The sequence below is a fragment of the Schistocerca cancellata genome, chromosome 3 (genome assembly GCF_023864275.1).
Source record: "Schistocerca cancellata isolate TAMUIC-IGC-003103 chromosome 3, iqSchCanc2.1, whole genome shotgun sequence".
Taxonomy (NCBI): Eukaryota; Metazoa; Arthropoda; class Insecta; order Orthoptera; family Acrididae; genus Schistocerca; species Schistocerca cancellata.
The window spans coordinates 700,507,588-700,651,766 of NC_064628.1; the positions used below are offsets into that span (position 1 = coordinate 700,507,588).

The 144,179-nt window shown below is 38.2% G+C and overlaps 4 protein-coding genes across 6 annotated transcripts; 1 reads left to right on the plus strand and 3 right to left on the minus strand.

Moving 5' to 3' along the window:
• Positions 1-11,338: 11,338 nt before the first annotated feature.
• LOC126176963 (protein FAM102A-like) lies at positions 11,339-13,687 on the minus strand. Its single transcript, XM_049924171.1, has one exon. The coding sequence runs from the start codon at positions 12,993-12,995 to the stop codon at positions 11,844-11,846; it is 1,152 nt and encodes a 383-aa protein (XP_049780128.1). The 5' UTR covers positions 12,996-13,687; the 3' UTR covers positions 11,339-11,843.
• A 669-nt stretch (positions 13,688-14,356) lies between these two features.
• Positions 14,357-16,060, plus strand: LOC126176517 (piggyBac transposable element-derived protein 4-like). The gene has a single exon (XM_049923674.1). The coding sequence runs from the start codon at positions 14,357-14,359 to the stop codon at positions 16,058-16,060; it is 1,704 nt and encodes a 567-aa protein (XP_049779631.1).
• An 11,837-nt stretch (positions 16,061-27,897) lies between these two features.
• On the minus strand, positions 27,898-28,488 carry LOC126176518 (uncharacterized). The gene has a single exon (XM_049923675.1). It carries the CDS (start codon positions 28,486-28,488, stop codon positions 27,898-27,900), a length of 591 nt encoding a protein of 196 aa, XP_049779632.1.
• A 14,128-nt stretch (positions 28,489-42,616) lies between these two features.
• On the minus strand, positions 42,617-109,107 carry LOC126175691 (RNA-binding protein cabeza). Of its 3 annotated transcripts, none has more exons than XM_049922627.1 (11): positions 108,956-109,107; positions 95,783-95,995; positions 86,004-86,303; positions 76,307-76,391; positions 64,290-64,315; positions 61,465-61,583; positions 61,251-61,380; positions 60,948-61,136; positions 52,626-52,754; positions 50,133-50,334; positions 42,617-42,894 (listed from the first exon to the last, which is right to left on the minus strand). In XM_049922627.1, the coding sequence occupies exons 1-11, from the start codon at positions 108,966-108,968 to the stop codon at positions 42,861-42,863; spliced, it is 1,440 nt and encodes a 479-aa protein (XP_049778584.1). In that variant the 5' UTR covers positions 108,969-109,107; the 3' UTR covers positions 42,617-42,860. The 3 variants fall into 3 exon arrangements, with proteins under 3 accessions (XP_049778584.1, XP_049778582.1, XP_049778585.1); XM_049922625.1 differs by having other exon boundaries at positions 64,290-64,318; XM_049922628.1 differs by lacking the exon at positions 64,290-64,315.
• Between the last annotated feature and the right edge of the window lie 35,072 nt (positions 109,108-144,179).

The window sequence follows — 144,179 nt, forward strand, 5'->3', positions numbered from 1 at the left end:
CTGAAAGCATTAAGTACGGTGCCTCCTTGTCACGTAAAATGGTGGTGGAAAGCACCTTTGTCATAAACTACGTTAACTTTCAGTTTATGATATGGGTGTTTTCCACCACCATTTTTATACAACAACTGGGACCTACACTTAATGCTTCCAGCATTCAACCAAGCTGATGATGCTCTAACAATTATATAATTGCAATCAAGGCTGTTCACTCCTATGAATCAGCACTCCATCCCACTAAAATAATTTTTCCCTTACTTGCAATGAAATTTAAATGAAAAATGATTTACTTGTCACGCAAAAAACTGTATACGAGAGGAAAAAACTAATAACAGATGTGAAATCAGTCAAAAAAATAATAATTCAGGAACACTAAAAAATTGTGTTGCATAGTGTTGTCAGTAGAAAATATGGGACTTACATTTTGTAAAGTGTTTTTGTTCATATGTCCAGTGATCAACATAAGTCCTGTGATCAGAACACTTAGGTCTCTAAACACATTTTATTTGCTATTTTACATGTTTTTACATTGCAGATACTTTCTGTGACATACTACATCATAGTTATCATACTGAAGATTTATCTATACTTATTGTATTAACAGTAGGAAACAGCATATTACTGAATATACTTTTAACCATAGTTATACACATAATTTTGCTAGCATGCATATTAAGAAATAGGACACACTTTATTATTTAAAATTTTTAACAATTACTGTTGTTATTTTAGTTGCTTATTTGGGTTATCTTATTTCTAAATTTGATTTTTCCCATAATTTATTTTCTTTGCTTACATTATCTTTTGTTACATTTGCTGGTTCTATATTGATCTCTACCTTTTATTTCAACTAAATTCGTCAGATATATACCCTTAAAGTTAGGTTATTATTCATCAAAGTTTTTTTATTGTGGTTCCAAAGGTTATATAGCTTATTTGATTGTTTGATTAATTATATCCAAGGATGATTCTTTTAACCAAATGGTGCCATAAATTTGATTTTTTCCCTATTAAATTTAGTGCCTTGTAAGTTGTTTGATCAACAAATCTTCAGCATTCATTTATAGCACCACATTTTAAAAGCTATTTTCTTCTTCCTTGAACAGCTTGTTGCCCTTGTTTCACTTCCATATGAAGGTATACTCAATACCTTTTGAAAAAGTCTTCTTAACACTTAAATTGATTTTACATATTAACAAATTCATCCTTTTTAAGGAACCATTTTCTTGCTATAGCCACTCTGCATTTCATATTCTTTCTACTTCAGCTGCTGTAAAGTTATTTTTCTGTACAAATAGTAAAACTCGTACAATAATTTTAGTGTCTCATTTCCTTGTCTCATTCCCTCAGTATCCCCTGATTTTAACTTGATTAGATTCCACAGCCCTTGTTTTACTTTTGTTGATGTTCATCTTGTGACTTCTTTTCAAGACACTGTCCACTCCATTCAACTGCTCTTCCAAATTCTCTGCTGTCTGACAGAGTTACAGTGTCAATGATAAACTTCAAAGTCTTTATTTCTTCTCCCCAGACCTTAATTCTCTTTCCAAATTTGTCCTTGGTTTCCTTTGGTGCTTGCTAAGTATACAGGCCTATTAACACTATGGATAGGCTACAACCCTGTCTCACTCCTTTCTCAATTACTGCTTCACTTTTACGTCTTCAACTCTTAACTGCAGGATGCTTTCTAAATATATTGTGAATGACCTTTCACTCCTATATTTTATCCCTGCTACCCTCAAAATTTCAAATACTGTACTCCACACAACACTATCAAAATATTTTTCTAAATGTACAAATGCTATAAATGCAGGGTCACCTTTCTTCAACCTTCTTCTAAGATTAGACACTGAGTCAGTATTGCTTTCCATTTCTTATATTTCTCTGTAACACAAACTGACCTTCCCAAAGGCTGGTTTCTGCCAGTTTTTCCATTCTTCTGCAAATAATTTGCATCCATGACTAATTAAATTGATGTTTCAGTAGTTTCCACACCTGTTATCATCTCCCTTCTTTGGAATTGGAATTATTACACTCTTCTTCCAATCCAGGGATATTATTCCTGTCTTGTATATCTTGCCTGCTCCATTTGCTGCAGGATATTATTCCTGTCTGCTTCAATTTTCATATTTTCTTCTCCTGTCAATTAAATTCAGTATATCCTGTATTATCCAAGTATTTATACTAGGCCTTGTCTTTCTACCTATGTGATCCTCTCTTGCCTTCACTGTTTCATCTCTCAAAGATACCCGTTTGTCTTCTATTTTATTTCTTTCAAGTCCAAAATTGGCTAATGCTCCTTCTGAAAATCTGAACTACCTGAGCTGCTTTTTTCAATTTATCCAGGCCCCATCTCATTTTCTTCAGCTTTAATATGCAGTTCACAATAAATAATTTATGGCCGAGTCCACATCTGCTCCTAAAAATGTCTTACAGCTTTATATTTGCTTTCTAAATCTCTGTCTTCCCAATATAACCTATCTGAAACCTTCCAGTGTTCTCGTGTCCCCTCCTAATATACAACATTCTTTCATAGTATTTGAACCAAGTATTAGTGATGTTTAAATTATGTTTGTACAAAATTCTACCAGATGCCTTCCTCTTTCATTCCTTTCCTCCAATCTATGTACTCCTACTATTTTCCATCTTTTCCTAATATCAAGTTTCAATAACCTATCACAGTTATACTTTCCATTTCCCTTAACTACCAATAATTTAATTTACGTCATCATGCATTAGTTCAATCTCTTCATAATTAGCATAACCACTTAGCATATAAACTTTTAGTACTGTGGTGGATGTTCACTTCATGTATTTTTGCTATGATAATGCTTTCACTATGCTGTTTGTGGTAATTTACTCATATTCCTATTTTCTTTTCATTAGTAGGCCTACTCCTGGACTGTCCCTATTTGATTGTGTGTTGATAACACTATACTGACCTCACCATAAGTCCTGTTCTTGCTACCACCACATTTCACTAATTACCGCTATTCTCTAACTTAACTATCAGATTAATGGATCTAATATTCCACACACTGACCCATGAAACATATTTTGTGTTTCCTGATGAAGACATCCTCCTGAGTAGTCTCCACCTAGAGATCCAAACGGAGAACTATTTTACCTCTAGAACATTTCAACCAAGAGGATGGAGTCAACATTAAGCCATGCAGTAGAGCTGCACGACATCAGGGGGAAAAAACAATGGCTTTAGTTTCCCTTTGTTTTCAGCCATTCACAGTACCAGCATAGCCAGACATTTGGTAATGTTACAAGACCAGATCAGTCATCCACTGCACCTACTAAAAGGCTGTTGCCTCTATTCAGGATCCATGGGTTGATGTGGTTTCTTGAGAGATACCTCTTCATTTTGGTTACACTTAGGTACAGTTATCTGTGTCACTGAGGCATACACGTCACCCCACCTCAAAAGCTCCATGGTTAATACAGTCAGTTCCTATCTTAGAGACAAAATTTCACAAAGTTTATCTTATGCAAATTCTTTGACCACTCTGTAATGTTCACATGTATTATACAAAAAAATTATGTTCTTAACAACACTTTCACTAAAGGAGTTAACATTTCTCAAGTAAATATTCAGAAAGGCTTTTTTTTCCATGTTCTAGAGGATTCAATTATTCAAGTTAAACGGTTTTTGGCTTACAAACAAAAAACCAGTAAGTAATCCTGTAAAACATACAAAATATAGTGATTTTCATCTATTAATATGTTGTTCTACTAAGAAGTGGTGGAAGAGTCAGGTAACATTTTTTATTTGCTTATTTTTCTCCTGTTCCTTTCAAACAATACCAATTAATATGAAGAAAATTGCTTCCAATAATCTGAGTTTACAAATACCTTCTAAGCTAAGGAAGTTAAAATCTGGAATTTCGTGCTACACCTCATTTGTCACATTCTCAAGGTATGAACGAGTTATTGCTCTAACCAAAACTTCCTTAGTTTCATGTGCTAAATGTGATGCATTCATCTTATTAAAATAAGCTTTCACTCTGTGCAGCACGCAACCAAGTATGAAAGTTCTTTTTTTCCCCCCATCAACCTCCATAAATCATCAATTATCACACCAAATGGTCTAAATCATTCCACTTGCTCTGACTGAAATGGAACATGTTATAGTTTCATCAAACCTTTTAACCCTCTGCTTCTTTTGACCATTAAATTAACTTTACCTTCACAATTTGCATATCTTCCCAAAAAAACTTTGGTTTCTAATACCTTGTACCAACAGTAGTAATCAGCTTGTATAGATCATACGCCAAGGGTTAAGTTCCTAGTTTTCGAATAAATATTATTTGACCAATTTATTTATACACGGATAATACAAAACCATGTACTCACATTTTATCACAAGAGGAAGACCCTGTGGTCTCAAATAACTAAAATAAAATAATAAATCAATCTTAATATGGTTTAATATATCTAAAAACAAAGATGATGAGACTTACCAAACAAAAGCACTGGCAGGTCGATAGACATACAAACAAACACAAACATACACACAAAATTCAAGCTTTCGTAACAAACGGTTGCTTCGTCAGGAAAGAGGGAAGGAGAGGGAAAGACGAAAGGATGTGGGTTTTAAGGGAGAGGGTAAGGAGTCATTCCAATCCCGGGAGCGGAAAGACTTACCTTAGGGGGGAAAAAGGACAGGTATGCACTCACACACACACACACACACACACACATATCCATCCACATATACGCAGACACCCACATCCTTTCGTCTTTCCCTCTCCTTCCCTCTTTCCTGACGAAGCAACCGTTTGTTGCGAAAGCTTGAATTTTGTGTGTATGTTTGTGTGTCTATCGACCTGCCAGCACTTTTGTTTGGTAAGTCTCATCATCTTTGTTTTTAGATATATATTTCCCACATGGAATGTTTCCTTCTATTATATTAATATGGTTTAAGGTAGAAAAGGACTATCTACTTACCTTTTTTTAGAATATTAACAGCCAGTACCAGTGAAACTTGTTTGCTTCACATACTTTGCTTTCTTGATGTCACATAGGATTATATTTAAGGGCAACTTAATTCAGATAAACACTCATTTTAACCTGTAAGCAAACCATCAGGCCCACCTGCACCATCAAATCATGAAGCTCATTACGTGATTTTTGCATTGACATTCCAATACATTCACTTGTTAATGAGATTTGAAGCTGAGCAGCCGGCACGGTAGCTCAGCGTGTTCGGTCAGAGGGTTAGCTGCCCTCTGTAATAAAAAAACTGAGTTCACCGATCAACAACGAACCAAAACGGGTGTCTTACGACGTCCGCCCCGAGCAGATACAACGAACGAAAGAGAACAAAATGAAATTTAACAAAAAAAAAAAAAAAAAGAGAAGAAGGCGACCAAATTAACTTGTTTAAAGGGACCAGAAGCATAATTCAGTTAATACAATTCAGTGGAACATTCTTGATATTGCAAGCACTTATAATACTGTCCAAAATAAGATGTGTAACACTCAATAACACTCACTTTCAGTGAGTTTCCACATGAGTTGAAGGCTGTTAAACAAAAACCACACATTTCCAACAACACTCCTATTCCCAATAATTGTTATGGAAGGGTAATTGATTAAAATAAATGTAAAAAATGTTTGTCTTCTAAGTCTACTTGAATTATGGTAGTTGTAACTTGCTAACATGCTTTGAAAAGTATGAAAATATGTTCACCTATAGAGGACTTAGTCTTAGTATCTAATCCAGCACTAGCCATCCTAAATTAGGTGTCTCATGTAATTCCAGGCAAATGCCATGCTCAAGGGGCTAGATAGTATTAGAAATGAAACAATTACCATTAACACCTTTCCAGCATTCCACAGATCTGTTAATACAAGACTCTGAATAAGCTTCTCTTCCCTCCAGCACCTGAACATGTCTCCTCCTCCTCATGAGCAGCCTTGACAGAAAGGCTATAAATGTTAGATATGAAAACACATTTTTGCAGATTACATGTATGTCTTATTTGATACAGTTTCCGTTGTTTCAAAAACTCATAAGCAAATGCTCACGTCCTGTAGTGTGGTTCAGCAATGAAGTGCCAAGCTACAAATCTAAAGGTATGGGGTTTGATACTAGTCAGTCATATGATTTTGTCACATATCAATGTATGCTAATGTGAAAGCTATCAAGTTACACCATAGTTTGGAGTCCATGTTAAGTTCATTCACAGATCTGTGGAGAGCAAGGGCTTACCACTCTAACAGCACCATACCTAATAAAGCTCTGTGGTGTTCACACCAACATTCAAGGTGCTAACAGCTTTACCTTATCATACCATTTACTATATATATCATTAAATAATGAAATTTCTTCTAATTTTTTGACAAAATACTTAAGAGCTTTTCTAGCCAAAGACTGTTACATTTTAGGAATGGTTCATTGTTATACCACAGAGACTTAAACAAGTAAACTGTAATTCTGATGAAATTTCATTGCATACTGTGCTGTTCATAATACAGCCTTTGGCAGCAGGTGAAAGACTGTTGCCAAATTTTGTGCCACAATGGAACAACAATGACATAAGTGGGCATACAGCTCACCAAAGCATTTTTATACAATGTCTTAATGATCTAGTTTATAAGCAGAGAACAGAGCATATAAACGGCAAAAGAGAAATGTATTAACTGATCATAGGCTTGTTAGCATTTCTTCCCCTCCAATGATTTCCTCTCTTTTGCAAAGAGGAGCACGTGCTTCTGAAAGTTATCAATTTCACATATTTAAAACGATTTTCATCTTTTTGAAATACCATTGTAATAAGGTAAATAAAGACATAAAAAGCAGAGAAGCTGTGTTGTAAGTGAAAAGGTAGCAGCTTTGTTTTTAATTCACATGATTTCATTGAAATAATACTTATGAATAGCATTAAGTAGTATCCTAATGGGTTATTGTTCTCCACCTTGGTTGGGTCTACAGAAGATGATAGCACTTGTGATTGGTACTCTCTATACATATTATTAATATTATACTCGGCAGATGATAAACAGCAATTCCTACAGCTGTAGTGATCATCTACATGTACATTTACACTCCACAAGCCATCATATCATGTATGGAATAGTGTACTTAGTGCAACAGCAATTTTCCTTCTTTTTTTGCATGGGAAGAAAGGTTTTCAATTCCATTGGGTATAACTCCAGATTCTTCTAATTTCACAGTCTTGCAAGATTTGTGTTGCAAAAGTACTACATTTCTTTATACTGGAATTTGGGTTCTCATAATTTTGAAAGTAAGGTTCTCAATCTGCAGAAACCTATTTGTTGTTTCTTCCACTGGAGGGTGGTGAGCATTTCTGTGATGCTCTATTGTAAATTTTACTATGCCTATGATTGATATTATAAACCAAGAAAAGAGGACCACATCTCATAAAAAGGAACAAGCTATTGATATAATTAACAATATTATAGTAAATGCAGAGTAGTGTGGTTACATTCTTAATAACAGTAATGCAAGTATGAAGCTGTTACATGGCACTCAGACCAGACAACATCTGTAATTGGACCAACACCTTCTATTTTTAAGTATCACGTATATTTGTTAATGATGTATGGCAGTGGCCAATTGCCATTGCAAGGTAGGTCTACACAATAACTTTATAGAGAATAACTCACTAATTAACTAGTAATCATGATCAAAGGCCATATTGATAACGATCTTAAAAATTGAACACACTGTATGCAACTGAACACTCACTGGCTATTGGTAAGGGCATTACATCAGATGCACAGAACCAGAATAAACTGGTCCTCCTTTGAAACTTCCTGCCAGACTAAAACTGTGTGCCAGACTGAGACTTGAACTCAGCACTTTGCCTTTCACAGGCAAGTGCTCTCCCATCTGAGCTACCCAAGCACGACACCTTGCAGAACTAGCACTTCTGGAGGACAGGATATGATGGAGACATGGCTTAGCCATACCCTGAGGAATGTTTCCAAAATGAAATATTCACTCTGCAATGGAGTGTGTACTGATATCAAACTTCCTAGCAGAGTAAAACTGTGTGCCAGACAGAGACTCGAACTCAAGACCTCTGCCTTTCTGCTAGGTTTGCAAGAGAGATTCTGTGAAATTTGGAAGGTAGGAGACGAGATACTGGCAGAATGAAAGCTGTGAGGACGGGTCATGAGTCATGCTTGGGTAGCTCAGATGGTAGGGCACTTGCCTGCAAAAGGCAAAGGTCCCGAGTTTGAGTCTCGGACTGGCACACAGTTTTAACCTGTCAGGAAGTTTCATATCAGCGCACACTCTGCTGCACAGTGAAATTTTCATTCTAGTCTTCCTTTGATTGTGGATCCTTGTATAATAACACTAAGGGAGACAGTTTTAGACAAACTGAATCTAACTACCCTAAGTATACAACACGCAGAGAATCTAAGGTGGAGAGACATGCCTAGATAGATCAGTCAGAAATAACATTGTGCAGAAAAGCCCAGCTGAAAAGTCTGTGAGAAGGAATTACACAAAGGGGCTCTCTGAAGTAATTAAACTGGCATTCACACTTGGTGGCTTGAGGATATATCACAAACCATCAACATGTATTTCAACAAGAAGTTGTTCATCCACCTTCTATACTTTTCTCAAATCTACTACATTAACTTAGATCCCCTCTCTGCTCCATTAATAGTCTCTAGCCAACAGAATCTTCCATTGCTTACTTTCTCGTTCCTTTCCATACCAAAGAAAATATTTTTATCATATTTTCACTGTTAGTAAGAAAGAACTGTGATATACAGCAACACAAGTTACTGAAGACGATAATACAAGGGTATAAAATACTCTGGTAAACGTGTGCTTATAAAACAGCAAAATGCAGCTCCAATTGGGGCTGAGGAATATGTTCATGCATTTGTTTCACATGCTGTAACCACCAGTGTTTGGAAAAAATTAAGTATCGTTAATACATGTAATTAGTGTTAAGTCTTTGGAAGACTGAACCCTTTTGTTTTTACTCTTTGGAAAATTTTTGTTTACCCCTTAGGGGGTATTTAATCCCAGGTTAGTAACTATTGCTCTAGGCTGTAATATCACTGCTGGGTACAATTATAAGGTGTACAGAATTTACAAGGTAACTACTATTGAATCATATGAAAGAAAACGTAAATTAGTTACTAACTACAGCATGCACACCCTTCATTCAACATGCCAATGTCACTACAGATATTCAGATTTAGGTTATGACATGTTTGATATGCCTGCCATAATTGGCGATGATGTGGTGCAGACAAATAGTGAAATTCTGCATGACCCACTGAAGAGTTGGAACATTGATGCTGTCGATGACCTTCTGAATGGTTGTTTTGAGCTCAGCAATGGGTTTGGGGTTATTGCTGTACACCTTCCCCACAAAAAGGAGCCACATGTGTTCATATCTGGAGAGTACAGCAGGCAAACGAGGCCCTTGCCAGTGACCTCTGGGTACCCTAGAGACAGAATGCCGTTCCCAAAGTGCTCCTCCAGGACAAAAACACTCTCCTGCTTTGATGGAGTCAAGTCCAATCTTGCATAAACCACATCTTGTCACTTTGGATAATGGGGATGAAATAATCCAACAAAACTTTCACGTACTATTCGGTAGTCACCGTGCCATCAAGGAATATTGCACCGATTATTCCGTGACAGGAAATCACACACCACACAGCCACGTGTTGAGGGTGAAGAGCCTTCTGGATCATGAGATGCGGATTCTCAGTCCTCCAATTTTTTATTACTGACAAACTCATCCGAATGAAAGTGGGCTTCATTGCTAACCGAACCATACATGCACGTACTAATTCCCATCATGCTCCACGGCCAACCATGCAGTTTGAACATCCTAACGCAAACCATCCATAAGTTATGATTTTATTTCATGTACTTCAATAAGTGTCACCCTGTAGATAATAGAAAGCGATATGTCTCATTAGTATTCACCTGTACCAAAGAGAACTTAAGGCTAATGGATTACAACATGAACTACATGGAACTGGAGAGGGAAAAAAATTATGCTGAATTTTGTATAAAACTTTACATATACTAGGGTACTTATCAAAGCTGGCAACAGCTACTGTTGGGTACCAAAGGAGAAGTAGTAGAGGATGTTGTCAGAGATAACTGAAGGAAGCACAAAGACAAAACACCTCTCAGATCTAACACTATCTGAGAAGCCACACGAAAAATGTAAGTGGAAGAAAATGCATTTTTCATTGTTTCCTCACATTCTCTACCATGTATTTTGATTTTATGTGACTTCTCCAAGTTATGTTTTCAGTTTTCCTATATTTACTTTAACTTCTACCAAAAGCTTGAGTTTCAACTACATGTAGTACTTGTTTCTTCTTTAACTATCATTTAGTTTCTGAACCTCACAAGTACAAGTGTTAAACAATATATAGTGAAAAAAAAAACAGCTTAAAGGCAATAGCCATTGGAAAATAATTCCTAAAAATGAAATTGTCTGGCGATCTAATATGAAACATAACTGTGTACATGAGAGTGACTGACAACTCACCAAACAGGAGTGCTGACCATCAACACAGCAGCATAGGCCATAGAGAAGATTTTCACTCTTTTCATAAATAAGATATTATCACCTTCAAACAGCAGTGCAACCTTCTGTAAGCTTCACAATGACTCACAGCTGAAAAGCGCACTGTCAGTAAATCACAGGCATCAGACACTCTCAAATTCACAAAACAGACATTCAGAAGTTTTGTGGAAATCTTGAAGATTTCCATACATTAGCAGGTCTTAAATTCTGGAACTGTAATTAAAGTAATCAATGCAACTGATTACCTGCCCGTGATTTCTTAGGTATGACATGAGTCATTGCACAGTTAGGAAAAACTGAGATGGGGTAGGGTACGGAGCCAAAAATGACAAGTCACTCATGTGGAAAAATATCCTTCAACTGTCTCTGCTTACCTAGTCATTGTTATAACAACCAAATAGGCTACTGAATATACAAATAATGAGGGCACAGGTTGGTTCTTACTCCAGACCATATGATTTTCACAGTTCTACTTAGGTAGCAGTATCACACAAGTATTTAAATCACCGTTGTTTTGTGATCAAATAAGCTTTGTATATGTGCAACCTATGGCATGTTCACACTTACTGATTTGAGAAATTCACTGACCCAGAAACTCAATTTTTCTCACTTTAAACAAAACAAATATGATGATCCTCAAGATAAAAACAATCTTTTACGATTAAAATACCTGGAACAACAATGCATTCATTTCACTTCATTATTAGCTGAAAGAAAACTATAGCTGCAATCTATAAAAAGGTATCTACAAAATATGCCAAAACAAAGTCAAACCAAACACCTAGTGTATGAAATAGGAACATTTTAATATTTTTCACCTAAATGAATATTCTGTAACAAAAGTTACTTAATAAAAACAGACCATAAATAATTGATAATACTGCACAGAATTTTGACAATAAATATTTGTTAAAACAGAGTCTGACATTTTAACAGTAAAGTCTAAATGTCTTCATTCCGCTTCAAAACATATCTCCCAGAACATTCTTCATGCTGGGAAAGTACAGGACAGGAATATTTTCTGTTACTGAGACTTACTTAGAACCACAAAATGTAATTTGGTACATTTTCTGGAAGGAAGTACTAACTGTACAAAACACATTCAACAAAATAACAGCAAAGGCAGAAAACAGCGAAATCACTTTTCATTAAGGAACTATATGACAATATCTACAAGCTGAAATATGGTTCACATTTCCAAAAATACACTTCACATTTGTGAAAATGTGTTGCACACATTATAAGGCACTTAATGAAACACTGTTCAAATACATTTATCAGTTTTTAAGATTAATTTTGATTAGACTTCACTACAACTTCTTTCAAACTTCCTGAAAGTACCTGACTTCTGGTTTTAGGAGTTCCCAGGGTAGTTGAACCATCTTTAGCTATAAAAAGTTGCAACCCCAAATTTTCATCATTTTCATTTGGCTGATCATGTATGGTTGACCTAATAAGTTCATCAATCAAACTATCAGCATCAATTCCACTACCTGAATTACTGTCACGAATAATTCCATGTTCCGCCTTCTTCCGCCTATCTAAAGATGATGTCTCGTCAAGTCCTGAAGTTTCATTGAAACAAAAACCAGTGCTGGAATTTCTTGCATGTCTATATATCTTGGGGCTGCTGTGCCATCGATGATGGCTGTAGCCATTGACAGTATGCAAGTTAGTATTATTGTTCACACTGCTTGATGTTGAACCACTTTCAAGACGAGCTGTAGAGTATTCACCATTTTCAGTGCTCGATACAATCTCTATCTGCCTGTCTCCTTCTTTAACTACAGGCTCGACATTTGGAGTAATTTCACATGAAGTTAATCCCAGTCTTTTTCTGGATAAGCTGCCACTAGCTGGTGTTACACCTGTTACTGACTTAGCTGTGGGGCCACTTGAAAGAGTAGCTCCTCTTTCACAGCTGTCAGCTTCATTGTTGTCTTGTTTTGTAACAGGACTGGGTTTTGCTGATGCAGATGGTACCTTGAACAGAATATCACCTGAAAGCAAATTCATTTTTATGGAAACACCAAGCACTGAATTATCCTGTCTCTGGTGTGTACCATATCCTTCCAGTAGATACCGCCTTGCAATTTCACCACAGCCTGCAAATTCTGCAAGATTTACATTACAAAAACCAAGCTTTTGAAATGAGCGACCACCTTTCACTTCTCTGCGAACAGATATTCGAAGGATACACGGGTTAAGTACGCCAGTAGACGCGTTAGCTGTCATTTTACAGTCAAACTGAAATTTTGCAGCCCACTGCACAGTATGTTCACGTACTTCCTCCCGGCTAGAAGTTTCGGTGAAGCCTCCCCCATTTAGTAGTCTCACTTTAGCAAACAGTACTGCGTTGATGAAAGGTACTGCAGTCAGTTCTTCTACACAGATTTCTACCTGAAACTTGTAATATTTTTTCCTTTGCAGCATAAATGCCATTTCATTGATGTCACCTGGAGTACTATCAGTGCACTGTGATCAGTCAAACTCGAAAAACAGTGGACAACAGCGTACAAACACAAGCGTAATACGACGTAACAGGTATAAGAAGCTAACAAAACCGATGACAGGAAACTCTAAACAGCTGATCATATACCTCAAATAACGCAATGACACACGACTAACACATCCGACAGCAGCTCCGCAGAGACTGCCGATCACGCGTATCACGCTTAACGTAATAATTAACACCTTGGCAGCGACGTCACTCAATCTCGAGCTACGTACACACCAGTTTTAACACATTTTATCAGAGGCGCTTCTGTAACTGGTGTTTGACATACACCTGTGGCTTCGTAACTTTTTTATGTCTGAGATAACTTCCATTTTAAAGGCCGAAGATATACTCACTGCAGGTACACGTCACAGAATGTGCTAATTTACGTGAAACACAAAATGTGTGTTCAAGAGAATGTATTGTATGTCAATTATTAAATGAAATGCTGCACACTAAATTACGAAGTCTCTAATTTTATGAGACATACATTTTTATCTGCGGCCAAAGATACAACTGTTCACGAAAGGTCTCGAGGAGTTTGCTTGCAATTGCAACAATACATGACAAAAATGCGAAGTACAATGAAAATGTTTATACTTAATATTTTTGCATTCTCTCAGAAGGAGACGTCAGCAACGGCGGCTGGTTTGCGAACAAGTTCATTAAACCGACAGTTCTGTAATCCCATGTCAAATAACTTGTGCTCCTTCCACACACACACACACACATACAACATAATCAGGTTACAGATTGTATTAACTCTTTGGAGCACGGTGGTATACATAGTATACCACCTTTTGAAAATTTTCTTGGCTCTTTGCACAGTGGTTTAACTGCACGACCACCACTCTAATATGCTCACCTAGTTCTCTACTTATCAGACAGATGGCACTCACTGCCTATAAGGAATCAGTTCCCGCCAAGAATTGCATAGATTACAACTGTGAAAGCTGCGTGCTGAGTTGTGCATGGTTTTTGCGTGTGAATAGTGGTTTATAACGAATTTCTTGTTGCGCCTGTGTTTTTTCCATATCTTGGACGTCACAGCTACGGTATGAACCCATGTATACATTCATATGCACAATCTTCCGTTATTTATATACAATTTATTTTGGTGGTATATTATTTGTACCACCGTGCATGTAGCAGTATTCTATTGCATTTCGTTTCCTAGTATAAAATTCGAAATCCTCCGCTACAAAGTTTAGTTTTTAATTGTGTTGTGACTTATTTTAGCTCTTTCTCCATTTTGTTTTGCTTACGTATTCTTTACTTGGATTCAGGCTGTTGTTTGAAAATGAAAATGTCAAGAAGAGGCTTACGAGATGAAGAAATCGAACGATTATTGTGTGAAATTCCATCAGACGAGGATTCCACTGTTGACACCACAGATGACGAATCTGATTATGAAGCAAGCATTGTTGCGGAGGCTATTGTGTCGTCTGAAGGCGAAGTTTCAGAGAGCGAGGAAGAAAGTGAGTCCACTCCGCCAAAACGCGCTGCTGACACAGCGCCAACTTGGGGACAACAATTCAATGCTACCTCAGGAATGCAGTTCGACAGTGAATCAGGACCAAGTGCTTTTATTAGGGACATTGATGATCCAGAACCTATCGATATATTCGAAAAAATATTTCCAAAAGAGCTAGTTGAGCTAATCGTTTTCCAAACAAATTTATATGCGACGCAATCTGGCAAGTCTTTCACTCCAACAACTGACAATGAAATACGAACTTTCCTGGGAATCAACATTTTGATGGGTATAAAGCGTATGCCAGCATACAGAGACTACTGGTCTAGTGCCCCAGAACTTCATGATCGTTATATTGCATCTCTGATGGCAGTAAATCGGTTTGGATGGTTACTGAGGAACATTCATCTGAATGATAACACATTGCATCCAGAAAAAGGACACCCAGGTTATGACAAACTGTACAAGCTGCGACCAGTGATCAAGATACTATCTGAATCTTTTTCCAAGTGTTACCAACCCAGCAAACACCTAGCAATTGATGAGTCAATGATCAAATTCAAAGGCCGCAACAGTATGAAACAATACATGAGAGATAAACCCATAAAGCGTGGTTACAAAGTGTGGATGCTGTGTGACAAGACCTCTTACAACTTGAAATTTGATATTTACACCGGAAAAGTAGGTGACACAGTGCAAACAGGCCTTGGGGAGCATGTAGTGCTGAGTTTGTCCTCTGAACTCGTAAATAAAGGCCATTATCTTTATTTCGACAACTATTTCAATAGCTATAACTTGTTGGCTGGTTTACAGCAGAGAAACATATATGCCTGTGGGACAGTTCAACCAACAAGGAAACATTTACCCAAATTAAAAACAGACAAAGAATTAAGCAGAGGTGAATTTGACTGGAGGGTCAGCAACTGTGGCATCCTCTACTTGAAGTGGAAAGATAAGAGAGCTGTTCATCTCCTTTCAAATTTTCACAGTCCTGAAGTTACTACAGTGACTCGCCGTGAAAGAGATGGTTCACGCATAGAGCTACCTTGTCCTCAAGCAGTGATGGATTACAATGCACACATGAACAATGTCGACAAGTTCGACCAACTGAAAAAATCATATGAAATAAGCCGGAGAAGTAAAAAGTGGTGGCACCGAATATTCTTTCACCTGCTTGATGTCAGTATCGTCAACAGCTATATAATTTGGAAGGAACTAGGCGATAGAGAAAAAATGACTGCCAAAGTCTTCAGGATGAGTATCCTGCAAAGCTTAGTAACCCAGAAAACACCATTGAGGCCATCTAGACTTCATGAGAGTCAAGTCCACGTAAAGAAAAACAAGCCATATGTTTCCTCACGCCAGCGTCTCGACAATTCATCCCACCAGCCAGAGCGTACTACCGCCAGACGTTGTGCGAAATGCAGTACAAAAAAGAAGCAAGTGCGCACTTTCTGGATGTGCGCTGAATGCAAAGTGCCTTTGTGCCTTAGCAAAACAAAAAGGTGCTTTCAAGATTTTCACAAAAAGGAATAAGAAACATATTTTATTTGTAAGGTTTGTAATTTGATTTTGTATTGTAAATGACCAATTGCCAGAAATAAAATTATTTTACATTAATTATACTAATTATTACTGCTTAGAGTAGAATTTAAAGGTGAGTTACAAGCACAAACCAAGATATCTCAAAAACTTTAGGTACGGCCCTAAGTGGCATGGTGGTATATTATATATACCACCATCTAAAACCAAAATCAATACAATAAAAAATTTTAATTCATGTTTTCCTTTATTAGCAACCCCACCAGACATAGAAAATGCATGTTTTATTAAAAAATTAATTAAACATAAAATCTGTGCATCAAAGAGTTAAGCCGCTGAAGCTTGTAGTTCCACCACAAAAAAGAAGGGTTCTCAAAATCTCGTACGCAACGGAAAACATCCGTGCAGATTTTTCGTTATCGTAACAATTGCTGTTCCAATTGTCGGGTAGCATATTCTAAAATTACGTGAGATAAATACCACATGTCGCAGAGTCCAACAATAAGGTGCACACGGTTTGATTATAAGGTTGTATAACACGGAGTCATGATTCAATAAAGGAACTTGCTCGCTTAACACTTGGGCGCATCCATTCCATCATGCCTGTAACCTAGCATAAATATCCATTTGCGAAGTTATTATTTATTTATTAACCCATGAAATCATGCGTCATTTACATTACAGTAGTCAACTTGAGAGTTATTATTTAATCACCTTCACAATTGTGGTTAATAGTTGTGGACAGAATTAATGTTACAAGTGACATAAGTTAGCTTCCATAAATTCATCAAATGAATAAAAACAGCGCTGCAGCATTACACGTGTAACATTCTTTCTGAGTTTTTATTATTTTTGACTTAGCAAGGTAATTAGTTATCGAGTATGCCGCATATGTGCCTCATACTGTCACGGTGTTTACTCAGTCTCATATTTGTCAGATGAGTGCTTCAATCATCATTGGTGTTTGGTTTAAAGAGATGGAGAATCCTATTTATAAATAAGAATAAATTTGTAGGTGCATGCGGTGGTACATGAATCATGGTCTTGACAATTTGTTTTTTCATAACAAAATTTGCTTGTGTATTGGTCCCCAGAAAAGTATGCCATATGAGATGACTGAGTAAACTAGTGCAAAGTACGTACTTTTAATGAGAGTCAAGTCACACCTTTGACTGAGAACTCTACAGACACAGCAGAGGCCATTGAGTTTACACAGTAGTTTACCTCTGAGGGTATTCCACTGTAGTGTGTAGGCTACCCAGAGCCCCAGGAATTTAGTCTCATTGACCTGTTCAATAACTTCCTTGTCAATGACTAACAATTTACTCAATATTAAGGATAAATTTCTGTGAAATCCAACTGCTCAATGTGGAGGAGATGAGCCTTCCACTGGAACACAGATACAATCCCATTATAAAGAAGTGATACCTCTCTACAATACCATAAAGTAAAGTGTAGACTGTCACCAATGTGACATGATTCACAGGTGTTCATTACCAGATGACAGTGTAGCACTGTCATCCAGACACTAATACAGTATAATGCAGTATTTTAATACCAAGCTGTCGCTGTTTCTTCTTCATTAATGAAGTTACGAGTTTTAATCTAGTTTCTTGGCAGGCAGCAAGAGATATATAAATTTGCTAATTGTATTCATCATAAATAATCCATCACAATTTGAGAATAGTTACATTGACAGAAACAAAACAAGAAGAAAAAAATTACCTTTATTACTGAAGCTTTCAGCAGACCAGAAAGATATCCAATATGCAGCTACAAAATCTTTAATTATTTACGAAACAATATAACAAATTTAATTTCAACTTGTTTGTTCTGGACAGCTTCTATCTTACAAACAATTTGTTTTTATAAAAGCAGTCTTTCATGAAAACCATTGGTGTTGGATCCACTATTACACTCAAGCCTGTAAATATCTTGTAAACTGATTGATTCCATACAATTTCAGTAGAAAGTTGAATAAATGATCTATGAAACATGGCACTGACTAACCCACACTTGCCTCCTCAGAATTTCACCCAGAATACATATTGGGGAGACCACACAAGTATCTGTCATACAAATCATTCTTGAATAGGCCTTCTGCTCTCCTTTGTAGAATACACACTGTATAATTCAGCCTTGGTTAATACAATTGGTGATACTAAGCCCATATAAGACAGGTATATTCGTGGAAAAGGCTGAAACAGGTATCATCTGAAAAAATGAAAAATCGAGGATGCAGGTATCCTGATACCTATTCATTCAGAAATCACTGGCAGGACTGAATTCACACATGTTGGTCTGGAAAGCTGTAATTTAAGCACCATATAAAATTTGTAAAGATAAAGATCCACATGCTCTATAATAATATTCTGACACAACAATCATCTAAGTTCCATTTCCACAGCTAACTGGTACTGTCATTTTTCTCTCTCTCTCTCTCTCTCTCTCTCTCTCTCTCTCTCTCTCTTTACTTTTCTAAAAGCTGTCTTCACTTTAGAAATGTTTCCTGGTGTTTGGACTTACTTTGGATAATTTTATAGTGATCTCTTTGCTGCTTATATTGTGTTGTCATGAATGCCAACAACACTGTGTGGACTACTTTTGTTTTGGTTATGCACAACACAAAAGCAGCATCTTCTTACTAGTTATGAATACAAACAACTGCTCCAGAACACAAATTTAAAACATGCACAAATTTCCAGGTTTCGTTATTTAAAACTCTTTCATTGATAGAAAGATAGGAAACTTAGAAAATTAAAGGATGAGACATTCTATATACTTTAATAACAAACTTCAAACACTATATGTGTGAAAGACCTATATCTCCAATAAGTAGCCTATCTTACCTTTTCCATGGAACAGGTACTGATGCATAGAAATCAATACATGAAAGTTTCTCTCAATTAAATTTTTCTGATTATTCCTTCATATAAAGTAAGATAAATCTCGAGTGGTGTTTGCTATTATACAGCCAAATAAAGAAAAATCAAAAGAATATCAAGTGTTTGAAATATGCATTGTGTAAGATTTACAGTGAAGGCATTCCAGTTGCATACATCGCAAAATGACACAATAGGAAACCACCTCTATTAGTTATGACATTGTTTCTTCGGCCTGGAGATGGCTAATTTGCACAGAAAAAAATGGTTTGTTTTCGAGGTTGTTCAGTAAATTGCCAAGAATTTAAGGCAGTTGTGAAGCTTTATTTACTCTGCTGACCATTAAAACTGCAACACAATGAAACTGACATATAATACACATCAAGTCAGAATGATTTGTACTACATCCTTTGATATGTAAATGATTAGATTTCAGCACAATTCCACCATTTAATATATATGATGTTAGCCTGATTTGTACTACAGGCTTGGATACGTAAAGCGCACGCGTGCGGTGGTGTGTGTGTGTGTGTGTGTGTGTGTGTGTGTGTGTGTGTGTGTGTGTGTTTGAGTGTTTTATCATTCCACAGTCCTGCTGTCTGCCTCCTATGAGAATAGCATCCAAGAGGACAGTCATGTTGTTTGCTCAGCCATACAAGATTGTACAGCCATGTACCTTGAAAAAGAAAATTTGCTATTTGCAATAAGACAAATATCCACACCAATAGTGTGATGATGTATGAAAAACTGTGGACTCCCAGCATGACAGTGAGTGTTGTAATTCCATTTGACATGACAGCAGAGAGGCTCGCCAACAACAAAACTGGGCACTGGAGTGACATTATGTCATCTTTTTCAGTGAGTCCCAGTTTTGCATACAGCATCATGGGGGATATATCCAAGAAAAATGAACATTGTCAGACTGAATTTGTCACCATCATATGGACCCAGCACATGGTGTGATGTGTACTGGGATGCCACTGAGTACACAACACCATCACCTTTGATTCACATAGCTGGACCACAAGCAATACATATAAGGCCAATGGTTGTGGCCCATCTTCGAGGTCTCTGTAGTCTTATTTTTCAACAAGATAGTGCGAGACTGCATATTGCCCATGCTATCTGTTGTGGCTGTCATGTTTTGTGGTTCCTGGCTGGATGAGGAGAGGCTGGTATGATAGGTGGGTGACTGGTTTCCTCTCACTACAACACAAAATGCACCCATGGTTATAATACATTTCATCACAGAAACCAGTTGAGTACTTAACTTCAAGGATGTTCAATCTGAAGTTCGGTGGTTAACAGCAATCAACTAACGTACTAATTCTTGAATCTTGTCTATGACAATATCACAACTATATACAATCACTAATGTTCCCTCACATATAACTAAGGTGTGAGGTGACAACTATCACTAGGTGCAATGCGAACTGAGTCCCAATGTTACGTACTGAGATTGAGAGACTGACCGAGACAGCTAGACCGGCAGCAGCAGTCTAAATGCACGCTGCCCAGGGGGTGTTAACAGCGCATAGCCTGGGAGTGTGTCTTGGTCTTGTCTTGTCATAGGTCAGCACATCTTCCGGATCTCTCGTCCATTGAAAATATCTGGCCATGCACTGCCAAGAGACTGGCACATGGTCACTCACCAGCCACTTTGATTGATGAATTGTGACATTGAGCTGAAGCATTGTGTAACGATGTCCCCAAATCCAATATGTGTCATCCAAGTTGGGTTAGAGCCATTGTTTCTACCAGAGCTGGCATCTCTATGTACCAAATTTCACATTTTATATACCCAAAAATCATCTACAAATTTCTTCATGTATTTTTCCTACTATATTGTACACACACTGTGTGTAAAATTTTGTTATTTGCTATCCTTCCTGCTGTTGCAATTTTATTGGCCAGCAGTACATAAAGAAATTCAGTTCCATAATTGATAGTTTAAGCTGGTACCTGAGTATAATGAAATTTCTTTGGCATTTTGCAACCGCTGAATGTAGAAACTGCAAAAACCAGAAAACTGAAAACAGCAAATGTCTTCTGATGCAGCTACTACAGTCTGTAATTTGTGCTGGATTGTCATGTGTGTAATTGCTTGGAAAAATAGGCTGTTGATAATTTCTTCTTCCTTTCCAACACTCTTATCCTCATAAACAATATGGAACATAAATGCATAACATAACAATAACAGAATGGATACAATAAACAAAAATGAGGAAATCAACCACTCATTTACAGTTGGTCAATGTGTGTTGTAAGAACTCAGACTTAACTAACTTTTGAGCTCTTTTTCCAGTGCAAGTACACACACACACACACACACACAAGAATCCATTTGCAATGGCACTAACTGCTTATGAGCGAGGCAATGAAAGGGGGGGGGGGAGGAAAGATGCATGCTAACTGGGAAGAGGTCAAATGTAAAGGACAAGAGAAGAGTCAGTAGGTAATGTGAGCCATTGAGGAGAAGGAGATTTGTGGCTCTCAACAGAAGCAGGAAGCAGCAAAATGAGAACTCAAAAAGTGGCATTCACAAAACAGAGAGAGAGAGAGAGAGAGAGAGTAGAGTGGGGTTTGAGGAGGAAGTGAAGTTTGGGGTTTGGATAGGGAAGGAGTAGCGTGAAAACTGACAGGAGAGCAAAAATGAGAACACGGGTAAGAGACTAACAGAAGTTTACACCAGGGGCATTGTGAGATTGAAAGATATCTGGAGAAACATTCCCTTCTGCATAGTTCAGAGGAGCTGGTACAGGGTAGAGGACGTGGGAGTCAACAGAAATGGCATGGGTGCAGAAGTAGCTACTAATGTCATCAGTGTTGCTGTGTGCATCATGTTCATAACATGGCTGCTTTTATTGTGGTCCTACCTTTTATGGTGTAGGAAATAACTGACTGGGTTAGGAAATGGTAGAAGGGTGCACAGAAGTCTTCCAACTGGGTTGGCCACAGCGTAATTATCTTTGTGGAGCAGAATAGGAATAGGGTTGGCATAGGCTTCAACTAGGACACGGCATAGCTTGTCTCTGTATGTCCATCTTCTCAGGCTTTTAATTTCCAAACTTATCTTATTTGGCGACCAGTTTCGGTAATTTACTACCCCATCTTCAGGCCCCTGACTGATGAATAGGAAGACTCCACCTCGGTTATTGTCAAAACAGGGACCAGCACTCGAATATTGGTAACTGTAGATTTCTGCTTGGTATAGCGATCACTTCCACCATCATGATGGCTGAAGTAGATTTCTGCTTGCTATAGTGATCACTTCAACCATTATGATGGTTGAAATGATTGCTATAACGAACAGAAATCTACAAATGCCAGTATTCGAATGCTGGACCCTGTTTTGACAAGAACCGAGGTGGAATCTTCCTGTACATTGGTATGGGGTCTGAAGATGGCTTAGTAAATTGCCGAAACTGATAGCCAAATAAAATAAATTTGGAAATTTGATGGCTGAAAGGTGTTTCCTTTGACATCCTTGCGTAACTCTGCTGTATGACTGAATACTACTCCACCTTGGGTGATTAAGGAAGGGTTTTAGACAGGGCCCCTTTCATGTCATGTCACAATTAGAAGTCATGGCATGGCTGGGAATGTGGTGGAGATTTTCAAGGCCTAAACGATATCAGGTATGAATACTGGTCAGTGACTTGTTCACAATGGCTACCAATTTGTCAGTGATACAAGGAGAGATAGCAAGGGAAATCTGCACTAACTGGGCATATATTATTTGCTTGTGAGAACTCTGGCATGACTATCAAAATTTTTTGTTAATATTTTAGTTGCAGTGTGGTCCATTCCTTGACTGATATCAAATTGTTGTTACTGTCAGGATTTAACATTCCTTTCCTTTTATTTTGTTCACTATTATGTAGTTTCAGCTGTGTAGCTATTCTAAAGTGTAAAACATCCTGTTCAATGCACATACTTGGGTTACAACACACGTACTTTATGTCATGCAGTTTTAAAAGCAATGTGTGGTTGGCATGACACAAGCTGTTATGAAACCAGTAGTTACACAACATACTTATTTACATGTGTAAGGGAGTATTGAACTGTGGTAGAAATTGATGGGCCAAAGACTAATTTTTTCGACAAAGGTAGGAATATCTGTGCTCATTAAATTATCTTAGCAACAAATTTCAAAAAATTGTGCTCAGAAGAAAGTTACCTGAAATTTAACCTGCGTGAATTAATTTAGCATCTTCTCCCTTTCAGATACCTAGCAAACGGAAGTACATTCATTGATCTGCATTACACTTTTTGACTTGAAGTAGCAACAATCAAGACAACATTTTAGAAGTGTTTGTTCATGAATCTGGATCAAGGCTGTATTTGGGATCTATAGACCAACTGGCTGAAGCTATTTTGTGGGTCTTAGCAGTGGAAATTTTATGATAAATCGTAAAATATTGCATTTCAGGTATATACCATTTTAGAACATTTTTCAAATTAAAAGCCTAAAACACAAATTTAATATTTAATTGCATTAAATTTTGCTCTATAATTTATGATTAATGAACTGACATGATTTAAAAATGAAGATAATTGAAATCATTGAAATCTTTAATATGATTTATTAACGTCACTGCAGCAAAAAGAAAAGAATATCGGGCCAGGAATTTGAGATTCATGTCAACACAAAACTCAGTCTTCATTATACAGTAATAGGCATACTGACAATTATGCTACCATTAGTACCTCATTAACAAATAAAGTTACCTGAAAATTGTTTACACCAACATCAAGGTCTCAAGAACCCATGTCTGGCAACAGGAACTAAAAAGTGTTATGGACCTGTTTGGGTAAAATGAGGCACAGAGGAAATCAGTTTTCCGCTAAACAAACTCAAACTGCTAAAATTGTTATTTTGTACAGAATATTATGTTTCTACAGAATATTCTGTTTGCTTGCTATGTTTATTCAGAGTAAATACTCAAGCCTTTGTTGATCATCTCCATTTGACTTTCTCAGGAGCAAACTCAGAATGTTTCACATGAGAATGTCTATGTTAGAAATTTTGTTCTCATCTTTGTTGTTTTGCCAACTGAAATGCTGTACATTTGGCTAGATGCCACTGGGAATTTGACACAAGGTAGCTGGGAATCTGAGGGGTGAATGTTGTCTTAACTCACATCAGACAGTCACTGAAAAAGTCAGCTAGATAAGCCCTCACAAAATAATTAAGTCTATGTCTTTTACAATTATATGAAAGCCCTCACACCATAGTATGAAACAAATACTTCCTATTTTTACTTTTTGTAGTGTAGGCCTTTTTTCTGATGTGTACCCTCACATTACAACATGGATGGTTGACATACAAATGCAACCATTATCAGTATCACCCTCAATGAGAACTGTTTGTACACCCAACCAATAACAACTGACTAGCCCAAACTGTTTTGATGCAGTTGATGGAAAGAATGTGCAGTTCATGAAATTAGTAAACAGTGCACCAGCGTTCTTTAACTGTAATAAATGCTTCTCTATCCTTGTAATGGCTGCGGTGCAAACTATAAATTTGTCACTGAAACTGCAGGAACATTTGGTTAATGTGCTGACTCAGTATTTTAATAATCAGTGTTCTGTAAGGAAAATCTGTCAAATAACATGGACATTCCTAGAGCCAATCATATTTTAGACATAAACAAAATACCAGTGCCTTATGTATTGTTGTTGATGAAGTATTTTCACAATTTCATAGAATAATTTGTCCATACATTGGTCTATGATTTAGTACAGGGTTGGGGGAACTAATTGTCATTGTTCAGCCAGATGTTTCATAGGTACATATTTGGGATAACTCCAAGTAACTGGAGGATTTTGCAAAGGCCTTTGCATGTAGGCAGATTTTGCTATAATCTTTACAAACCATCCATTAGCAGCTGCTTGTTCACGACGTATCTGCTAGAAGAAACAGTGCAGCTGCTCTTTCCATTTAAATTTCTGACTTAAATTAACTCCCAAGACTATACACTACATCACTGTTGGCAATGTGTTCTTATACATGAGTTCATATCCTATAAAGCCGAAATTTTCCCCATATCTTCTCAGTGCAGGATGAGTCAAATCTGAATTGGTAAGTCATGTGATGTGTCTGAGATAATCTTGAGGTTCTTCAATGGCTCGTTAAATGGTTAACTTTCTCAGTTTTGTCATCTATAATTACAGAAGGAAAAAAATAACGATTGTTCTTAATTGTGTTTGGCAACAGATCGTGATTTTATATGCTCGTCATGTATGACTCTCACTGTGTAAAAGAAAAATCATTTCCGTACACGATTCGTGCACTCCTTGAAGACATTTGACAACTAGTACTGGCAAACATCTGTGTACAAAACCTAGATTGTATACAATTTCTAGATACACTGTATGAATATCCTTCAGTTCATGAGGATATACTACAATTAATATGGAGGCCTAGGTTATGTTCACAATACAGAAATGTATTTGAAGATTGGTTTGTAGATGAAGGTACTTCATGGCAGTTGGATTACACACACTGAATTCTATATACATCTTGTGTTAATTAATTAGAAATAAAGATAAAAAACTTACACAGTGTGTTTTAATTCTACAGTGGTGCAAAAAACATTTGCTGTCAACTGAACATCATAGTCCTTTCCTACTTATTTTCTGTCACACAGCAGGGCTCTCCCTAATTTTTATAATAAATTTCTCCATATATAAGTCAATGATAACAGAAAAATACTTCACAGAAACACAAAAACTCACAAATAACAATATGCAACATGATTTGTTATGTTTGTGTAATTTTCACTCTCCTTGAAGTATTTTTTTGTGCGGATTTAAGATCTGTTGTTAGTTTTTTTCTATCATGTACAGTTTTCTCACAAGTAAAGTAAACTCAGTTTTCATTTAAACCTTAGTTCCAGAGAGAGAAATTTTATTGCAAGTAAAGGAAATTTTATTTTAGTATGATGGAATACTTGTCCACCCTTGTCACACCATCTGGCTGTTAGGTTGGAAACTTTAGTTCACTGTTGACATGCTACAGTTCTGTGAGTTTACATTTGTCCAGTTAAATATAGTTTTGCAATTTCTTAGAAATGATTTCCTGAAGTGTCTGAATAACCCAAATATATTTTGTGATGTTTGTGGTAGCTACATAATTATTAACCAAATACAGAAATTAATAATTCTGTGAAATATCTGCTACACATTCTTTAGTGAAAGACTTGGTGGTCAAGACAAAAGCTGGGCTCTGCATGAAGTATGCCGTACATGTGTTGAGAGACCAAGACCATGGAAAAATGAGAAGAGGAAATCAATGCTACTAGCAATGCTGATGGTTTGGAGGGAGCTGCAAAATCACGTATATGATTGCTGTTTTTGTACAGTTAACATTGCATGTATGATATCCTTGGTCACCCCCGTCGATTCCTTCCCTCAATAGCTCCTTCTGCTATTGTTCCAATGATGTTGTTGTGTCGTAGGATGTGCCCTACAAGTTTGTCTCTTCTTGTTTGGATATGCCTCCACAGAGATCTGGTTTTCTGTACTCTTCTGAGCACCTGTTCATTTGTTACTTTGTCTCTCCAGCTGATCTTCATCATCCTTCTATAGCAACACATCTCCAGGGCCTCTAGCCGTCTTCTCTCTTCTCTTCCAATCGTCCAAGTTTCACGTCCATATAGGGCCACACTCCAAATGAAACGTTTCACGATATGTTTACTTATTTCCAGACTGATGTTGTTGCTGATGAGTAAGTTCCTTCTCTGATTAAATGCAATTTTGGCCTTTTGCATTCTGGTCACAATTTCTTTCTGGCTTCTACCATCTCTTGTGATTTTGCTTCCCAGGTAAGTAAATTCCTCTATCACTTCCAGCTCCTCTCTTCCAATTCTCATTCTCAAAGGTTCATATTCTGCTCCTGTACTACATGCCATCACTTTAGTCTTTTTCTTGTTTATTCTCATTACATACTGGTTGCATAGAATTTTTCCCATTGTTCTGAGGACTTCCTCTAGATCTTCTTTTATCTCCGTGACTATAGCAATATCATCTGCATAATGTAGCATATCTATCTTCTGCCCATTAATTTTGATCCCCACCTCAGTAGTTTTTCGAACTTGGTCTATAGCTTCCTGGATGTAACCATTGAATATAAGAGGAGAGAGAGCACGTCCTTGCCTTACCCCTTTTCTAATATTTGCTTCTTGTTCATGGTGACAGTTCCTAATCACCGCCACATCATTCTTATAGAAGCTGAGTATCACACGTATGTCTTTGTACTTTATTCCACTTTTTCTCAGCAACGTGAACATCTCTTGCCAGATAATGTTATCAAATGCCTTTTCCATGTGTACAACGGCAATATAAGTTGATTTATTTTTCTGTAATTGCTTTTCGATAACGAGTCTCAGTGCCAGAATCGCCTCTCTTGTTCCCAATCCCCTTCTGAAGCCAAACTGATCTTCACTCAGCATATCCTCCACCTTCTCTTCAATTCTCTTCAGAACTATTTTTATGAGAACTTTTGATGCATGTGATATTAGGCTTAGAGTTCGGTACTGTTCGCATTTTGTAGCTGCTGCCTTCTTTGGTATAGGAACAATGATACATTTCTGGAAGTCTGTCGGTATCTCTCCTGTGTTATAGATGGACCTAACAAGTTTAAGCAGCATCATTTTCATGCTGTTGCCAGCATTCTTTATTAGTTCTGCAGAGATGTCATCAATACCCATTGCTTTGTTGTCCCGTAGTTCTTTTAGAGCTCTGTCAAATTCTTCTTGCACAGTGTCATCTCCCTCGTCATCTTCGTCTACTTGCTCTTCTCTTCCTATTACTTCCTCCGAAAGAGGTGCTCCAGCATACAACTTCTCTATGTATTCTTTCCATCTTTTCTTCATGTCTTCGCCAAACAGCATTTTCCCCTCTTTATTTTCTATTGCGCCTGAGAATGTTGTTTTACGTTTGTTAAAAAATTTGATTTGCTGTTCTGTAGACTAAATCGGTTCTTCCATTTTGAATATTTTCTTCCACTTCTCTACACATTTCTTCAAGAAAATTTTCTTTTGCTTTCCTAGCTTCTCTGTTAAATAAATTCCTTAGTCTTCTGCATTCAGCTTTTCCTTGTTCATCAGTTGAATTTTTGTATAATCTCCTGTTTTCTATACACTCAATAATATCTGCTGTAATCCATTTCCTCTTGTTTTTGGGTTCAGTTCTTCCAACTATCTTTTGTGCTACTTTGTATATACCAGATTTAATTTGATCCCAGTCTTCATTTACTCCACCACGTTGAAAAATCGTGGCTATGTTATCTGTTTCATGAGCATAGCGCTTTGCCAGTACCTCAGTTTTCAATTTTTCTAGTTCCCATTTAAGTTTTACTGGCTTCTTCTTCACACGTTTGAATCTCAGTGAACTTTTCATCAGGACCAGGTTATGATCACTGCATAAGTCTGCAGATGGATAGCTCCTGCAATCTTTTATCTGGTTCCTAAAATGTGCTTTCACTAGAATGTAATCAATCTGTTGTCTCCATAAGTCAATCTCCTCTTTCATTTCCTCTTCCAAGACCATATTTGCCAACAATTCCTTCCTCTGGTTCTTCACCCACAATTGCGTTCCACTTATTTCTTCGTATATTTCGTCAATGACTGCATCTTCTTCTTTGGATGTTGACATGTATATTTGTATGATAACAGTGTCCTTTGGTTTAGTTTGAAGTTTGACTAGTATTATTCGAGAGCTATATTGTACATATCCCTTGACACATGAGCCATAGTTTTTCCTCAAAATTATTGCAACTCCTCCCATTCCTGGTCTATCTTGGTCAGTTCTGGTGTGAATGACTCTGTATTCTCCAGACCAGAAATCACCTGGCGGGGGCCATCTCATCTCCGATATGCCTAGGATATCGATTTCCAGTCATTCCATTTCAAGTTTTACATTTTCTAGCTTGCTACACTAAAGCAGTGTTCTCACATTCCAAGTGTTAAAATTGGGATTGTTTTCCTTGACATTGTCTGTATCCTTTGCAGTCCCCACCTGGAGATCCAATTGGGGGACTATTTTATCTACGGAAAATTTTACAGAAGATACTGACATGGTTTTTACTGCTGATGCTTGGGATAACCATAGTTCTATATGTTACAAAAGAAATACTTTATTTTTAATGTAATTACAAAAATTCCTGAATGAGATTTTCACTCTACAGTGGAGTGTGCGCTGATATGAAAGTGGTGGAATTAAAGCTGTGAGGACGGGGCGTGAGTCGTGCTTGGGTAGCTCAGTTGGTAGAGCACTTGTCCGCGAAAGGCAGAGGTCCTGAGTTTGAGTCTCGGCCCGGCATACAGTTTTAATCTGCCAGGAAGTTTCACAAAAATTTCTGTTAGAAAAAAAGATTTCAGCTACAACTTCTGACATGATTTGTATGAAAATCTGATGTGATACAGAAGAACCAAACTCAGATTTCAAGTCAGAATAAAAAATATTGGGTACCAATAAAAGAATGTCCCAGTTATAAATGTTACTAGTATCAACTGTAAGCATTGCAGTGTTGGCTCATCCTCACAATGAAAAAGTAACTCAAACAGTTTTAGATAAATGCATGCACAAGTACTGCTTTGTTGTTTCCCCACTTGCAGTGCCACATATGTAAAATAGCAACTCCTGAGCAAAAAGAGTTGTGTGTTCTGCAGTCTGCTAAGAGGGAATCTGTAATTTCAGTTTAACATGCATTTTGTTTAAAGTTTGTGCCAATGGTATAGGCAATTTGAAATGATGTGTGCAAAGGGAAAAGAACAGAACAACCAAAAGTCTCCAAGAAGGATGTTGACCATGTCAGTGCATTTTACCTTCATAGCTCTAAAAAGTCTGTTCGGAAAACAAGTCCTGAATTTTGGCTGCTAAAGACGTCAATGTGGAAGGTTTTAAGAAAATGTTTACGCATGCATCAACACAGTTTTCAGTTGTTACATGCTGTAAAGCCAGATGATTATGATGTATGTTATAACTTTGCAAGCGAATTGTTGCAATGGGAAAATGACTTTCTTGATCATGTGGTATTCTATGATGAGGCAATTTTTTTATGTAATTGGGAAGGTAAATACTCTTAATGTTTGTCATCTGGTGGTCATATCATCCCCATGAACCTGTACAATATCAAAGAGACTCCCCAAAATTAAATGTTTTCTGCACTGTGTCCCGATGTCAAGTGTATGGAGCATATTTTTCACTGAAGCTACTGTAACAGGAGTGGCTTATCTGGATGTGTTGCAAGAATTGCTCCTTCCCCAATTAGAAGGTGAACCTGAAAAAGATGGTAGCAAGATGGTGCCCCTATGCATTGGCAACTCTTTGTACGAGAGTGGTTGAATATCAAAGTGACTGTCTATTGGATTGGTCATAATGGTCAATGCGACAGAGCTCTTTTCTGTTGGTCTCCTATGTTCATCTGACCTCATGCTACGTGGTTTTTACCCTTTGGGGTTTTATAAAAGATTGTGTCTATGTTCCGCCATTACTTAATGATTTGTCAGAGCTGAGACACAGAATTAAAGAGGCTATTGCTTCCATTGCCCTGGACTTGTTAACCAAAGCATGGGAAGAATTTTAAAATCCAGTATAGTGTGGAAAAAAAATCATATAGCTACAATCACATTGAGAGCTGGCCACACACTACTAGTAGAGCAGCATGCCGTCCTGTCCAGCTGCAAACAACTTTGGCCACACTGATTTGCTGGGTTGTTAGATCACTGACAGCAGTAACATAGTTGCAGATAAAACTTTGACAGTTTAACAAGAACTTCAAAGAACAAACTGCACAAGCTCACAGATGTTCAACAGAAACAGCAACCCATTATAAAATGTTGGCAGTTTAAAAAGAAATTCACACATATTTCCTTGGTTAGGCTGTAATATAAGAAGTACACTCATTGTGATGGCTGCCAGGAATAGCAAAATAAAAAGAAGTCATAAGACTGTATTAGCCCTGCATACAATGCAGTGAAAACTGCCAACGTTGTCACCTCGCACACAAATGAACACAATATGCTAAAATTCCTTAGTTTAGCTAACAAAGAAAGGCTAGGTTGGCTGTGAGAAAGTTTCTCAGTGCCAGTCTACTATCTACAGTTTTTATTATTTCCTCTAGTCCCTATCAGCCACTGCATCAAGTGTCTTCTAAGAGAGCACAAATCATATATGGAAATGTGTGTGCGTTTTCTTTACTTATATAGTACAAGTTGTAGATGAGGAATAATATTCAAGCACCACCTGTTGCTACGAACAAGTCAAGAAACAGTTATATTTTTTTCCTCCTGTACTTACTGATTACCAAACTAAAAAGATTTTTTCCTCCTGTACTTACTGATTACCAAACTAAAAAGAAACATTTAATGAGACACTGAAGAAACCACATGACACAATTCTTCCAATTTGAATCAGCCTGCAATGAGAAGGTATGGAGAAAAACATTGTATAATATGTGTTGGGAATATAGGGAGACTGCATAGATTATCTTCAATCAGAAAGATTCCCAACAACTAGAAATAAAATGATATTAATTAAATATGAAGAAATACTCAATTGACACTTATTCTTGTGAAATGTCCAGCACTATTAGATGTTTGAAATTATTACAAGTCCTCTAAAATATTAAAGTTCTGCTACTGTGCCCCTGTGTGTGCCTATGTAGGAGTCCAGAGCTGGCCTACAATGCCTCTGGAGCCTAAGACTTGGAGACAACAGATGAACACTGCACTTGTGGACTTGGCAGTAACTGGAGACCATGCTACTTGGCGCAGCAAAGAGAACTGTCCGCTGTAGCTCAGTGCTCCGGTATTTAACGAGGCATCGACCAATTGCTATCCATACATGTGATGTCCATTGGTTGGCAGCTGCGGCCCCTGGCGGACCTTAGTCTAGTCCGTACTGCCACCCCATACAGCTGCTGCGCTAAGGGTGTTACGAGCTGTGGTGCGGTACTCTCTGGAGTTGCGAGTACCATCACCACAACAAGAACACCAACAGAGTGTATAGGCTCATGTCAACTGAAGTCAGAACTGTAAACAGAAAGAGTATATGTGTAGTTCACTTCAGTGCACACACACTGCACCAACAGTTACTTCCATAGCAAATTTCACAAATGAATAGGTCAACATGCACTCTTCTATGTGCTTACATATGGAAGACTGGCAGTTGCAAGACAACCATATCAAGGTACCAAACAGAAGTTATTGCAAACTATTGTGGGGAATTGAAGAATAAGCATCAGGTCTCATGGTACTACATTAAAAGCAACACAAAGCTCTACTATGCAAATAAAACATTTCCATCAATTTCACATGCAGATTGCACAAAGGTTGTTCCCATGAGACTACCAAGAGAGACTGGGCTTCATTATGAGTCATCAGACAAACCAGTAACTTTGAAAGAACAGTCCTTTTCATAGACAAAGCCTATTTGAAGAGGAAGGTTATCGAATTTTAATGAGTAGGCAGTAGAAAATTCCCACAGCACCCAAGTATAAAGGTACCAACAAAAGTATGACTCCAAAACCTGGTGTCGCACTATCAATTGTTATCTCACCTGTGTAATCACCAAAACTAAAGGGTGAGTGATATTTGCATTTCCAGCATACTTAATGACTGAAATTAATAGACTATCATATAAAATTGTAGTCAACATGTAGTGTCATTTCCATTCACTTCTGCATCACACTGGATACCTACTGAACATTCAAAATACAGTTGATCATGGGGCCCTGTAACAGACTGCCAGGCAATTTGCTGTTTTATTTTTAAGGAAGCCATCTAAAATTTCCAGTTTATGGAGGAGAGATTTCTGACATCGACCTTCAACAGATACTACAACATCCCTGTGGAACCACACAAAGGAACACAGACTTTATGGGTAATGTTCTAACATGTTGTACCACTACCCTGATGTAAATACACATTGCCTGACAAAAAAGGTGAAGCACTCACAAGACTCAGTTGTACATGTGCACACCATTGACAGGGGTGTAAACGATAGGTAGTGTGTGCATCAGAGTACACTCGTGTTTTTACTAGGCCTGGTAGGGTAAATAAGCGACATTTGGTTGTGACAGTGGCCCAATGTTGGACTGCATGGGAATGTGACTGCAAGCATACTTGTTGTCAAGGTTCCAAGCACAAGAGAGAATCAAATAATGTGTACCAAGCATATCATGGCCCCTTCACATCTGCACCTGTCATCCGAGAAAAAGTAATGGACTGCCTGCAATACTGACATGCCGCACCATTGGTCAGAGACTGGCAGCAGCAGAACTGTTTACTGCCCTATGTGGAGGCTGCCATTAACACAACACAAACAACTGTTTTTGGAGTGGTGCTGTAGCCAAAAACCACAGACTGCTGATGAATGGCATCACATGGTGTTCAGCAATGAATCTCAGTTCTGCACTACCCCAGATAATCATTATTGGCTAGTAATATGGTGATCTGGGGAGAGCTCCCAGTCTATCAATATTTTGGACACACAGCAGTGTTGCTCATGGCATCGCTGTATGGGCACCATCATTTATGATTTCAGATCACAGTTGGCAGTGATAGAGGGAACTCTGACAGTGCAACAGTGTCCCACAGATTGTTTCTGCATCAGGTAGTGTTGTTTTTCAACAGGACAACACTTATCCACACACTGGACGTGTGTCTATGAAATGTCTGAGTTATTAATTTCTCCTGGTTAGAGTCCACAGTCATGCAAAATTTTTTAAAGATTATCATGTTCAATTCTGACTGCAGAGATTATTCATCACGTGTCATAAATAATCTTTACAGTCAATGGCGAATACAATCTCTAAAAAATGCCAGAGTGATGATGAGGTATTCCCAAGGCAACATCCCCAGATCTCTCCCAATAGAACATTAACCATAGAATTTAGGATGTCAACTCCGTCCCAGTGGCAGTATATCAATGACCAGTTACAACAGTTGTGGGAGAGCACACCACAGCAGGGGATACAATGCCTTTAAGACACCATTCCTAAACCAATCAGTGAATGCACCCAGACCAGAGGGGGTGCAACATAAACTGATAAGTGGGCTCATATGGCTAAGTTATTTGCAAATTTGACTCAACTCTGTAATTAAATGACATCTCATACCCTCCAACACTGCAAAGTTTCATTTCATATCCTCTTCCCCTTCTGGATGCTTCACTTTGTCAGGTTGTGTATATCCAAAAATTAGTAATTTTCAAAATAATTTATTCATCAAGGTGAGTTTTGGCACAAATGAAGATGATGGGGCAGAAATATAGCAGGTAATTCTGAAATACTTACCTTATGTATCAGAATGTGTTGGTACACAGAATAGCTGAAGAAGACACTTTTCAATACATTTTGTAATTTAACCCACTTACTGCTCTGGATGTCACTGCTGCTACTGTCCAGGGGTGTTTTGGTTCCTTTTTTGAGCACCTGTCATTTTTCTGTTAGGTGCTCTAGATGTTTAAACTTATGCTCCATTTCTTGTGCCCTTGTGCTCTCTGTGTGTTAATACAAACGGCCACTCGGGTACATGTGTGCTCCGTATGCCTTAACATGCAAGCCATTTAGCAGCCAGGTAACCATGTTTCCATCCTGAGTGCTCAGGAGCTTTCCACCGTTCAGTCTGTGAGCTGTTGCTACTGTAATCTTATTCGTGTTGCCATTTTCAACTTTGTTTTTTACTGAGAAAATGGTTGTGCAGCAGAAGAAATCGTGGAGATGGTGACAGGCAATTAATAATACCTTGTACTTGGTATCACAGGATGAAAGAAGCTGAAGAGTGTCAGACACCTCCATGTAAAGACCACTACAACAGCGTTGTTGGAGAGATTAGTTAGCAAGCTTTTTATCAATACATGTAGGTATAAAGCATTTTAAATGTTGTAAAAATACAAAAGGCTTTGATGGATACTGAAATAATTAAAACATTTAGTTGCTTAGTGATTACATACTGTAACATCACAAACACAGGTTTTGATTAAAGTTGAGTATCCCACATAGAATATCATAAATATTAATGTGTGCAATGCCACAGTATTCTTTTTTGACCAGATACTAAATGCTGTTACCAAAAGTATATCATTCCATTGAAAAAAATTGGATCCATCTGTATTTCAATAGATAAAAGTTTTGAGTATTAGTTATATAGCAATCTACACATCTCTTTGCATGCTTTCATCTGTGAAAAAGCTCGTTTCAGTATCTTGAACTGTTTACAGAATGTGAATGTGGTTATGACCACACAATTCATGTTGCGCATGGACAGAACAATGGACGCAGCCCTACTATAGATATAAAACCAGTATCTGGAGAATAGTAATATATATCACTCTGCTCTCAACTTTAAATACAATTTCAATGTTACCTACATTTCATACGCAGCAATCAGTGTCCTAAAGCAAACATACACAATGTCTATGCAATGTTTTTTTACCTCTGCAAAAATTTTAAGTCTTGTGCAATGCTTTGTTTAATTGGATGCAGCACAGCAACTAAGACAAAAACAAAGAAGTCCTTTATCGGGTGTAGATAACAGTGTAAGATGTGAAACAAAATTTATCACCAAAGTTTTCTTAAAATCTGATGTTGAGTACTTAGTTAGCGGTATCCATTCAACCACTTATGAAAATCTGCGAATGGAATCAATGAACATGGAGCAAAAAAGTATTACTGTGGTTACCAATGACCCTCAATATATCTGAGTGGTATCACTGATAAATTCATTCTTTACTTGAGTTATTATAGTTATGAGTATGTGTAGGACAGCAGATTTATGGTAGAGTAATTCTGAAGGAACACCAAGTTACCAAGATTAATCTGAAGTGACACGTAGCTTTTGACATAAGCTTCGAACATCGTAAGTAAAACTCCCAGAATGATGTAATTCTTAATATGTCACAATATCGACATACCTGTGTGTTTGGCTATATAGTGGGTCACTTCTAGAGGAGTTTTAAAGAGAAGAATTTAAGTTGTTAGGGTAAGTGTATTTATAATGTGTCACGGGTGGTGAAAACCAGTAGCACACAAAATTGTCACGCCCAATGCTCCACGAATATGCAGCACAGTTAAGTCGGATCCTGCAGCAAAACAGTACAAAGGTAGTGGCTGAAGTGTGGTCTCTTGGCACAGGTATAGGGTGATGACAAAGCTGCATTCAACACGAAATGCAGCGGGTATGTCTGTGGCAGTCAAACTTAATCTGCAACGCAACAAATTATAAATTTCCACCACATTAGCCCAAAGTCACAATAGAGTCAATGACATGACAAGAACGATGATGATGACGACGACCAAAAAGACCACATGGCAATGCGACTCTCATATCTACAGTTTCTCAGGCTAAGTTCACAGTCTTAAGTTACTATGCACTTCGTTACGATTTGCAGAGGATAGACAAAAATACGGGAACACCACATACACAACATATTACCATCCTTAATACGGTGTAAGAAACTCACTGGCATTCAAAACAGTTTCCAGTTGTCCCTGGATGGATAAATACAGGTCCTATACAGTTTTCAAGGGAATGTCATACCATTCTTCTTGCAAAATAGTGGCACAATGGTGGAGGTGGATAGTCAGCATGCATCCTTCTCTCCAAAGTAGATCACCAAGTTTCAATAATATCAAGTTCTGGCTGCTGTCTTGACCATGGGAGATCCAACAATTCATATTCTTGTTGACAAAACTGGTCTTGAATGATGCAAGCTCTGTGAAGAGAGGCTCTGTCGCCTTGAAACATGGCATCACCATTGGTGCAAAAACATTATACTATAGGATGGATCTGATCAGTCAAAATAGTTACATAATCCTCGGTAGTAATGCGACCTTGCAGAGTGACCATGGGGCCCATGGAATATCACGATATTATGGCTGCCTGAATTATCTCCGACTCCTCTCCCCTCCTCCATTTCACCCTTGGGACATAAATTTGGCTAGTAATTGGAAACAGTGTGGAACATGAATGATCAAATGACTCCCATTACCATGCGGCTCAGGTCTTATGGCTTCAGCATCATGTTATCTTGTAATGGGCATTTGCATCATTGATGAGTGGTTTTGGAATTCCTGCCTGCCCTACAGTTGCCTGTTAACACAGTTCTCTTTTTGTTCTTTTTGTGTTGACAGGGTTCGTAACTGCAACATTCAGTTCTGCAGTGATTTGTACAGCTGTTGTTCTCTTTATGTCTCATCACAATCCTTTTCCATGATTGTGTCATGATCACTCTACAGTCATGATCACACTACACACTTTTGTCAATGTTGTTACTTAGACTTTCCCTGTATGTAGTATAAATCTTCAATGTGGTGCCTCTTTAAACACCTAGCACTTCAGTTCCCTTGGTTATGGAAGCACCCACTATATGAGTACCCAATCTTCCCATGTTTGAATTCACTATCTTTGACATAATGCACTAAGCTACACAGATCACTTTTCTGACCACAGCTAACACTTGCTGTATACTGAGAATATTCCATAGGTGCCACTTGCGGTGAAATACAATGGCACAATCTTTGGGCTTGGCTAGCATTTGCATTTAAGTTCCAGCACGCATTTCATGTGGTGTTACCAAATGTTTGTCCAACCTCTGTGTTATTTTACAATATTTTCTGCATAATATATTGCATTAAGCTGTCTTAGATTGGTTATTTTACCTTAGAACACAATTTCTCTTACAAAATAGTCTTAATATGCCAAAATTCAAATTTATTGATTTGTTTTAATAACTAATTTTATGTTTGGTTAGCATTTTTTCGTAGTGAAAACCACCATTTTTATCTTATGTCAGCTGAAAATACCACTAAAATAAGACATCTAATGATGCTACTGCATCTTACTCCTCCTTTCACACCCCCTCCCCAAAGTTTTGCTAATTCCCACATTACAAATACTTTGATAACCAATTATCCACAGCTCCTACATTCAAAGGCTGCTCATACTATATGATCATGCCCAAAGGACCTACAGCACACTGCTCTTACAGCCAATCAGCCTTCCAAACCTTGGAACTACTACTTTTCATTCAAATGGCTCCTCAAATGGCACTGGATTCACCCTGTACCACTCCTTCCACTATGAACTCCCATACTGGGAATTTAACCTGGGCCTTGTGCATGACAGGCAACAGTGCTGACTGCTTATCTACTGAGGTGGACCACAGTACCACCAATGACCCAAATAAACATGAATGTATTTCATTCCATTTCTTTGGATCAGCACATCAGTGTTGCTCTTTCAGTTCAACTTCCATTTTATGTGTGTTTAAGAATTACGTTCATATTAGTGGCAAACATTTCAGCATGTCACAAGAAATAAATATTTAGTATTAACACTAAGAAGCACTAAAAATGGGACTTGCTGTCAGTTGACTTTTGTGCTGTATATGTTTGTCACAAAACTTGGGTCATTGTGTGTTTAAAACTTGTGACACGAACAATGTTAAAGCCCTTTTTGCCTAGTCCTTCCATCCCTAAGGCATCCAAGTAGCAAGCTATGTTTCAACAAGTAGTGGAGTTTACTTGCAAACATGTGCACCATCTTATGTTTTAGATGAAGTCTGATTAATCTCTTCCGTACAATTCTTGGAACTAATCTACAACTCAAGAAGATTATCTATGCCACATCAGACAACTGCTTCTGTTGTTAGAACAGTTTCTCACATCTGGTGTGGTTACATCTCACCAGAATGCTCACACACTGCAATAAGATTATGCAGCATTAGAATATGCAAAAGAATGATACCTTCAATATCTGACAGTAGTATGTTCTTGAAACTGTTGAAATGCCTGTCCTTAACATGCTTAAGTTTGACAGATAAATTTATCTTGCAGACAATTCATTTCCCCAACCACTCAAAAATTAGCAGCCCTACAGGAACTAAATAGTACAAGATAATTTTTTTTATTGAGTTTAAAAGTAACTGAGTCATTTGTAGCTTGTTCCTTGCTTTCGTCCTTATCCCCAAGTATAAGAACAGTATTTCCTGTTCCTCAGAACAGATATTAAAGTGGAGATGGGGGCCATCAAAAAACTTGCAAGTTCATTGTGAACAAGCCTATCCAAATCATTAAGAGAACTGATAGCTCTCATCACTCCAGTAATTCAAACATTTGCTTTAGAAAGATAATGCATGAAGTGTTTGAGCTATGGAGACGTGATACTTTATTTTCCTTGTATCAAATGAAAATTCAATCAAGAAAAATTACAAGACAATGTTTCTGGACAGTATTTTACCACCAAGATGCAAAATGTATAGTACTGCACTTAAAACTATACACCATAGCATGTCACGAAGGATAAAATGTACAGATTGCTTAGACCTCAGGACAAGACCCCCCCGCAGTTGAGGGCAAGGGCAGGCTCCCTAGCCTTTTTACACCACAGGCAGATCTCTCATCCTGGGTTCAGAGTCACTTGCCCTTACTTTCTCCTCTACATTCCATCAAACAAGGGCCTCAATTGTTGTTGTTGTTGTTGTTGTTGTTGTTGTTGATGATGATGATGATGATGATGATTATTATTATTATTTCAACAATGGCAAGATAGAAATGCTACTTGCGTATGAATTTTCTTGGACTAATTGATATGGATCAGGAATGAGATACACTAGAATGCCACTTGGACTTGAAAAAATTGGTGTAAATGGCAGGAAATTAAGTTTTACATGTTAAGTATAGTTTCATAGTTTTGCACAGTATATACAGGTAACAACTTACTCATCAGGAATTGTTTATTTTTTAATAAAGTTATCTGAATTTTATGCTATGTTTAGCAGATGATGTGAGATTTACTGACACATTAGCATAACAAATTGCATTAAAAATAACGCAAGCCAAGCAGTTTTACTATTTATACTTTAAGCCTATGAAAACTGCAGGCCAAGTGTACACAGCATTAAAAATCTCTCCAAACCACATCATTTTTAGTGTAACTTTCCTGCAAAAGTGACATCAGAGGACGAGTCTCTGTTGTGCTTATCTGCAACTCGGCATCTCCGCTATATGGCATGTAGTAACTTTCCTTTTCATAGTATGTTTGTATTTTATTTGGTAAATATAGGTGCGTGAAATACTGTAAAGTGCATTAAATATAGCACTACACTACAGACCAATCTGGCACGCAGCCTTTATTTCACTCACTGGCTTCGTCAGCTTGCAGCCCAACTGTCACCTTCAAATCAGCATTGACAACAGTTACGATAGAAATCGGCCAAATTACAGGGAAGGGTACCATATGACAATCATTTTAACACACATTTACAAAACATTAATAAGCAATTTTTATTTAATATACTGACCTTTAGTTTGGATGGTCTATAAATGCGATGTGAACAAATTGGTAGAGTAGATACTACTTCTTAGCAAAAAATCCAAAATTGTTGGTTGTTTCAATTTTCTCTGATGACTTCTTTCAATGTGGTTTTCGAGTTCATAAATAAAATGGAAAACTTCGTCATCAACATCTGCAGCTGAAATATATTTTTTAATTGGCAGTAGTCCATGTAAAGTCAGGCAGACTAGGAAAAACCCTCACCTTGATAGTCTCTGATGTTACTGAATTTAGTAATGCTAAAATGAAGGACTAAGTAAGACATGTATTTTTTTTGTTTCCTCCAAAAAAATTTATGCTCTGAGATACAGCCCTCAAAAGATGACACTGCGCATATCATTATGAAGATGCGAATTTTGAAAAAAAATTTAAAATGCTGTACCTCTTTAACAGTTCTAGATATTTTGTTGGGGTTTTTTATTAGAAAGATAATTGCTTTATGATTACAAAGAAATCCTCCATTCGGACTTATCTGTCAAAGTTCTTTTCTTGTAGCTTTCTGAACTTTATCTAATTTATGGAACTTTTTTTTCCAAAAATGGCAATCCATAAAATTTTGATTTTTTTCTGTTGATTAGTACCATACAGTTCTACATTCCCTTAAAAGGAGCGCTTCCCACTTTAAGGTTGAACAGGTATTATAAACTATTGAAATTTTTGCCATACATAAAACCTGTTGTATTACCACATTATCACATAACAGGCTCATAAAAATCAAAACCTTGCCTTATTCAACGTAATTTTAGTTTTGAAAGAGGAATAAGAGACTCATTTTTCAAGCATTTTAAATGCTTCCAAAATGTATGTGAAAGGTCCAAAGACTTAAAGGTTTCAATTTATACTTCTGTGGACTCTGTTTTGTACTGAAATTAGCCAGTCAATGAACTAAAAATGTTTTCCACTGCTTCAGTATCTTCCTTTGATATTGAGTGATGCCTTCTTGTAGAACCAATAGGAACTGGAGCTCTTACAATCTTCAAAACATTGTGACCAGAAAGTGAGCACTGATAGCATTGTTGCTGTCCTTCAGATGGAAACCTATATCCAGCAGCTGGTCCATGTGGTAGCATGAAGTTCACTACAATTTCATTTAACTCATAACTGGTGTGTCTAATCTCTGCAATCCACCAGTCACAGTCGTACACACACGCCACAAACATCCCCTTCTCAGGTTGCGAAACTGAATATCATCCTGCTGTTTCTCAGGTGTTGGCCACACGAACTAAATTTCTTCTTCCTTGCTCTTCAAGTGCATGCAATATGAGTCTGCCCATCACTCAGAGTCCAAAATTGTGTCTTCTGAATTCCTTTCACAGGAGTATTTGTTTGGACCATTCTTTTTTCTGCTCACAGAATTCTTCGATTTCCTCTTTGGACAAAAGAATAAGGGCTGTGGATGTGTACAATTTCACGACTTTTGTAAAATCCTCAGCATTCTGAATCACAGCTGTATTTGGTCTGGAAAGATTACGTTTTGTAGCATGGTGCTTATGCAGGCCTCTTACACCATCACAAGGCCCCTTGCTGTTACCAGTAGCACTTAATACCTAGTCAGTTGGCACACAATTCAAATTGCTGGTAACGATTTTTGAAATGACTAGGAGCACCATCAGAAATAATAATGATCTCTGCCCCTGTTTGCAGTTGAATTTTGAGCATTGTTAGCAAAGCACGTGCCGAGTCATATCCTGTGTCATCACTTATAACTGCAACACATGTGGTCTTGTTTTGAAAATATGTCACTCCTGCAAAAATTTAACCTGGTCACTACTCCAATGATCCCCTTGTACTTCTTGTGGGAGAATTACAGACCAGTTCTCAGCAAAATCACAGTGAAACACTAAATGTAGTTCTTCAGCCTGTACACACTGTTTCACTTCTGCAATGTGGTGTTACGATTTCTTCAGATGCTGGTGTGTAAATGTTTTCACTGACCATCTACCAAGTTTATCAATGAAACTGTCAAAGGCCAACACAGTGTCAGAGTCATTTTGGGTCAATCAAACCAGTATTTTTCCCATGAACATTGTTTCATACAATGTTAATTGCAGAAAAATTACTGTTATGTTAACGTAAGTGTGGGTACAAATTAACATTGTGAACATAAGAAATTTGACAAGAGCAATAAAAAAATGTCGAACTGCAGGAAAACATTAGTTCCGGGAACGTAAAAGTGGGGGGTTGAGTTATACTGTAATCCTGCAAAACCTTTATGATTATTGTTATGCTGTATCAGTCAAGTCTCACGAGTAAGGATATACATAAGTGCATAATTTTATTTATAGGAAGATAGGGGAGGGAGGAGAGTAATGAGACAGAAATAAAGACATATCACACATTTATTTCATCCACAGACATCCTTTCTCAGGGGATACAGAAACAGGTTCCCTACATCAATACAAATGTCAAAAAATTAAGAGTCGACAACTTAATTTTCTCTGAAAGACAGTAAAAGAGTTGAATAGCAACTCAGTGATATTTAATAAAAAATGAACATTGTTACACAGACACACACAATTGAAGTAACTTATATGAACTGTATTATCTGTAGTTTCATGCAGCACCTCAGTATGGCTTTGGGCGGTCACGTCCTCTGTCCCTGAAAGCATAATTTGACCTTTTCATAAGACAATTTTCACATTTCCCCCCTCTGGGTTCATTCTCTCTCTCTCTCTCTCTCTCTCTCTCTCATTACCGTCAACTAAATTCAACATTAAAAAGTCTGAAAAGCATTAAATAGAGGACTGCCTGACTGACTATAATCACTCTTCTTCGCTTACACACACACACACACACACACACACACACACACACACACACACACACACACACACACACACACACAGGAAGACAGTCACTCTGCAACACATTAAAACATCCACCCAAAAAGCACTAGGGTGGAGGACACAGAGGGACAAAGGACATGTGCTAAAACCTACATAGAAGTATAAAACCCACACTTGCATATGAAATGTAACACTAAAGCTGCTGCTGAGGCATCATCACCCAACACCGAAGGTAGGAAACTGGTCAAGTTAAAAGTCCACCGAAGAGCAGCTAAAGGTGGGCAGTCTAGCAAGAGGTAGACGACTGTCATTTGGGAGCCACAGCAACACAGAGGAGGGTCCTCACGATGGAGTAGGTAACCATGCGATAGCCATGTATGGCCTATGCGGAGCCGGCAGAGGACAACTGATTCCATAGGTCAGCTTCGGAGATGCTGATCTCCAGAAGCGGTTTCTGCATCGCCTGTCTGGCGAACCTGTAGGCAAGTTCGTGATTCTGACATGTCCTGGGGTCCACACAAACACCACTGAAAGACGGGACCGTTCCAGGGCATACATGGACTCCTGGATGTTAGCTACCAGAGGATGGCGAGGGTAGCACTGGTCGATAGCTTGTAGACTGCTCAACGAATTAGTACACAGGAGAAATGACGCACCAGCGCATGAGTGGATGTGCTCAAGAGCAAGAGATATGGCCACCAGCTCTGCAGTGAAAACACTGCAGCCATCTGGCGAGGAGTGCTGTTCAATATGTCCTCCACGAAAAAACTCAAAGCCTATGTGACCATCAGCCATCGGTGTAAACCATGTCAAGAATCGAGAGGAAGTGACAGCGGAGAATGGCGGGGTTAACAAAGTCCTTAGGGCCATGCGAAAGGTCCAGACGAAGCTGCGGCCGAATGCGTGGTGTACATGAACGGACCGCAAGTACAGGTGGTAAAGGGAAGGACTCCAGTTCGGACAGAAGGGATTGCATGGGAATGGCAATCGTTAGCCCCAGACCTGGGCCGCTGATGCGGGAGATGGACTGCCACAGACAGGAAAAGGAGACAGTAATTCGGATGCTCAGGAGAACTACAAATGTGTGCAGCATCACTGGTGAGCAGTTGTGCACGTCTGATCTGCAGTGGAGTTACCCCAGCCTCCACCAGTAGGCCGGTCACCAGACTCGTCCTTAACTCCTGTCGCTAGTCGAACCCTGCAGTGGAGCACAGAGCCGAGTAAATACAACGCTGAGGGTGCTGCCGAACCATAAACCACACTCCCACAGTCAATTTGTGATTGGACAAGGGCTCTGCAGAGCTGCAGCAGCGTAGAGCGATCTGCACCCCAACTGGTGTTGCTCAGGTAACAGAGCATTGAGGTGCTGCCTGCCAGCACTACCGCTTAAGCTGACTAAGATGAGGAAGCCACATAAATCGAGCGTCGAAAACCAGACCTAAGAATCGATACGTCTCCACTACAGTGAGTGGATGATCTTTAAGGTAAAGTTCTGGGTCCGAATGAATGGTACGACACCGACAGAAGTGCATGACACACGACTTTGCGGCTGAAAACTGGAAGCCGTGGGCTAGAGCCCATGACTGTGCCTTGTAGATGGCTCCCTGTAGGTGCCGCTCAGCAACACCCGTACTGGAGCAGCAGTACAAAACACAGAAGTCGTCTGCATACAGAGAAGGTGAGACCGAGGGCATTACAGCTGCTGCTAGACTTAATGGCCACTGAAAACAGACACACACATAATACAGAGCCCCGTGGGACTCCATTCTCCTGGATATGGATGGAACTATGGGAGGCACATGAGAAGTATGGAGCTACAAGAAGTTTTGGATAAAAATCGGGAGCGGGCCCCCGGAGACCCCACTCATACAATGTGGCAAGGATATGATGTCACCAGGTCATGTCGTATGCTTTACGTAAGTAAAAAAAAGACGGCAACCAGATGTTGGCATCTGGAGAAGGCTGTTCGGATGGCAGACTCTTATCAGTGGTAGAGTGACCCTAGCAGAAGCCGCCCAGACATGGAGCCAGTAAGCCACGTGACTCCAGGACACAACCCAACCACCGACACACCATTCGCTCCACAAGCTTACAAAGAACATTGGTGAGGCTGATGGGCCGATAGCTGTCCACATCAAGCGGGTTTTTACTGGGTTTGAGCACCGGAATGGTGGTGCTCTCCCACCATTGCGATGGAAGGACACTATTGCACCAGATCCTGTTAAAAATGAGGGGATGTCGCTTTTAGTCAGATGATAGATGTTTAATCACGTGGCTGTGGATCTGATTAGTCCCAGGAGCTGTGTCGGGACAATGTGCAAGGGCGCTGAGGAGCTCCCACTCTGTAAATGAGAGGCTCGAGAAAATTGCTCGGCAATCACGTTTACGTAGGTAGGTAACATGCCATTTATGGTAACATCGGGAACACCTGTTGGGGTCTGGTACCTGAGAAGACGTTTGATCTTTACCCAGACTTGGGAAGGTGACATATGGCACCCAATGGTCAAGACATATCACTTCCAACATTCCTGCTTCCTTGTTTGGTAAGAGTTTGCAAATGCGGGCACGGAGCCGTTCAAGGGCGAGCCATTCAAAGGCTATGAGATGCTTCAGGGAAGTGTGACGCTTATGCCGCTGTAGAGCTCGCTGATGCTCCTTAATTGCTTCAGCAACTTCCGGCGACCACCAAAGGACTGTTTTACAGCTGGGGGCACCCTGAAGAGCGAGGGATCGCGTTTCCTGCTGAAGAAACAATTTTTCTGAGCACCTGCTCAACCATGACATTGATGTTACCGTGTTGGGAGATTCAAAGGCGACAGCAGAGGTTAAAGTTTCCCAGTCCGTATTGTTTAAAGGCCACCTGGGCACACATCCGTGGGCCTGATGCCAGGGCAGTGACAGGAAGATGGTGAAATGGTCACTACCACACAGGTTATCATGTGCTCTTCAGTAGATAGACGGGAGAAGTCCTGGGCTGCAAATTGATAAATCAATGGCCGCAGAACTACCATGAGCCATACTGAAATGTGTGGTGGCTCCAGTGTTTAAGAGGCAGAGGTCGAACTAAGACAGTAAAGTTTCGACATCTCTGTCTCAGCCAGTAAGCATGTTACCAACCCACAAGGGGTTATGGGTGTTAAAATCTCCAAGAAGTAAGAAAGGTTTAGGGAGCTGATCAATCAATGCAGCCAATACGTTCAGGGGTACTGCACTATCTGGAGGGAAATTTAAGTTGCAGACAGTTATTTCCAGCATCGTCCGTATCCTGACAGCCACAGCTTCGAGAAGAGTTTGATGGGGTACAGTTTCACTACAGACAGAGTTTAGGACATAAACACGAACTCCGCCTGACACATGATTATAGTCACTATGCTTCCTGTAATATCCCTTATAGGGCATGGGTCCGCATTGCTGGGAACCAGGTTTCCTGGAGGGCAATGCAGATAGCACGTGTAAAGCTTAACAGTTGCCGTAGCTCAGCAAGAAAAAACCATCACAATTCCATTGGAGGATGACGTCATCGTGAGACTGGGAAGGCATGGAACATTCAATGAGGTAGTTTATGACTCAGTCACCTGCTGCCACCGAATTATTGCCTGTAACCATTGTGTCTGAGGGTCTGGCGAGATCTAGGTCCACAGTGGATGCCAGAATCTGCACCCTATCCTCAGACGCACAGCTTGTAAGAAGTGATGGTGTGGATGACACCTCAAGTTTCCTTTGTCTTAGGGGTGGTCTTTTTGGATTTCTCTTGCTGCTCCTTGGGTTTCCCTTGCTGGGAGGGCTTCACTGGCTCAGTCTCCAGGACTGAGGATGAGCATGAAGCCCTCCGACCAGCTGCTTTTGAGCTCTTCAGCCACTGGTGGGTGTCATCTTTCCCATAAGCAGAAACCTGGGAAGGGATTGACCCAAGGGACACCTTCTGAGCGATAGAAGCCAAAGTAGACTTACGCTTCTCAGGCTTAGAAGTGGGGACGGTTGTCCCCGATGGTTGGGAGGTGTTGCTCCTGAAGTAGGTGGTGCAGGAGCAACAGGAAGGGAAATGCCCTCCACCATCAAGGGGGCAGGTGTAGTCTTCCGGCTCTGAAAGGTGATTGGGGTTGGCAGAGCTTATGGTACCAGAACTGTTGTTGCGGCGGCGTAAGATGATGTCATACGTACAGGATGCAGGAGTTCAAATTTTCTCTTAGCCCCAGTGTAGGTCAGTCAGTTCAGGGTCTTTTACTCCAGGATTTTCCTTTCTTTCAGGAGAATCCTACACTCTGGCAAGCAAGGCGAATGGTGCTCTCCGTGGTTGACACATATGAGAGGCGGGGCACAAAGAATATTGGGATGTAATGGATGTCCACAATCTCGTCAAGTGATGCTGGAAGTACAGCAGGAATACATATGGCCGAACTTCCAGCACTTAAAGCACCGCATCGGGGGAGGGATATAGGGCTTTACATCACAGCAGTAGACATTCACCTTGACCTTCTTGGGCAATGTATCACCCTCAAAGGCCAAGGTGAAGGCACCAGTGGCAACCTGACTATCCCTCGGGCCCTGGTGGACACGCCGGACAAAATGTACACCTTGCCGATCTAAATTTGTGCGCAGCTCATCATCAGACTGCAAAAGAAGGTCCCTGTGAAATATGATACCCTGCACCATATTTAAGCTCTTGTGGGGTGTGATGGTTATAGAAACATTGCCCCGGTTTCACAAGCGAGTAATATCCGTGACTGGGCAGAGGATGCTGTTTTGATCAAGACAGACCCAGATCTCATTTTGGACAAACCCTCCATTTCCCCAAACTTGTCCCCTAAATGTTCAACAATAAACTGAGGCTTCATCATCATGAAAGATTCCCCATCAGCTCTCTAACATACAAGCTATTGGGGGAGAATAAGATCCGCTGCCATCCTTAGCCTGATGTTCCTACCATGGTGTGGCCACGGAGGGTAACGATTTGGGGTTGTACTTCTGTGCGTTGAATTGACCCCATGAACACTTAAGATACTGCTGATGTTTCACTACAAGCAAGAGATGATGGACTACGCTTAATCGCATGTCATCCACCCTGATGCCACCCACTCCAACAAGGGGCCCTCCCCACAGGCACCACCCAGCCGCAGCAAAGGCCACCTGGCAGGACGGCCATTGCTGGGCGGCCCGACGCTCCAGGGGGATGGCATCTACCCCTTGGCATATGTGGAAGTTAATGGCGCAGGCATCAGAAGAGTGATCCCTGTGTGGTCATGGGGCTACAACTAACAGGGTACGACAGACTGGCTGGCTATCAGGTGCAAAGATGTCCCTGGCCATCATCGATGCACATAGCGACACTGCATAGTGCATGGTGGAAAACACACCCAGGAAGGTGTCCTTGCACAAGAAATGGAGAATGAGAGGGACTGAAATGCGACGACGAGAAAGTGGGCTAAAGATCTCAATACACGATGACACAATGCACCATGTAAGGCACCCTTCCCCAAAATTTTAAAAAATGGAGGTCAAACCCTACAGGAGACCATCACACAAAAGCCGAAATGTGTGGGACTCCTTTTAGTTGCTTCTTATGACAATATCTCTCTCACCTCTAGCAATGATTTGTTAATGTGAAAACTGCTAAGTTGCATAATGGTTTGGGGTCCCTATTTAGCTATTAGTCTTCGTGTAGTTGGCTGGGTAAGTTAGTTCAAATGTCAACAGAAGGCAACTGTATACCACTTCTAACAAAAAATGTGACTAGTACATTAATAAGGTGTCCAAACCAACATTCAGGTTAAGAATAGCTTTACTAACTGTGCTTTAAGAAACAATACTCAGCTCCATAGAATTTAGACTTTTTTGAATTCCCAATAGTAATTAAAAAGTAATGGACACTAACAGCATATTAAACAAAAATGGGAATAAATACAAGCACAGACATGGGAAAAACCTAAAGGAGATACTTGGACAGAGAAATTGTATGTATATACAGCAGAGATAAAAGGATAGCACAGCACGAAGACAGGTGGAGAACCCTGTAATGGAAGGAAAGATTAACAGGAATATTCCACATGGACCAGAGATATCATAGGTGCAGGTTTGTACAAGGAAATCAACTGATTACAAAGGAACACAGAGTGAAGTGGAGAAAAAACTGTCGACCAATCTCCAGATTTAGAATACAGAAGAGATTTCTGACGGTGATGTATTAATAAATTTTGTAACTATAGGGTCAACAATTACTTGTGACAAATACTGATTTTTTGATGTTCAGTTCTTACTCTTGCATTTCTCAGCAATAATAAACTTAAGAGCAGGACAAGCACAGCAAAATGAACAATCAATTAAATTGGAGGTTCTATTGAAGCAGTTGCAAAAATGTGACGATCTTAAGATCAGAGAAGTAACTTTATCCCTATCCTACTCACTGTATCTACCCAAAAGATCTAGGTAAATCGTGTAAATGAATGATAGTTGAAACTAGGAACTTGTTAACTAACACAGCTTACATGTTCATGTCATGAAAGAACTAAAGACAGCAAAAAAAAAAGGCCCCGATTAGCAGAATCAATGTTATGGAAAAATCAAGGACATGGGTTACAAAATAAGCAATACCATACATTCACATTCTTCACTGTGCCTGTTATAGAAAAGCAAAAGCTACATAACTGGGGGAGGGGGGGTTTAAAGGGAGGTAGGGACAAGCTGGACATAATCTAGAGGAATGCCACAAAGAAAATTCTGGGATCTGTTCATTTCTTATCACTTGCTTCATAAGAAGCAAATTACAGAAATAAAGTGTCCATAATTCACAAGAAAAGCTAGGCAACAAAAAGCCAAAGAACTAGTTCAGAGATACTAAAGGTTAATCAGAGTATCCTTTATATGGCAGTAAAACACTTTGACCCAGGTTTCATTTATTAAAAAGGAAGGGATATAATAAAACATTTCACATACCTCTAACTGACAAGACACTATTCAACTGGATACACAGAAAAACGTCACTTCACTGACACACACACACACACAAAAAAAAAAAACTGAATTACATAATATTAGCATTTTGACGAATACTCACCCACCACCTCTCATTGGTCCACCTCTTCCACGTCCTCCACGATCCATACCTCCGCCTCTACCACCACTGTAACTTCCACGGCTACCGCCACCACCACGGTAGTCGCCACCACCCCTGCTTCCTCTGAAACCACCACCACCGCCACCACGGTAGTCGCCACCACCTCTTCCACCACCTCCACCTCTAGGACCACCTCGGCCTCCTGAAAAGCGCACCAAATTCAGAGAAATGTGAATTTTCACCTGGACTCCAATAATTTGTGAGTTCAGCATTAGCAGATTTATCAAATTAATGGTAACTTAAATAAGGGACAAAATAATCTGACTGATTTAAACCAATCACTTACAATAATAATAAAAGCTGTCAGCAAATTTACCAATTACTACACTTTGCAGCTGTACTGCGATTTAGTAACTGCAAAGCCTGCGATAAAATTACCTTATGAGTAAGGGATGGAATAGTTAATGTTCTGCAATAAATTTGACCGATCGGTATTCTGCTTTAAAATAAAAAAAAGAAGGGGGGGGAGGGCAATATTACTTAATAGATGCTATTTCACAATGAATTTTATCAAAATGAACTACATATAAAAATGTGTCCAATTTTCAGTTATTGGTGTAGGACATTGTCTGCCAAAATGTCATTTGGAAAACGATGTGCATAAGGACCTGTTATACAAAATAAAAAGTGTACGAACATAATGATGCAGTCAATGATCTGGTACCATGCCAAATGGGGGCGGCTGAATGGTCTATTTAAGATACATGCTGCATAATGCAATGTAGTACTCAGCTGTGGGACCTAGCATTTTATAACAAAGCGAAGTGTACATTTGTTTGTTAGCTAAAGCTCAAAAGATGGTTTAATGTGGACCCTTTCAAGATGGCAAATTTGGTCTCAAGTCCTGAACCGTGCTTGCAGTGAATACCATTAGAGGGCGAGCTTGAACTATGTCATTAACAATAACCCCCTAACCTCAATAGAAAATTGTGCAGTAGCCATCCCCGACTGCATTCTGTTGTGCATTGCTCGTTGCTTTCATTTCTTATTTTGAAGTAATTGAAGCGACCAATCCTGGTCCATCATGAACTTCAATTATGACACTCACTGTACCAAAAGAGATTGACGATCTCGAACGAAGTGTCAGTTCTCCTGTAGGCTGCTGCCCTGTGAAAGGGAGGCAGGGCTGTTTTGTTGCACAGCTCCTGTCACCTCTGGCAATTAAAATTCTAGTTTGTTTATGCTTGCGGCCATCCACAACTATATCCCATAGTGCCTGGCCTATGGTAATAGTGCCCTGGCTATGCTACAGCAATTGGGAAACAAAATAACTTTATCAACTGCACTGAAGTTCTTTCCCTAACACTAAACCAGAGTTGCTGTATGTCAGTCCTATCTGTAGTGTTCTCAAGCATGGTTGCACAACTATGGATTCCCAAGAAATGTCTAAATTAACCGTGTGCAGTATTCTTAACCACTGGGCAGGAAAGACAAATACCATCCAAAATCACCTTAAATATGACACATTCAGAACCATTTTTGGAAGCTTAAATACAGCCAAACAAAGTTCATTTCGAAAGAAAACATTTTGCAAAAACAAACATTACAGCCAAAAAGTTTCAGTTTATAATCAGCACTTTTTTTTAACAATCAGTTTGAAAGCAATAAGGTTTTGTCTAAACATGTAGCGTAACAACATTTTAAATTAGTGCATCTAAAAAAATAATATGAAAATAATAGAAGGAAACATTCCACGTGGGAAAAATTATATCTAAAAACAAAGATGATTTGACTTACCAAACGAAAGCGCTGGCACGTCGATACACACACACACACAAACAAACAAACACAAACATACACACAAAATTCTAGCTTTCGCAACCAACGGTTGCCTCGTCAGGAAAGAGGGAAGGAGAGGGAAAGACTAAAGGATTTGGGTTTTAAGGGAGAGGGTAAGGAGTCATTCCAATCCCGGGAGCGGAAAGAAGGGGGGAACACACACACACACACACACACACACACACACACACACACACACACATTTTCCCCCTAAGGTAAGTCTTTCCGCTCCCGGGATTGGAATGACTCCTTACCCTCTCCCTTAAAACCCAAATCCTTTCGTCTTTCCCTCTCCTTCCCTCTTTCCTGACGAGGCAACCGTTGGTTGCGAAAGCTAGAATTTCGTGTGTATGTTTGTGTTTGTTTGTGTGTGTATCGACGTGCCAGCGCTTTCGTTTGGTAAGTCAAATCATCTTTGTTTTTAGATATAAAAAAATAATAAAATAGAAAAGAAAATTTCAATAAAAGTACATAAATTTCTCTAAAAGTTAGACATGAATTTTGCCGAAAATAGTTGCTACATTTTCTGGTCCCTACTATGAATAACCTTGTGTTATGAGTGGTCTCACTTTTTTTAAAATTTTGCATGCAGAAACTAATCAATGAATATAAACATGTGAAATCACAATGCCGAATAAAATTTCCAATATTTACCTGGCGGCTCACCCCCACCAACCCCTTCTGGTCTTGGCTGATGGCAACGATTGCATCCTGTGCGCCATGAGAAGTTGGTGTTCCCACAATCAGGGTTGGGGCATTTCCAGTCACCATCACGGCCGAAGCCTTGAACATAAAAACAAATTTCAAAACTAAAGCTTGACAAAGATGTCTTTACACCTGCACTCATTCCATTCAATTGATTTCTCAGGCTGTGTTTGAAAAATGTTCTGAATTAACAAGCAAAATTCCAGATAATTCTCTTTTAGGTATCAGTCTATTCAGAGAAAAATTTTAAATATTTATTTATAGAATGTGTTGTTCTCCAATTTCATTCCATTAAAAATGTGTGTTTAAGGCATTTTAAAGGTTTATATTCTTCTGCACATAAGCCACTGAACTTTATGAGTACCATTTTATTTTCGTTAGCGCAGAAAAGCCGCCTTTCTCACTTTCCATTGTTTTACTATAATAAGTATAAAATGCTGATATGAAGTGAACTGTGAACCTTTAACACTAAGGGGAACTGAGTATTTAGCAACCTGAAATCTTCAAGCAACTATATAATGACAGTCATTGAAGAAAAAAAAAATTATTTAAGAAAGTAAGTTTCATTGACTTCAAATCTGGAGTGCAACACTTCATACTGCCTGAATACAATAGCGTAAAATACTAATACTCAAAGAGGGTGACCTGAACTTTTAATCTTAAATTTGTTATCTCCTCATTTCCTGACAATTCTTAATCTGTGCAGAAATAAAAACATGGCTAATTATTCTATAATAAGGGAAGAAATATTTAGGTCCCCCAGCGATTTGTTGAAGAGAGATTTCACTGTAATATAGGGTATTTCTCCTGAAATATCGGAGGTCAACAGTTTTTGCATTCTGCAACACTAAAGCCACAAACCATTTTTTCTGTTAAGGATATGATTTCAAGTTCAACAACAGCCCCATCCAGCAAAAACAGTTTCAATGGAACAGTTTTATTCTATTATAAATCCAGCTGTGGCGAACCAAAGATTATTAATCACTTAACTAATTTTAGTCAATGATCATCTTCAGTCTTAAAAACAATAAACATACAGACAGAGTCTGATTTACTGTATTGCTATATTTCCAAATTAAATAAAATACACAATCCAAAATTTGCAGTTTTCTACTGAAGTAAAGCAAATATTTTATAGTGGACTGGTTCTGCCTGCACAATCTCCCCCCCCCCCCCCCCACTTACTGTAATATACAACAAAATAGAAAAATAAATGTCACTGGACATAGTCAGCACTAATATCATCTTATCATCCAACTGTATGAGCCACAGATGCAAGAGTAAGTATAAATGGAGGCTTTATTCACTGGTGGACTTCAGACCGGGTGTTTTTATTATCAACAGCAGTGCATAACTATACCATTAATTACTTAATGTAGTAGGTATTTTAATACTCTCCTTCCTCATTACAATTCATTCATTCATCTGTAGCTCATATGAAAAAATGTTAGGTGTAACAAATACACTGATTATGTCCAATGACAATTCTTTTACATTTTGTTGCATGTAATTAATTGTGAGCCGGCATATGTGCTCCCACTGGTGGGTGGATTCTCCAGACAGTTTCAATCTTTGAAAATATTTGTTCTGTTTTATTGGTGAGCTGCGTACATGTTGTTTAATGACGACTGCACTGTGAACAGTACTGCATACTTTTGTGACAGTATTACATTATTAATAAATTCTCTTTTATCATCACTCTTAACTGTAACAGGTGAGTAAAGGCTGTGGGACAATAGTGCTGATTATGTCCAGTGATGTTTTGTTGGTTTCTTTGCATGTGTTCGAGATTGTGGGAACTATTAACTTTTCCCTTACTGAACTTACACACTTCAGAATGGAGATGTGAATCACCACATTGCAGTTCCAGTTTATCAGTCATCTTTGGACGTCTTTCAACACATTCTAATTCTGTTGACATCTTCAGAAAATTTTTGATATTTGCATTCAAATTTAAAAACTTTCTAGACAGACAGCTGACATAAAACAATGTTAAAAACTGTGGAAACTCATCTCTTCAGCCCTGAGCAAGACAACCATTTTCAGAATGACTTAAGCCTGGAGCTCCATTTGTGCTGAAGCTTAGTTTATGTAAAAGTACTTTCTCCTATAGGAGGTGCTGCTTCACAGCAATAAATGTATCTCCTCCTCTTGCATGGCCTTTCAAAGAAATTACTTTCAAAAGTTCTTCATATTATTAATAGTCTTCCTTACAAAATCTGGCAACTGAACAGTGCCTGTTGCATCACTGGACTCATAACTGAATTGAAAAACCAGTTGTGCAGCAATTGACTGAACTAATGAAAGAAACATGAACAGGTACAACAAACACAGTTTTAGATGTTCCAAGACATGTTGGTACCACTTCTACATGCTAGATGACAAATAGAAGAAACTTTTGACTGAGCACACATTTTCAGTGCTACAAAAAATATTTTGTCATTTTTTGCAACAATTTTTTTACACTGGGTACTCACACAAACTACCAAATAATCACTCACAACCTACCAAAAGATCATGATCGAAGTGTTGCTGGCACCTGACTTGAAATAAATGGGTAGATGTGATGAAACCACTGAATATGGAGTGACACTTTTGAAGTTCTACCATACAGGTACTCAAACTCTTTATTTCTTGCTTACTGTAGGCAGTAGTTTTACGCATTTAGCTATATGAGCATGCCTTCTGGCCTGATACAAACTTTCAATGTGATGTGTCATAATAATTAATTTGCAGTTTCAGCACATCTAAACAGTTCGTAGTTATTTCATTGATTCACTCCCATTGACCCATTAATTTCATTTACTGCATAGAAGATAATCAGGTTACTGGGGAGGGGCTCAATGGCCAATTTCCATATTTCTTGAGACAGCTCTTTAATTAGGTTATGCTCCGGTTGATTTGCTGTTTGTATGTGACATAGGGTTCACTTCCAGCGGCAGGTCCAAAAAGCTGACTACTATACCCAGGGTAGCAACTTCTGTTATCAGCCCACCTCAATGTGATGGCTCTGACGTGGACTTTGGTTAGGTGATGATGGCTGTTCTAGTCTTCAGTTCCAAGACCGGTTTGATGCAACTCTCCACATTAGTTTATTCTCTGCAAGTCTTTGTAAAAAATTTTCACTGCCCCCCCCCCCCCCCCCCCAAATATCCCACCATAACCAAATCAACTACTCCTTGATGACTCAGATTATCCTGTCAACGTATCACTTATTGTGCCATAAAGTTTCTCTCTCCATATGATTTAGTGCCCCCCAAATATCCCACCATAACCAAATCAACTACTCCATGATGACTCAGATTATCCTGTCAACCTATCACTAATTGTGCCATAAAGTTTTTCTCTCCATCTGATTCAGTGCTTATTTAAATATACAATCTACCTACAGTATACTTTTGTAACAACAATGCAAAAGCTTCCATCTGTTTCATTATATACTGTTAAGCATCTACATATGTTACACTCCAGACAAACTGCCTCAGAAAGGACTTCCCAGCACAGATTTATATTTAATGTCAACAAATTCAACTTTTTCAAATGTGGTTAATATTGCTACTTTCAGCCAACGTTTTATATCCTCTGTACTTTAGCCACTATCAGTTGCTTTGCTGGCCAAACACCAAAGTTTCTACATTTGCACCATTTCCAAAGAATTCTCTCAGAATCACATTAGGCTACACTTCACTTCATTAGCCTTCTTTTGTTCATCTTATAACCCCTTTCAGGACCCAAACCACCTTAATGGTATGGATAAACAAGAATGCCGATGTGAGTGAAATGGCCCAACTCTATAAAAAGAACCTGTGATTCAAAGGCACCAATAAATGCCATTTCAACTACAGCATTTAGTATAAGGAATCCTTAAGGTAATGTTGGGAAAGGGTAAGAGCCCCAGTTAGGCAAAATTTTCAACTGCCAAATATTTTTAAAACATTCAAATCAAATCTGAATTTTTCTGAAACTGTCTCTAAAGGAATTCACATATTAAAATACTGTATTTACCAAATTGTGAGATAAGATTTTCTCCAAATCCGTCACTTGAAAAATACAGAGTCCTCTTACATTTGCAGATTAAACAATTGTTCCTCTAGCTAATATTTTTACATTGCGTTTCTGAGGAGTGGGATGGCTACAGTGTTAATCAGAAGTGTTACAATTTCTATTGGTTCAGCTGTTAAGTAGCCAGGAGGACAAGGTACTGCCATGGTCAGTTTGTGTGCGCTGTAAGCAACGTAAATGAAAGCAATTGATAATGAGTTCAATTTACAACCATGACTTAAGAAATTTGGAGCTAGGAGTTCATAGTTTGCAATTAGTTCACACAGACAATATGACACTAATTTTAAGTTAGCAATGATGCGAGAAGCAGAGGCCACAAACAACTATGCCGCAGGAAGAAATTTTGGTGTAATAGAAGTGAATGTTCTTACACACACACACACACACACACACACACACACACACACACACACACACAAAATTAAAGAATGCCAGTTCTACACACCTAACATTCAGGGGAACCAGACAGGGAAAATTTCTCACTACACACAACTGAAACACAATGACAGTTTCTCGATTACTCAAGAAATTATCCGAATGAAGGTGCTGAAGTTAAAGAGGAATTTTCCAACTTCATGTACTCTGGAAATCTTACACATAACACTGTTAGCTAAGAGACTTCCTGTGGCATTTGACAAAAAACTACTTGCATATCGATGTAATATAATGAACCCAAGAAAATGGCACAATTTGCTACACCACACGGGCAACACTGATCATATGCCTCCAATTTGATATGCAATCAAATGTTAACTGTTGACAAGACAGGTGTTAAAAGTGTTCCTGTAAGAAACTCTGGCAATGAGAAGGCCAGAGAAGAGTAATGCTGCCTGCTGTAGAACATGAAAGGAAGCTCCTCAAACGAAATTCTTCGCAAGTAAGACCATACCAAAATAAAAACTGCCTGCATGGGTTTTCTTTGGACATCAAGAAAAAGGGTGGATGACAAACAATGGTTGATGGCTGTTTGGAACATAATGCCAGGCTCTTTCCATAAGGGGACTTTTACATGAATAACTGCCAAAAAATTTATTTTTAAATTTTTGTCTTAAATTCTCTGTAGTTTTGTGAGCAAAAAATTTTACTTCCCGGAAAATGAGCCACAGACAATTCCAAAATTAGAGGAATTCAAAAGTGGCTGCACGCACCACGACATCCTCATGGCACACAGCCAGCTCTGTTAAAAAAAAGTTTTGCTCTCATTTGTTTCGTTTTTATGGCTTTGTAGTCCCTTAAGTTTGCTAACCTGCGAAAGCTTTACAGTCGCTTATCTATTGTTTATACAGAGAATTTAGTCATTGTTTGCTGTTGTTTTGGTGCAAATATTGTGTTTACAGTGAAGTAATTGTGTGTGCGAGTTTCTTATTCCACTTGAAAGCAACGGGAAGAATTAAGAAGTTCGGTATTAAACTATGTAAATTTTATGATTGAAATCTGTTCATCAAACGGATGAACTCCACTAATACTGAAATATTTGAACAACAGGCTTGACATCATTAATGCTGATAACACAGACGCCAACTATTGATTCAAGTTGTGTTATTGTTGAACTCTGCTCTATCTGAACTAATAAAGCTTTGCAGTATAACGAATGTGGCAATAGTGGCGTTGACATAGTTGAGGAGATACGTCCTAGAAGAGGTTGTGCATCAAAATTAAGAATTTTTTACAATCTCTGTGAATTAATTGAATGTGGTTATACTTGTTGCGTAACTAAACAGAGAGAGTTTGACAAATATTAAACTTGCTTACGCTATGAGGTGATAGGCAAAAGGTACAGAACTGCTTGAATTTTCTGTGTTGTTATGGACTTACCTCCCTCCACAAGGTTTGACAGGTACAATAAAATTATTATGCTGATTTAGAAGAAGTAGCAAATGATAGTACAAAAAAACGCTGTTCAGGAAAGTGTAGACATGAATGACAGGAATACACGTTTGTCTGCAGGCCTGGATGCATCATGGCAATGAAGAGGTCATAGTTCCCTAAACGGTATAGTGACAGCTACCTCCTTGGACAATGGTGAAGTCACTGATGTATGTATTACCAAGTACTGTCATGGCTGCACTAGTGGAGCTGAAAATCATAAATTAATCGAACCTTTTAGTGTTTGTAGTGGAGGAAGAATCTGAAGGTTGTGTGAAGATATTTCACAGGTCAGTGGAGATATCTGGTGTGATTTATACATCTTACCTAAGAGATGGAGACTCAATAGGGTATCAAATCTTTGCAACTCCAAACCTTACACTGACAGGGGGAAAAAAAAAAGTACGTGTTGGACACATCCAGAAAAGGTTACGTACAAGACTGAACTTTACGAGGAATTTAAAGGGAAAGAAATTAACTGGTGGTAAGTGCATTAGTGGACGTGTTCGGCTTGCAGACGAAGAAAGACAGGTTGAAGTATTATTATGGACAAACCATAAGACAGAAATGACCTTGAGGGAATGAAAAAGGCTGTATGGGCTACCTTCTTTCATAAATCCTCCACAGATGACCCTATGTCGCACTCCGCAATGATTCACTGTTTGGCTACCAGAGGGCTGTTACTCAAGGTGAGACCTACAACCATGAACATTCTTTGCCATTTACTATAATTGAAGTTGTAAAACTTACACAAAAAAACTGTTCTAGTAGGACTAAATACTTTGACAATTTGTATGCTAGATGCTGTTCTATGTTTCAATGGCAGTTCGATGTCTGGGCTTAATGTTATGAGACTGATGGGAGTGCCTACGGGACCAAATACGCATAGAGCTCTAATAGTCACTGACCGAAGGACACTCTGAAGCAGAAAAATCAACATTGGAAGCCACCAAAGAAGCAAGAATAAGAAGCAGTAGTGTGAAAAAGAAGGAAAATCAACACAGGAAACAAAATGAATATGGACTCGGGATGCATTCGTGCCATGCAAGTTTAATAGAAGAAGCAAGTTTTAACTTTAATTTCCTGAAAGTTACGTTATTTCATGTTCTGGTGCACTTTGGCTAAAAACTATTAAAGATAGAGAGCTGAAATTTTGTACAGTATCTTAAAATGTGTTTAACTAAAAGTAGACTACACTTTTAACTTTGAAAATAAAATGCTTTTTGAAGAAAAGCCCTGAATTCATTTCCAAAATTTTTGAAAATAATATTTAAATTTTTTTTATACCACAATTTGTGACAGCACCATTTTTTCAATAGTCTGCTTTAAAGATAATAGTGTAAAGAACTTACAGGATAAAAATACACCACCTTCTTTGTTTGTATTTTGAGTAATGTGTACCTATCATGTACATAATCAGCATGGTTTATTTCACTTGCAACAAAAAAATACAATTTCAAGAAAGTGTGGTTGATTCATAAAAATGTTCTTAGAATATGGTAAGCATAATACGGGCTTACAAATCTTATTCCTTATTCTCAAGTTGCACTGGTTAGAAAACCGACAGATTTTTTCTTTTTTTTTTTCTTCTTCAAGGTTTCCCCTGGTATTCATAGACTAGTCCCCTTAACAGAAAGAAAATGTTGAGGCTGGATTCTTTCAGGGACAGCTCACGCAGAAAGTGAAGTATACGATATCAAACAATACATCCCTGGAAATAATTCCTTCTGGGATGACCTAAACTTCAAGTAGTGGATGTTGTGAATATAATTCTTGCGATACATCTATGACAGTGAATTCTTCAAGAAGAATTCCAGAGGTAACTTAACGAAACCGTAAGTATCTGCACTGGGCCACTGAAGGCTTATTGCCTGGGGCAAAATCTCAACTGAATCTCTAATGACAGGATTGAAAAACTGCTGCATATCCAATGCTACAGATGGCTCAGAAGATGTCATCATTACATCATCTTCACAATTGGGAGGTGCTCCAGGAAGAAGGATAAGGCTTAAGAATGAAGATACATATAACAATTAAAAATAGTAGTGCTGCTGACTGCTCACTTAGATAAGAAGCAAAATAGGAACTGAAGAAAAAATAATTGAAGTAAACCATTTCTTTTTTTTTATTTCTGCTTTTGTCACCAAAATTCATATTTTTAGAGCAAGTATGGCTATTTCTTTAAGCAGGTACTTTGTATCAATAAAATAGTTTGTAATTTGGATTATTCATAATATGTTAAAAAAATCTCAAATAGCCTCTTAAGAAAGGGGGAAGCTGTCTTTTAGTTAGGTAATACAGTAATTGCAAAGCAAGAATATCTAGATCTGACAATACCAGTACCTCCTCCACCTCCACCTCGTGGTGGTCCATCACGAGAACCACCACCACCACCATCACCACCACGTGGTCCACGGTCCATGCCACCTCCACGACTTGAACCACCACCGCCACCGCGCCCACGCCCACCAGCATAGTTGTTTTTGTGCTGTGCCATCTGCACCTTAATGGTGGTTCCTTTCATATCCTTTCCTGTGATTAAGAAAAATATTTACGTCATGGTGCAAAATGTAAAATATATGTATTTCCAATATAAATTTAAACTGTCAGAGATTATGAAAACCAGTTGCAATGAAGAACACGCACCGTCAAACCAGCTTATGGCTGATCTAGCAGCATTTGAATCATCATAGGTTACAGTTGCTTCTCCTTTCGACTTTCCAGTGAGTTTGTCCTTGTACATCCATATTTTTGGCTTCCCAGTTTTCCTGTCAATCTGTAATAATCAGAACATTACCACATGGAATGCTAAATGGAATGCTATATGGCATATACAAATTAACATCTTGAAGATAATTACCTTTATGACTCCAATTGAACCAAAATGCTCCTCTATATCAATCTCTGTCAATGCAGGGCTCATTCCAGACACAAATATTGTGTCCTCTTGTACAATCATGTCACCACGGTCACCGTAGCCTGTAATTCAAAATTTATTAGGACTTTTCTCTCATTAAGATACTATAAAATTTTGTAACATCACTATTCTACAGGTGATTAACTACACATGAACACTTATAAACAGGGATAGCTGAAGTTTCTGTGAGCCTAGAGATGGGACGAACCTGGGATGTTTCAGTGGTTCCTACAAGCATCACCTGCAATAGTCGTTATCCAGACTTTCAAAATGCAAGCCGATGACACCATTGATACAGTCGTGCCATACCACTGGCAAGATAATGATGCATATATTGTTCTTCCATAGATACTTGTAGTCAATGAAACCGATTTCTTAATGTAAATACAGCTATATTACAGTACTCTTTACCAGTCCCATGAACCATGTGGCAATTACAGTCGAATGGCATATTACACACTTTTTGTAAACTATACACCAAACTCCTTGAGAATGTACCACGCATGTGATACTCCTCATTTAATCACATTTCACCATACACAAGACGATGAATAAAAGACCTGGTAGTCTACAGACACGAAGTTCAGCTGCTTCTGCTTCCACTGTATCATAACCAATACCAAAGTAGTTTACTTCCAATGCCAGTACTTAGGCTTCTTCCAAGGTTTTATTTTACCACCACTGGTATTCAATGCAACCAACCGACAGTCGATAACCAAAATCTATGACATCACATCTCTTGTTAATTTTCTTTCACACACAGTTTACTCATAAATGCCGATAATACTATAAACTAAATTTTTCAGAAGTTCAATAACAATACCTCAGTGTGGGAGTGCACTTCAACCAATATCTGTAAAGAACCACACCATAAGAAATTAAATTCTCAAACCATGATAGGACATCCTATAATGTTGCGAAAATCTGTCACCACTATCACCACCTTGTGCAAACCACTTATTACACACAATTTTGTCAGCATTAATTTTGCTGGTTTTGTCATGTTTGACACCCAACACAGAAAAGCTAGAAACATCTGCATTGTGCCACTGACCTACATCAGTACAGACTTCAGCACTGAAGAAGACAAGAAAACATGCTATCAAAGCGTTTCAGAATCATCGTCCCATCCCTAACATAGGGTAGCAAATATCAATTTATACACATGTTGCATCAATAAAAATTTCAGAAGCTTAACTATTTCAGTTAATTACTGTCTTACTGTAAACACATCTTACACAGATAAATTATTAGAGAAACTCATTTCAGCACTGCACTCTGAACAATGTAATAAACATTACCACATATGAAAGACTGTCCACCCAAACCCCTTAGTGAAAGTTTAATTTATACACCATACACCACATTCACTGTTTCTTTATCTCTTTCTTTTTAGAATAAAAGAACATCCAAATCATACCAAGATTTATTTCACGCCCAATCAATAATGACCAAAACACATCGCAGAACACACTTATGCGATGTTTGTAGGCACTTTCAAAAGAAGAATATAATAATTAATTATATGACCTTCAGGCATTCTGTATGCTTCCCTCAACACTGTGTGCCCAGTTTGACAGTTTAAGATACTACCTGCAGCACCAATAGAATCCAATACAGTAAAAATCCTGCCAGATTTGCATATGACACATCGTTTCATTACTGAAATGAGTTTCCTCTGTTGATTGGCTAAAAATCTACTATCATGCAAATACTATGCTATAAACAAATCCACCAAAAGGCCAGACAACCTAGCACTTTGAAATGTCTTTTAAACACTGACCATGTCACCAAAGATGTAAAATAACCCTTGACAATGCAGTAAAGAGAACAATTCACTTTCTTCAGTTCTTCGCAGGCAGCTTTTCTTGTATAACAAAGTTTACCATGGCAACAAAACAAATAGTCCATTCCATCTGAACCACATAGCCGCTGGTAACACAAGTTTTAAATGCCACATGTCATTTGACATACCAATGAGCATTTTAAGACCAACCTCTGCGCTATACAACAAATAGCACATCTACTCATAATACATTATCAGGGCAAAAACCTTTAACTATTTGTCATATGTGCAATACAACCACGCCTAGGAACTTAAACGTAAAGAGTATTTGGAAGAAGGGCTACCAGTCTCTAGAGCTTCATCCATAGGCAATATAAAATACCAGATGTATGAGCATGTGCAAGTTTAAAGCCTTTGAACCATAATTTTAAGACCCACATACACTTTACATGTTGTAAAATTTTAAGATAACCATATACATAGCATTATAATGTGAAATGCATCACCATTTTACTACAGTATTTTGAACGGAACCAGTGCCTGATGGCTGATTAGAGGCAATGTACGAAGTATCATGGTACCACAATGCAACATCCCTCACAGTGAAAGAAATACTGTGTATGGGTATGGTTAGCTGCTGTGAGAATGGGCTAATGGTGGTTTGACAAACACACAAATTAAGTAAGTAAATATGAAATGGCTGCAAAAACCAATATCAGTGCAACTGTAGCACTATCAATATTACTTAAGCAGCCTTTCCATATAAGTTATACCTTACTGGTGCTTGGTTCTACTTTTTTAAGAAAGAAAATACGTGTCTGACAATGCAGGACGGAGATGACAATGATTCGCTCTTTATGCCAAAACACACTTATAACGATTTTAAATATCAAGTAACCAAACACCAGCAACCAATTAATACGTACTCAATAACAAAATAAAACAAATGAATAGCACCAGGTTGATGTCCTGGTGCTTTTACCTTTGATAAAACCACCCCTGCCGCCACTGCTATAACAGAAGCATAAAGACTGTATCAGTACGAGTTGCGATCACTTGCTTCAAGCGTAGAGGAGGGCCAACATCCAATTGCTTGCACTCCAAGGTAATACCTGTTTTACTATGTCCAGCTTGTATATTCATAATATAAATGTCTGTTAGGTACTGAGCCATCACAAAACAATTAACTTACTCATCACATAAAACTATGTAAAAGGATCATTTCCAGATATGCATACTATTTTAATAACAAGCATCAGTACAGTTTTGTTTTTAATACCTGTGTAATATTATAATCAGTATTACCAGGAACCAAAAACAATGAAAGCCATTTTAATAAAGCTAACTGCTTGTTTGTGTGGCTCAGCTCCTGTAAGTCAGTGAGTCTGTCAGTCAGTTATGTACATCATATCTGGCAAACACCCAACAAAAAATTTACAGTTGTCACCATTATATGAATTACAATTCCTTTCAAAAAATACCAGAGATATTACAACCATCACATTTTTACCTTCCAATTTAGTACATAATGTAAGTTATTGAAACATTCAACCTCATTTTAGAACTTTACTTTCTTTATATGTAAACTGAGCTCAACAATCATAGTTATTCCATTATTTAGAATTTTATTTGCTTTCAGTTGAAAGAAATTATACTCATAAATACACATCCTGAAATTACCCTGCATGTGCATCAACACCAAATACACTATGGTATGGATTCTCAAACTCTGGTCTTTCGTCTTTAGATAGAAAGATTACGTAGACAACCTGTAGACTCAGGAAACACCATTTAGTATTAATAACTACAACAACAAGAAAAGGCAATTTTAAATACCACTTACAATTTAAGACAGATTTAGTTGGGTTGCAGTATAATAAGCATTATATTTAACACTTAAAAGTACTATCGGAATTGCAAATAATCGGTCTTACTTCAAAACCGATCAATCTAATGCTCAAATGAATTACCTTATGTAAACTTAAAAGTTATAAAAAGCACACAGAACAGATGTGTGTAAGTCGCAATGAAGAAATTTCCATGGTGCATATCTGACAATTTTCAGACAAACTGGGACAAAATTCCTTATGTAGCACAACTCTCCACGACCATTCTTACTACACAACACAAAGGAATGAAAGAACAGAAGCAATATACACTGAACTCAGCAGAACGCAGTTTAGTATTTGTCTTCAGAACATATACACCTATTTTATTTCTCAGGGGTTTAAATAGAATAAATGCTAACAGCAGCGTACATTCCAAAAACTTACAGCTGAGAATCACACCAAACAACTGTCACAAACATTCTGCACACAGCTAAATGAAGTTAGCTAACACAACAGACATGTGGATTACTCAGTCATATAACTAAATATAGCTGTGTGTAATTAGAATCACACCTATCAAGCCCAGGTCAACAATACATTCATTATATATTTTCTTCTTAAAAGAGTGGAGAACAAAAAACAGCTTGAGTAATTGGATGGTATGATCCACAGTAACAAAAGGAAATTTACAACATGAAGCCAATATAATCAATATGCTGATTCTATGCCATAAAAGTTTAAATGTGTGAAATTTACAGTTAATGCCTATGTGTGCATAAATGCATGCATGCACACACACACGTCCACATGTATCGTGTGGCACCACCTATTATGCCCCAAATACTTAATCACACAATTTATCTTCACCCCTCTGTTATCTGTGGAAGTCGGCTGACTGCATCCACGCCATTCCATAACATTTATGCACTTTGCCAACTTCAGCTACGTAACATTGTTGTGCACCATAACATTAGGTTGCCATTGTCAATATAGTGTTGATCCATGTGCAGTGTCATGCACAGTGAGTGCAGCAAATGTAATATGAACCGATCGTGAGCTGCTGCTCCCAGCTTGTTCTGCTAAGGGGCCAAGTGAAAATGTGGGATCAGTAGTAGGTGAAAAAGATAACTACAGAGTCAACACATCTACAGAGTGATACCAATTCATGTACTAAATTTTTCAATAATCAAAGTGTCCTTTATGGATAAGGCTCAGAACTGTCAGTTACCTAACAAAATAAAGCATGCACATATGGTGTGAGCAGAGAAACAAATACACTAGTTACAAATGATTGCATCTCATGCAATGCAACTGTTTTGTGTAAGTATTTTCAGATTTACAAAAAATAAAGTTACTTATTAACTTAATGCTGATGAGAACTTCACTTAAATTGAAGGTGGTCAGGCTCTTTGGCAGATAAACTGACAAAATTTGTCATTTCACTTTTACAGTTTTCCATGTCAAGGACGTTATTTAAAATTTCAATCTACACACAAACTGTTTTGGTTTATCAGACAGTTTCTCTGTGTTACATCTTCATCCCATTTTACAAGGTTGCCCCAGTGAACTGAAACTCTGAAAAAGATTTTACTCCTCGAGTAACTCCAGCATTTTCTGAACAATTGACATACATCACAGATGTAAAAACAACCACTATGGATCACACAAATACTTTTTAAACAGGTTGATCACACAACAGACTCCTCTCACCCAATAAAGGAGACTACGGCAGAAAGCTACATACTTCCATCACATTTTAAATTTTTAAGCAAACATATGTGCATGAAACCTGGATTACTTTAGTTATTAACAGCACAGGTGTATGCACAAAGCTGCATACTAACACCCCCCCCCCCCAAACACACACACACACACACACACACACACACACACACTGTACAGATAGCTGAGTACACTCAGCAGGTCAATCAAGACCACAGATGAGAGGGAGCCACATTTTATGACCACAAAGTGACAAAATATGAAGAGTGAGTGAGGTATCAGAGCAGATACAGTAACACAATGGCAAGCGCTATGACAGTTTGTCATGTTATGTTAGGATAGTACGAGAATATGTGTGTGTGTGTGTGTGTGTGTGTGTGTGTGTGTGTGTGTGTGTGGAGATGGGGGGGGGGGGGGTGTAAAATATTATTCACTCACTCTTGCCTTACAGCACTGCCAAGCCAATATAGGGCAGAAAAATTTGAAATGCATCAAAACACGCTGACTAGGCTGATACCATATTTACTCGAATCTAAGCCGCACTTTTTTTCCGGTTTTTGTAATCCAAAAAACCGCCTGCGGCTTAGAATCGAGTGCAAAGCAAGCGGAAGTTCTGAAAAATGTTGATAGGTGCCGCCACAACTAACTTCTGCCGTCGAATATATGTAGCGCTACACAGGCATCCTTTGTAGGCACAAAGATAAATACTGGCGAAAAAAAAAAAAAGGAAGACTAGCATTTTTCTCTGCCCGAGTTTCGACCACTGCATTTTCATACATTATCCAACGAAGTAAATACAAATTCCGTATTGTTCATCTTCGAATTTCAATGTACTACGAAAATCCGACTGGTAATACTGGGATTTTTGTCAATATGGCCAACTCTACGTTCTGAATTTTTTCCTACCTGTGAGAAGAGATGGTTGCTAATAAGAACCTGATGAAATGTGAATCACATGCAGTATTCTCTTCACCACAAGAATAATACAAATATAAACATTTTGCCATGTATTCTTTCGTGTTTGCTTCTATCTCATTTAAATCCTGTCTGCCAAATAAACTACGAAACGAGTGAGACAACAGCAAACGCGGAAGAATATACCTATCATGCCATGTTTATATTCGTATTACTCTTATGCCTAATAGTGATACAGTAAGAAATGAAGCATGGCAACTGACTAGATTTTTAAATCTAAGATGACTAATTTCTGTGCAGAATTTTATGTACTAAAGAAGTGGCCGCAAAGATTTTCAAACGGAGAAAAATTTTCGCCAAACTTTCGTTCAGAACATGTTATATCATACGCAGTCTATTATTTGGTTCTTGTTGATCATTATCAAAGAAAGCAGCAGTGTAAGTAACAACAAATAGCAGTCTCTTGCCATTGTTTCGCTAATGTGACGATTCCTCTCTTTTTTTAATTGTAGGCGGCGGTAGCGCACACAAAAGCAAGCCATGCCGCAAGCAGCGACAGGCCGTAAACACGCACTATCAGAATGCGACAAACAATGCATGACACAGTATAGTAATGCATTTTCAGTTTACAGTAACTGACGTAAACACCTATAACATTGAAAACGACACTTATCAGATCAAAGCAAAATAAGCAATCGATTCAAACCAGACAAAGCACGTGAAAAAGGAAGGGTATCCGTATAAATACGGACGGAGCGCCTGACGCATAGCAATGGCTACCTGGTAAAGCTTAACTGCTAAGCTTTCGACTCGAACCAAACTACTGTAGCTGTCTCGTCATTCATTCGACCTAAATTGTGTCTCATATTACAATGGACCAACTTTGTTTCGATTTGGAGGTGCGGCCTAAAACTTTTCTCTTCCCTTGAATTTCGAGTCTCAAATTTCAGGTGCGGCTTAGATTTGGGAATTTTTTTTCCCTTATTTCGAGTCTCATATTTCAGGTGTGGCTTAGATTCGAGTGCGGCTTAGATTCGAGTAAATACGATAATTTTTCACACACATCTACTTCACAAATGTGGAATTCCAACAGTGTGTTCAGCAATATTAACTTAGTGCACAACAATTTTTATCTGCAAGACAGATGAAAATGTTTGACACATAATATAATCCATATGATGTTCCGAAGAACATTACACACAATCTATGTGACTAAACATGTCTATCCTAGTTCAGCTTCCGCTTCAGCTTTACACCTTGTTCCAAGATTGTGGTATGAACAGAAATGAGTGAAGGAACTTAACAAGCTACTTTGTACTCTATACTCTCAGTGCAGCTTCCCCATAAAGTGCTTTTAGCAATTACGTGTTTGCAAAGCCCCAACATCTTTTACAACATTGCACCAGAAACCTGAGCAAAGCATGTCAGTACACATAGGTAGTAATTCATGCAATTTCCCACAGAAAGGGATTTCCTCAGTGATTGATAACTTTCAAGAGTGTTCTCCCCATTCTTTGATGCTTGTATGCCTGATTTTTTTTTCTTCACAAGATGTGAGAAATTTAATAAGACCCATTGACTTCAGTAATATTCCATACAACAGAAACAGACACCTGTAAAAACTGAAGTTTTATTCAACTGAAAGCCACTTACAAACATTATTTTACTCTGATTTTTGTTGTTGTTTATCTGAATTCTTGCATAGCATTACTAGATGCTATCTGACAATACTTAATATAGCTTGCTTTGTGTCCATGTTGCATGGCAAACTAGCAAAGTGTTTTATTATCCACGCTCTATTCAACAACACATTTAAATGAAGATAGATTTTGCTACCACACTGGATCACCTATATTTAGAACCATTTCAATCTCCACTACACCACCTGTTCTCTACATCTTGCATGTGGCACCACCCTTCCCATGACTGCATTAACACTAAATTGGGACTAATTTATACTAAAAACAGGCAGGCCAAGGGCAAGATATTTCAATTACAGGTGAGCACTATTATGGTCATTCATTTATGACCAAACAACTGTATGGAAGCAAGCCACTGAAGTCAAACAAACAACTCCAACTTTCATGATACATAGAAATGTCAATGTATAGGATTGGCCTTGCAGCAGTTTCCTGCTAAACAACATATCACTGCAAGCAAAATTTACGCAAATGTTTGAAAGGAGTTATACACCATCAGGTCATCCCACTAAAAAATATTTCATATCTTGCCAGTTTGGTATATTTCATTCCAGTATATTACTTACACACAGGAAAATTTATTTGCCTCTCTCAGGGATAGCATCCACGTTAAAAAGTTGACAAGTATTATTTAATAATTTAAGTAAATAGTATCTACAGAAAAATCCTTATACCTATTTTAAATACTGGCACTGTAGGTGTTTCATTCAACCAAACAAGAACATACTTCTGTGAACATTCCTTGTTTTAGTCAGTTGTTATCAAACACTGGCAAACGTCTGAGTAGTATACAGTTCAGGAAAGGGTTAATGCAGTCAATGACACTGTGTTCCTCTGTCCTCATACATGTGTTGAATGTGCCGAAACTGCCAACAGGTGAGAAGATCAAAGGGCACGGAATTGAACTGGACAATTGTCAAACAATTAGCCAATGACATTATCAGGAAATGGGTTATAGTACACCTTACATGAAAAATCAAGCTAGAGAAATTATACGCAACAGGTACACCACATTTGCTGAATGCTGACCAGCATAACTTATATTCCAATATTAATGCTTGGACCGTCTAAAATATACCATCAATTTTGTGTGCCATCTGTTACTTTTAATGAGTGACAATGGTCCATGTTGTCATACAAAACAATATACAATATGAGAACAAGTGCAGTCCTGAATCAAAAATATTACAGTGACAGGAAAGGTTATGACCAGAATTTACTGGAATGCAGAAGGGATTATTCACATAGATAATTTTGCAAAGCTTAACTCACAAGGTACAGCAGCATATCTGGGCCCTTTTGGATGAAAGGTATACGACAAGAGGCACGTGTGCAGCCAGGAAAAAACCTCATGGTGTAAAATAATACATCTACAAACAAAACTGTGGGTGAAGAAAGGGATTTTAAATGCTAATTGTTGGAAAGTTACGTTATTCATTGGAAGTGTTTCCTGTTGACTGCCACCTATACTCAAATCTAAAGAAATTTACGACTTAGAACTGCAGAGTCCAATGAATATGTTGTGGCCTTTGTTAGGGTAATTTTGCAGACCTTTCAGAATTATTCCTATACCCATTTGGAAAACAGACCAACTGATTTACAAAATTAAACACATTTCCCTGCCAAGCTTAAGAATTCTCTCTCTACTTTCAACACAGTGTCTGCTTAATCCTCATTTTTGCAGTCTAAAATTTTGCACTTATTCCATCGTTTAGAACCTGTAGCAGAATGCGTGTCATTTAAACCAATATAAAAGCCCCTAACAAAACATCATGGATATGGCAGCAGTAAAAAATTTAACATTCTTTTCAAAGCAGTACAAGCAGTTCAAATGTTACTGCACTTGTAAATACAAAATTCAGTAACTTGCATCTCAAAAACATCTTTGGAGTACCCAACAAGTATCAGTTAAAGATTTCTCATAGTAACAATTTTGAATGTGTTAGGGACTGCTACACTCAGCTATCAAAAGTGAAACTCTTATCAATGACATAAAACTATTATGACCAACCAACACTTTAGCTATGCCATTAACAATAAGCGAAATCACCGAGACACGTAGCACTTTTAGACATACTCTATGTAATCATTTGTCATATGGCAAAAAAGTACGCTTTCATGTGGAAAAATGAACAGAATCAATGAAACAAGATGATCTGAAAGCAAATATAAAGAAACACACACCTCAAATTTATGAAGAGGCAGAGTAACTTGTTTACAAACTTAAATGAGAACTATATTCTACTATAGCTTAACTAAAGAACCTTAATTCTGTCCAGCACCAAAAAGCTTTTAATGCAAATTACTTTTTTATAAAATATAGGTTGATTCCATAAAGAATGGCCACACTCATTAAATTTAAATGCATGAACCAATTTTTAGTTTATTTCTATGCCTCTGACATTTCAATGCACCAGTAATTAAAACAATCACAGAAAAATTTGCAGAAGCATTGACAGTAATTAATGTGAATGACCTTATCTCACTGTTTAAATTTCAAATTAAAAAAGATATTGCTCCTCAGCATAGTAAATCATGAACACAGGACGCAATAATTGGAACCTCTTAATTAAACTGGTATATTAATGTAAACATTTAAAAATATGTAAATAAAATTTCTCAGCAGCAAGAAAATTTACAAACTTTGGTCCAGTTTATCATCAGTGCCCTGGCCAAAACTTCCGTAACAAGTTAAAATTATCACTGTTAAACTCTAGGACGCAGGTTTTTTTTTGCATTAACAGCACGTATAACATAATGGCCAAGTACTATCATCTTCCCAAGAATACAAAATACTCTGTAACAACACAATACATTAAGAAATATCCACAATTTTCAATACTTTCAGTTGTGTGGAAAATAAGAATATTTTCCCATTATGGATTAAAGATTCTATGGGATTTTTCCCAAATCAAAATCAAAGTACACACACTCAAAATACGTGATGCATATTATTACGGAGCATTGGGAACCACATAGTGCATTAAGGGGGGTAGGACACCAAATGGGCCAACCTGCAGCAGAAGAGGCACCACAGGACATTTTAATTTCCACTGTCTATACTTTTACAAATAAATTCATAAAACTTTAGTCAGCATGACCAGGAAGGATTCAGAATTCACACTCATTGCAGTGGAAGTTCGAAAACATAACGAAGTAATTTTTTTACATGTGAAATTTCATCATTTTTTTCCACTTACTAATGGCAGCATTTGTTGCTATAGGTACACTTTTCTTCATAAGTAAGATAGATTCTTTGATGAATTTTGCACAGCACACAAACCATACTTAAAAGTGTATGAAACTCTAGAATCTTCCAAATCTATTAAAAACTGTGGTAAAAATTAAGGTAATTAACTATAAAATTTGTGTTTTTCTAAACATGAAGTTTAAAATATAACAATTCATTCATTTTTTCATAAATTAAATAAATTCTAGAGTTTCATACACCTGTGAGTATGGTATGTATGCTGTGCAAAATTCATCGAAGAATCTCTCTAACTTGTGAGGAAAAGTGTACCTATAGCAACAAATGCTGCCATTAGCAAGTGAAAAAATGATGAAATTTTGCACATAAAAAAATTTATTTTGTTATGTTTTCGAACTTCCACTCCATGGGTGTGAATCCTGAATCCTTCCTGGTAATGCTGACAAAGTTTTATGAATTTATTTGTAAAAGTATAGACACTGGAAATTAAAATGTCCTGTGATGCCTTCCTTTCCCACTCAGTCTGTCCATTTGACGTCCTAACTCCCCCCCCCCCCCCCAAAAAAAAAAAACACACGAATAGAAGATTCTTTTATTTTGTTTTGCTTTAAGAGTGCAAAAACAACTAAGGTGGTACATACCCATGTTAAAACCCGAGAACACTGATATGAAAAAGGAGTCAAAAGCAAGTACAAGTTTGAGCCCAATCGATGGGAGGAAAGACAGCTAAGAACAAGGACTTCCTCTTGGAGGAAGGGCCACCGAAAACACAGTAGAGACAATTGAGGGCACGAAGTAAAGACTAAATGTCCTTTGCCATATTACTACAACAGACAAAAAGTAGAATGCTGTCCTTCGCCATATTGCTACTACAGACGAAAAGTAGAACGCCAACAACACTACGCGCTCCGTTCGCTAAAACGGCCGATAACTCAAGATGGCAAACATATATTACAAAGTAAGAGGTTAAAAACGGGTGTTCGGTCAGGAAATGGTGAACTATCAACAGCTGATGACAATGAGCACTGACAACAATAAGCACAATGTGGTGGGAGATCACCACTTAACAAATGGCTATGGCTAAAACAACAGTACCTAACATGCAACATTGCTAAAATGATTTTCTTGCGGCGAGATGACGATAGGTCGCGCCAAGTCACTGGGAGACATTTAATACTGCAGAGCGTATTCCCATAAAGGGAAGACCAGTGGTGATGCCACAGTGACACAGAGATTACCTGATGGTATGGAAGAACTAGCAGGCGGAGGTAGCAGCACCGCCAGTAGCCTCATTTCCCATCAGACCAATGTGACCAGAGACCCACAAACATCACAGTGGCTCCCTCAAGAGTGAGCAAGTGGGAGCTATCTTGGACCCGTTGCACTATAGGATGGCCTATCTACAGCACAAACAAGCTTTGAAGGGCACAGAGAATCGGAGCTGTGTTCTGGAAACCAATAACAAAAATCGTCTGAGCCAATGATGAAGGCACACCCTACACCACCATTAGACCTACTGCCACTAGTGTACAAAAAGCTATTATTCCTAAGATCCGTGCAAATGTCAAGAATTTTACAGCAATATATCGCATCTAGAGTAGTTTCCTAAGGAAGCAAATGAGGTCCAAAGTGAACACCGGCCGCCGCACAAAGCCAAAGTTGTGAGAGGTTCACACCCATTGGGAAAGTGGCAGCTAGCACGACATTAAGCTGCCAGAGAAATACTCGGAAATTAACTCCAGGAGGTAACTGAGAAGAGGAGAGCATGTCAGTATGACTGTGGTAGTTCGGCAACTTCTGCATAGACTCTCAACCAGGCCAGCATAAAAGGCGCCAGTGGCCAAACGGATTCCACAATGGTGGATTGTATTTAGACGGCATAAGATGGACGGACATGTACATGAATAAACAAAGCACTTAGTCTAATTTCCAACAGACAAGGGATCAGTAAAAATAGAGGGTGGTGGTCTGATCCGCTCCTCATGAAATACCACTTAGAGCATGTAGGACACTGAGGGACCAGGTGAGATATGTGGGAGGACCAAGGAAGTTTTCTATCGGGCATGACCCCCGGAATTTCATAGTTTCAGCAAATGGAAGAGCAACGGGTCCAACATGGAAAGACAGTGGAAGAAACCCATTGCACCACCGGAAATTCATACTAACTGCTTTGTCAGTGAAAAACGAAAGCCACTGTTGATGCTCCACGAGTAATGATTGAGACATCACTGAAGACACTGCTCAAGGACACAAGTCTAAAGGAGTGCAATAGATTGCAAAATCATTGATGAAATGGGAGCCAGAAATGCTGGCAGGAGACAGACACTAATAGGGTTAATGGCTATGGCAAAGAGGATGATGATCAGGACAGAGCCCTGACGGAAGAGAGATTTAGTTGCTACTGCCCATACTTTGCTTTTAAATCATGTCTAAAAAGTGTCTTTATAGCTGTTAAAAATTAATGATCTTTTGTCTACTATTTCCATTTTGCAAGCTGCTTCCAACAGCAGCTCTTAACCAGCATTATAAGGTGTACAGCACAAACAATACAGACTTTTCATGTATTCAGCTCTTTCCATTACTCTTCTCATAATTCAGTAGCTATCTAATCCATAAAACAAATCTTAGAGTTTCCTATTTTTGTCACTACCACAACATTATGAACAGTGCCTGCATCACAATTATTTCTCTTGCACAGTAATGAAAAACTTGCTTATAACAACAGCAACAAACTGAATTTCTTATTTATTTTGAAGCTTATGCTTCTAAGGGGGTGGTCATTTTTTATAGAATCAACCAGTAAATCCAAAACAAGATGCTACTACAAAATCACGAATTATTGAGCCAAAACAGATGTTTAACTTAGGAAGTCTTATTAGTTTCAGTGGAAAATGGGCCCACACAAAAAATAAGCACTTCAAATGGGCCCACACAAAACAAAATAAGCAGCACATCAAAGAACTCATTTTTTCCAGGAGGAAGTATGTTAGAATACAATGGTTTTTCGATACATGCCAGACAGTTATATTCACTGATAAATTATTCAAAATCTGAAGCCAATAGGCTAGAAGTACTTTAGAATTTCTCTCTCTTTTATCCCTACTGCCACTATTTTTGGACATTTAACTAAAATTATTCTGGAAATGTATCCACTTGGCTGTACATTGTTGGCATTGTTTGGTCCTATGGATGTGCATTCTATCTGAAGGAGCAATGTTTCAAACTTTACAGACACTGTCAAATACATATACTGCACTACTGGTAAAATTATTCTGTTGCAAATTACAGAAGAATGGCACTGTGTTAATAAAAACTGATGTTAGGCGAGTGGAGAAAAACTGAAATGGAGTAACATGATTATGTGGCATCTGCCCTTTTTCCACTGAGGATTTCTTTTTAAAAAGCAAGGAAGATTCTAAATGTTTTCTATTCTTATGCTATAATGGAAGCTGCAAATGAGACCAATAGTATACAGAAGGGGGGCTCATAGACAAAGGGAGCAACAGGAAACTGATTAAATTTTTTTTACAGGTGTGATGGACTCCCAAATGATGTGTATAACAAATTGTTCTGTAAGAACCCAACTAAATCTGTAAAACTAAAATGTAAAATTTTTTGAACTTACCCATAGCTTCCACGGCCGCCACCACCACCGCCGCCACCACCACCATAACCTCCACCACCACTGCCACCACCACCAGATGAACGGCCTGGAAGAAAGCAGTGTGTTTAGTTATACAAGTTTTCACAACTCAGTTTTATCAACTAAATTACTGAATTTATTTTGGTTATGAGCTACTGGCTTTATGAACTGACCAGAATGGTGGAAGTAGGCTTACAGCCTGATCAGTCTTCACTGACGTCAAACACATCTTAGTCAACCTGTATAACTTTTCTATTAATTTATAACAACTCCCTAACAAAACTATGTTCCCAAGTTAGGAATTGAACCCAAGATCTTGCCTTTCTGTGAAAATGAAGGAAGATTAGGGTTCAATGCACTGTCAACACTGAGATCATCTAAGACAGACCCTTTTTATGAAGTTCGGGAAGTAGGAACCCTGTACTGATATAATTGTGGTTATAAGGGTGGGTTAGTAACACCAGACTGGCTCAGTCTGCAAGAGTATTATCTGCAGAAGACAAGGTTGCAGGTTCAGTCCTCAGTAAGGCACATAAATTTTACATACTACATTGCCAAATGATCAGATCTATTTACATGTTTAACCATTATGTCATCTGCTATTCAGTTGAAATGCCTCCATTTTATACCTACTTATTTTTTTTCTTTTCACAATAAAATTCATTCAGGTGCAAATATGTCATTATGATTTAATGGTTTCATCAAATTAATCTGTGATCTTCAGAAGCTTAGTATAGGTTTAGCAGATGTCAATAGCTTCTTCATAGAAGCATAATGCCATGGCACGGCCAGGAGAGTAAATATTGCTCTTGTTTATCGTAAGCACCGATTGACTTTACCAACGTTCAGTCAAATAATTTTCCTGAGTTAACACATATCTTAGTAATTACACAAAACTTCACATTAACACACCTAACCAAATTTTTTACTGCTTGAGAAAGACTAGTTAAACTTTGAAGCAAAGCCAACAGAGAATATTTAAAATGTTTATTATAAACAGTTTTCATTGTGAAAACATAGTAGAGAGGCAAATAGATGACACTGGAAACAATCATGTATATGTAAATCCCATTTTTTCATCTAGAATCCATTTCCACAGAAGATGGAAAGTTATTCATGTAGCACTAAGTTCTCAATGACGCAATTTTTAAGGGACTTTGTGGACAGTTACAGATTCCATATGTCTTACAAGGCAGGAAAAAAACTAACTCTTGTAACTCAATACCACTGTTATCAAAAAGTATTATCTCAAAAGGAAGTGCAGGTTACTCAGACCGTAGCAGGATAGATGCCCACTTCTTATGAGGATAAGAGGAGGTAAATACAATGCTTGCAAAATTATTGCTGAAAAGGATTCAAGGGAAGTGTCCTAAACTGCCAGAGAAAGAGGCACATTTCACTGTTTGTTGTAGCATGTATGTCACTGGAACTGCAATACCTTTCCTTGCGTATCCAAGAGTAGGTGTGCTGGCATAACCAAAAGTGCATCTCCAAGATCTAGATTCATAGCATATCCCACATGCTAAATGACGCATTCAGAATCTATAACCTTACTGTATCCCAGTCTGAATGACTGGTGATAATTTTGGACCTTACAGGGACTTTTTGGAATATGGTAAATGTTTCAAAGAAAACTGTTTTAGTTATATTAAATAATTACAATTAACATGACACTCATTTGTGCAATCAAATAGTACATTACAGAGTTTCAAAGATCTGGAATGTAGCACCGGTAAATCTAGCTCTGGTTCAACTGTCAGCAGAGTGGAAGCCTATCTGGTTCCAGATTGTACTACGTCAGTAATTGTGGCAACACCAACCTACTTTCTTAGGCATCTTCAGTTGTAAACCCCTCAGTTAAGATACCTTACTGGGATGAAAATAACTCCCAAATTATTCACTAAGATTGCTACACTCCCCTAAACTAATGGAATGATGTGCCACATCACCATTTGGCATGATAGGTTCACTCTTCTTTGAGAAAGGAAGCATGATCAATTCCAGACATTATGTTTGAAATTTTCTGCAGTCCACAATCGGAGAGATTGTCGAAGCAGAGATATTGGGGGTCTTGTGGCTCCAACAGAAGAGGGCCACAGCCCAACATTCGTATGTTGTTTTGAGAGAATTTTTCTAGGCTCTGAGGGTTGATGTAGGTGACCTGTGCAGTCACCAGATTTGAGTATTTGTGACTTTTGGTCACATCTATAGGAAAGGGTGTTTTAACATCACCTCCACATCGATGGAAGGAAAGACAGCTATTGTTAAGCTATGGGAGCTGATTATTAAATACATAAAGGCCTTATCCTGCAATACAAATGAGCTGTTCAGAACTTGACAGTTTGTCTCCAAAAGTTTATGCTGCTACAAGCTGCCATCTTGACATTTTAAACACTGACAGGATAGGAAAACTATGAACTACTAACTTCAAAAATATTAAAATTTTTTTCTCTATGTATCCCAAATTATTTTTTATAACTCCTCAAAACTGCTGAATTTATTCTGCCACACCCTCTATTAGGGTATTCACCTCACAGGGGTCAAGTACTGGCCAAATGTTCTGTCTCTTTGTGAAGATCAGTTGTGTTGTATTATGTAAGTAAATATGCAGCGACAAGTGTGCTCAACCACTTTCCATCATATTTGTTTGAGGCCTGTTGCACACAGTTACATACTGAAAACATTACACTACAGATTATACCATTTTCTTCAAATCAAGTAATGAGTGAATCGAAGATGATTAAGTTTCACTACGATGTAAGTTCATGAGGATCTCTCTTTCCAAACAAACAAGAACTGAATGGCATAATACAGGTTCTACAGCTAATAAACATCAAAAACCCAAGACTGGAACTTCCTGGATGAGAATTCCAATTTCTTTACACAGAACTAAGCCACAGGTCCCTATTTCATGCTTAGATGTGCCACTACTGTTGTTATTGAAAGCTTATGCAAAGAAATAGGTTTCCCCTACAATCCTAACACAATTATGCTCCAATAGCTCTTGACAGATTAAACACTGTTTTCTTACATAATGGCAACAAATACATCAATATTCCGACTTGGGATTGGCAATTAATTGAGCAATCAACTATCCTTGTAATGTATTACGAGTGATCAAATATTTATTTCAAGAGGAATTTATGCAATCTATTACCCTCACAATTAATTATTTCAGTTTTTCTTTTTTTCGTTTGTTGATTTGGGGAAGGGGACCAAACAGCAAGGTCATTGATCCCATTGGATTAGGGAAGGATAGAGAAGGAAGTCTGCCATGCCCTTTCAAAGTAACCATACCGACATTTTCCAGAAGCAATTTAGGGAAATCGTGGAAAACCTACATCAGAATGGCCGGACGTGCATCTGAACCATCGTCCTCCCAGATGAGAGTACAGTGTGCTAACCACTACACCACCTTTCTGTTTTCTTTCCTTTTCTTTTTTTGTTTTAAAGCCTTGTTGTCCATAGTCTGGTTATGGGAAGACATCCCAACTATCCCTAGTAATCATTCTGTAACGACACAAATCTGAACACACTGTGATGATGGCTGCCAACATCAGTGATCTAACAGTAGTGGCAAAGTCTTGTATATGTTGATTCAGAAATACGTAATGTAACAAAGTGTGCGTGAACATGAACGTCCCTATGACATGCTTTTACCAGGCCTCGTTTCCTCTGTCATAAATTATGCCACTGCTGTTAATATCAGCTACTTTGACCCATGAGCTGCAAACACAGGACAAAAGTTAGTAAATATTCCCTCTTTCTATGTTCCCTCACCACTTGGAGGCCATGTCATTCTTCCTCTACCCCCCACCTGTCTACAATCCAGTATGACTTCCATCTGCAATCAAGCCTTATCACTGTGTTCACTTTTCAATTTATTGTGTGTGGATATGTGCTAGACTAAAATCGTGGCAACCAAGAAATCAAGTACAGCATGGATATATTTTGGGAGATGACAGAGGCCTATGTAAATACATAGATGTCACAGCATCACTATTCTTTGTAGGACAAATCTTGTTATCACAAAAAATAATTTTAAGGGAATGCTTAATAGAACTAAAAATAAAAACATATAACAAGTACTCAAATAATCTAATGTTAGGGAACAATCAACATGATTAGTCGATTTGTTTAAATAATCACAAAAGTCAATTGATTAAGTTGATCATAATCGTCCATCCCCAATTATAAACACACAAGATGGTTACAGAATGATCATTTGCAACTGCTAAACCACATGGAATACCTGTGGGAAAATTTCAGTTGAAGCCAAACTGGTCACGTGATTTAGGAGCTTACAAGGTGGCTAAAATAATATATGCACTTTCACCACTTATAGGATAGCAAGCATAGTGGTGGCACAACAACTTTAATTAGCCAACAAATGGGTTCATCAGCTGGAAGTAAAAATGAAATACCGACTGTTTCTGATTCATCAAGGCACCAGATTCTGCTTCTAGAAGCGAGGAGCGCCTGAAAAGTTTTTTCAAGAATTCCAAAGACAAAAATTTACAGTTCCAATATCAGTTAAGGGGAGTTGGAATGCCGGAAAATGGAAAAAATTCACATTTTCAGTTTTTAACCTTATAACTTAATTTGAAATTTTCTGCTTAAAATGGTGCAAAATTTGTTAAGAAATTCCAATTGGAAGTATTTTTATTTAATTTTTCAAAATTACATGTGCGCCCAGCAAAGTTACCCATCTTGTGATTTGTACACATTTAAATCTTCGCATTTCCGAAAACATTACATATAGAAGGCTGTGGATTTCACTCTTCAGTTGTAGAATCTTTGATCCTTCCATAGGTACCATTGTTTTTACGACTAGCTGTGTTTATTGTTCAGTTTTTGATCTGTGAGTGTTTGTTTTGAGCCTCGAGTTTAGTTTGTCGCTCATTTGGAGTTTGTTATCTGTCTTGTTTTGACTTTCAGTGGTGAGTGCGTAGTTTCTACGATGCCTAGGAGTGCATCATTATTTAAAAAGCGAAAGTTTCGCGGTAATAGATTTACAAATAACGTTTGTTCAAGTGATTCTGCTTCAGCACCTGTTGATGCTGGTGAAAGTTCTGACGTTTGTACAGCTGAGATGTGTGAAGGAGACACGCCCACCAGTGCATCAAAAAAGAAGTTATCAAACTGTGCAAGTGAAATTACAGATGAAGCTTCTAATGAACAATATGTTTTAGTCGACTTTCCTGTTTTTACTGAGTTTATGAAGAAATGTTTGTGTTGTAATCTTTGTGGAGGTTCTTTTGATATGAACATAACAAAATCTATAGGACTTTCCTGCAAAATTGCTATAGTTTGTGCCAGTTGTGAAAATGAGACCTGTTTTTGGAGCTCTAAAACATGCAGTAGCAATTTGTTTGAGAGTAATATCAGGCTAATGTATGCAATGAGAGCAATTGGTAAAGGACATACTGCTGCTCAAACATTTTGTGCCATAATGAATCTTCCACCTCCACCTGCTAAAATTGACAATTACACTGAAGTGATAGGAGATGCTGTTCAGTCTGTAGCAGATTTATCAATGAAAGCTGCTGCCAGTGAAGCAAAATATATAAATGAAGGAAACCCAGATATCCCTGTTGCTTTTGATGGAACCTGGCAGAAAAGGGGTCACACATCCAAAAATGCTGTTGCTACTGTTACTAGTGTGGACAGCGGTAAAGTTTTGGACTATGAAGTGCTCACTAAACATTGTTACCATTGTGCATCTGGTAAGATAGAAGCAGCTCACATATGTAGCAAGAATTATGAAGGTACGAGTGGAGGCATGGAGGCTGCCGCTGCTGTGAAAATGTTTAGCAGATCAGAAAAAGAACGGGGAGTATTTTACACAAAATTCCTTGGAGATGGGGACTCCAAGGCATACAAAAGTGTTACAGAATCCATGCCATATGTCAATAAGACAATAACTAAACTAGAATGTGTCGGTCATGTTCAGAAACGAATGGGCACTCGTCTAAGGAAACTGAAACAGAATCTGAAGGACAAAATTTTGTCAGATGGTAAAACCATTAGAGGTCGCCTGTCAGATAAAATTATAAATGAATTACAACAATACTATGGTATGGCAATAAGAAATAATGCAAATAATTTGCAGGAAATGAGACAAGCTGTATGGGCCACATATTTACATCGATCATCAACTGATGATAATCCTCAACATTTTGCTTGTCCAGATGGTCCTCAGTCATGGTGCAATTATAGAAAATCTCAAGCTACTGGGGATCCTTATCACCATAAAAATTATATTCCATTGGCTGTTATGGAAGTAATTAAACCAATATATAGAGACTTGGGGCATCCTGATCTTCTGCGAAAATGTCTTCATGGTTGTACCCAGAATCAAAACGAGTCGTTCAACAACCTCATTTGGACTCGTGTACCTAAGAATGTATTTGTTGGGATAAAAACATTGAAATGGGGAGTCAGTGATGCTGTTATTTCATTCAATGATGGTCATATGGGTAGGCTAAAGGTCATGGCAAGGCTCGGCATTGCTCCTGGTATCAACACCATCAGAGGTCTTCAGCTTCTGGACAGCGTGCGAGTAAGGAAGGCTCAGTATGCAGCTGAATTTAATACAAAAAAAGCAAGGGCAGCAAGGAGAAGAAAGCTTCTAGGTGAAGAAGAAGAACTAGAAGATGACCCTGATTACTCTGCTGGACACTTTTGATAATAGAATAAAAGGTATTTGTGAATTTTCATAATAAATTACTTTAATCGCATTTTCTGGCATTTGACATTTTTAGTGTTACATGTACCTTTATCTCATAAACCACTCAACCAACAACATTCAAATTTTCAGAAATGCTGCAAAACAGTTCAAAGAGGCCACTGAACTAGAATCATGACAAGAACTGGCTTATTCTCTGAACTAGGGAAGTTTATGTTATACTTTTTCCAATAAAAAATGGCTTAATGGTAAAAAATTCATAAATACTATACCAACAAAAAGAAAACATTGGTTCTAGTTCAGTGGGCTCACAATATATGCTGAAAACCTCTGCCAGAATTTCAAAGTTCTGAAGATAATAGTTCCAAAGAAAAAGGTACACAAAGTTAGCAAATTTAACATTGGCGAGATAGGGCATTCCAACTCCCCTTAAGTCCCTACATGAATTGGCTAATCCATGACAATGCATTCATGAGGAGTATGCTACCTATTATAGAAAGTTCAAAGTTTAGTAACGGCAGATAGAGTAACAGCGTAAATGCTTTCTGAAGACATTGCAGAATTCTGAAAGATACCAAGGGCAGTAAGATGAATGCAAACTTTTAATACCTCAGGACTGATAAGGGAATGTGACCCACACCGAGAAGCAGAGGAGAAAAACCATACAATATTACACTGAATATTGAAGCTGTTTGTAACTTTCCACAAGACTGTTTCATTACTTACCTGTACGTAATTTTTGCATATATTACTATATTAATTTGGTTAGTTGAAGGCATTTTGAAAAGTTTTAACGAACTATGTTATTTAAGAACATGTAAGTTTTGAGGTCAATAAAATTATAAACTTTCAAAGATCCAATGAAACAAAAACCTTAATTATAATGTGTCATTTGTGAATCTGTTAGAAGTTTAAAGAACCTGCAATGACTGCATCAACTATGCAACATTAGAAATGGTCATCCACAAAATTAAAATAGGTTTCTTGATAAACTATTTCTGTATCAAATCAGGATTAGTCCCAATCAGGCTGGATGCAGACTGTGTTCTGCATTTGAAAGCCACGTCGAAGGGCAATGTCCCATTAAGTTTTGTCAAGAGTACTTTATCAGCTCTTCATGGTCAGAAGGAGGTACGCCATGGTCACACTGAATATTTCACTACCATGCCTTATCCTCTCAATGCCTTTCAAGCACCAAATAACCAAACTTTCAAGGAGTGAAAGTACAATAATTCTGAAAGCTACACATTATTGACTCAGCATTTTTAAAATTTCAAGCTCCATAATTGGTTCCAGTAAATTTTTCAAAATCAAGGTAAGCATGTTGTATAGAAACAGAGCTAAAGGAGTACCAGACAAATAACTGTAATACTTCTGCACAATACGCCAACAGAATAAAAGAGAGCTTTTCAAACAGAGGTTCACTAGCTAGCTGACTACTATTCTTCTCTTGAAACTGGGTTCAAGCCCATCTCCATCTTCTTTGAACTTCTTGATAGGCGAAGTAATTAAAATTGCTCTTTGGGTAACATATGAATCCTCCAACCTCCCGATAGAACTACACTTGGGAATAATATCAGGACCACAATACTCAAAACAAACTGATGGGAGCTCAAGTACAAACTGGCAACATGCAGTTAACATTGCTAGATTTTTATGAGAAATTTATTTCACAGTAACAATTTTCTGTCTTTCAGACTAGCAGAATAAAGTATCTGTAAGACACTTCTTTGGAGGTACAAATTTATCCACAGTTTTATCAATAATTATGTCTGTGGTAAGCTTTTTCACTCTGTCACATTTAGGAGATCCAATCCTACTGCCAGCCATCACTGCTTTGGACCAACCTGCCAGTGTGTTAATGACCTTAACTGAATGACAAATCCCTGCAGAAACATGTCGCAAACTGCCATTTCACAGTGATAGATCTCACTCCAAACATCATTATTCTCTGGAAATATGAAATTACAATGAAGTTGGTGAAGTCCTCGTTTGAAGTGGAATTAGCAAATTAAAAAACACAAATCTAGATTTCTCAATGTTGATCTACAAAACATATATAGCTATATGTACAATGGAATAAAAGCTTAAATGACTCAACGACCCCAGATTTGTTTCTACATGGATGATGCGAGATATATTGCAACTTATGTACTGCTCTCTCAATCATGAATGGAACAACAAAAGTACATGGTTTATCATTTGAGATCGGGTACAAGCTTGGGGTTGGATAGACAGAGGAAGAACACTTGCTCAGCCCTTTCAGAGGAATCACGAACTTACTCTCTCATGGGAGACATGCACGGCAGCACAATAACCCATCAACTATAACAAAATGTTTGAGGTTGGCAAGCAAGTCAAAGGCAAACACTAACAGTAGGACCACTGCATTATCTTCTCTCTACAAACTGTTCTGAAATGGAGAATTTCTCAGTAATTTGAAACAATGACATTATTATTTCATTAAAGAAGCAGCTGAAATTTTCAATCTTTCCACGTAAAAATGTTTTTTCTTGAGATTTTCCAGGCAACTACCACTGTCAAATGCAATACTATGTTTTATAATGTACCGCTTCCTACCATACATCAAAAACCTATTTCACTATATGGTAAAGTAGAACTGAGATGGTCTATGTACACCAATTAAAATTTCCTTCAACTGTTGTGCAATTATGCTCTGTAGTAAGATTTCCTGTGCTGCTGCCAAGGCTGAAAGCCTGTGGACTGCAATACAATAACTTCATCGACCCTCAAACAGAGAAAAACGCCAGTAGCAGGAGTATGCAAAACATTGCCCGAAGTTCTGAGTTTTGTAGGTATTCACTATTATCACATAGGTTCATGGGATTTAACAGTGGCAGTTTCAGAGTTAATTATTATCTAGTATTTGCATATAGAAAGCACAGCATTACTGCAGACTTGACAGCGAAATCCACCTGAAGAGGAGTTTACAGGTGATTAAATGTACTTAAGTTCAGAGATTAGCCCTACCTCCTCCATAACTTCCACCTCCACCTCCGTAACTGCTGCCACCGCCCCCACTTCCACCATAACCACCACTTCCACCACCAGATGGCTGGTTGTAACCACTGGACTGCTGGCTGTAATTGGGATACTGCACACCCCCACCACTTCCTCCTCCACTTCCACTTCCTGCACTGTCATAAGGGGGCGGCTGTGAACCATAGCCACCTTGCTGGTAACCACCTCCACCACTGCCTCCACCGCCTGGTTGGGAAGCCGGTCCTGAACCATATCCCCCTGATTGGTCATAAGACGGATAGCTGCCACCTGTAACATCATCAGATGCAGAAGCTACAAACTGTTCTCACCATCTGGGTGTATGAAAATTGTGCTAAGCTTTTATCTAAGTGGAATCAAATTACAAAGTGAATCAACTTCCAGGAAGAAACATGCAACTGAATTACTGCTCCTAATTAACAGAGGAACCCACATAACAGCCACAACTTTAAAAATGTTTTCATTCAATCCAATATGTCAGCAACAGGAAGTAAATTGAAAAGCTGGTGAGAATCCTGAAACACACCTCTGTCAGAGGAGTTTATTGTTCAAAGACTAATAATTTCACTGCCACGGAACTAAGGCAGTTACCAAGAAGTAAAATTTTTGCAACAGAGGAAGGGGTCACTGGAGCGATCTGTTTCTTAACACATGCAGAAAACCAGGAATGTGTCTGGTTCAAACAGTTTAACTCAATACTAACTGCACAACACAAATCTCCAACAAACACCACCTCCCACCAAAAAAGTGCAGACACAATGCACTGAAGACACACAAATCAACTAGTGGAAACAATTACAGGGACAAAATAAAAATGTGCTAATGCAAAAGCAACTGCAGAAATGATGGATTACCTGAAGCTTCTGACAGTGTTTCACCAACTCACAATCATAGTCATCTTTCAACCTAACAGATCTCTACAGACATCTATACTACAGTTCAAAGTTGCCACACCAAATTAATTGGTTTCGCCAACTTCCAAGCAAATAGCCATTTCGCAACCTAACCTAGACTTCGGGATATGCTATATAGTCTGTCAGCACAAACTATATTTCAAAAAGTAATACAAACACAAAAGACATATTATCCACATTTTATTGTCTTTCTGTATTCACACGTATGACTTCACATGACATCATTACATTACGGGACATCTGGGTATTGGTTAAGTTCAGCTGATCTGACATAACCAAACATCCTGGAACATTAATCACCTCATATTATTTACTGTGGAACCAATAATATCAAAGCGTATTGTTATGAATTCTGTCACTTCATATATGTTGTATGCTACAAGTAAAGTGAAGGCAATACAGATGTTTACATTAATATCATCATAAGATAAATTTTTTAGCATCTGAAAGTGGAAGTGAAGGCTATGTAATACAGCGGGCAAATAAAAAATGTTCAGAGGTAGCAGGTTTGTAAAGTTTCCTCACACAGCAATGTCCTTACAAAGATTTAAGATCTGAGGAACAGCAAATATTTATTTTCAGCAACTGGTTTCATGTCTAGCAATGTTTTGCAGCACCAACTCTGACTCCACGTGAAACCCTTTGTCCACTGTGTCTGTATACTATTCTAAAGGACAGGTATACAGCAATAAGTTGCAATCCCAATGGTTTTTCATTATTCTCACATATCCAGATTTTATGCTACATATAGCCACTCCATGCACTACATGTCACCATATGACTTTATTGGTGTACAGGCACCAGAAAACTTTTACATTTCATCTGCAGCAATTAATAGAAACACGAGATTATATCCATGAATGTTTACCCTAATTAAATTATTTTCTTATTCTGCAAACAGGTAAGAGACAACACCTCCATACCAGTACAGAGTAGCAACCACTTTTGTTAAATATTAAACCCATTCAGCAAACAATGAGTAAAGATTTCATGTGGTAAGTATTTGCAACACACTAGTTCATTGAGGCAGCTATTTCCATATCTTGTATGCCAATGTGATGACAAAATTGGGTCTGCTGACTGTACAGCATCATATTTGCCACATCAACCCTGTATCGTACCAGGTGGTTATAATTAATGTGCAGCTACTCACGGAGCTCCTATGTGGGTTGTAAGTATTGTATGACAGCAAGACTGTAGATATGCTAACACATTCATGGGGAACCCGTATCCAGTGGAAAAAATTAGTTCAAATTTTGAGCACCAGATGCATCTCAGGCATTGTTCACATCACATTTGTTTTGTGGATGCAGTATGTCATCAATGTCTCCAGTGGTCATATTGAACAAATTGTGTAGGTGCCAGTTAATAATAAAATTAACGTTATGTCTTTCTCACTTGTTTGACCTATTCTGCCCTCATCACATTCCTAATCAACTAGGTATGGAAACTTTTCTATACACCTCTTTCACATTCGCAGTGCCAGATTTGCACCTGGAGGCCAAAACTGGAACTAATTGTTTTCCAACATGAATCAGTTCCACCTTACCCAAACAGTATATCTACCAAGTTTTGCTGCCATTCAATAATTATAGCCCACACTGGACCTCTGTGAGTAGCTGCTCTTTAATTATAACCACCCTGAATTTTGAATCATTAGAAACCTACATGCCAGTTGTTTCTGTAAGAATAAGAGATACAACTAGCAGCACTTAATGGTCTTATTCAGAGAGTATGTAACCGCAAATATTGTTAATCAAGGTCCAAGAATATCAATCCTGTTCCCAGATACGTGAGTGGCTCGAAGTCTTCTTAAGTGATAGAACCCTGTACGTTGTCCTTGACAGTGAGTTCATTAGATACAAATGTATTGCCACGTTGCCCCATGGAAATGTGATTGGGGTATTCTTACTCTCTGTGTACATAAATGATATGGACATGGTAAGTGGCAATTTGCAACTGTTCACTGACAACACTGTGGTGCACGGGAAGATGATGTCGTTAAGGGACTGTAGGATGATTGACAGAATTTCTAATTTGTGTGACAAATGGCAGCTTGCTCTAAATGCAGCAACATGTAAGTTATTGTTGGTGAGTAGGAAAAACACTCTTGCAATGTTAGAATACAACATTACTACTGTGCTACTTGACAGTCACATTAATTATCTAAGTGTAACGTATCAAAGTGTTATGAAATGAATGAAGCACATAAGAAAGGTAGTAGGTAATGCAAATAGCAGACTTTGGTTTAGTGGAAGAATTTTAGAAAAATTTAGCTTATCTATAAAGGAGACAGTGTAAAAAACTCTAGTGTGACCCATTCTTGAGTATTGCTAGAGGTGTAGGAGATCCTATCAGGTCGACTAAAGGAAGAGATCAAAGAAATTCAGAGGTGGGATGCTGGATTTGTCACTGGTAGGTGTGACCAGCACACAAGTATTACAGAGAAGCTTTGTAAATTCAAATGGAAATCCCTAGAGGGAAGATGGCTTCTTTTTGCTAAGCACCATTGAGAAAATTTAAAGACCAGTATTTGTAGCCAGTTCAGAATGATTCTACATAATATTTCACACAAGGACCACAAAAGATAAGAGAAATCAGAGCTCATAAAGAGGCATATGGATAGTCTTATTTACTTGCTCCATTTGTTGGTGAAACAGAAAAGGAAATGAGAAATACAGTGATACTAGGTATCCTCAGACACACACTATGCAGTGGCTGCAGTGTACACATGCAGATGTAGAATTTTTTACAATTTTCAACAGTCAGATATTTTGCCGTATTTGTGTAAATTAGGAAAGAGCAGCAAACAATGCAAACCACATTTCTCAATTATCCTTTGCTCATAGCAAAGCACATGCAGATTGCCCAGGGATATAAAAATGACACAGACATCATGAATACTCTTAAAATCAGTTACACCCTGCCAAAAAAGTAACCAGGTGGGATAAAGATGTCAGTTAACTGTAAATAGCTAGTAGGATGTCACATTCATTTTAAATAAATCTTAAGATTTGTTCAACCTTATTCCACACTAACAAAAATCAAGGATTGAATAACAATATTATGAAAAGAATAGATTGCTACTCACCATATAGCGGAGATGTTGAGTGGCAGATAGGATAAAAAAAAGACTGTGGAACAAACAAATAAGCTTTCGGTCAACAAGCCTTTCATCAGAAGCATAGCCCCCCCCCCCCCCCCCCCCACAACAACAACAGACACTGTGGCCTCAGCAACCAGACTCTGTTGTATGAGTGAGTTGTATTTGTGCGAGTGTGTATGTGTATGTTGTCCAATTCTGATGAAGGCCTCTTTGGGTGAAAGGCTATTGTTTGACAGTCTTTCTGCTGTACCAATCTGCAACTCAACTTGTTCCACACTAATGATTACCACCAACATAATCACTTACCTACTACCTAGTTACAGGAGTAAGCATGTGCAGATTGTCATTAGGGGAGAAATATTGGTTAAAATCCTACAGCACTGATTTCATACGATCCAATATGGCAAGGGTTTCTATGGAATTACTTTGCTAATGGAAGGAAGGTTTCTTAGAGCATGCTGTAACTGGAGTTGAAACACGGCCCAATCACTCCACTCCAATTTAGGACTGAAGATATTGAGAATACAATGCAGGACATTGTCATCATAAATGGCTGGCAGTCATACTGACAATTATCCCCTTTTGTCTGAGTGGAATAAATGTCTTGCATAAGCTTCTAGCTCACTATAACGCTGGCAAAAATGAACAACCAACAACTGTGTGTGGTGTGCTCTGGATTCTCCAATTTGTAGGTCCTTTATTTCCTACCTAATATATTGAGAGACTGTATATAAGCAATTAATGAGATGTCTTAACCAAGTGCCCCATGTTCTTTGTGAAGCTCATAACCAAAAACGCACAACTGTCTTAAACATTCACAATCCCTGCCCTGTGACATGCTTCTATGCTCGAGTTCATGTTAAGTTGACCAGACACCTGCAGCAGGCTGGGTACGGTAGCTTTGCATCGCTCCCTCAACCAATAATGCAACATGGTTTTGTAAACACCTCTATGGCAATACCTCAGTGTTCTCACATATCTGCAGACAACTACTGCAGATTTTCCGGTTAAAAATATGCTTTCTCCTGGATGAAAATAAACTTTTTCCTTGTTAAGTAACAGTATACTTTTCCTCTGAACTGTAAAATTTATCAATCCTTTCAACGGTTGTGGTTTTACACACCAGTGTAAAATTTCCCAGTTTAGAAAACCAAACTCAGGGGAAAAACACATTTTGTAAAGATGTCTGATGTGCAGCAGCATGCCCACTGGATATTTTCGTATTACCGAAGTATAAATTCGAATGCCACCAAACACCGCATGTTACTTTCCAAAGGACTGAAATCGAGATAGCGATGCGCTTTTGTAAGCCAGTCGTAGCTCATGTCAAGCGATCTCACCAGCCAATGACAGCGGATATTCAGAACATAGGACACGTGATGTAGTCAGCCAATAGCAACATCACTTAAGTAGTGTGAACACACAAATAGGAAACAGTAATGGTTTAAATTAATATACATAGTGTTGCTACAAGAAAAGAAAAGCTTTCACCTATAATATTGGTCTCTTAAGATTAATAACCTGCAAGAGAAGTTAAGCTTTCACACATAATGTTGATCTTTTGTGTGTGTTACACAGGGTGTATACGTGGACAAGGAAAAAAATTCCCAGATTTCCCGGTTAAAAATACACTTTCTCCCAGGTGAAAATACACTTTTCAGTGTTAAGTTATTCCTCGGCACTGAAACTCATCAATCCTTTGAATGTTTATGATTTTATATACAGACGTAGAATTTCCCGGCACTTTAGAAAACGAAGCACGGGAGGGGGGACGAGACATGTTTTTTAAGACCCTTGATGTGCAGCAACATGTAAACTACATATGTTCGTATTACACAGGTATAAACTCGAATTCCGCCAAACAATGCATGTCACTTTCCGAAGCATTGAAATCCAGATTATGATGCACTTTTGTAGACCAGTCATAGCTCGTTCACATGATCTCGCCAGTTGATGACAGCACAGGACACATGATATGGTCAGCCAATAGTAAGATCACTCTTAAGTAGCGCAAACATACAAATACGAAAAGTTAATGGTTTAAATTAATATACATAGCATTCATATATAATACTGGTCTTGAAGGTTAATAAGCTGGAAGAGAAGTTAAGGTTCCACATATAATGTTGATTTTTTTTGCGCGTGATACACTTTAAGATAATCACTTGTGCCAGTAAATTTTTTAGCAATGACATAAATTTTATCTTCTGGGCTCGAAAATATTCTAAATGGTCGTCCTCAAAGACTGATTTTTGAATGAGAGTCAAACACACTGATTTATGAAATTCATTGGACATTCGCGCACAGAGTAGTTCATCTTGTGTAAAAGGAAATTTACTTTCAATTAAAGTAACACTTTTCAAACAATTCAGAATATTTTCCCACAACCTGTTACAAATAGATTCGTTTCAGCAGTTGCGCCAAATGACAGGCGTCACCGCACTTGCGCAGCTACAATGACGCAGGAAGCCTATACGTTCATACGTGTAAAACATTAATAGATCTTACATTATGTCATAAAAGAAACAAGACATTAGAGGATACCCCAAGAACATGGGAATTTTATGAACCGTACTAAAATGCATAATTAAGCTTAAAGTGCACATTCGTATGTCCAGATTCAGACATAAATTTTCTTGGGGTACCAGTACCGTATTATCTCATGTTTGGTTCTTTATTATGGCATGATGGCATACATGCTGGAAGATGAAAACGTGAACTTTAAATACAGCGAACAGTTGAAACTAGCCAATAGTGTGTAATTAAGCACTTCTTTTCAAATAAATTGATTGCCTCAGCAGAAAAGATTAATGGAAGTCAAATTTATTTAAAAACCGACAAAAATAACTTCATTGTTCTGCAATGCAATTAACGCTTGTCTGCCAGAAAGGTAGAAACAAAATAAAATCTGAAACTAATAACATATTTTAGCCTTCCGTAATTATGTGAATGTATCTTAATTCACTTGATAGCTCCTGACCACAGAAATCCATTTTGTTTCCATTTGACGAGAGAGCAATAAACAAAGTGGAAACAGCAAAATCACTTAATGTCAACACGGGTCACATGGAGACTGCCACCTCCCCACTACAACTCAGACTGCTCTGTGCATCAGGTCCGGATCAACAATATTTCCGAACCATGGCAGTATTAGTTTTAGTGCACGTCTTTCTGATGAGTCCGATACACAAAACATATGTTCGAGGGAATATAAGACATTTTCTTTGGTCTTAAGTGTGACGAAGTGCAGTGCCATGCCTCTTCACACAATTCTTCCATTGCACATCTCTGTATTTCGCTCTCTGGAATTTAAACGTTTAATATTCTGTAATGGGTGCCATCGAACTACGTTCAGGCCAGTGGAAATTGAAATGTCCTGTGGTGCCTCTCCTGCTCCCAGTTGGCCGGTTAGACATCCTGCCCCTCTTAAAAAAATCTCTCAATTAGTACTGGATGCGATTATTTGTAATCGGCAGAACAAGAACTCTTCAGAGAATCTGCAGTCTTTACTGCCTATTAGCTAATAACTTGCGGTTGTGTGTGACAAAATTAAATATAGGATACACAAAAAGATTGAAGACAAGAGACAAACAAGACAGTATACATTTCTTTAATCCTTAAGTCCTAGCTTTTTTTTCCCTCTCTAATCTTGCCACAGCTTTATATGACGTACTTTCCTTTCTGGGAAAGAATCTATTACCTCAAAGTTAGTCAACATTTTGCTACATGAAAAAACGAAATGTTATTCTCTAATACTACAAAAGCTGTTAATACAAATAGTACCCAAGACTGGTGTGGTTTCTCAGTCTGCTTGCCTGCCTAATGTTGCACCAATTGTTAAACACACCAAATAAACGAGACTATTTTGGTGCAAATGGTCATTTTTATAACATGACAGAACATAATTCACGAAGTGTCAATATCAAATGCCTATTGGGCCTCCTATAAGCAAAAAGTTTTATGTTAGGAAATAGTTTCACATTTCATTCATACTCTCTAGCTTCTGAAGCATGAAATCAAAAAGTAGTAGTACAAAATTTTTATATAAATTTGGAACCATTGTATTCTTCCGTAATTTGTGAGAGTCCCCGTTTCTTCTCCCTCGTTCTAACAATCTTGTCACTAATTCTGTAACTATTCCTGTCAGTGTCAAAACTTATTCTCTGGTTAACTTAACTAACACTGCCACAATCACCGTTTCAGTTATCCCGCATTTATTCTCCGTTTAGGCGTTATTACCTGTTTGTACAACGCGTTTTCCGCGCTACTCCCAGAATAGAACTTTAGCGGCTGCTAGCCGGGAACTATGTAACTGGCCCTTAGTAGTGTTGCAGACAGGCCAAAAATTTTCTGTCAAAGTTTCATTTACTTGAATACATGGAGAAGGCAATTCGTAATCTTTGTTGCTGTTATTCCTGTTAGTCGTTTATTTCCATTCTGCTAGTCTGAAACTATGGAATTTACTAATAATTATAACACAGATCATTTGCAAACCCAGTCAACCACATAAACAGCGATTGTCATTCATCCTTTCGGCTTTATTTGCTCAGCTCTTACAGACCCGTCCCCTTCAGTCTGCAGGAAAGTTTATTTCTAGATGCGACGGGGATTCCCCTAGCAGACACATCGTGTACACTGTGCGTGCATTCAAAAATCAACTTATGATTCATTCAGAAATCCAATTAGAATTTGATCAAAAATTAACAGGGATGTGATAGAGTAATTGACAGACCAATGTGCACTGGATGCTAGGCACTGTGAAACAATGTCTTTTTCCTCAGTAATATGAATTTGGCACCCCCCCCCCCCCCCCCACGAAACTGCCGCCTGGGACAGATACCCCAGTTTGCCCCCACCCCCTAGTTCCGGGCCTGTTGCAGATACGCGAATCTAGCCAGAAGCGGGAGAAGGTACCACTCATATGCGACTCATCTGCATGCGCATAAGCTCGCTCACAATCGCTCGAACGAATGTAATGCAAACAGTTGCGACGTCACACTCAGAAGAGACAATTTGTTTTTATGAAACATTGCATAGTCTTCCTAAAGCCTTTGACACATTTTTCTGTTGGCAGACGCTTGTATGAGCACTGTGTTTTATTCTTGTATATGGTGCATTTCCTCTGCAACTTAAGTTTTATTTTCCTTTTTTTCTCTTGTTCGTGTTTTATTGCTGCAGTATTATTCGGCAGTAGCGAGATACAGTAATATTCTTTGTTAGAGTATTGATTCTTACCAGTCAGTCACAAAAATTAACCAAAAACTAAAATGAAAAATTCCCGGAATTCTAAAATATTCCCGGGTTTTTCCCAGATCTCCCGGGTTGTGTACACCGTGTCTTATAGCATCTCAACTATTGCCATATGCTGGCTTAATCACTGATTTCCTTTACCAGCAATTCTAGAACACCTTTCTAACTTCACTTGGTAAGTCTGATTAAATATATGATGTTTCTGAACCCCCATGAAAGTTTCAATCTATACATTATACATCAGTTATCACAATGATGTTTTGTATTATTTACTAGCTGTTCACCTTCAGCAGTCTATGTTTTTGATGGCCAATGAAACTCCACTAAAAAGATTTCTACACAACCTTTTCAACCTATGCCTAACAATCCAAAGACAACTACAAAATGGTATAGTCTTAATTACAGTAACTACTGCTCTTAAGTACAGTACAAATAATATAACCAGTACTGATACATAAATTTTAGTAATCTTGGCTTACCTGATCCGTAATTTCCATAACCTTGCTGCTGACCACCTCCCCCACCACCACCCCCACCCCCACCACCCCAAGATCCTTGATTGCCGTATGCACCCTGGTCGTAACCTTGCCCAGGAGGTTGGTAGCCTGGAGCATTACCTCCACCTGCGGCAGGTGGAGGGGCAGCCTGTGTGTAGCCACCGTATGAGCCACCACCCCCATAGCCTCCGTATTCTGCACAAAGAAAGTGTTTTGTTTTAATAAGTACACATCCTTTTTCAAATATTCAGTATAATGACTTCATAATGTAAAAAAAGCAATGGACTATAAACTTACAAAGAGTGGAAATGGAAAATGTTTTTAGTTCAAAATCTGACATGCCGGAAGAAAAAAAATTATATGTATATTGTTTGCACATTAATGATTTGTAATCATTTGTATTCTTGATATCATTTAACTATGCTGCTCACCCCATCATCACAAAAAGTAAGATAAACTACAAAGTAAATACTTTATTAAGAACATTCTAAATGCCATACCAGGAAACTGACCAGTTCAAAGTGCCAATAAGAAAGTTTTACGAGTTGGTTCTTGTAAAGTACAGACATTCGACTTCTGACAGCTGTATATGAGTAACAGCGCTCTGTGTGAAAACAGTGGTCAGTTGCCATTTTCTTCTTTGCAAGAATCAATCTCGAAACACCAGTTTTCAACAAAACGGCGGAAAGTTTTTATCCAAGTGGTGTTAATACTAAAACATTATGTTTGACTATTTGTGATAATATAAAAATAATATAAGTACAGCAACACAGCATGCATTTGGTTTTTATTAGTACAACAGTAGTCAACAAAAACCACCCTCATGTCTCCGAGGCAAGCACGGTTTGGTGCACAAAGATCATGTGCCATCTGCTAATACCGGGTGGCACAGATAGAAGTAGTCTTTAAGTATAAAGGAAATGCAGTGAAATTACAGAAATGAAGAGCTGAAATGGATTGTTCGGATCACACAATTTCTGATATTTACATTTCATATATTGCAACCACACAGAAACTGGACACAGTTTGTTTTTACCTCTTCGAGGTCTCTAAGTTTGGTGCAATGTTCTGCTTCATTTGACGCAGCACAGTAACATACGTAATGAAAGGAAATTCAGCCCTTTAACATGCAAAGGTATCAGACCATAAGAAGTGCACCAATTAATTTTTCAGCAAATAATTTTCTTGAAAACGGGTGGTTAGTATCTCATAGTGGTTGGATCATCAGATTTTAGTGCAGTTTACAGCATTTGGTGAGCAGTAGTCACAACAAAGCTGTAATCAGCACACAATGCACAGAGCATGTCTGCAGCAGCGAAAGGTTTAACAATACGCTGAACAAACCATTTCAAATCCAAGAATAAAATCTGTTACCGATAGCTACTGGCACTGAAATAACATTAACAAAGCTCCAAACATCAATTCCTATAGGAAGCACCATGTAACAACACTCCACCAGACCAATCACACTAACACTATTTAAAAGCCAACCTGAAATATACACCAGAGAAAGCTACTACATAAATAAAGGCTACAAAACACCCTCTTCAAACACAGTAAATTTCAAGTACGCCCAATCAGGAAGTCACGTAAAACAATTACCAGGTTTGTCGCAAGTTTCCCCAAGTGAAATTCCCCAATTTTCAGACAAATTTTTTTCACCTGCAAATTTTGAGATCTCAAGTGTAAGTAAAAACGTAAGGCCTTGTGTATTTATCCCCATGCGAGCAAAAATCTTAAGTACTAACATCAACATCTTTTGTAATGAACTGTTTTTAGATGGAGAAAGCAAGTCAAATGGTATAAGCATTTCATTAAGACAACGGTTATTATTGTACGTCAATAAAACAACACACATTTGGTGACAAAAATACACTTTTCCTTGGAGTTGCAAGATGTGTGTAAAATACATTCACTGATTTCAGAAATAACCTCAGAAAAAAGTAGGCCTCTAGAAAGAAGTGTATATAAGGCAAGGAAGAGGTGTGCAAGCCAACACTATAGATGACCCCAATAAAATGTTGGTTCCACTATGTTCGTTTTTGTCAGTTATTAGCCACTGTGTTATGTCTTATTGTTTTACAGGTATTGTGCAATTTTTATTTTGAGAAATATGAGTATGTAGCGTACAAACCACCAGTGACTGTCAAAAGTTTCCTCTTATTTTCCATACTTTCTAAAATATTAAATTATTTTTGATGTGCCAAAATGTACTAGAACAAATAAAATGTCTATAAAACAACCCAGTGTACAATGTACTTGGTGGTGAAACAGTCGCAATTCCTGAAATCCATCGTCTGTAGCCTCTGGCCTGCAGTCCTGGGTCCTCGGATACACCACTAAAATCCGCTGCATTATGCCATACACAAACCGACCTGGACAGAGGCAGATTGGTGAGGGCTTGCACATTAGTGGGAAATGACAGGCTTCAGATCAGAAGGCCCAATCCATTAAAGATATCTACAGAAATGGCCTGCAGTGTTAGCCAGTCATGGAAGTCCAATCACGTGGCCAGCTATTCACGTCACAGACACCACGTTGATGAAACAAGTCCGCGGTGATCAACCCATGCAACAGATAACTTGCGCAAACACTCTAATAAGCAATACTAATGAGAATAGGTAGCAACTTATCGAAAAGATGATCGCTGAGCCAGCAATAGGCACACAGAAATGACCATCACACTCAACTAAATTTTCGGCCGCAGCCTTTGTCAGAAAACGAATATGTGTGCGCGCGCGCACACGCACACACACTCACAGTCACTCAGATAACTCATGCACACTGTCTAGCCACTGTCAACAACCTCCGAGAATCAGATTTTAACACATCACTCCTCAAGATCTCCCTGCCTCTCGTCGGCAGCTGCTATGCCAGTGGCAAGAAATGGTGGCAGCACTGACTGCAAGCTGTGGCGAATGGTAGGAAGGGGAGAAGCAATAAGAATGAGGGAGTAGGGAAGCAGCACACACACACACACACACACACACCTGCACCCAGCCAGCAACGATGCAATACATTTCAGTAAACAAACCATTTCATTTATATAGACAAAAACGAGATTTAAACAGTGTTTTTCTCAAATTTTCCAGATATTCCCAAATTTCCAGAACTTGTGCAGGGTGTATACGCGGACAAGGAAACAAAATTCCCAGATTTTTCCCTGATATCCCATTTCAAAAAATATACACTTTTTCCCGGGCGAAAATACACCTTTTCCGTACTAAGTGACAGTAGGTTTTCCATAGATTATTCCTTGCAACTGTAAAACTTATCAATCCTTCGAATGGTTAAAATTTTTGGAAATACTTATGATGAAGAAAAAGGAGAAGTTTTGGAAAGACTTTTGACGTGCAGCAACATATACGCTGCATATTTTCGTATTACGAAAGTATAAATTCGAATTGCAGCAAACACATGACGTTAGTTTCTGGAGCGTTGAAATCGAGATTGCGATGTCCTTTTGTAAGCCAGTCTTATCTCATGCCACGTGATTTCGCCAGCCGATGACAGCAGATATTCAGAGCATAAGACACATGTTGTAGTCAATCACTGTTACGTAGTGCAAACACACAAAGAGGAAAATTTATGGTTCACATTAATATACAGGGTATAGCAACAAGAACTGCTAAGCTTTCACATGTAATATTGATGTTTTTTTGCACACAAAAGTGCCACTAAATTTAAAATAGAGGCATACATGTCTGGTCTTCTGGGCTCGAAATTCTTGTAAGTGGCTGGTCTTCAAAGCGTTGAGTTTTAAACTCTCTGATTTAAGAAATCTATCCCACTTTCTCAAGCGTAACACGATTCATGTTGCATAAAAAGAAATTTACTTTGAAAGTGACGCTTTTCCCACCACCATTTCCGACACTATCCTGAGACTGTTCGAAATAAGTTCGATTAACAGTTGCCAGAGCGCACCAGAAAACAGGCGCTATTGTGCGTGAGCAGCTGCAGTGGTGTAGGAAGTCCGCTTATTCGTATGTATAAAGCACTAATAAAGTTTACATTACGCCATAAAAGAAACATGACAGAGGATACTCCAAGAGTATCAGAATTTCGTAACCATACTAAAATGCATAATTCGGCTTTAAGCGCACATTGGTTTTTCCAGATTCACAACGAAGTAGGTCCCATATGATCTACATCTACATAAGCTTTTCAGTACGGTTTTTGGGACGTAAATTTTCTGGGGGTACCAACAATGTACTAACTCATATTTGGTTCTTTATTATGGCATAATGCCATACCCGGCAGAAGATGAAAACGTGCACTTGAAATTCAGCAAACAGTTGGAACTAGCCAATACTGTGGAATGAAACACTTTGTTTGAAATAAATTGATTGCCTCAGCCAAAAAATTAATAAAGCCAAATTTCTTTAGCAAACTGACAAAAATAACTTCAGAGTTCTGCAAGGCAATTAATACTTGACTGCTAATAACTTGGAAATTAAATAAAATCAGGAAACTGAAACCAATAATATATGTTTGCCCTCTGCAATTACGTGAATGTACTTTAATTCACTTGGTAGCTACTGGCCACAGAAATCCGTTTTGTTCTCATTTGACGTGGGAGCTGTAAACAAAGAAGGAACAGCGAAATCACTTAACGCAGACATGGGTCACGTGGAGACTAACCCCCTCCCCACTACAACTCAACGCAGCTACAGCGCATGAGAAAATGTTTGTTGGCATCTGGCTGCTACTGCTGATATAGCTAACAGCCACACTTCAACTAGCAGGAAGCGAGAGAAGGTACTGCACTCAAACGCGAGTCAACTGTCCATGCGCATGAGCCCGCTGGCAACTGGTTAAACAAACCTAATGTACATAGTTGTGACATCACCCTCATAGAAAGCAGTTTATTGTTACGAAGTATTGCATAGTCTTCGCCCTAAGGCCTTTGACATGTTTTTGCTGTTTGCAGACGCTTGTGCGTGCACGGTGTTTTGTTATTGCAAATGGCACATTTCCTTTGCCACTAAAGTTTTATTATTTCTTCCCCTCTCGTTTATATTTTATTGCTGCAGTATCTTTCTCCAGTAGCTTTGCTAGCGAATCAATTTTTACCAGTTAATTTAACTGAAAACTGAAACAATGAAAAATTCCCGGGTTTTTCCCGGATCATATACAGCCTGTTGTGGCAACCCTGGTTACATAAGGGTCAAAGCTGATGATTAATACTGCACATTCCATTTGACCCAGCTATACTGTAGCATAAGATATGAAAGTACCTAAAAACTGTTTTCATGATTACTGAAATACCACTTCACAAAATTGATTTTCCAGAGTACTTCAAAGCATAACACAATCAAGGCGCAATGCCATATTCAGAAACACTGTTAAACAGCATCAAAATAACGAAACTAACCGAACGTTCGAACACAATCATATTGAAATTAGTATATGGATGTTCTGATCGGAATCTGTACCTTTCTTTCCAGAAGGTCAGATGTCATGCTTCAACTGAAATAACTTCGTGATTCTAATTTCTTCAGTGACTACGGTGAATCTTTCTCAAGGCTTGACCACTTTCTTATGTTGATATGTTGACTATGAAGGGGTGTAGAATTGTTGTATAACAAATGCACCTTCTTATCACTAAGATAAGATCAGTTATCATTTTATTTTGACATTCTAATTGCTCATGTTAGCTTCAAAGGTTATGATCTGTGTTACTTACTTTTTTGTTAAGTGAAAATAATGATTAAAATTGACGCACCTGACGCATTGTTTCCGTATGCAAAAATCCCAGTCCACAAATGAGCAATTAACTACTTTTGACTGCAAAAATTAAGATTTGCACACTTATGCGGTTTCTGATTTCACAGTCTCATACTTAACACAATTAGAAGCAACTAACATGAATGGAAATTAAGATGAAATACAAAGCTTGGGGAGAGGTGGGACAAGTTCTAAAAGTTGGCAACATTTGTACTTTGTGTCTGAAGATAACTGACCAGGAGTTGAACAATGCAGGAAAATTATACACGGAAGTGTGGCTGTATCAGTGTGCTGCTAGACTCTCATGCACCATGTAACTTAAAAATATGAAGTTGCATAATTTGTCTAACTCTTCAGGGAAAGCAGATAAACTGCTTAGGGATTAAAGGTGGTACCACCTGTGATAGACTTAATGGCACTACAGCTCCCTGTCATATTTTTTCCTACAATGAAGCAGCTGTATACTTTAAGATATTTTATTTTGAAAGCAACCAGGTTTGGCATTTCATTTTACCATCTTCAGGCCCCATAGGCTTCTATCTAAATAAACAACTTGCCATATAGGACAATAGATCACTGGATATCTTTAATTTTGTAAAATGTCAAAATTGATATTCTTAGCTCACTTTTGCACAAGAGTCTTCAGTAAAATCTTTTAAAACACTTCATCAGGTTCCAAACCATGAACTATTTGGTTTTGAAATGTGGGCATATAGGGAAGTAAAACTGAATGACAAGGTAGAGTCATTGTAAATGTGCCAAGATTCTGCTTAAACTAATACTGACATCTTTTATGTTCTACGATTGTTTAGAGCTTTCCAAGGAAGGTTAAATCAGAAGCTCTGATTAGGAAGTGAGTCAGAACTAAATTCAAAACAGGGGTGTCCTTTGCCACAACTTGTGATGACATTTCAGCCTGCTTTTATGCTATAACACAGGATAAAAGTGATTATAAACTTCAAAATTTAACTGTGTACTGCCAAGACACCACAGATCACAATAGTAAAATTGCTGCATAACAGCAGTAACACATGTCATTTATATGAACAATACAAGTTAAAGTTTTACACCACTATCATGTTATGCAAATTTTGGCGAAGTTCACAGCAGTCTGCCTGACTTATTTTTGGAATGGATTCATGTTAGAGAATTTTCGAGTAACTCTTTACTGTTCAAACCTCTCAATGTGCTAGTTTAATTCCAGTTCGAAGTACGGCACATTTTGGAGCTTGCATAGTTTGTGCGGAAGGTTTGTGTACTGATGAAAAATCGTATAAATCTATTGCTATGTGCCCATGGTCCATGGTGGCTTTTGCACTGCAGATTTCTTTTAATGTGAGAAAACCAGCATCTCCATTGCCATAGGGACATTGCCCAATAGCAGCTAAAGATAGGTTTCTTAACCCCAGATATTGATTAGGGCTTCTCTACACAGGATCCAAAGTTAAATGATACAATTCTTGAAGTGTCAGGCCAAAGGTAGAATAGGTTTCTTACAATCCCAAGCTTATGTTTACTTAAGGGTGGTTTAATTTTTTACAGGTTTCATAAATCTGCTGTATACTCTATTCAATATTACTTTAGTACTAACAGCTGGAACGGAAAGGGAGAAGGTCACGCCGGAGGCACGACTCGGATTCAGCCAATCCCGTGATGTCTGTAGCCGCAGACCAGCAGCCACGTACACCCTGAGATGCCAAATCTCAGTCCACAACACTATTGCTTGTGCCATGATTTAGTTGCAGTAAGTCTGTGATTGCTGCGTGCTGTGTTTGTTTCACTGCAGTTTAGGAGTTACCGTAATGTTTCTGTGACAGCTATTTGTTGTGTCTTATTTAACATCTCAGAAGAAAGTACATCAAAAGTTAGAAGTGGAAAAGTTCAACACCATTCTCGTGGACAGGGGGTTGCTTTACAAGGGCAGTATAGAGAAATGGTTTGTTCGTTAAGAGCTTACTTTGAGAGTGAAAAAATTAAATGGTGGCCCACTCTCCCTTAGCAAGGTGGTAGACAGAACAGCAGCAGCCCTGAATATCAACAAAAACACTGTCGTAAAAATTGGGAAGGAACTGTTTGAGACAGAAAAGGAGGTTGGAGACCCATCCAACATGATTCACTGGCTTGAGCGTCTTAACGTAAATGTATCGCATGACATTATAAAAGGTCGAGCTTATGGAAAAAGTAAATTTCCATAAACAGCAATTTCCAAAATATGAAGTCGACGAACTGTCAAAAAAAAAAGGGGGGGGGGGGGCTTACAATCTTCAGGCTTTCACCGTACCACTGCCACCTTCAACCCTATAGAGTTGATATGGGCCCAAATTAAAATTTACGTTGCCAGGAACAACCAAATATTTACACTCTCCACAGTAGAAGCACGCACTAAAGAAGCTATTACTCATATTACCTCCGAAGACTGGAAAAAAGCCGTCAGACACACACATAACATTATGGAAAGAGCATGGCAGGATGAAGGTGCTTTGGAGACTTCAGAGGAAGAGATGATTATCACTTTAAATGACAATAGTGCCAGCAGGAGACATCGACGGATCACCAATTTAGTACTGGAGGGCAGCGTGGAGGGTAAAAATCGCAGAGGGAGACCAAGAGATGAATACGCTAAGCAGATTCAGAAGGATGTAGGCTGCAGTAGGTACTGGGAGATGAAGAAGCTTGCATATTAAAAAATTAAATTTAGAAAAAAAGGGGGTGGACTGGAAATATAAGAAACTTCTGTTGATCAGAAGGGTGCTTCAATAAGCTTGATGCAACCAAATAGCCCAGAAAATTCATTTTACTGGCCATCAAAGGATGAAAGGTGCTGGGTTCCTAAATAGCACATTATTACAGTTATTCCAGCATCATCAGTGACATGGTCTGGCAGGCTGTACAGTTTTCTTCACAACAATCTACAGCACATTAATGAAACCCGTAAAAAATTCTAAGTACTTTAAGTAAATATAAACTTCAGATCAGAGGAAACCTTTTCTTGCTTTGACCTCTGATACCAAGCTTGGGATCCTGTGTAAAGAAACCATGAATAGGCTTTGGAAACTGGCTTACAGAAACCATGTGGCTGCTGCTGTACAGCTATGGGGCAAGGCCTCTATGGCGACGGACATGCTCGTTCTCACTTTGAAAGCCAACTCAAATTAAGCAATCACAAAACACACTATACTATAAACTGGAATTAAATAAGTGCATTAATAACATTGCACAATAAAGAATTGCTGAAAACTCTACATAACATGTATCATTTATCCTTTCAAAAACAAAAAGGCAGGGGGTCAAGAGACTGCTATGAGCTTCACCAAAATTTACACGATACTTGACAATTAAGTAAAATCTGACACAAACCTTAGCAATATGAGTGAAGTACCTATTTTTTTTTGGCTGACTTCGATTAAACTTATCCTTATGAAAGCTGCTCATGAAATATAGGTATGGAGCACTTCAAGTGTTCCTCAGCAAATAGAAAATGTGATAAGTAAGTGTACTAATAAAATGTTTCATTTCATTTGGGGCACTTAACTGTCCTTAAATTTTCATACCCCATTTCTTTGATTCCTGTCTGATGAGAGTTTGTATCAATTTTTACAGTCTCTTGGATTTTATTTCTTGGCTTAGCTGACCAACTTCATCCATACTAGGAAACAGTGTAATATACTGGTTAGTGTACCTGATCATGTTTAAGTATGCGACTGATTCATGACATTTTCTCAGGGCAGATTTCAAAGAACCGAGAATAAATAAAATGAAGGAAAGGCAACCATTCACCAATAGCTGACACACGTGGCACATTAAAGAACATGTAAACAGTATTCATACTAACTTTCTGTAGCAGAAGCACACATTCACACACACAACATACACCCAAATTTCACCAACGAAGTATAGGCTTATATGGTTTCACCTGCAACAATATAAGCGGTGCCACTAGGTTCCACCCTAATCACAACCTCGTAAACCTTGATATATTACAGAAAAAACAACAAATATGATGACGTTATAGGCCTAGCTGTTTGGGAAATACGAAAGCGTCCGATCCAACCCGTCTGCTTTGACCCATGACGTCACAAATATGGCGGAAACGACCATAAACAACAATTCCAATATGGCGGATATAAAAACGTTGCATACGTATCACAAAGACAAAAACACATAGAAAAACAACACACACAAAGGTTTCACAAGAAAAATCTGCTAACATTGATAGCAAACAAAGATAATAATAATAAACAAGTGGTACTCAAGGCCAGGCGGGGGGGGGGGGGGGGGGGGGGGGGGGTGCGACCCCCCCCGCAAAAAAAAAAAAAAAAAAAAAAAAAAAAAAAAAAAAAAAAAAAAAAACCTCCCAACCTAACCTCGTATTCAGGGCTACGCTACAGATCAATGTGTACGTCAATCAAAAGAAACAAATAAAAAAAAAAGAAAAAACAATATTGATTCATTAGACATAACGAGTAGCGACAAAACATATAGACCATAAAGATTGAACAATCTAATGGCAAACTGATAAAAGCCTCATAGACGACGTTAAAACAAAAAGTACAGTAAAAAGGTAAAGTATATATTACAGGCCCTAAAACTCCTACTAAGGTAACGTCAACGAGGCAACATCTACAAACACGCCACACTCACAAACCAAACTCTGCGCCGTAATGACGTCACACACCACAACACCCTTACGTCACGGGTCAAAGCCGACGCGTGAGATCGGATGTTTCTGTTGACCCGCTGTTTGTTGTTTGTTTCACTCATATGGGTTACCGGATCTCAAATGAGCCATATTCACAGAGCGGGGGGGGGGGGGGGGGGGGGTGTATTAGATTGTTTCTCACTGGCTACCATATACTATCACATATTTGGCTGTGAGTGACAAACGGTCAACAGTAGCACACAAAAAAAGCTACAACACCAGAAGTGCACTTTGGCTCATTTCTGCTTTGTTACCAAATAGTACACAATTTTATTTTTATTTTTTACAAAGACACTTAATTCTCCATGACTTACATAAATGCCCAGTAACATCGTCTACTACTTGAGATTTTGCTAGCTTTGAAACAGGAAAAGCTTACTAGTCTTGAAAATGAATCTTCGATTAGGGCAGGAGAAAAAGGACACCTCTGGTTAACTAGAACTGCTTTTTACAGTGTCTTTTTACACCATTAGCATACCACATTTGCCAAAGTAAGTGATGATGACACCTTAGTAAAGTTACAGAAATCACGGAAATACGGAAGCGTCCGATCTAACCCGTCGGCTTTGACCCATGACGTCACAAATATAGCGGAAACGACAATTCCAATATGGCGGATATAGAAACGTTGCATACGTATTACAAAGACAAAAACACATAGAAAATGAACACACACAAAGGTTTCACAAGAACAATCTGCTAACATTGATAGCAAACAAAGATAATAATAAACAAGTGGTACTCAAGGCCAGGCAGGGGGGGGCTGCGCCCCCCCCTGACCCCCCCCCCCCCCCCGCCAAAAAAAAACTCCCAACCTAACCTCGTATTCAGGGCTACGCTACAGATCAATGTGTAGGTCAATCAAAAGATAAAAAAAAGAAACAAATAAAAAAAAGAAGAAAACAATATTGATTCATTAGACATAACGAGTAGCGACAAAACATATAGACCATAAAGATTGAAATGACGTCACACACCACAACACCCTTACGTCACGGGTCAAAGCCGACGCGTGAGATCGGATGTTTCTGTTGACCCGAAATCACAACATCAAATGCAGTTTTCTTATTGCTTAAACAGTCTAGAACTGGGTCGACAGAAGCGTCCGATCCCACGCGTCGGCTTTGACCCGTGACGTAAGCGTGTTGTCTTGTTTGACGTCATGACGGCGTGGAGTTTGGTTTGAGTGTGGCTGTCTCCAGTTCTGTTTAATCTTATTTTATTTACTTTTCTGATCTGTTCGTTCTATCTCGTGAGATTATTTTAATTTAAAAACACTTATTACTTATTTTAATTATCTGTTTCCTCCAATTTCTGTTTTAGTTTATTATATTTATCTTTCTGATCTGTTCGTTCTATCCCGTGAGATTTTTTTTTAAAGACAAAAAACACTAATTGGCTACTGAAGCATCTTTATCTTCTATGGGTTGCAGGGGTTACGACCCCTGGGGAGGTGGGTGGGTATTATGCATGGCTGTCTTCAGTTACACGTTGTACCTACGCAAGGCGTCTAAATTTGTTTATATTTAGTTTGCCCCCACCCAAAACACCCCATTTCCCGCACTTGTCCCGTTAGTGTCATTAGGCTTCTTGTGGAAAGTGAGTGTGTGTGTGTGTGTGTGTTTTTTTTGTTTCTGCCATATTTGTGACGTCATGGGTCAAAGCAGACGGGCGGGATCGGACGCTTCCGTATTTCCCTAGAACTACCATGCGGCACCACACAAATATATTACTATCCAACATAACATAGCACACAAAGTACAAGACTACGTTATATAATATGCACTTGAAATCACTTCAATGTGCCTCAATAATCGAAAGTATTTTAGACAGAAAGGCCTTCAATTTGCCACTGAAGGTAATGTACATGCCTCCCTATATGTTGCAGCTAGAAATTTGCTGTCCCAAACCACATACACACAGTGAAACATTACAACCTTCCCTACATCTTTCTTACACGTTGGGTGACGAAAAGGATGCATGAAAAGATAAAACGTATGATCAAGTCTGTAAGACTATACCACTAATACATGGAAAGCCATTACTTCAAATACCTTTCGCCAAAACTTTTAATCATCTTGATAACAATCACCCAGCAAACTACTCATGACACAGGCTTTACGTTTTACTTACATCAATAACATACAAATAAATGGAAAATACGATTTACTTGCAAAATTATGAAAAATATGTCGGCAGTTTTACTCAATGAACCTGCAAAAATTACCAAGTCATCAAAATAAGTGAACTGTTTTCAAACGAACATATATCAGGAATAAGCGTACTTTTAAGAAAATACACAACTGTTAAAAATTGTATAGATTCGTTTCTTTTCGGGAACTACACCATCAATTTTCTCTCCCATAAACACAAAAAGTTCAACAAGCATTTGTTCTACTTGAAGGTGAACGGACACCACACCTTAATACCGGCTGTCTTGTTATTGATCATATTTAAATTTGGACAAAACTTTCCAGCAACCAGAAAAATATACAAACATTCCAGCGCAACTTTTAATTTACATCCTAATGTTAAATATACACAGAACTTCGTCCATTTTGTTGTAAAAGTATTTCGGAATACGTCGTTAACACAAGAACTTTAATACACACATTGCTAGTTTACCACATTCCACGCTTAGCAAAATATTTCTGAATGACATACAGATATAGAAAAATCTGTTCAAAGTAAATTTATCTAAATTTTATTGATGATCACATTTTACTTACGATTATCACCCATCTTTACAGAATGGCGTCCTTCCACAGGCGGGAAGCGTCAGTGTAAGGGCTTCACTTCATTAGTCTCTGACCGGAAGAAGCAAAGGGAATCGAAACCCTGTATCGAAATACTCGTAGAGTACAAATTTTCTGCTCAGTGGAAATACTAGAAGATACGCGATTTCTTCCTTCTGACATAGGGAATGTACTTAAAGATAGAAAAAAATGGACACACCATGAAGGAGTTACCAAATTGTTCACAAATTGATATTCATACAGGCATCGACGGAAAATGTAAAATTATGATCTTAGGAGGCCGATGGATCACTGGGCGATGCTGCAGCGTAATTTCACCATGTAGCTGGCAAGGATAGTAAACAGGGGACATGTCGATACGAGGGCTTTGAGCATTTCATTCCGTGTACTCAGCTGGACAGTAACTCGTAGATAGGCGCCTGAAAAATATTCGCAGATGTCAGCACTTGAGACAGGACATGTAGTTGGACTGAAAGAAACCGGTTGGAGTACTCGGAAAGTCGCTCGACATCCGAACAGGAGCGATGCTACTATTCGACGATATTGGCAAGAATAATGGTCCATGGCCGAACAGAGTGTTGGATAGGAAGCAGTCGACCTAGAGACAGGATAGAACGATAGGACTGTGCAATCGTTAGAGGGGGAGAAATTCAGAGCCCCAGATTCATCCTTATCATTCATCCGGCATGCAACTGGTGGTCAGAGACTACAAGGACCGTTAATAGGCGGCTCGCAGAAAGCAGGATGAGCTCACAGTGCCCTTTATACAAAGTAACCTTACCAGCTGTACACCAATTAGCTTTTTTGCATTTGTATCTTGCACATTCGGTTTGAAATCTCATTAACTGGAATAAAATTGTCTTCAGTGATAAGTCCCGCTTCGACTTGAGCCCCACACAGTGGTGGAATGCCAATCTGACTGTCATCTGCCACATGGCCCAACAACCAGGAGTAATGGTCTGTGGTGCTCTTTCTTTTCGTAGCAAGACCACATAGCTTGTAACCCACGCCACCCTAACAGCACAATGGTGCGTCGACAACATTCTATGCCTCGTTTTGTTACCATGCATGGTAAATCATCCTGAACTTATCTTTCACCAACATAATGCATGCCTACTCACGAGTAGAGATGCTACAGCTTGTCTTCATGCTTGCCAACCCCTACCTTGGCCACCCAAGTCGCAGGATCTCTCCCCATCGAGAAAGTATAGAACATTATGGGCAGCTCCCGCTAACCAGCTCAGGATTTTACCCGTCTACAAGGTCAGTTGGACAGAGTATGGCACGAAATCACTCAGCAGAACATTCAATAATTCTATCAATTAATGACAAGCCGAGTAACTACTTGCATAAGGATCCGAGATGGACCAATTCGTTATTGCCTCGTTAATTTTTAAAACCTTTTCTCTTGAATAAATCGTCAACTCCTCTGAAATTGTAATTATTTGTTTACCTGTACCATATATGTACATGATACCTACACATTCCCATCCCATTCAGATAACTCATCGTGATTTGTCGTTTTTTTCCCTTAGAGAGCATTTCCCGATGGATGCAGCAGAGATCACTGGATGCAACACGAAACCAGTATGCGGACTCTAGCAATCATACCCTTGCAACACGACTGAGATGAGTTAGACATCTACGTTTGTAAAATTGTCACAGACCTGAAATTCAGGTTAATGCAGGATTAAGATTAGAAATAAGATGAACAAATATATATAGGAAAAAATAGAACTTTCAAGTACTTAAGGCCTGGCCACACTAAACGACCTGCCTGTTCAAATATCTGTAGAAATGTCTGTGCATGCAATAAATCGCTGAAAATCTCGTGTGTTTACACAATACAGTTTCAGTCTAAAGTTAGCACACAAACAGTTGGTCTACTAAACAATTTTCACTTGTATGCAGCTCCTCTGTTGTGAGGGACAGTTCTTTTCAGGAAATTAACTGATAATGTAAAAATTTCTTCTGTGGTTTGTGTTCACAACTAACCTTAAAAATCTAAATAAATTGTTAGAGGCAGAAAAGACAATGTAAATAGTCAAGACAGTAGTTCCTTAAGTCATGGCAGTTTTCACGTATTAATTACTTTGTGGGTTACAAAAAAAGACCAACGATTGGTTAAATTATTTGCAAATGAACATGGAGGCACATAAAGGTGGACTCATACTTGCTCTAACGTCACCGCCACGTATCCGTCACGTTTTTTAACGTCGATGATCTGAGGAACTCCTGAGCATTCACATTACAAGGCATGTCAAAGTCGAAGAATGTCGTGACGCTGCAGCTGATTCATAACATAGTCGCCAGAGGCGCTATTTCGTAATCCATGGTAGATCGTCATAAAATGTCGAAATTCAGTTTAAAGCAGTTTGCAACGATTGCTATTGCACTTGATGATTAGGAGCAGAGAGCAAAAGGTGTCTAGGTTATAAAAATGTTAAAAAATCGAGACTGCTAGAAGAGGAGTCATCGTTCTATAAATATTTCAGAATGTCTAAATAACAGTTTTTTTACCTGTCAAGCAAGATACAAATAAAAATGGCGAAGGGAAATTCAAAATTTAGGCGTCCAGTATCACCTCGACAGAAGCCAATGGTTTGCCTACAGTATGTATAGATGGACAATTTTGTGTACCTCAACAATGTTTACATATATTTCTACTACCTGATGTTCGTCATCAATTTATTACAGTTCTTATTTTAAACTTCCACATGCCACATCAGCTTCATTCCCAGTTTTTCTTTTCGATATTCCACAGGAAAAATCGTGAGTAAAGCACATTGAACAAGGTGTATATCGTTTACTTTGCAGTGGATTCCTTCAGTGTATAAAATAAAATAATTTAGCTTAGTATTGTCTTCCAGTACAGATTAAGACCTTTTCGCCTTAACAGTCAGTGGGGACTACATCATATTAGTTCACACAGCTGCTCGGCAAGTGGGCTACACTATGACCTGTCACAATATTCTTCCTGAGAAATCTTGATGTGATGCTCACATGATGTGACGTGTCGGTGACGTTCCATTGATGGTGTGTGTGAATGCCACCATTTGAACTACAGAGGAGAATCTTTTGACGCAACAGACGTGATGGCGACGTTCTGTCAAGTGTGAATCCACCTTAATTATCTAATGATGCTCTGAACTCCTCATGTAATGTGGAAAAACACTTGTCTGAGTAGGGTAATTTCGCCACTTCAAAGGTTGGTAGCGACATTGCGATTGCTATCAACAAAAAGAAGTCACTTGGAATTTTTGACAGCGATGTCCAGACAAGCACTAGCAAACAATACCTGATGCATGAGAAGCTATATAACTGTGCTGAATAAGTATTTCACGAAGACAAATAAAGCATTTGAATTACATAACACATCAGTTGTTACAAGTTACAGTTAACGTTTTTATATTTTAAACATATTTTGAACTACATATATTCTAACAAATTATATGAGAGTGCTATGTTTCATTTTATTTCTGAAAATATGGGAATTTGCAATTTTTTGACTGAATGCTATTAGCATGCATAATAAGTCTTGGCATCAGAATATAAAACTATATTCACAGCTCTAGATAAGGATTCAGAGTCCATACGAAATGTTTTACTTTTAATATTGTGATAGTGATTTATATCTCTCAGTGCAAATTTGTTGTGGGCAGGTGTTTACGCAGAGAGACTGTTGCTTGTGAATTCCGAGAGAACGAGAAAAAAAATTTAAAACAAAAGATAAGGGACTGACTCAAAATGCATGAAACAGATGAGAGGTGACTGTGAAGTAAAACAGTAAATGTTGTGTGGGTGAGAGCTGCTTAAAAACAATGGTTGACAGTGAAACATCACAGTAAATACAGAAGCAACATGAGACCAAACTGAAAAAATTTGCATTTTAGCCCACTTTTTATTTTAACAAGCTAATTCACTATCAAACACTACAATTGTCACTGTTTTACTCAGACACATAACATTATCATACATACGCCGATAAGCGAAAGCATTATGACCACTGCCCACTGTGCTGTTGGATATCACCTGGTGGCGTTATGGGCATGTGATGCAGTAACAAAAGCATGTAAGCAGAGCGGACATTGGAAGGGGATCACCCTAACGAAGATATTTGCTGCAAATGGGAAATCCATTGAGATAAGCGACTCTGACAAAGGCAGGTTATTATTATGCAGAGCTTATGAACGAGTATCTCTAAAACGGCGAAATTGGTCGAATATTCACGTGCTGTTGTCCTGCGCATCTTCTACAAGAGGTAGAAGGATAATGAAGCTATCACTAGGCGCCAAATGGTTCGACATCAGCGACTCTTCACAGAACATACGGTTCAGAGACTTGTCTGCTCTGTAAAGCAGGATAGATAGTGATCTGTGGCATATCTGCCAAAAGGGCACAATGCTGGTACATGCACAAGTGTTTTGGAGGACACCGTTCACCATACATTGTCGAACATGGAGCTCTACAGCAGACCACCCAACGACAGAGTCAATTACGATTGCAGTGGGCACAGGACTATCAGGATTTGACCGTCAATCAATGGAAACGTTTAGGCTTTTTGGGTGAATCATAGTTTTGCTACACTAGGTCAATGACAGTCTAGACAAATGCCATCACTGATGTGAAAGATGACTCAAAACGTACAGTGTGCCACGAATGCAGGGTGGTGGAAATAATATCATGCAGTGGGAGACATTCTCCTCCACTTGCATAAGATCTGTGATAGCAATCGAAGACACACTGACAGCTGCAACCACTTGCATCCCGTCATGCTTGATGTCTTCCCTTATGGCGATATCATCTTTCAGCAGTATAATTGTCTTTGGCTAGATGCCAGAACCATGCTTAATTGATCTGAGAAGCAACATTTGAACTCACGTTGATGTCTCGGTGACAAAATTCACCTGATGTAAATCGTATGGAACACATCCGTATCGCTATCGAACGCCATCATCGCGTACACAAATCAGTGGTCCATTGTTTATGTGAATTATATGACCTGAGTACAGACATTCAATGCCACATACCTCCACAAACCTACCACCAAACTATCAGATCCCCAATACGCAGTTTCAGTGATGATGTATTTCGTTCCAGAGACAGACAAACAACCTGTTAAGCAAGTTGTGATAATGTTTTGACTCATCAGTACTCACTCCGTCTTCAGGCCACGAGTGGACTACCGGCACCATCCGACCGCCGTTTCATCCCCAGAGGAGGATGTAGATAGGAGGGGCGTAGGGTCAGCACACCGCTCTCCCGGTTGCTATGATGGTATTATTGACCGAAGCCGCTACTATTCGGTCGAGTAGCTCCTCAATTGGCATCATGAGGCTTAGTGCACCTCGAAAAATGGCAATAGCGCATGGTGGCTGGATGGTCACCCATCCAAGTGCCGACCACACCCAACAGCGCTTAACTTCGGTGATCTCCCGGGAAATGGTGTATCCACTGCGGCAAGGCCATTGCCTTTCGGGTCATTAGTGAATGTTTCAAATATTAGACTGCAGCATCTGTTGAAAATAGTAAAGCTATGAACTGTCAGGACTGATCAAAGATACAATATGGCTAGATAAATTTCGCACAAAATATAGTAAATACTCAAGGCATCAGTGAAACATATTATAAAATACTGTCATGTCGAAGGCGATTGAGAGAGGGTAATGGTTTTATCATACGTGAAATTCATTTAAATTGGCAAATGGATATTACATTTTCAATCGTTTTTCATGTGTAGTACAAATGTAGTGTTAAGTTAGTGTTTCGAGTATGGACACAGGATGCAATACTCATATTTAAGATCTGACTTTTTCACCACAGTACATATAGCTCTGGCTGCTTTTGATGATATTACTATTGCTGTTTTACAAGACTTGGATTATATGTCAGTGGAATGAGAAGGGAAATTGATAAGATTGGCACTCTCAGTAATAGTAATCAGTTTGCAAAATGCAGGACCTTTTTAGGGAAACTCAGATTCAGGCTAATAGTATTAAAAGCGGTAAACATAATAGAAAATTTTAATCCTTATATCTGTGAAGATAAAAAGGTGGTTACAGTAAAATTAATGCATGAAAACATCATGTGATTAAAAAATAATGTCAATGAACTTGTGATATGTTTAAATGAACTGCAGCTTGCAGGTCATGCTGATGTACAATATGTTTCTGAGCAGTTTTTGACCACTGACATAGGAATATTGAACATGGATTGATATATTATCGAGGCATCTGATCACTGTATCTTAAACTTGGGAAAAATAGCAGCTTTCACTTACATTAAGCACGATTACGAAAAAAATGACAGATTTCACAGAAACCAGCATTCTGGAGCTTGTACAGTAGACAGAGATGTGTACAGAAAATAATAAGGATCACACAACAATTTTTAATTATTTATGAAGCAGCCTGATCCATTACAAAGCTTGTTAACTTCCAAGTAAAGTGTGGTGGCACTAAACTGAGATTGTAATTTCAAATTTTTAGTGTATGCCTATTCTAGCGTTATACTTCAACCTTTTGTCATTTCATTTCATCTAACTCGGCACACATAATTTTCAACAAGAGTTGTAAGAACTACAAATGTTTAAAATCAGTGTGTGTGACATAAATAAGAGGAATTAAACTGATGGGGTTGTAAATGAAAAACGAATTGCGAATTGAGGTATTACAAAAGTATTTGGTAAATACAAGCTGGAAAGAGGTACACAACAATCTCAGTATTAATGAAAAATACAATGAATTCAGTAAAACAGTCATGTGTTAATTTGAACCAGTTGCACAAACTGTTGGTTAACCTTTATTCTCGAAACAGTGTGGGATCTACATTGTACCAGCATGGAATAGTATCTAACTAAAATATAAACTCTAAATACGCTGTTTGACGACTTTGGGTTGGGTTAGACAGGTGATCAGAAGAATAAGTTTGTTGAGCATAAAAGAATAACTGTAGAATCAGACAGTGGTGATGAGATTTTATGCCTCTTAATGGCAGACTGGAAAAGGAAATTAAAATCAAAAATAGACACATTATTTCAAAGAACATATTGAACCTGAATTTATAAATGGATCTCACCTGCCATAGGTTGCTGTATCCAGTCATTTTAATCTTACAAGTAAGAAATTTTAGCATGTGATTGACTGGTGAGCTGCACCTGTCTCTCAGCATAATTCCATTCTTTACTGTATTTGTAACACATGACATTAACTGGGATTAATTTTTTTCTTGCTTCAAACATTCATGTCACTTCTCTGTAAGAGTAGTTCTATTTTGTAAATAAAATGGGAGCTGAAAGAACTTCAAATTTATCTCCAGTTCACAATTTTTATATTCCTGTATTACTACTGCTACAGAATTAGAGAGCAATTTTTATTTATGTGTCAAAAGCAGAACCATAACAGGTTAAGCCATACTGCAAAAAATACTCCTCTCTCAAGAATAATTAGACAGGACACCCAAAATTAATTTTATTCTCCCTGAAATTGGAGGCATTTTCCATATCCTGTTCTTTTAGCAGACAGTATATTATTCCAACCTTTCTCCTTATGGGTTCTGTTTAGTTTAAACAGCTTAATAGCTCAGGAGTATGTTTTCTTGCTTAGTGGAATTATTATGATTTCATGTTAATCAATGCTGAAAAGCATCAAAATTTTCTCTTTCCTAGAACAGATTTCTGCCCTTATATGATAATAAAAGTCTCTATATGGTGTCAGTATGAGAGAATACAAAGAGAAGATAACTTTACCCAGAATGTGAAGACAGTTTCCAGGAGCAGGTGTGTTTAACATACTTCCACTTTCTTCTGAAGGATGTTATACAGAACTTCTTAAAATTTTCAAAGGCCTTCTGGAATGAGACACACCTTATTTAAAAACATAGTACTTTAGGAAACATGAGGAAGCTAAAAAATGGAATTATAATCTGCAGGCACCTGATAAACATTTGCATTGCAATTGTAGTTTAATCTGCAGTAAATATAACAATACACTTTTTGCTACATATGGCACTCACTGTAGAGTGTAACTCAACGAATTTCTCACAGTTTAATTTTGAGTTGATATTATCACACAAACATAAAACCTAATACATGATAAAATAATTTCGCAATTTATTCCATAAGCACAAATCACTACATACAACAATGTAATTCCATTTGTCAGGAGCTATGTTTATGGCGACTCAAATTTTTGTGACTAAGAATGTAATGGCATTAATATCATTCCTTCTTTACACACTTATAAACTGAAAGATTGTTAATGATATTTTTCCAGAATGTTTAAAACAGAGAGTAATCATTCTAGTACACAAAAATGAGTGATAAATCCTAATAATTATCGTCCACTTTCTCTGGTACACATTTTATGCACAATATTTGAATATTGTTTATAAAAGAAAATTTGCCTGTATTTTTCTAAAACAAAAAAATGTATTGACTAAGTCTCTATATAGTTTTAGGTCCCAGCTACCAACAGTTAAAGCTGTTGAGAATATTATTTATTTTGTGCAGTGCTCTTCTGAATCAAAAGTATCTGCTGAAAGCCCAATAGTGGACACGAGGAAGGCATTTGGTTCTGTAAATCACCTAATATTACTTGAGAAACTATGGTGTTGTGGCTTTAGGAACCTGGAACTCTGCCTCATTAAATTCTATCTCAGTAACAGCAAACAAAGTGTAAGCTAATATGATCAAAAGTCGCAGCTTCTAAATTTTACTGGAAGTGTCCCACGAGAATCAGCGCTTGCACCAGTAATGTTTATAATATTTGAAAATGACCTGACCAGAATCATGCCTTGTAAATCTGTACATTACGAAGCTAATAGAACTTCCATCAGTTCTGGAAAGGACATAAGCGAACTGAAGGAGCAGAATGAAGATTTACCTAATGTATTCTGATATGTGGCTTGAAGGCAGTGAGTTACCTATTAACTATGAACATTTCTTTCAGCTTTTCTAATGTTGATGTTGAGGCCACTGCAATCAGACTCCTTGGCATATATCTAAAGACCAAAATAACTAGAGAGGGTCACACAGACTACATATCCCAAAATCTTTCACAAGTTATCTATCTACCAAAAAAAGTATGCAAATTTGTTACTGAAAAGCTACTGTTTAAAAGTTTTTCATTATCACCTAAGATATGGCATTCTCCCATATGATTATTTCCGAGGGGCCAGGAAAATTTTTATGTGACAAAATAAAGTGAGTGGGAGCATCTCTGGTGTTACCAATAGTAACATATCATATATTCCTTCTTTCAAAGAATTATAAATAATGACAGTCCTACCTCTTCTTATATATAAGTGCCTTTTCTAAATAAAAGTAGTCTGTTCATAATCATAATAATTGTGGAAAATTAAAAGTGATACACCTGCAATTCAGTTTTAAGAAAGTTAAAAATATGTGTGTATAAAGTACCTCAACACATTACCTGTCTAGGCAAATGCTACCTCTCTCTGTTTCCCTAAAGATAAGACCAAAATGGCTGAAAAATAAAGCGTTAAACACTTTTAAATGATTTCATAAATTTTTAAAAGTTCACTTGATTTACCAAATAACTCATAATACTGTTTGGTTGTACCTTGTTTTTATGCATTTTTGTTTCTTCTGGTATCTTGTCTTATGCACATAATAAATATGCATGACACCAAATAATGTTTGGCTAGTATTTTACTGTGAACCATATTGGGAATTTTTTTGTATGCCTTCTTTTTTATTGTCTGTACTTTAGTAAGTATATTAACAACGTTTTGTTCCATATATATCTATTAATCACATATGGAAATCTTTGTGTATCATCTATATTGTTACATTATGTATATTCTGTTATTTAACATACTTTAATTACATGTCCTACGTCTGCCTCCATAGCTGAGTGGTCAGTGTAGCTGAGTGGATGCAGAGGTCTTGGGCTCGAATCCCAGCTAGGTTGAAGATTTTATCCGTTTTCAGGCTGGATGTTGCATTGTCCTGATGTCATTTCATTATAACTGATGCACAACTCACTGAAGTGGCGTCAAATAAAAAGACTTGCTCTAGATGACTTGACAACCCTAGCTGCTGTCTCCCAGCTGCTAATGGCATATGATCATTTCATTTCATGTGTAGTATCATAAGTAGGTTTTATAACATGTCAGTCATATTTTACGAAAGCTATTATACATTACTCATAATGATACCAATTGTATGCAAATGCAATGCTTAAAGATGGATGAAAAAAGTAAACAAATATAAATAAAGTATTAAAAAACGTTCTGTGCTGTCCTACAGCTTAAGAGAAATAAGTACCAGACTGTCTATAACTTTGAAATTGCAATATTTTTTCAATGGATAATAAATTTATAATCTCCTACAGTTGAATGAATCCAAATATTTGTGAACTAGCTTCTATTATTCTTGCTTATAGAGAGTATGGCAACAATGATGGGAACCCAGATCTGTTATGGTTATTAGAACATGCATTCATGGGGAGCATGCACAATTGCAAGCTGTTAGTTGACGGCACAGCTCATTCTGTCACCATTCAGTAGCCTACCACTTCCACTACGCAATGTGTTGTTTTAATCCTTTTCAGTGAATAACAATTTTGTTGTGTGATGGCCAGTTGTACTAACCACTGCATACAACAATAAAATTTAGGAATCATGTTTCATATATTTCTTAAGAACAAAGCAACAACACAAAAATTGATAAATACTGTAAAAATGCTGATTTGTATTCAGTTGATGGTGCTTACATGTGTTCAGCATATTTTGCTGGTTCATATTATGAAAGAAACTTGAAAATGGAACTGTGGAATCCTTCTGTAAAATTATGAGAGAGGCTTGAAAAAGGAACTGTTGAATCCTTCTGAAAAATGCAAGTTGAAAGATGTTGCTGTTAACCCTCTATATTTCCCATTTTCCAGACTTGATTTAGGGAGTAGTAACCCGCCAGGGAAGTTGAGAGCACTAATGTGCTGCTTCCTGGACTCGGTATGCGCACTGGACCCGTTTTGAATCTGCTGGAGGATAAACGATGAGAGCCGGTATGCCAGCCAGCGGTTTTCCACATCCCACTAGATGAATACCAGGCTGGTCCACACATTCCACCTCAGTTACACGACTCGCAGACATTTAAAAAACGTTTGCACTATTTCATGGCTTACACTAGATGTCGACAGTTGGGGTACTCTAACTCCATACCAGGGGGTTCGGGGTGGCGACAGAAAGGGCATCCTTCCACCCTCTGTGATTAACACCGCCAAATCCATAGTAACAAGGCCGACCCCGCATTGAAGTGGGACAAAGGCCCAAGGGAAATGAATGATTTAGGGAGTAGTAATGAGCTTAATAATGACAGAAAAACCAGGTACAAAATCGAAGTTACCATAAAGAAGTAGAAGAGATTTTAGCAGTAGATATATTACCAACGACTTCAGAAATTACTAATAAGAAAAACATTCACTATTAGAAAAGTTACAACGTATCTTTCTAGAATAAAGGAAGGAAAGTCCATTAATATAATTAATGTTTTTAATGTGTAATTTGAAAACACAATTTGTATCATTGTTATAAATATTACTGATAATCTGTCCCCCAAGATGGTCAAAGATATATAAGTTTACGGGCTTTCATGGATATTGTCATTGAAGGTCAAAATCTAGATTTATTCCACACCATTGACACTTCTACTCCTCTGCTGGGATCCCTAAAGAGGGCTCGAAATGTGGATTATTGAGAAGAAACAGAACATAGCATTGCCTAACATCCCAAAAGATTTTACCTTCAGTGGTGAAATTGATTGACATTCTTCAGAGGCTTTTATACTAGAATTTCACCAATCACAGAAAAAATAACATAGATAAATGTTAGAAAACAAACTACCTTAAACAAAGTATTACACAGAGAAAAATATTTAAAAGGCATTTTTGTTTGTTTATTTAACTAATAAATAATTTAATCATTGTAATACACTATAGCATGAAATATCCTGAACATAATCACAGTTTTGTATGAATTAATCAAGTGTTACATCACTGCTTACAGGAAATTTGCATGTAATATGTACCACATATTCTAGTAACTGGGGCTTCTAGAAATGATTGTAGTACTAATAGTAGCGATTTCTTTTATTCCTGGATGTCTTTTATAAAGATATTGAACATTTCATAGTATTACAATTTAAGAACAAGAAAAATGGCCTAATTTACATTTACAGATATTTCAAATTAATTTACTGTTCTATATATTAATGTACCACAATGATGTAGAAACAAACATTTTATTTTCATATACAAACTCAGATGTTTACATGGCTACATGTTGAACATTTACAAGCTTCCTTTTAATGTAAATATGAATTAGTAATTTCTGCCTATCGGGTTTCACATATTATGCAATAGAAATTCTTGTTTCGAATAAAAGGAACTGCAAGGAGAATTTTCTTTTTCTTTTCAAATTTAACTATGGATTTTGACAGACATTTTATACCATTGTGTAAGTGACCTAAAAATTTTTGGCAGCATGGTACACCACTTTTTGTGCTTGTAACATCTGTCAAATTTTTTCTGGTATAGTAACTGTGTGCAACATATTTCGTTTGTGTACAGCAGATATCATGAGGGAATACATATACCATGAAGCTGTAGTCAAAATGTCAGATTCCTTAACATATATCTAAAATAATATTATAGGTGAACACCATATATCATTCTTACAGCACAATATCAGCAATGAAAACTTTATTTCTCATCACTATGGTTACTTCAGAATTTTGAAATTTCCCAACTAGTGTTACATTTATCACTGGCGTAGCACATATAGACAGACAGATGTAAGTAAGTTGCGTCTTTTTGTAATTGAGCTAGAGGCCATTTGCAAAAGCCCACTCAATAATATTTTTAAGAACATTGTTCAACATTGTTTCTGTTGCTGTATATATGATTACATTCATGACAATAGTAGTGTCATCTGCAAAAACCAAATAATCCTACATTTTGTGTTTTGTATCAAATGTCATTTACATATCTGAGAAACAATTATGGTCCTAAGATTGAGCCTTCTGGCCCCCATAAGTGATTTTTATCAGAATGAAGAATCTCCCTTCCTTATTTGGATGAATTATTATGTAAAACTTTCTACATTCTTGGGTTGGTTGACATTATCCATTTGTTGGTAACACCTCACATTCCAAAAACATAAGTTTATCTAGGACGAAACTGTGATTCACACAGTCAAATACCTTTGATATGTACTATTTTTTATTTATTTGCTTATAAAATTTGATAACTAAATTGAGCAATTATCCTGAAACCTGAACTGTTTCAGAGGAAGAGTATTATTCTGGGATAAATCACTTTCTAAAAAAAAATTGGAAAATTATGTAAATAGTGGAATATGTCAGTATTTATGAATATCTCTCCTAACACCTTTGTTATGGATGGGCTTAGACTGTCACACTTCAGGTTCTCTGGGAGACTAAGCAGTTAGTTAATGGTGTATTACGTATTTCCGAAGAAACAGTGCTTATTATGTGGAAACAATACTTCATTGCACTATTGGAAACACCATAAAATCCGAGGGTGCCGTTAGTTTCAGGAAAATATATAATTTTCTGAATTTCAGAAAGGGTAGTGACAAAGATACACATTTTGTTTTATGAGAACTGTTTTTTAACACACTATTTTGATTTTTCTCTTGAACTGACTGTCCCAACATCTCCCACTTTTTGTAAATGATTATTTAAGATATCTGCTATCTATGAGCTTTATATTATCCTGTTCTGTGACCTGTTCTCCCATCTCTCATATCTTTATATTCGACACTGAATTGACTCTGTTGTCAGAATCACTGATCTATGACATTGTGGCTGTAAGAGACAGAGTGAAATGTGAACTCTGTGATTATAGCTACATATTGAAATAATTAGGTTTTCTGTTTATCTCTGTTTATTGTTTCCATTGTATGTGTTATTAAAAAAAATTGTTCAAATTGTGATCACTAGGGGACTTAACATCTGAGGTCATCAGTCCCTTAGAACTTAGAACTACTTAAACCTAACTAACCTAAGGACATCACACACACCCATGCCCAAGGCAGGATTCGAACCTGTGACCATAGTGGTCGCGCGTTTCTAGACTGAAGCGCCTAGTACCGCTCGACCACCATGGACGGCTATGTGTTATTAAGAAGTTATACACTCCTGGAAATTGAAATAAGAACACCGTGAATTCATTGTCCCAGGAAGGGGAAACTTTATTGACACATTCCTGGGGTCAGATACATCACATTATCACACTGACAGGACCACAGCCACATAGACACAGGCAACAGAGCATGCACAATGTCGGCACTAGTACAGTGTATATCCACCTTTCGCAGCAATGCAGGCTGCTATTTTCCCATGGAGACGATCGTAGAGATGCTGGATGTAGTCCTGTGGAACGGCTTGCCATGCCATTTCCACCTGGCGCCTCAGTTGGACCAGCGTTCGTGCTGGACGTGCAGACCGCGTGAGACGACGCTTCATCCAGTCCCAAACATGCTCAATGGGGGACAGATCCGGAGATCTTGCTGGCCAGGGTAGTTGACTTACACCTTCTAGAGCACGTTGGGTGGCACAGGATACATGCGGACGTGCATTGTCCTGTTGGAACAGCAAGTTCCCTTGCCGGTCTAGGAATGGTAGAACGATGGGTTCGATGACGGTTTGGATGTACCGTGCACTATTCAGTGTCCCCTCGACGATCACCAGTGGTGTACGGCCAGTGTAGGAGATCGCACCCCACACCATGAAGCCGGGTGTTGGCCCTGTGTGCCTCGGTCGTATGCAGTCCTGATTGTGGCGCTCACCTGCACGGCGCCAAACATGCATACGACCATCATTGGCACCAAGGCAGAAGCGACTCTCATCGCTGAAGACGACACGTCTCCATTCGTCCCTCCATTCACGCCTGTCGCGACACCACTGGAGGCAGGCTGCACGATGTTGGGGCGTGAGCGGAAGACGGCCTAACGGTGTGCGGGACCGTAGCCCAGCTTCATGGAGACGGTTGCGAATGGTCCTCGCCGATACCCCAGGAGCAACAGTGTCCTTAATTTGCTGGGAAGTGGCGGTGCGGTCCCCTACGGCACTGCGTAGGATCCTACGGTCTTGGCGTGCATCCGTGCGTCGCTGCGGTCCGGTCCCAGGTCGACGGGCACGTGCACCTTCCGACGACCACTGGCGACAACATCGATGTACTGTGGAGACCTCACGCCCAACGTGTTGAGCAATTCGGGGGTTCGTCCACCCGGCCTCCCGCATGCTCACTATACGCCCTCGCTCAAAGTCCGTCAACTGCACATAAGGTTCATGTCCACGCTGTCGCGGCATGCTACCAGTGTTAAAGACTGCGATGGAGCTCCGTATGCCACGGCAAACTGGCTGACACTGACGGCGGCGGTGCACAAATGCTGCGCAGCTAGCGCCATTCGACGGCCAACACCGCGGTTCCTGGTGTGTCCGCTGTGGCGTGCGTGTGATCATTGCTTGTACAGCCCTCTCGCAGTGTCCGGAGCAAGTATGGTGGGTCTGACACACCGGTGTCAATGTGTTCTTTTTTCCATTTCCAGGAGTGTATGTGTATATGTGTTCTTGGTAGTTTCATTTGTGTTATGCGTAATAGATAATTATGTTTATAAGAAACCACAACTGATAACCCTGACATGATAGTGACTGCAGAAGAATCCCTCCAATTGTTATTTCAATTTTACTGTGGCAGTTTAAATATGTTTTTCAATGGAAAACTCATCATCAAACCACACCAGTGTGGAATTATCGTGTGTGACAGTGAAAATACCACATTTCTGGCATAGAAACGTAAGGATATGGTTTTTGCAGATGAAGTCCCAATTTATTACCACAAATATTTGTAACGAATTCATAAATTATCATTACATTTTGTAATCGCTGGATAACGATATTACTCAGTTGATTTCAGATTTCATGTCCCAACCATTACCAGGTTCACATATACAGACTTAAAAACGCGTCTTAAAGTGGGATTTAAGGAATCAGAATCACACAAAGTTAAAAAAGTTGCTATCTGAAGTAGAACTAGAACACAAAAAACAATCTACTTTGCTCCGAGAGATATGTGTTCTTGCTGGATCGCAGGTAATTGATGACTTTTTAAGAACTAAGTTTCTTCTCCCGCTAACAACTAATGCGCCATCTATACCAGCAGCTAGTCAGGATGTAAATCTCGAAGCAATGGTTTATATGGCCGATAGAATCGTTTAGGTTACGACCCCCAGCCAATTCGTATATAATAAAGAAACTGTTTTGTCTCCATCTCAAGATGACAGACTTTCCCATCTGTAAATACAGCTTTCTGAGCCAACGACCCAGATTGAGGAACTATGAACTGGACATGATCGAGAAGCAGACCGAAATCATCGCAGCATGCACAGAAACATTCCATCTCTTGGTATTAGAAGGTGAAGAAATGCACATCCCTATGGTCACTTATTTCAGAATAGTCTGTGAACTCTCAGATGGAAAACTAGGATGCTCATCATTTGGTGTGGAACAGAGTGCGGAGGCTAACAATTAATTATCCCGCCGTCTGTTCATAACATATGACAACACATCACTTTGATCCTTGATCGAGTCTGGAGCAGACGTATTAGATCACAAAAATGTTCAGAAACGCCATTTCTATGCTGTAAAATATTCTGTATAACACACTTATGGTGAAAGACTACTGAACCTCGAAACAGGCCTTCAGCTAAGATCTCTATGCCCATTTTTATCGCAGATATTCGCCAGCCAATTACTGATGCCGATTTCTTGAGCCGTCATTGTCTTTTGGTTAATCGCTAGTTCAGGCTCTATGGGTGTACCTAATGGCAGTTAAGTGTTTTTGGTTGACCATGGCATAAATATGGTGACTTGCTAATGAGATATCCTAAAACTCTCACGAGGAAACCTAATTACCATTTTTCTGACGTTAATGTGCGACACACAATCACAAAAACAAGATCTCCTGTGGATGCATGAGCGAGACGCCTGTCACCAAAAAAATTAGCGAAAGCAAAACTTGAATTTCAGGAGATGATCAACCCTGGGATAAATTATGTCATCATTCTGAAAGCTGCTGCTCAATCCTCTCCATCTTGGTGCAAAGAAACATGGCACTTGGCGATCCTGTGCAGACTGTATAGCCTTAAATGCTGTCATGGTGCAAGACCACTATTCAATACTGTATTTACAAGATTTAAACTGCCAACTTTACTCTCCAACTAAAAGATATTCTCTAAAATTGAACTTTTCTGAGTTTATCACCACATCCCTGCTGTGACAGAAGACTGCTGTGACAGAAGATGTGCCTAAAACAGCTGTTATGACAGCATTTGGACTTTTCGAATTTTCTGAGATGCCATTTACTTTACACATTGCAGTACAAATATTTCAGCGATTTATGCATAGCATTTTGAATGATGTGACTCTTGTGTATTCCTGTTAAGATGATTTTCTTCTCCCTTCAGCGTCAGATGAAGAATATATAATGCACCTCCAAGAGCTTCTTCAATGGCTGGATAAATACCATGTTAACATTGATGCGGGAAAATGCTTTTTTGGAGAGAAAGAGATATCATTCTCGGGTTATCGTGTGTCACATTAAAGAACTTCACCATTGGAAGAAAAAGTTAAAATAATCAAGGACTTCCCTCATCCTAAAACAGTGGCAGAACTACATCGTTTTTTAGGACTGGTGAATTTCTGGAGATGTATGCTACCATCTACTGCAGAAATCCAACAATCATCATTTAACTTGTGTACGAACACCAAGAGGAATGATAATCGCCCTGTTACATGCACTGACCAAACAAACAAATTGTTAAAGAAGTTAAAAGAAGAACTCAGGTTGCTTGTCCCTCAACAGATCGTCTCTCAATTTTGATGGTTTATGCTTCAGACTAAGCTATAGGTGCTTCTTTTCACGAATTGCATTAAGGAACACCTGAACCACTTATGTTTTTCTCCAAGTCTCTCACACAACGTAACTACTTCATATGGTCACAGACATGGAAAACGTAAATGTAGGTGGATATAAGCTCTCTGCATATGTAAGTAGGAAGACTATGGAGAGAGGAGGAGTTGCCATATATGTTAAAATCTGTCATAGTGTGAAAAATTCAGAAACTAAAAATTTTGTGTAGAGCAACATATAGAAGCATGTGCATGTAGGCATAAACTAAATAATGGTACTTTTATAATTGTAGCCGTGTATAAGCCCCATTGGGAAATTTTCAGCTGTTTTTGAAAAACTTGGATTCTTTGTTGAGCAATCTGTTGGGTAGGGGAAAGCAAGTTATTGTTTGCAGGGATTTCAATTTAGATTTTCTGAAAGAGTCCAGTAGAAAGTTTGATATTGAAGTATTACTTGGTTCTTTCAATTCAGTGTCAATTATTGATTTTCCTTCACAGGTCTTACAGGAAAGCAACACACTGATAGATAATGTTTTTATAGACCAAGATAAATTTAATCAAATAAAACTTTTCCAGTTAAAAATGTTCTTTCTGATCATGATGCACAGCTATAGCCGGCGTCACGCAGGGCTGCGTTTCTGCACATAGAGGCAGAGCATTAGGGCAGTGTAGCAAGGATGAGAGTTGTGTTAGGATGGCGCCAGAGACAGGCAAACAAAGTCCACGTTGCCAAACTGTGTCAGTGCTGAGAAGAATGAGATTCATTTGCATACCGTGCCTCCTATTACAAATTCAAATCTGTGACGAACACAATAAATTTTATAACTGATTCGATCAGTCATCTGTATGAGCGAAATCTTAATTCAAATGTTGACGTGCTGCATCAGGTGCTCAACAGCTTTATTCTGCATAATGTCGAAAGGAAAGAACAACCGACATAGCTTTGTGCACACTTCAAGTACAGTTTTTCTCAAACAGACGATTGTCCAGTGAGAAGGCCATCGAGACTGCTTACAATATTAGTCATTTTGGTGTGGTTATAAGTAAAACTGTAATACACAGTCGCCTGTAGATAAAAACAGAAAACGAAATTCGCAGGTCACAAAACGTTAGGGTCCAACCTCTGCAACTTATCCCATTATGGGTAACAGCAGAAATGCAGTTGCAATTTCAAAGAGCTGACTTAATTTTTCTACTTTCGTTCACTAATTTGCTATAGCATCATAGCTTTTGATAACTTTTCCTAAAGGAAGAAACTGTTTGTCATACAGAAACTTGTTACAAGGATATTACGTAATGTCTACTCTAGAACTTGTTGAAGGCAGCTCGTTACACAATTGTTTGCAACGATCCCTTGAAGTTCGAAAACAACAGTAGGCTAGCATTCATCATTACAAGAGAAATTCTTTACGCTAATCAATGATCCATAATGCTGGGTACAGAAATGAATAAGATAGTTTGCCACAAAAGTCTTTCATAACTTCATCATCGAAGTTAAGAATCTAACAATATGTCCATGTCCATTGTTTGAAGTGAAGAATCTAATGGATAATAGACTTAACTTCAAACACAAACTGAACTCATTGTTTATAAAATTTCTGGCGTGCAGCCGCATAAATTCAGCTTCTTTTTTTAATATATGCGCTGAATACTGTCCAGCCATACTCGAAGTGAGCTGAGGTGACTAACACCCCAGCACTTACTCCGTACTCGGGTTTAAAAGGACGGAGTAAGTGCTTTTAAACTTGAGGACGGAGCAAGTGCTGGAGCATTAGTCACCTCGGCTAACTCTGAAGATGGTTGGACGGTATTCAGCCGAAATATTAAAAGAAGAAGCTAAATTTATGCGACTACACGCCTGAAATTTTATGGAACAGTCTTCACGCCGCAAAAACATGAATGAACATGAACCCCTTTCTTTGCTTGACAAATCCTCCTCAATAGAATTTTTTGAAAATGTAGAAATATTATAATACGTTTATGTGGGTTTGTTTGAATGTAGTTAAAACTAAACTGACAGAATTGAAGCTGTGAGGATGGGTCATCGGTTGTGTTTGGGTAGCTCAGTTGTTAGAGCGCTTGCCCCCAAAACGCTAAGGTCCCGAGTTCGAGTCTCAGTCCAATACACAGTTTTAATCTGCCAGGAAGTTTCATATCAGCGCACACGCCGCCGCAGAGTGAAAATCTCATTCTGGGAACTTCCCCCAGTCTGTGGCTGAGACATTTCTCCACAATATCCTTTCCTCAAGAAGTGCAAGGTTCGCAGAAGAGCTTCTGTGAAGTTTGGAAGGGAGGAGACGAGGTGCTGGTAGAATTGAAGCTGTGAGGACGGGTTGTGAATCGGGCTTGGGTTGATCAGTTGGTAGAGCACTTGCTTGCGAAAGGCAAAGGTCTCGATTTCGAGTCTCGGTCCAGCACACAGTTTTAATCTGCCAGAAGTTCCTAGTTCTTTTTGCTGATGATACAAGAATAGTAATTATATGAAACAAATAAAAATCAGATGAGTAAATTGTAAATAACGTCTTTCAGAAAATTATTAAGTGGTTCTCTGCAAATGGACTCTCGTTAAATTTTGAGAAAACACAGTACATACAATTCTGTACAGTAAATGGCATAACATCATTGATTAATATAGACTTTGAACAGAAGTTGGGTCTGTGCATTGACGAGAAATTGAATTGGAAGAAACACATTGATGATCTACTGAAATGATTAGATTCAGCTGCTTATGGTATAAGAGTTATTGCAAATTTTGGTGATGTAAGGGTCTACGGGTTGCACGCAGCTGTGCAGGACGTTAACATGCGCGCGCCAGCCGACCTGTCTGGAATGCTGACGATTCGCTTGGTCAGTAGACGCACGTCCGGCCACTCTGCGACAGAGAGTACGCGACTGTCCGCCGTCCGCAGCGGGCAGTATTAACGAGCGCGGCCTGGGCGCGAATGTGTCTCTTTTCTTAGCCCACCATGGAGCCTTTTGATACGACCGTAATTAGCCAGTGTTAGGATGTCAGACACAGTGATGCGTGCGTGTTTTGTAATCTGCCTTTGTTAATAAAACTGTTTAAACTTACTTTGCGTGTTTGTGTATTGCTGTACCTCAAGGACCCACCGCTTACAAATCCTGAGAAAATATTCGTGTAATCATCTTCTGGGGCAACAACACAGACTGAACCCCTTATAGTGATAAACAAATCAGTAAATTAGCCTACTATGCCAATTTTCATTCACTGCTTTCATATGGCATCTTTTTTTGGTAATTCATCATTAAGAGAAAAAGTATTCATTGCACAAAAGTGTGTAATCAGAATAATAGCTGGAGCCCACCCGAGATAACCTCGAAGACTTTTATTTAAGGAACATGGGATATTCACGCCACCTCCGCAATACATACATTCACTTACGAAATTTGTTATTAGTAACCCATCCCAATTGAAAAATAATAGCGAAGTGCATAGCTATGACACTGGAAGAAAGGATGATCTTCAGTATTCTGGGTTAAATCTGACTTTGGTACAGAAAGGGGTGAATTATGCTGCCAGAAAAATCTCTGGTCATTTGCCAAATAGCATCAAAAGTCTGATAAATAGCCAACCAACATTTAAAAACAAGTTAAAAGAATTTCTGAATGACAGCTCCTTCTATTCAGTAGATGAATTTTTAGACATGAAGTAGTAACTGTAAAAAAACGTTAAATATGTTGTATAAAGAAAACTTGTGTTAATCTGACACATTCCTCATTGTTATGAAATGTCGTATTCATGATCTATGGAAGATGTATTAATGTCATGTTTGTAATATGTACGACCATGAATTGTAGGCATCATATTCGGCAGTCAAATAATTTCTTTATTGTTTGGAAGGCCGAGAGTTCACAATTTTTACAGACACAAGCAATTAACATTTGCATTTAAAGAGAGCCCAGAAAAAGCATCACCTAGGCAATGGCATCATTTGGACCTTTTCAGTCAGTTCACCACAGTTATTCAATACCTTTCTGGAGGAAGAACATTCCTGCTGATGTTCCACAGCTATGGACATCATGTTACCAGCCAGTATTTCACATGAAAGCATTGTAAAGGCACAATGGTCGAGCAGTTCTAGGCGCTTCAGTCTAGAACCGCTCGACTGCTCTGGTTGCAGGTTCGAATCCTGCCTTGGGAATGGATGTGTGTGATGTCCTTAGGTTAGTTAGGTTTAAGTAGTTCTAAGTTCTAGGGTGCTGATGACGTCAGATTTTAATTCCCACAGTGCCCAGAGCAATTTGAACCATTTGACACAGAACTGATCGAAATGAAGAATTCAAACTTCTGTTCCTCAGTAAATGTAACAATATAGTTACCTGATGGATCATAGCTATTTTGTGATAATTCTGCGGTTAAGCTCTCGCCATATCTTACTGCATCCTACTGATAACATGTCTTCCGTGCAGAACATGACTTGGTTCACCATGGCATCAAAGGAACAGTAGACATGATTCGACAGTACTTTATTTGGCCTTCACTGAAACAAGATCTAAAGCTATGGACAAAAACGTGTGTTCATTGTCAGTGACCGAAATTTCAAAATGTATGAGGAATGTCTATGGTGCTTTCAGTGAAGTTGACAGTCTTTCTTACATATACATGTTGGTCTAGTGGGAACATTACCTCGTTCTCAAGGCTTCACCTATCTCTTAACAGTGATCGACAGGTTTACATGTTGGCCAGAGGCAGTTCCATTGAAAGACGACTCTGCAGAAAACATCCTACTGTTATCGTGGATCGCACGTTTTGAAGTCACAAAAATCATCATCACTTACAGAAGACGGTAGTTTGAGTGTCAATTGTTCAGTTATCTCCCAAAGACCTTAGATATACATATCAACACCATTGTTTACTACCCAGCATTGAAAGGCGAAGCTGAATGGTAGCATTGCAACATCAAGACAGCATTAAGGGCACTGATAGCTTACCAACAATGTTAATGTGTCTCTGTACCTAAGTGATTCCAGAATATAACATGACCACCGCAGAAATGACTTGTGGCATGACAACAAGATTTTCAGTCGATTTGTTAGATACTACATGAGTGGAAAGTTACATTCTAACTTGCATTTTCAACTTGAAACAGCACATGGCATCCTTTAAACCAATTAATGTTCGACTTCACGAGATCATGGTACAAAATCTGTCTTTATCAATCCTGAACTCATGACCTCTTCACATGTATTCATAAGATGTGATGCACAAAGGAAATCTCTACGTCCTATGTATGATGGACCATATCTGGCAGATTAACACTCTGAAAAACATTTTGTTATTGACACACTTCATGATCAGAAGACCATCTCCACTGACCCACACCGAGTGAGGTGGTGCAGTAGCTAGCATATTGGACTCACATTCAGGAGGATGATGGTTAAAACCTGCATCTGGCCATTTTGATTGAGGTTTTCTATGATTTCTCTTAATTGCTTCTGCCAATGGTTCCTTTGAAAGGGCACAGCCAATTTCCTTCCCCATTCTTCCCTAATCCGAGCTTGTGCACCATCTGTAATGACGTCATTGTTGGTAGGACGTTAAGCACTAATCTCCTTCTCTACAATACACTCAAGCTGACCTCCTTACTGAGGAATATGAATTCTGGGTCATGTATGCCAGCTCCATTTAAACAACCAGCTCCAGTCACCAAAACTCCAGTGTCATCAACCAACCGAATGCGCTACACATTCTGGTAGTACAATGCACTTCCCAAAGAAATATATCAGTGTTATTACTCAGGAGAGAATAATATTTGGCTGAAAAGGACACAGATACACACTGGAATAATTAGTCTTTTATCCATATCTGTTTACTGTTTCCATTGAACTATTATTAAAACGTTATATGTACATTCTTGGTAGCTTCATTTGCGTGGTGCGAAGTAGATAAATTTTTTTACTAGAAACCACAACAAAATGTGAACGTTTCTCGATTTTTTAATAACTCTTCTTGATAATTATGAGTATTTTTTGTGGTAACAGCTGCAGGAGTTTTCTTATAGATAGCCTACATTTCCCTTTTCCTTCTGCAAGATACTAGAGTTCCTTTAGTAACCCATGGCTTTTACATGGCTGTTTAATGTCATTTCTGATTCGTTTGTGTGGGAAACTATTTTCACATACTGATATCAGTTTGTCATGTAATACATTAAATTTTATGTCAGCTTTTGGTTTACATTAAACTTAATCCCATACCATGTGTTTTAAAATAATCTTAAAAGTGTTGGTCCTGGAATCATTAATTACACTGATTTCTTCTGAGGGAAATATGTACTATAAGGCACTGTATTATATATCATTATTAACTGTGCAAAATGATCAGAGACAGCATTTGGTATTGCATTAGCAGTTATTTTCTTGCTTTAAGCTTCATCAAATAAAACGTTATCGGTCAGAGTTCTACAGTCTTCTTCCACACATACTGGAAAGCTGATTATTAAGATCAAACTCTAGGAGTAGGATTTCAAGATAATTGTTCTTGTAAGAATCCGTTAGAAAATTTACACTGATATTACCACAACTGTTTGTTGTTGTATGACACAAATCAGAGTATAGAATCCATACAGCTTACAGATATAGTTTGTCAAGATTAAAAATTCTTGGAAACCTCCATGTCGTCCATTGGCCTCAGAGTGTCAACAAGAGCGTTATTACAGCATTTTGAATGCTTCAAACTCATGTTATAACTGACATTTCTTCAGATGAAGGCGAAATCAATTGAATGTGCTAACTTCTGGGCACAATAACACTCAGTGTTCTTTAAAGAACCTCCAGTCACGTATAAGCTTCAAACTTCTGATTATTTTACAAATGAGTTAAAGTGTTAAATATTTGACACTGAGTGTGTTAGCGAGAAAAAGTTTAGAAAAGGTTTGAACTTACGTTTAAGGTTTGTTAGAAATCACTAAATTCAAACGGTGGGTAAATTTTACCCTCCTTTAAGCAAAGACTAGTTTTCCAAGCATCTCAATGTTTAAATCTTCATATCTCCTGAAATGTGTTGAAAAATGAAATAATTTTGCTTGTACATTCAGTGCTACATGTAGATATTGTCTGCATAACGTGTTTCGAATACATGTTAGTAGTAAAGAAGAAATAAGAAGTCATACCTTATGCACTTATCTGATTGTACGAACAGCGAAAATGTACTAAGCGATGAACATTTTTTTTATCATTTTGTGGGTGGTTTCAGAAAGAAAGAGCTTCATAAAGGTTTCAAGTTATTTGTAAAGTTTGCTGCAAATCATTAAGTGCTCTCATTCTGAAACCAAATGAAAAATGCTCCTGTTGCAGCACAAAAAAACGAAGATGCTCCTCTTTAAAAGACTCTGACAGAAAAGTGGGGAACGAACAGCCTTTCCTCATCCTGCCTTCCTCACCAGAACTTTTGGCATTCGAACATATTTGCACTCTTCTGTTCTGTAACACTCTAAATCCGTTTACCCAGTCTACCTCCATGTAGTGAAGTCTTCTTCATACAAAACATCTCCCTCTCACTGCCACTGTCTTGATATGACTCTCTCCCACTGTCTACTTTTTCTCCTGTTGAACTTTCTCCTGTCTGTCTCTCCCAGTGTCAGTCTGCATCCCTTTCTCTCTCTCTTCCTTATCACTATCTCCTTCTCTGCCACTTTTACTGTCTCTCTGTCCCACTGCCATTGTCTTTGTGCTATTCCTTTTCTCTACCATTTTTGTCTTACAGTCTGCTATCTTTCCCTTCAACCAACAGTCTCCTCTCCATAAATGTCGTTGGGATGGTTTGTTAGGGGTTTTGACCCATAGACCGGAAAACTTTAACACATGTTTACAGGAGATGGGGGAAAATGGGCAAATTTTTTCGCATTAAAGTTCTCAGGCCTGGACAAGGAGTCCAGACATCCCAAGCGTACATACAGTCTCCACTCATCTCTCGTTTTCGTTCACATTGTCTCCACCACTTTTGCTCCTACTGCAACTATCTCTACATCTACATCTATACTCTGCAAACAACAGTGAAGTGCATGTCAGAGGGTACATCCAATTGTACCAGTTATTAGGGTTCCTTCCTGTTCCATTTGCGTATGGAGACCAGGGAGAATGCTTGTTTGAATGCCTCTGTGCGTGTAGTCATTATTTTAATCTTATCCTCATGACCCCTATGTGAGCGATGCATATGGGGTTGTAGTATATTCCTAGAGTAATCATTTACAGCCAGTTCTTGAAATTTCGTTAGTAGACTTTCTCAGGATAGTTTACGTCTACCTTCAAGGGTCTTCCTGTTCAGTTCCTTCAGTATCTCTGTCAGAATTTCCCACGGATTGAACAAACCTGTGACCATTCATGTTACCCTTTTCTGTATACATTCAATATCCCCTGTTAGTCCTATATGGTATGTGTCCCGCCCACTTGAGCAGTATTCTGAACTGGTAGATTAATTGCTCTTCCCCAATAATCTACCAATAAATCAAAGTCTACGACCAGCTTTATCCTCGACTGAAACTATGAGCTCATTCAATTTCGTATCCCTACAAAGTGTTACACCCAGGTATTTGTGTGAGTTGGCCAATTCCAACAGTGACTCATTGATATTATAGTCACAGTATATTACATTTTTTTCGTTTTGTGATGTGCAAAATTTTACATTTCGGAACATTTAAAGCAAGTTACCCATCTATGCACCAATTTGAAGTCTCCAACCATCTTTCTTTCTCTTTTACTAATATTGTCTCTCAATGAAGACCACTATCCCTCTCTCTTTGGCTTCCACAGTCCAGCTGAACTAGTTCACAACACTGCCACTAAAGGACGCTGCTCACACTCCCCCTCTCCCCTCCCATGACGTAATTCAAGATGGCAGTGTGGAGGAAAAGTGGTGGGAAAAGGACTCCGTCTATATCTAGCTGCTGGACTGGCAGGACAGACGTAATTGTTTACTGTCTTCAGTGGATGAGATGTCTGTGCTGGAGAAGGAGGAGTTTAACAAGTACATTAACTGTAACCATGCATCTGAGGACTTTGTTGATAACAATGATATTCAGTGAAGACGAATACACTTAAACAAATTATGAAGATGCAGCAGGATGAGGTGAAGTTACACATCACAATACATGCTGATAAATGTGTGTGCTGTAACTGTAAATCATTTGATAAAAGTCCTCTGTCTTCTGAAGCGCAAGAGGCAAGACGTTGCAAGACCCCCTCGCTTCTAAACTGATACTGTTATTACTCAGCTTAGCCGTGAGTCCGTAGAGAGTGGTATATGTGACGTACAGTATACCTGGTCAGCATTTGCACTCGGAATTTGCGAGTGTAAGTCGGACCTTCCTTGATCCGCCTTGACGGGTCGTGTTGTCGAATTTCCTCCTACCTGTGCGCGGTGCAGCTCTCGTAAATGTCGTGCCGTGCAGATTCTTCATTTGCCCATTGGATGTCTCTGTCGGTGAAAGCTAATTATCTGAAATTGTCGTCGATCAACTTTGGGGTATCTATTTACACGAAATTAACATTCAGAATGCCGTAATATCACTTTTGTTCCTATTAGATCAATAATGAAACACTCATGTCACAAACTACTCCTAACCGAGAGCATCACTACTATCGAACAAGACAGGAAGAGCTCTTACGCCGACTGCCAACTTTGGCGCGCAGACCGTATCTCTTACTAGTTTCGTCACAGTTCGTGGATTTCCGATCAAGTTCGTACTTAACTAAGATATGCAGTTTGAAACGTCCCCTTTGAACAATTATACATGACTGTGCTTAAACTGACACACAATATTTTTTTTTAGCGCAACGCAGTCTGACTTTCAAAAATCCCTACAAATAAATGGCCCTGACTAACATTAACCTATACGTTTCACAAATCGCTTACCTCACAAAAATCTTGGTTACTCGAACTACTGCAATACAGCGAGCGCCACTACTGCCAGCTAAATAAAAGATTCAAACTACGGAAGGCACTAACAACTGATAGGGATAGTTAGCAAATGAAAGATTTTAATAGAGAACAAACAATGTATTTACCTTAATAATCATAATATATATAGCAGTTCATGCCATCCAGTATTACAAATTTCAAAACTCCGCCATCTCTCTCCCCACATCCACCACTGCTGGCGGCTCACCTCCAACTGCGCAATGCTAGGCGCTGTTAACATCCAGCTGCCCAACACTACAATGGCTGACAACAATGCAAACTAACCCCAGGCTGCACACAGCACAGCCAGTGATTTTCATACAGAGCGCTACGTAACGTTGCCAATAAGAAAACATAAACAGCCTACTTACATAGCCCCCATGCTCCCCACAAAAAATTTTACAAATTGTTTTGGGCACTGGCCAATACAGATTTGAAAAAAAATTTTCATAATTACAGTAAGAACGATATCAAATGCACACACTTATTAGTACAATGTTGGTCAAAAGCTAAAATTTTCTCACAGTCCATAAAGACAGTCCTGATCATTCATCACAGTGAAACTGCCGTTTCTTTTCTCAAAGTCTGAGCAGTAAAAGACAATGCGCATGGAAGTAGTGGATTTCCATGCAGTCTTGAAGAAGTAGTGTTGTCCTTCCAAAGGAAAGACAGTGCTGACTCTTGACATGCTGACAGGTAATGGGCCACAACAGAGCAAACCCAAAGCAGAGTCATTCGACGTTTTGAAGAATATTGGTAGGTAGGTTATCACAGAGCAGACCCACTGTAGTCCTGGTAGAGATTACGTTATTGGTGGGCCACCAGAGGTGCAGACCCACTGCAGTCCTTGTAGAAATAATGGTACTGGTGAGTCCACAAAGGTGTAGACCCACTGTAGTCCTTGTAGAAATAATGGTATTGGTGGGTCATCAAAGGTGTAGACCCACTGTAGTCCTTGTAGAGATGTCCAGCAGCCATCTGCTGCGACTGTGCAGGTGCACAATCACCATCGAAGAGTCTTGCGGATAATAGAGCAAGTCCATAACCACCACTTGTGCACTCACAAAGTTTTTGGAATTGTCCTTAGAACCAGCAATGCTGTTATCCAGTCCCTTGCTGAATTATTAACACATGTGCAAACACTATCAGTCCCTACTTCTCACATATTGTCAATTACTATGACCAACAGAAATGTTTGCAGTGAAATGAATGCTTACAAGTTACTTAATTTGATGAACTGGTGTCAATTACAATTTTATAACATAAGAATACAATAACAAAATACATAATTAAAAACATAACAATACAGATAACATTTGTAGTAATACAGGCTTTACAAAAGAATAGAAATAGACATATACATCAGTGTTACAGGTATTATGACATAAGTAAATACATAAAAGATCAGAATAACTTTTGAAACATCAACTTTACACAGGAGCATTAAAACAAAACAGAATAAATAATGTCTAAGCATATTTACAAGGTAAATAACATATTATTAATGCCAATTATATTTGAGGATAACAGTATTCCTCATCATAGTGAATGTAGCTTAGTATTAGAAGAAGAAAAAATTCTATGAAACTACACAGAGACAGGAAGACAACAAATACACAAGGGTACACAAACACATAGTGGGATAACACAAAAGGAAGGGACAGGGTTCGTTTTCAGTGTAACATTTGGTACTGCAGTCCAACCCAAAACTTCATTCCATAGATCTTTCGTCTTATTTCGATATTTGCTCCAGCCAAAAAAATCTTATCCAAGCATGCTTTCTGTGTTTCTCTCGTATAACCTCTCAGTGCATTTCTTCAAATTCATCGCAACTCATTCTCTTATAGGCTACCCCCTCTTAAGCTAACTTAAATCTACTGAGCTCAGATGCTAAATTAAGGGACAAGGCAATGCAGCAGCACAAAACAATTAACGCAAACAGCAATGAAAAAAAATGCAGATTTGCGAAGCAAGCAGCATTATAGAAATTAGCAAAGCAATTGCAACATTACAACTAATATAAGGCAATGTGCAGCAAACAAGAAAAATAAATCAGTAGTAAACTGGCTTAGAAGAGTAACACAAAGTCAAATTCAGTAACACTATGCCTGGCAAACAGCAGCAGCAAATGAAATTACTTATATCTAAACATGACATAGCTCAAGCAGAAAAAACATCACACTAAAGACAACAATGCAGACAAGGGAAATGTATATTCACATCTTAATGTCTATGTAATTAAAGTGGTGCACCACAAGAAGTTATTCTACAAAAAAAACTACCAAGTAGTTGAAAAGAAAATTCCGTATGCAATTCCTGTGAAGGGAAATGTCTTTGTGCTCCCCCATTTTTGGGAAATGTATTACAAAATTAGTATTTACTGGATCTGTAGACAGAAAATATTTATATTAGTACATCTATAAAATTCTATTTTAACCAATGCTGCAGTGCAGCTAGAAACTAGATATTAAAAAAAAAATGAAAATATGTACAAAGGAAGGCATGAAACATCATTCATTAGCCATATGGCATTTCATAAGGTAGTAAAAAAATCTCTCAACTATAAAGACAGTAGTCATAATCAGGTGTATAGACATAAAATATTTCTCATTTCCTTAGGCGTTTCAGTAAATCATAAATTAAGAGCTCCACAGTGTAATCATATGTTTTTAAGTTTGAGCGTGTCGTATTTGGGATGCTTTCTACAATGGAATGTCAATAGCAAGGATAAGGGCCTCCCTTTTTTTCTACCTGTGCCTCTGAAACCGCACACACTAATGGCTTTTTCTCCAGGCGTCTGACGCAGCTGGGTGTTCATGACGCATTACGTGCAGGTGGTCACTTAACTTTCTTACGGAAATATTTATGACAGCAGTTTCCGCTACAGTGACAGTCTCATATACAAAATTTCATGGGTTGAGAATTTGCGTTGCAAATGTGTAGAAACAAAATCTTATGAATATAACAGTGTCCAAAAAATTTTCGCCGGCATTGTGATACATTTACGCATTTACACACATTTCATAACTCTTACAAGTACGATTCTTGGTTTCCAACATCCTTCTTCACAAGTCAGAGTCCCTAACCACTATTCATTACTCCTTACCTTATTACACATATATATATTCGTCTACACGTCAATCTTGCGACGACACTTCAATATTTCATCATAATAAATACATAGCATAACCAAATTCCTCATATAGCATCAGCTTATTGATCATAAACATACCGCAACAGCATAATACACATACTCATCGTAATAATAACATCATAACACCTCAGTCAACTCTCAAAATCGTCGTAGCTTCCTCCAATAATTTCAAAACCTAAAAAAAATTCTCTTCTCATGTCAAAAGTGTCATCTGCCTCAAACGTATTTCAAAAATCGTGATCCCATACCAAATATATCATTCGAAGCTCGCATAGTATCACAATGGTTCCAAAAAAAAATATGAACGGTTCACAAAGTACAGACAAAATACAATTTCATAAGTGTGAAATTATCCAACTGTGTAACTGCGTAAACATGTGTCATTGACATAGTAAAAAAAAAATTTGTTTCTGTGTTAAATAATCAGATAGCTGTGTATTTCAGTGTTAGAGATATATGGTATCGATGTGTAAAGTTGTATAAGCAAATACCATTTTAGTTAGGGCTCCTTGTGCTTGCCAAACACATGATACACAAAAGTAAGCGTGTACCCCCCTGAGAATTGATGTAATTATACCCTCAGGTGTTACAGATTACAGCAATGGAGTGAAATGTACCATGGAAAACCTTTGGGCCATTGTACTTCAAATATCTTTAAAAATAAATGTTTTAAGTACAAAATTAATCACTCAAATACGTGTACTGTAGCGTTAAACTGTGCGTCTTGTTGTAAGATAATCTCTGTGGAAGTGTCGTAGTTATCGTCCTCCAAAAGCTAAGTTCTGCAGAAGCCAATGTACTTACCTCATGATAAACAAAAGTGAAATGCTTTGCATATAGATATCTTAGTTATTACGCTTATTGCCGTGATGAAGAAAGTACTGTACTGTAACGTATTTTTGTGCTACGGAAAATGCTGTCTCATTGTAGCTATACCACAAAAGTTACTACTAAAACATGTTTTACTTTCCAGAAGAATTCAGAAAAACTGTGCAGATATAAAACAGATACACCGCAAAAGCAACAATGTAAATCGTGTCACATATTAGTAGTGTCGTGATATAATCATGTAGCTGTCAAAGAAACCAAATACTAAGTCATCTGGTATCTCACTGAAAGTACTTTAAATCCAGAATGTATTTTCAAGTAAACCAAAATGTTGCATTAAAATCTCATTAGCAGTACTGGTAAATGTCCTAAGTATGTGAGCCTTATAGTCGTTACGTAATCGTGTAACTAACAAGCAAGAATGTACACACTCAATAACACTGTGTCGTCTGTTCACAATAACAATGAATTCGTAATTTCTGTTTAAATAAGTATTACAAATTTCAGAACTCCGCCATCTCTCTCCCCACATCCACCACTGCTGGCGGCTCACCTCCAACTGCGCAACGCTACGCGCTGTTAACATCCAGCTGCCCAACACTACAATGGCTGACAACAATGCAAACTAGCCACAGACTGCACACAGCACAGCCAGTGATTTTCATACAGAGCGCTACGTAACGTTGCCAATAAGAAAACATAAACAGCCTACTTACAAGTTGTTAATGAACGGGTGTGAATTTTAACGAGGCAAAATTATGATAAATAGTTTTAAACATCCAGAGGCTCCTCCTAGTATTCATGTTGTCATAAATGACTTTTATTATTAAATATAACTAAACAACCACGAACCTACTACTGTGTCGTAGCAGGCGGAGAGGTGATACTCCGACGTGGCGCGTCCCAGGTGGCGGATAGGGGGGGTCCTCACCGGTTTACCAGCGGACTTGAGCGAAATAAAATAGCTCTCGCGGACCAAACACTAAACAACCTCTACGGCTAACAACCGTAGATGTAACTCGGAGCTTGCTCCATACAAGGTTGACTACCTTTGAAAGTCAAACATGGAAGGAAATCTTTCAAGGAAAAATCCACCGCTTGGCAATAACCAAGGAAGACTGCACTCGGATACGGTGGGCAGTCACCTGAAAGATAACTTGGATGACTCGGAACATCTGAAAATAACCAAAACGGACAGACGACCAAAACTCAAGACAGGACAAATAAACTACATTGCGACACACAATACAAATTCCCTCATACAACCAGGCAAACTCAACATTCTGACGGATGAAATGGATCGCAAGGGGATTCTCATAACCGGACTTCAAGAAATGAGAAATACTGATCAGGAGCCGATAGAATCACAAGGATATAGGATTTATAAGGGAATACCAGGGAAAAGAGTCATGAAACAGTGTCCACAATTTGGAACAGGATTCGTGGTGAGTCTAAAAATAATAGAGTCCATAATAGAATTTAAAGCACAATCTCCCAGGCTCTCAACATTAACTCTAAAAGCTGCAAATAAAATGTACACAATAATAAATGCCCATGCCCCGACAAATGATAAAAATAATAAAAAAGAACACAGAGAAGAGGTAGAAAAATTTTGGGAGCTCTTAGATCAAACGACAAATAACATTAATAAAAATCACATCAAAATTTTAATTGGAGACTTCAATGCCCAGTTAGGAAGGGAAAAGAGATATAGAGACATAATAGGGAAATGGACAGCAAAAAGAAGAACAAACAAAAATGGCGTAAGACTAGTGGAATTTTGCAGAAACCATGACATGATCTCAAAGTCGACGTATTTTAAGAGAAGACCAAGTAAACTAAAAACTTGGAAACATCCAGACTGGAAAAAAGGAGAATGGCAACTGGACCATGTCTGCATGGACAAGAATTACCACAAGGAAATTTACAATGTGAAAGTACTGAGAGGGACAGATACCGGATCAGATCATTACATGATAAAAATTAAAATTAAATTAACCCCATTAGCAAAGAAAAAATCCCACCAGAAGAAGAAGAGAACCTATGACCCTCATAAACTGATACAAAATGAAGATTATGAAGCACAAACCAGGGATATAAAAATAACAGATGATCTGGAAGAAATAATTCCCAAATTGAAACAAATAGCTGAACAAGTTGCCCCTATAAATCCAAGGAAAAAACACCAGTGGTGGAACGATGAATGTGATGAAGCAGTGTTGGATCGACACCAAGCCTGGTTAAGGCATCAAAATGAAAAAACAGAAAAATCATATTTGGAACTCACAAAACAAAGGAAGACAATACAAAAAATAATAAGGAGAGTTAAACGTCAGTACCAAAAAGATATACTTCTAATGATAGAAACATATAGTGAAAAAACAAACTAAAGAGACTATTACAAAATATTTGGCAGACAATTACAAAGATATGATCCTCCAACATTAATGTTAAAAGATAAAGATAATAACCTAGCCCATAGCAATAGTAAAAATACAGAAATTCTAGCAGAAACATTTAAAAGTTACTAAATTGTGAAGATCCCCCAGAACTTCCTCAGATAAACACAGAAACCCCAATTAAAACACCAGCAGAAAATATAAATCCACCTACAATTAATGAGGTCTACAGAGCTTTGAAAGAACTCAAAAACTACAAAGCAAGTGGAGAAGATCAAACGCTTGCTGAACTTTGGAAATACGCAGCAGAACCAGTAAAGATAGCATTACACCAATGCATAGTAAAAATCTGGAATGAAGAGAAATTACCAGAAAATTGGACTACTGCTATAATACATCCATTACATAAGAAAGGAGAAAAATCAAATCCAGACAACTATAGAGGAATTTCCCTTTTGGACTGCATGTATAAGATCATGGCAAGAATACTATACAACCGCTGTAAAGATTAACTAGAACTGGAACTGGGAGAATATCAAGGAGGATTTAGATCCTGGAGAAGCTGCCCAGAACAGATAATCACCTTGAAGTTAGTTATGGATATCTACAAAAGAAGGCAAAAACAACTAGTCATAACCTTTGTAGATTTCAAAAAGGCGTATGATTGCATCCATAAATCTTCAATGATGAAAATATTAAGGAATTTTGGACTTCATCCTAAATTAATAAAAATGATACAGTTAACCTTAACAAACACCAAATACAAAGTAAAATTTAGAGGAGAAATATCTGAACCATTTACGATTAAAACAGGGTTGAGACAGGGAGATTGTTTATCACCATTGCTATTCAATTGTGCTCTTGAATATGTAATGAGAGAATGGTACAAGGAAAATCCTATGAATATTAAAATTGGAACTAAGAAAGATAAAATAAACCTAAAT

What these genes read in the sequence shown, in the direction of transcription:
- LOC126176963 (XM_049924171.1), bottom strand. Translation starts at nt 12,995, where the DNA reads ATGGCATTTATGCTGCAAAGGAAAAAATATTACAAGTTTCAGGTAGAA.
- LOC126176517 (XM_049923674.1), top strand. Translation starts at nt 14,357, where the DNA reads ATGTCAAGAAGAGGCTTACGAGATGAAGAAATCGAACGATTATTGTGT.
- LOC126176518 (XM_049923675.1), bottom strand. Translation starts at nt 28,488, where the DNA reads ATGAAAGAGGAGATTGACTTATGGAGACAACAGATTGATTACATTCTA.
- LOC126175691 (XM_049922625.1), bottom strand. An exon ending in CAGGGGTGGTTTTATCAAAG is followed by an intron (nt 61,584 to 64,289) that starts GTAAAAGCACCA and finishes TTTGAATTACAG; the next exon opens with GCTACGGTGACCGTGGTGAC. An exon ending in ACGAGGTGGAGGTGGAGGAG is followed by an intron (nt 52,755 to 60,947) that starts GTACTGGTATTG and finishes TTTATGTTCAAG; the next exon opens with GCTTCGGCCGTGATGGTGAC.